The 118165-nt window shown below is 49.6% G+C and overlaps 8 protein-coding genes across 20 annotated transcripts; 4 read left to right on the top strand and 4 right to left on the bottom strand.

Annotated features, from left to right (window-relative positions):
• The first annotated feature begins 6753 nt into the window (after positions 1 to 6753).
• Positions 6754 to 46734, top strand: TP73 (tumor protein p73). Of its 4 annotated transcripts, XM_026096607.2 has the most exons (13): positions 6757 to 6836; positions 8196 to 8319; positions 19366 to 19611; positions 36452 to 36638; positions 36869 to 36984; positions 37549 to 37658; positions 38103 to 38245; positions 38926 to 39014; positions 39402 to 39526; positions 40210 to 40364; positions 40875 to 41007; positions 42019 to 42112; positions 44038 to 46734. In XM_026096607.2, the coding sequence occupies exons 1-13, from the start codon at positions 6778 to 6780 to the stop codon at positions 44356 to 44358; spliced, it is 1902 nt and encodes a 633-aa protein (XP_025952392.1). In that variant the 5' UTR covers positions 6757 to 6777; the 3' UTR covers positions 44359 to 46734. The 4 variants fall into 4 exon arrangements, with proteins under 4 accessions (XP_025952395.1, XP_025952392.1, XP_025952393.1 ...); XM_026096610.2 differs by lacking the exon at positions 42019 to 42112 and having other exon boundaries at positions 6754 to 6836; positions 44038 to 44173; XM_026096608.2 differs by lacking the exons at positions 6757 to 6836; positions 8196 to 8319 and adding an exon at positions 14250 to 14303.
• A 560-nt stretch (positions 46735 to 47294) lies between these two features.
• LOC112981136 (myo-inositol 2-dehydrogenase-like) lies at positions 47295 to 57988 on the bottom strand. Of its 2 annotated transcripts, none has more exons than XM_064525402.1 (9): positions 57654 to 57988; positions 56375 to 57007; positions 55201 to 55271; positions 54016 to 54124; positions 51910 to 52040; positions 51504 to 51611; positions 50343 to 50461; positions 49415 to 49571; positions 47295 to 48882 (listed from the first exon to the last, which is right to left on the bottom strand). In XM_064525402.1, exons 1-9 carry the CDS (start codon positions 57896 to 57898, stop codon positions 48734 to 48736), a joined length of 1722 nt encoding a protein of 573 aa, XP_064381472.1. In that variant the 5' UTR covers positions 57899 to 57988; the 3' UTR covers positions 47295 to 48733. The 2 variants fall into 2 exon arrangements, with proteins under 2 accessions (XP_064381472.1, XP_025952322.2); XM_026096537.2 differs by having other exon boundaries at positions 56417 to 57007.
• A 331-nt stretch (positions 57989 to 58319) lies between these two features.
• On the top strand, positions 58320 to 64024 carry CCDC27 (coiled-coil domain containing 27). Its single transcript, XM_064525400.1, has 8 exons — positions 58320 to 58848; positions 59272 to 59430; positions 60284 to 60485; positions 61020 to 61150; positions 61295 to 61372; positions 61773 to 61985; positions 62685 to 62789; positions 62914 to 64024. The coding sequence occupies exons 2-8, from the start codon at positions 59284 to 59286 to the stop codon at positions 63049 to 63051; spliced, it is 1014 nt and encodes a 337-aa protein (XP_064381470.1). The 5' UTR covers positions 58320 to 58848; positions 59272 to 59283; the 3' UTR covers positions 63052 to 64024.
• Positions 63928 to 72631, bottom strand: LRRC47 (leucine rich repeat containing 47). The gene is made up of 7 exons (XM_064525397.1): positions 71921 to 72631; positions 70988 to 71440; positions 69977 to 70093; positions 68009 to 68124; positions 67011 to 67113; positions 66466 to 66555; positions 63928 to 65438 (listed from the first exon to the last, which is right to left on the bottom strand). Exons 1-7 carry the CDS (start codon positions 72581 to 72583, stop codon positions 65196 to 65198), a joined length of 1785 nt encoding a protein of 594 aa, XP_064381467.1. The 5' UTR covers positions 72584 to 72631; the 3' UTR covers positions 63928 to 65195.
• A 652-nt stretch (positions 72632 to 73283) lies between these two features.
• Positions 73284 to 77550, top strand: LOC112981139 (UDP-GlcNAc:betaGal beta-1,3-N-acetylglucosaminyltransferase 7-like). The gene has a single exon (XM_026096540.2). It carries the CDS (start codon positions 73704 to 73706, stop codon positions 74823 to 74825), a length of 1122 nt encoding a protein of 373 aa, XP_025952325.2. The 5' UTR covers positions 73284 to 73703; the 3' UTR covers positions 74826 to 77550.
• Positions 77551 to 77690: 140 nt separating this feature from the next.
• On the bottom strand, positions 77691 to 99249 carry CEP104 (centrosomal protein 104). Of its 5 annotated transcripts, none has more exons than XR_010392777.1 (23): positions 99133 to 99249; positions 98266 to 98429; positions 97574 to 97747; positions 96875 to 97013; positions 95561 to 95626; positions 95099 to 95175; positions 94760 to 94928; positions 94372 to 94530; positions 93458 to 93703; positions 92343 to 92546; positions 91600 to 91767; positions 90299 to 90472; positions 88392 to 88568; positions 87827 to 88033; positions 87210 to 87326; positions 86563 to 86599; positions 85961 to 86042; positions 85243 to 85351; positions 84801 to 84939; positions 84251 to 84318; positions 82895 to 82985; positions 77800 to 77933; positions 77691 to 77716 (listed from the first exon to the last, which is right to left on the bottom strand). XR_010392777.1 is itself a non-coding variant. In XM_064525395.1 (23 exons), exons 2-22 carry the CDS (start codon positions 98376 to 98378, stop codon positions 81416 to 81418), a joined length of 2853 nt encoding a protein of 950 aa, XP_064381465.1. In that variant the 5' UTR covers positions 98379 to 98429; positions 99133 to 99249; the 3' UTR covers positions 77691 to 77933; positions 81408 to 81415. The 5 variants fall into 5 exon arrangements, 4 of the variants coding, with proteins under 4 accessions (XP_064381465.1, XP_064381466.1, XP_025952400.2 ...); XM_064525395.1 differs by adding an exon at positions 81408 to 81552 and having other exon boundaries at positions 77691 to 77933; XM_064525396.1 differs by having other exon boundaries at positions 77691 to 77933.
• A 13-nt stretch (positions 99250 to 99262) lies between these two features.
• Positions 99263 to 103792, top strand: DFFB (DNA fragmentation factor subunit beta). 2 transcript variants are annotated; one of them, XM_064525399.1, is made up of 7 exons: positions 99263 to 99422; positions 99497 to 99623; positions 99714 to 99902; positions 100619 to 100698; positions 100875 to 101048; positions 101308 to 101408; positions 101927 to 103792. In XM_064525399.1, the coding sequence occupies exons 1-7, from the start codon at positions 99309 to 99311 to the stop codon at positions 102141 to 102143; spliced, it is 1002 nt and encodes a 333-aa protein (XP_064381469.1). In that variant the 5' UTR covers positions 99263 to 99308; the 3' UTR covers positions 102144 to 103792. The 2 variants fall into 2 exon arrangements, with proteins under 2 accessions (XP_064381469.1, XP_064381468.1); XM_064525398.1 differs by having other exon boundaries at positions 99497 to 99902.
• On the bottom strand, positions 100115 to 106648 carry C24H1orf174 (chromosome 24 C1orf174 homolog). 4 transcript variants are annotated; one of them, XR_010392779.1, is made up of 7 exons: positions 106478 to 106648; positions 105611 to 106117; positions 104715 to 104831; positions 103082 to 103183; positions 101681 to 101786; positions 101438 to 101587; positions 100115 to 100488 (listed from the first exon to the last, which is right to left on the bottom strand). XR_010392779.1 is itself a non-coding variant. In XM_064525401.1 (4 exons), the coding sequence occupies exons 1-3, from the start codon at positions 106604 to 106606 to the stop codon at positions 104724 to 104726; spliced, it is 744 nt and encodes a 247-aa protein (XP_064381471.1). In that variant the 5' UTR covers positions 106607 to 106648; the 3' UTR covers positions 103025 to 103183; positions 104715 to 104723. The 4 variants fall into 4 exon arrangements, 1 of the variants encoding a protein (XP_064381471.1); XR_010392778.1 differs by lacking the exon at positions 101681 to 101786; XR_010392780.1 differs by lacking the exons at positions 101681 to 101786; positions 103082 to 103183.
• Positions 106649 to 118165: the final 11517 nt, after the last annotated feature.

The following is a 118165-nucleotide window of genomic DNA, read 5'->3' as shown; positions in this document are numbered from 1 at the left end:
CTTGCTTGCTTTTCTAAGCTCTGTGTTGCAGGTATGAATTTAATAATCTGGGATGAATGAACAATAGCACTGGGTAGTGTTGGCGCCTGGGGGTCCGCAAACATTTTGCAAACATAAACCTACTTGCTGCAGGGCGGGTGAGCCTTACTGTTCTCACTGTGCCGAGGAGGGGAGGAGAGAAGGGACAGAGGCAGGCTAATATACCTGCAAGCAGCATACAGCGGCTTGGTGTGAGAGCTGGAAGGGGCTCTCAGAAGTCCTGATCCCTGTCCTGCGTTCTCACTGCGAGACCACAGTGCTGCCTGTGAGCAGTTAGTCCTTACTTGTCATCTCGACAATGCAGATTTACAGATGTGTGTGGCTTGTTTGGGTTACCCTTGCTCTCAGGATGAGCCAAGAGTATTCAGAAATTAGGAGCAGCCCTGTCATACAGGTTTCCAAGCACTGAGCTCCCTGGAAGGTGGCTGTGGAACGTTGTGACATCTCATTTGGGGCTGTTAGAGTTGACAGGATAGTGGAGAACATATTATTGCTACATGAAATAGCAACAGAGCTCTCTAGGTACCTGGAACTGAGGCTTAGAGTTAATGGTCAGGTTGAAGATATTCCTTCCAGAGACTGCGACAGAGGCAGGACAGCTTGGATTTAGGCATCAGCTCTCACCAAAGCTTCAGCCTCCCAGTTATGCCTATGGTACCCTTTACCTTCCCTATACTGATGGGAAATGGGAGCTGGATTTATAACAATTCTAAGAATATGTTCAGAGGCTGTGGTCAAAACACAACCCATGAGTCTGGTGGTTGGCTATGTGCAGGTTCACCTGCTGTTTGTCTCCAAAGAGCTGTTTTTCTGCCTTGGAATGGCTGTCGTGAATCTTGGTGCACGCTTTTTACTTTCCTTGTAACCCGTAAGCGGAGGCAGAAAAGATTGCTTCGGCTGAGCTCTGACTGGGGCCGACTTGGAAGTTCTGACATAACCAAAGTCACAGCACTGGGGAGAAAATAAGGGCACGGTGTGTTTCCATACTAATCCTTGGAAAGCACTTCAGTGACAATTCCCACGGAAGGTAAATGCACAGAAGAAACCGGGCGCCTGGAGCGAACCAGCCCGTTCCGTGGCGGCCCCTACGTAATTACTAACCTGGCAATATACCGACCCAAGTCCCCAAAACAAGCAGCGGTGGGAGATTTGCTCTTTCCAGTCTTTGTGTCTGCACTTCTAGCCTTTTCTTCACTCTGCAACTTCCCTGCAATGCACTGACTAGCAACAGAGGGAAGCAGCAATCCAGTGAATGGTGGAGTTAGCTTGAGAAAGCGTGCAGGGAGGCAGCTCTCCCAAGCGAAAACAAGCAAATCACACAAGCAACATTAGTGCCAAGCACCAAACCCCCTGGTTAGCGTGTTTCAGTTTCTCCTCCTCTAAAAGCCTGAAACGAATTAGGTGCATGTCCTGCCTGCGATCTCCCCCCGAGCTGTGCTCGTGCTCAGCGGCTGCAGCCGCCCGCGCTGGCCCGTGTCGGCCATCCCCAAAGGGCACGCCGAGCCGTCTTGCTGCCCTGCTGCGTCCCTGGTGCATAGGGATGGAAGGGAGGGAGAACCCCCTGCCATACGGTTCCCTAGACAAAGAGATCTTTATTTTAATGTGTAGATTTAGGTCTTGGAGGTGCGAGTGCAGAAATCCTCCTGGTGGAGGTTGTGCTAGAGAGCTCCCTCTTGCAGAGCTCTAGGTGTGACCTTAGGTCTCTTCTCAGGCTTTGGTGCTGAGAAGAGCCGTTCTCCAGCAATGTAGGATTAGTCTCTAAGGCTGTCCCTGCTTCAGTTTTAATTGACCCGTGCCACAGGGTCTCCACTCTTTCCTCCCAATGGGATATTTTTTCCTTGTGCTAGACCTCACCATCAGAACATTTTCCAGACTTCCTTCTCCAGACCTTCCTTCCACTTCCCATCCAGCCTGAGTGCCTCCATTTTTAGTTATATAATGTGAACCTAAACTGCACCTCATTTTAAATCACACTAACCAGCAGATTACACTGCCATCGGCACTGCTGCTGCCTTTGGGGAACACTGTTTGCAAAGTCTTTTGAGGTTCTTCATCGTCTTAGACGCCAGGCTGTCAGACTGTCGCTGCTGCTGCTGAGATACTTTCACAGTGAACACCGTGATCGCTGCATTACAGAAGTGCACTACCAATACTCACAGCCCGAGCTCCTCTTTGTACCACGGAGCTGAAGCGTGAGAAGATACCAGCCTGGCTTTGCAGACACCCGTTGTGCTTCTGAAAGAGAAAGGGAACTTCCAAAACGCCCTTAAAACACTCAGATTTTTTTTTCTTTTGAAAATGAGTGCAGCCACGTGATTCGCCTGGTGTCACCCATCCTGACCACACAGCGCAGGGCGGTGCTGAGGTGCTTTCTCTGCTGAACGGAAAGGCCAGACTCAGTCTTGAGGTTGCCCATATCCCGGGCCCAGGAAAGCAGCACGGAAGCGGGGTAAGGCCGCCAAAAGGAGCCTCACTGCAGCTCTGAGCTTTTCCTTTTCTCAAAACTGCCACTTAGGTCTTTTTGTTTCTCTCCCTTTTACGTACGGGATGGAGAGGGATGGGAGGAAATGACACTTTCACAAGCTAGTCGTTCCGCAGTCGGACCAGCGGGGAACGAGTCCTCTGCTGCTTGGCAGACCTCCCCAGAAGAGCATCTGTAGGTGCTGCGTCTCGCCGACAAGTCATAGAGGTAGCAGAAACCGGAATATGGAACCAACTGCCAGGGCACACCGTCCTGCTTTCGTTTTAGCTGCTCATGTCGCGTCAGCCTCTCCTGAACCCCTCCGGTCTCCGGCTGACTCAGAGGGAGCGCGGGGCGAGAGGCCGGAGCCAGGGGACCGCATCTGTGCCGATCCAAACCGATCACTCAGCCAGAAAGCTGCTGCCCTCGCTGGCGGTCGAAGATCAAAAAGCAGGAAGTTTTGTAGGCTTTCACTATTAGAGGTCGGTGCTGAGTTGAAATGAGATTGTGACACGTGCTGTGTGGATAAAAGAAGTAGCCAGATGACGCCTGGCACAGGTACATTTTAGTAAGTGCCTGGAAGCACGTCCTGGTGCTCCGGGGGAGCAGGACAGCCAGCGAGGAGGACTTCACAGCACGGCTCCGAGCAGAGGAAGACGGCACAGTGTTCAAGATGGCTGCAGCCCGGCCACTCCACAAAGCGCCGGCTCTCCTTCTCGTGGGGTTTGGGGAGATGAGAGGGCACAAGGAAAAAGTCCAGGCGTGCCAGATGCTTTCCTTGCTGCTTGAAAGAGGCCGAGGAATCGGGGGTCTCTGGGTTGTGCGTGGCTTGCAGCGAGCTGCAGCCGATTCGAGCACGCTGTCAAAGGCGGGCTGAACATGCGGTCACGCCAGGTTTTGCCGCAGATCAGCTAGCGGCAGTTTCTCCAGAGAAGCAGTCATCCTGGCAAACAGCAAAGGTTAACAGAGAATTGCAATGCCTGAAGTGCCTACTGTGCATTGCCTTTTCTGTCTGATCTTTAGGCTCTCGCGCAGCTATAGTTGCCTTCGTTCTTACAGAGCTGCCGTTTTGCAAAGCAGGATCTAAATTTGCTGACAAAGTGCATAACCGGGCATACAAAATGCACGTTACTCCCGCACTCAGGTATTCGCAGATGTACACATTTCTGGGGGGTTTCTTCCATGGACCCCACGGCCCGTAAACAAGCCTGGCTGTGATGAGCAGAGGTCAGACAAGCAGGAGCGTACCCGAGTGCCAGCACGGCTGTAGGTGCTTATCTCACCTCGCAGGAGGGAGCTGCTCTGGACGCGAGATCTCTCCGGATTTCACTGCCAGACAGTTTTGTCCAAAGGCAAGAGGAACAGAGAGGATTAAAGATGACTCTGTGATTATGCTTATGCAGTAAGATTCGGCAGGCTTTGGTGGAAGAATTGGCTTTCCCACAGATTTCCTGTGTGCAGTCCTGGGCACATGGTGCACTTTCTCTCGGGTGGTATTTCCTCATCTGTAAAGCGGAGGTAACGTTCCTGCCTTGGTTTACTTGGAGGGCATAATGCTACATTTGACAATATTTGCAAGATGCTTAGATGTGGGAAGGCCATTTTAATGTCTAAACAAGTAAGATTTAGGACGTCTGTATTGTGGCTTCACCGTAAGCTTGCATTATGCTTTTAGTGAGTGTGCTTAGCCATCTTTATGCCTTCCTCAGCTGTATCATGTACAGGGAAGTGAAGATTATCAACCTCATGGAGGATTTGTAAAATACCTGAACAATCGGTTGCAATCCTTGGGTGAGAGGTGTTAACAGAGGCTGCTGTTACCAGAAAACACAAAGATGCTTTCCAGGAAAGCTTTGAAAACACAGAACAGTAGGTTCTGCTTTTGCTAGTTAAGGTTAATACTCCTCTGACAAAGTCTGGAGATGTTCTGTGGCGTTTAGCAGGGGCATTTGGAGAGAAAATTGTTCTCAGTGGTACTTTTGGCTGAACATAAATTTTTAATGGATCTCATGACTATTATGCTGGTTTTTGAGATGGTAGTAACGTTCTCGTATTATCTCGTTTCCTGTATTCAGGCAGTCAGTTCCCCGGTGATGTACGTAATAGATTATACAGTCCAAGGAGATCCGTGTAGACGCTGGAATCCTGTGGTTACCCCGGCTCAGATGCGTGGAGGTGATAGCACGCTCCGTTTTAGCGAGGGAGCCCAGATTCTAAGGGCAGGGACGCGAGGCTGCGCCTGACTCCATTGTTCCTCGTTATTGTTTGGCTCCGTAAATAACCGGCCAGGGCAAAGGCTATCCAGGAATATCGGTGTGGATTTGTGGGCATTCGCGGCTACAGCTTCAGGAGAAAAATGCATCAGCCAGCTGGCAAATGACGTTCCTGGGAGGAAAACTGCCCTGTGCCCAAAACGAACCAACCAGGGTCAGGCCTGACAGGTCACCTCAAAGCAGAGCACAGGCAGGCTTTTCCTTCTGGAGTTTAAGTGGCCATTGAATCCTGGAGACGCCCGAGCTCCTGCCCGTTCTCAGGGCTCCTGCAGTTCTGCTTTCCTGGCGTGCCTTGCTCAGAGCCGCTGGAAGCCGAGGGTGTTTCATAAACCCGCCCGTGGGGTTCGGCCCTCGTCCAGGCCGGGTAGAACCCGGGCTTGTGGTGCCGCCATGACTCAGACACGAACGTCCCTCCCTTACTCCCCAGATTCGGAGGAAAAGGGTTTCCTCCCTCCCCTGCCAGTCCCGGACCGCTGTGCAGCCACGCACACGACGCTCCTCTCGAGCGGGTAGCGAGCAGACCGCGCAGCCTAGCAGCCGGGACCTGTGGTTGGACCAAGGGTGTCTTCCATTCTGCCTTTTGCTGCAAGGTTATTTTTGTCATCTAACTTTGGGGTTTTGGTTCTCTTTGGAGGCCTGGTACCCACCAGTTTGGTATTGCTGTGTCTAACCAGGAGGCTTAAGCTCTTTACTGAACCTGGCCCAAACTGATTACTACGAATAATTGTGCAGTGGCTTCCCCCGAGCTGCGGGAGCTGTTTGCAGCGTGGTGAACGCTCCGCTGAAGGGTACTATAAGCATCTTAAACAGGAACCTTGAGTCAGAGTCAGCTTCTAGCAGAAATGGGCTGAAAGCCAAGCACCTGCCACTTCGACCCCCTCCAAAATACCCACGTATTTATAAGATGTTTTTCCTCCTGCTTCCCTGAGCATCTTCCCTTGTGCTTAGACCACCTAGTCTGCTGACATGCCATCCACTGGCATGAAAGTGTTCTCAAAATACTAGACCGGGTGATTAAGAACATTAAGTCAAGTCCGATCCTCAACCTAGAGGGCAGCTTAGGCAAGGGTATATCTTCTCTGCAACCTTTTCTTTAGCTGAAAATGAGCCCTGGGTTCTTACGGCAGTCTTTGCGGAGCAACGAGGATCCGTACTCATCGTTATCTGCGATGAAGGTGCTTTCAGTCACCTGTGCAAGCTGTCTTTCAGTACAGCAAACTGCAGGGCAGCGCAGGTTAAGTTTGGGTTCCCCCTCATGTAGGCTGCTTGTTGTCTGCGGTAGCCAAGTCCTGCCGTGGTGCACGAGTGCTAAGTCACAGCAGAGCAGCGTCCACGCTGCGTAGTGACACCCTCCATCCCGAAAGCGCCTGGGAGTCTTGCGAGAGCTTGCTGAAAGGGGCCAAAGAGACTGGGTGCAGCAAGAGTCGTGCGCCCTGCCTGTGCTGCTCCTCCCGGGGACCCGGTCCCAGCAGCACCTCTGTCTCCTCCACGCACGTGTGACCCCCAGGGCCTCGCGCTGCTGGGTACCAGGCTGAAGTGCGCTGGGACCCGGGGCGGAGGTGGCAGCTTTTCGCTGCAACGAGTCCTGTGGAGCTCTGGGCTTGCACAGCTCACCGAGGAGCGAGGCGTAAACTTCCGCCGCTGCCTTGGAAGCTCCTGCCCTTCACCAGCAGCTTCTGCCTCTGTGGGACTGGGTGTCTGGAGGGAACTGATACCCAGTGATGCGGTGCAGTAACACAGCATTTGCAACTTGCTTTGTCATTAAGTGGGTTTAGTGCAGCTGACTTGGATCTCTATGCACTTTCCAGGACTAGAAGAGTATAAACACAACATTAAATTGTCTGCTCCGTTCCCTTGCAGAACGGACAAAATTCCTGTGTATCCAGGTTGCAAAGCCTCCAGGAGGAAAGTGACTTTTCTGTTTGCGCTCTAGCAATATTAACCTTGCTTTTTTTCCTTCACCCCAGGGCGATTTATCCTTTGTCGGACTCCCCTTCTGTGAAGATGTCCCAGTCATCTCCAGCTGATGAAGGTACAACGTTTGAACACCTCTGGAGCACACTGTAAGTGGTATTTGACCATTTGTGTTAAGGGGTATTCTGAGGCAGAAACGGCCCTTTGCTGTGTAGTCTATATTAGCACATATTAATAATATGACCTGAGAGGAAACATTTCTTTCACATGCTCTAGTTTTCACATATTCATTTTTCATATTCAGAATTTTGCTCCAAGACTCAGATCTCTCTGCTTAGACTGTTTCATTTGCCACCCTGCTTTGGCCCCCTCAGTGAGGCTAGGTAGTTCAAAGACTGTGGAGTTTGCATTTGCAGAAAGCTGGGCCCCACAAACGTTATTTGCAGGTTTTGGAAGCTGCTTCTGAAAAGGGATGTGCAAACGCCAGCATTTTTGATGTGCGCTGTAAATGCAAAGGAGTGCTGCAAACACTGCAGAAAGTTACCGCAGCATGGCAGTTTCTTTCTCGCACGTCAAAGGTCAGTATCAGGGCACACTTCCTCTGGCTCTAGGAAGCAAAGGTGTTTGGAGAGAGAATCAGAAATGCCTCAACAGCAGCTGGGAAGAGGAGACACTGACTCATCTTTGGTTAGGCAGGAGCAGTTGATCCATGTCCTTATTCCTGCCCTGCCTGCTGAAGAAAATCCCAGTGGCCCGCAGCAGCACGGTGTAGGGTCCCCCACACCACATCAGAGAACTGAAGCAGCATTGCACCCAGCAGCGCTGCTCGCAGGAGCCAGCACTGACCAGCCTGGGTTCGGCACTGACAAACTGGGCCAGTTTTTCTGAACTATGGCTCTTCGATCCGGCATTCGTACACAGCACCATCTGTCCCATAGCCTAGGTCCTTCTGTAGGCATAGTGCTCCAGGATGCACGGAGATGGTCGCAGGGCCTGCGCAAAGGTCCATTTTGACTGGGGCCCTTCCCAGGGGTGAGGCAGGAGATGCTGGGAGTGAGCCTGGGAGGATGCACTCTTACTGGTCTGTCTCCACTCACGAGGTCACGAAGCTTGCTAGCGGCCTAATTAAAATGGTTATTTTCAAAAATTAAGCATTTGCCAATCACATCAAGAGTTTTGCAACTGTTCTGGCCTTTGAGCCTCACAGTAATCAAAGAACAAGGGCTGTGCTTCATTTCATCCTCTTTCTGCCTTGCTATCCTATAACTTAAGAATCCCAAGACGACAGATATGCCAGAGCAGCTGGGTAGACAAACAGCTTCCTAAGTCTCTCCCTTCTTTATCCACAAGGGAGTAGTTTGCCTGCTCTGCCACACGACAAGGAAAGCAGAGGATGGAGGGAGAGCTGAGAATGAGGCAAGGTTCAAGGGAAATACAAGTTCCTGGGTATTATTGGTGCAGGCTCTGTTGGAGAGCTGGAAAGCTGACAGTCATCACTTTTTCCACAGGGAACCAGACAGCACCTACTTTGACCTCCCTCCATCCAATCACACAGGCAGCCACGAGGTCTCCAACCGCACGGAGGTCACAATGGACGTCTTCCAGATGAGGAGCATGAACGATTCAGTTATGGTGAGTGGGTGCAAAAAAGGGTTACGTCAAAAACAAATGTTTTTTCCTCCCAGTGGATTAGATGGCTATAGGGTAGGAAACGGGATACTTGCTGGTTCACAAACCAAACAAAAACACTGCAGGCACAGCGTTACTATCATTTTTTCAGTGTCTGATATCCTGAAATAAATGACTGTATTGCATTTTTGCAGCCATGTGGTACAGTGGTCAGAAAAGCAGTGGCTGCTTATTGATCGATTTTGCTGGACTGCCTTCCTATTTCAGAAGAGCATGTATCTTAACAGCCTGTCAAGACAAGCAGACAACAGCTAGGCTGAGATTACTACAGTCCTGCTTCTGCCAAGCATGGCCGTAACACGATGCTCTTTGTCAGATGTAGTTTCAATGATGGTGGGCCAAGTTTGAGCAGCGTCAGACCAACCCCTCAATGAAATACTCCATGTGTGCGGCAGAGGTGGCTGTCTTCTCCATTCTCCAGGTCAACCCAGACAGCAACCGTGACAGTCACAATTCTGGGGCTGGGAAGCAAGAGGGCTACTCTCAGTCTGGATAAAGTACAGCAGTCACAGTGACTGTAGGAAACAGGCTTCATGTTGGACAGTTGCATCTTACTTCTGCTTGCTTAAACATGCATCAGCAGTGGTTCTTGCTGTAATAAAGGTGGAGTGCAAGTACCTCGACATAAATAGGGTATAATTTGCTCAGGTATAGACATGCTGTGTAATAAGTCATTTGTAAGCTGTTCCAGAGGCAGAGCTTCTGGAGGGTCACATCCTGCTCTGAATGCACAGCTCTGCTCCTGCCTGCAGTGGGATAATTGAAGGACTCCTATTGCTAATGGTGCTTCCCTCCAGGAAGTTGGAGCGGGAAGAGATTCATTTCCATTTAACACAAAGGGTTTTAAAAGTGCAGTGAAAGATGGAAGGTGGAGGAATTAATTACACAATGAGAGGATTTCTCTAGATAGAGTAGTCTTTGTCTCTAAAAAAATACAGCATCAGAATTGGAGAGCAAGAACTTTTGCCATAATTCATCAGAATAAAACTCCAGCCTTGCAGGTCTTCACCTATGAAGACACCTGCCCTCCAAGTAGAGGGCTGCACCAGTGCACACGAGGGCTTTGCAGATTCAGACCTCCCTTTTCATTACTTATGAAACATGACAACACACAAGAACAGATTGTATAAGTGATTAGAAATAGAAAACATCACAGCACATTCTCAGCAGATTCCTGTATATAGCTGTTGCCATCAGTGACCCATTGTTAAAAAAGGAAGAAGAATTAAATGACAGCTCTATACTAATGTCAGAAACAGGTATCAGGATAGCTGTGATAGTGTCTGTTGAACACAGCACATGATCTAGAAGAGAGCTGGACTTGTGTCAAGGAGAAAACATTTGCACTTGTAATACAGCATCTCCCATCTAACGATCAGGGTGGGAGTCAGCAGCAAGTCCTGTGCAGCCCTGACAGATCTGAGCTACGGAGTGCCCAGGCGTACCGCGTGCCCCGTTTCTCCCGTGGTTTCCTCAGGTGGTTCCCTGCTCAGACCACAGGCAATGTTTACGTCTAGGTGACTCCCTGTCGTTCAAAGCACCCGACTCTGCCACCCTGAATTACTTTGCTGCCTGATGTGCAGCAATTGGGAAACCCATGATGACGGTGCCCTGAATGGACTTGTGACCCATTTTGTCCTGATCAGTGGTGGCCGGTCTGCCTCCTCGCACTGTCACCGTGCTGAATGTGTCCATGCCCTACTGGGTGTCAAGGGCAGTCCCTTGTGCCCATGGAGGCTCACGCTGTGAGCCAGGACCTCTGAGGCCACTGTACTACTGTGCCAGCGCTGCAGCCAAGCTCCATTTCTGACAGGACCTTTTGAGGAAGAAGGGCAAGGAGGGAAAGATTTCTTGGTTTAAAAAAAAAAAAAAAACAAAAAACAAAAAACCCCACTTTCTGATTTGCTGTTTAGAATGTGCTCTATCAGAAACTGGCCTTCTTTAAACTTTTAGACTTTCCTCAGTCTAAAAATCACTTAGGACATGCTTCTCCATTTCTTGAGTACTGGAAGTGTACCAGGAATAAAACACCTAACGAGACTCAGTTTTGCCATCTGTCTAAAAGCAAAGCTCTGGTTTGCACAGTGCTCAGCAAACTCTGCTCTTGCTGCATCAGACTGTCACCCCGCCGCCGAGGCTGTCCAGAGGAGGCCCAGTCCATGTACATCCCCAGAGAGCCGCTGGAAATCCACGACCAGATGTCATTACAGACAGTATGCGCCAGCTTCCCTGACCATATACTGCCCTCCTGGGCACATAGACTGGATGATTTGAACAGCTTGTGCTTGGAGTAAGGTACAGTTCAAATCAAAAAAGAATGGGCAGAATTTGACCCTCGGAGAGTAAAATACTTGTCCCGTGAAGCAGCACTGTCTCACTGCATTTAGGTATCTCAACTGATTATGGCTGTAGGCACATTTTTGTTTGGGCAAGTTTTAATGGGAAGCAGTAGTTAAGTATAGGTTGCGCAGGTTTAATCAGAACCTGTTTGTATTGCAAGCTCTGCCCTGGACGAAGAAGTTCAGCGTTTCTGGAGGAGAGCTGCATCTGGTGTGATCAGTACCTGGGAATATCAGGTGTCAGAAAACAGCCATCTGCGCCTGCCCGCCTTAGAGCCTGTCTGCGGTCTAACACAGCCACAAAGCTGCACACAGTTGAGGATTAGTGGCCAAGACCCTGCCTAGATCAAGCGCGGTAGGCCTGGGCCCTGGACAGCTTGCTGGTAATTGCAGGACTTTTTTCTCCTCCGCCCTTCCTGCTGCTCCGCGTAACGCTCCGCGGCAGAGGGAGCCGGGCTGGCACAGGCAGCGTCCGAGCACCAGCGCGGCGGCTGCGAGCGGCAAAGCGGGGCGGACTGCCCAGACGGCCGCAGAGCAGCGGGCAGTAGCGCTGGGGCTCCCCGCGGCATCCTGCCTGCCTCCTGCTTTCGCTCTGCGCTGAGCACACCGACGTGCTCAGTCGCTGGAGGTGCTCACATAGCCCCTTTCGGGTCACGCCTGGTTTAGCTCTCGTGGATGGGGAGAGCGCGGCCCTGCTCCTTCTCCGCCTGCCCGGTTCTTGCTCACGCTGTCGCGCGTGTTTTCCTGTCCGGCGAGGTGGCCCTGCTGCCTGCGTCTGGGGGCTGCCGGGGAGGACAAAGCCTTTCTGTTTATCGTGCAGCAGCAGAGTGTGAGATCTGACTCATCAGGGTTCGAGTGTGCTGTGCCATCTGCTCCTGCCCTCGGGGCGGGCACAGTCTGCAGGGGCTTTTCCAGACCTGCTGCCGAGAGCGCGCGTTAGCGCGTGAACGCTTTCTCCGCGCCGCGGGGCCTCCTGGGAGCATCCCTTCTTCAGCGTGAGGCGATCCTGGCCCTTGACAAGCTCTCCCTCCACAAGCCTCTCGTTTCCCTCCTCGCCAGCTTGCGTCCCCTCCCCCAGCTTCCCTTTCCCTCGCTTTTAGCTTGCTTTCCCTCTCTTCCCTGGCCTTTGTCCGCGGCGGGGCAGGAGCGCGGCAGACGGATCAGGTGGAGACTGCACTAATTGCGGAGCTGCCCTGGCCCTGAGCTTGCAGTTGCCTTTCTTGTTATTCCTGCTGTAACCTAAGCCAAGCACGGCAGGAGCTCGGTGCGACCTGTCGCGGCTGCCGAGCACGCGCGCCGGGGCCGGGCGGACTTGCGGGAGACCTTGCCGAGAGCGGCCGAGCGCAGACGGAGCGGAGAGCCAGCTCGTGGCTCTTGCTCAAAATAAAGTACCAGTAGTAAATATTTATATTGGCCTGACCGTGCAGCTAAGTGCTGTGCTGCTGAGCTCAGGACGAGTTGAGCCCAGCTCCTGCTACCTGTCATCACTGAAACGTGTGGCAGGCTGACATGTATAAAAATAAATGCACAGGTAGTGCAATCCAGCTGGCCTGAAATGAAGGTAAAAAATGAGAGCAGGGAAGGAGGCAGCTGCTCGCTCCTCGCTCCGAGGTGCTTGTGGTGCTCAGCAGAGCGCTGGAGACAGGCAGGTAGGAAGCAGTGGGGTGCTGGAGCTCCCAGGCCGGGCGGGGAGGTGCTCCGTGGCGGAGAGCGGGCCACCCCAGCGCCCTGGCTTGGCCCCCAGGCAGAAACGATGCTCTGTGATCGCATCACATGGAAGCTGCATTGCTCCACAAGACCTGTAAAGTGTTTCCAGGTCCTCTGGGAGGAGCTGCTCTAATTAGACACGCAAACAATTCCTCAGCCACCCTTACTTTCTTCATAGAGAAGACAGCTTTAGCATCAGCAGCTTGCATAGCAGTCGAGGGTTCGGTTGAAGCAGTTACTGAGCCCATGCGCAGGGGTCCACACCTGCACAACCCCTAGTGCTAACACATGGGCAACACACCTTAGCTCCATCTTTGTGAGCACAACATGCCCTTCTTTGAGCTGCTTACCTGCTTTCACCTGCTGACATAAACAGCATTCAACCATCAGTCTCAAAGCAGAAGGAAGTTCAACTGATCAGGGCAGTAGGTTTCATGCTGGAGCTGATGGGTCTCCCTGCTGGCAGCCTCATGCTCTGCCTCTGACCCAAGATGCTGAAATAGGCTCTGTCGTTATGGTAGCCAGGTGTAAAATGCATCATTAGAGGAGCTCCCCAGGCACCTGGCTCTGCCGGGCATGGAGGAGGCTGATTCGGGAATTAAAGCACCTGCAGAAAAGCTCACGGAAGCCCACCCGAGTGGCAGGCCTTCCAGTTTCTCGCTTCCCGGTGGTTGTATACGTGCACTGTGCACAGAACAACCGGACGGGGCAGTAAGATGTAACGTGTGAAAAGCTTCCTGGCGGCAGGAAGGGCCGACTACTCAAGGTCTCCGGACGACGGCTTGTGTCAAACGAGCCCTGGAATAATCCCAGCCAGTTGTTCTGTAAACATCCGAGTTTCCCAGGCTTCTTAAGGGGAAGTAGATCATCTCTCAATAAAAAATATTAAATCCGGTGAAATAAGGTGGGATGACAGGGAAGAAAAGAGCATTTTTTGGTGGACATGAAGCCTGGAAAATCGCTTGTCTCTCAGCTAGTTGTTCCCTTGCTCCCAGCCTGCGGGAACGTCCTCGATGAGAGGCAGCACGTTCTCCCCGTGTGGCCTTGCAGAGTCCGTTCCTCTTTGATCAGCGGATCGGGGCCTGTTCAGTCTGGCGTGCAGCACCGGGATGGTTGCGTGCCTCCCTGTCCTCTGCGCGTTTTCATCAATGTGCCCTCCAGGATTTCCAAAGGAAACCCTGATAACACCGTACGGGGCTGACGACGTGCTGTAATGCCACCGATGTGCAACCAAAAGAAAACCCCAGGGCCCACAACGGGGTGGGTGGAGGGGCAGGTGGACCGGGGACCCGTGGCCATAGCTGGTGTGTCCAGCACCAGATTACAGCCTGTGGAGTTACTGTGGCGTTACTGAGTGTGCTAGTCCGTGCAAATGCAGCCACCGCACGGTGCAGCAGCACGGTGCTCTTCTAAGGGGTCTGAGCTTTCCAGACTCTGCCAGCAGCTTTCTGGAGTTAGGGCTGGCCGCGCTGAATCACGGAGCAGGACCCCTGCTCTCCCCTTGGCGAGGACGGTTGGTAGAGCCCGGTCCACCACTGGGCAAGCTGAGGCCTGCCTGCGGCTTGATGAATAGTCATGAGGGACGGAAAGGGGTGGGCCCGGTTTTGTTGTTGGATGCAGCTAGTTGACAGAACTAAGGGAGATGAAGAGAGCAAAAAAGCCCACAAACTGCACGCCGGTGGCCAGCGCAGCATCCCTGGTGCTGCCTGCCCCGGCCCCGCTCCTCATGTTCCGGCACTGCGCGTTCCTTCATACCCCGCTTCTTTTCTCCATCTCCCCCTGACCCCATGACGCCGGTGGCGGGAAAGTTCCCACTTATCTGTAAATTCCAAGACGACTAAAATGCTGTACGTTAGCGACCCAATGCAGCATTATACCACGGTAGGTGCTACTTTTTATTAATGGGATTTGCCTGGCTATTTCTTATTTGGAGTCGTTCTCTGCCGCCAAAGAAACGGCTTGGCAAGATGCATGTTCTGCTCCGGTTTTCCGAGCTTTTGCACCCGTTGCTGCTCCGGAAGTGTCCGGTGCGCGATCCGGTGCTGTTCGGGCAGGCAACCGACTCCGAGGACGGGCTGGAGCAGGGCTGGGCTGGGAGCAATCCTTCCTCTGTGCCGTCAGCGGCACCAAGCACCTGCTGCGCTTTGGGCACCGGGAGACAGCCCGTGTTTGGTGGAGGATAAGCTGTGTCAGGGTGCGATGGCTACGGCTTTGGACACTTGGTTAATCTCTCTCTCGTTTTGTCCGAATCATGCGTTGTGCTTTGCAGAGTCTTAGAATGATGTAAATCTTCAGGGTGGATGGCTGTCGGCTTCGGCTGCCTAACCCCCGTCTATACAAACCGTCGCGTGCGCTAGAGAAATCAGACCGCAAGCGTAGGAGCAGCTTTGAGCGTCCGTCCGAGGAGACGCTGTTCAGAGCCTGTGGGCGCTCGGCACCACCAGCGCTGGCTCGTCTCGCGCCGGGCACTTTCCCGGACGAGGGCTGCAGCGGCGGCCGCTGCTGCGCCGAGCTCTCGGCGCGGACCCGTGCTCCGGGCAGGCTTTCCTTTCGCGGTGGAAGGGGGCTGGGAGAGCGTGGCAAGTGGCACGGTACACACGGCTGTAGGCAATGTGACATGTGCTAGTACGCAGTATGTCTGCAGCCCTGTCCTCAAGTGCTGAGATTGCTTTCGTAGTCAAAAGATGCTTGTATCTGCTCTCTGTCATTCAGCATACGTGAAACAAAATAATCTTTAAAGGACCTTCATGGGCAAGGAGAGACACTTCTTCCCTTTGCACACCCTTAAAATAACAAATCAGCTTTCCTCTCTGTTTTTCTTCTTTTATTCACTGGTGAAAAATCAGATGTAGAGATATAGACATAGTTACAGGTACAGATAGAAAGCTGCAGTGTTGTACTTCACGGCCATAAATTATTTAATTTCTGCTTTTTGTCTTATGTGTGTAGTACAAAACACATTTACTGGGTTGGTTTTGTGCTGTGATCTTGTTTTTCAGAATATCATTACTGCAGTCCTGTGAATACACACACACATAAACGTGTGGACATATAGACATGTATTTACACATGTGCACACACAAACACTCATGCGCTGGATTTGTCTTTTAAAGGAATGCGTCCGAAATGTAGTCAGTCTTAAAAAAAACCCAAGCTGGTCATTTTACCCACTCTACCTGACTTGGAGTATCGCTGCCAACAATTTTATTCAAAAATATATATATATTTGGGGGTATGCCTTTTGCTTTGTAACTAATCCTCTCCAGTGACAGGGTGAAACAAGGAAGCTGACTGTCTATAAAACTGTTAAACATGCAAAGAAACCGTATTAACGGGAGTTAAAAAAGGCTGAAGGAAATACTTCCCTCCGATCTGCACAGGCTGGTTTTGTCACCTTTGCAGAGTCTGAGCATCAGCGGACTTGAGGGAGTCTGACTCACTTAGTTCGAGTGATAGACTTTCCAGGGAAAAAGCACTCTTTTGTGTTGCATTCCTCTTCCCGTAATCAAAAAATTACGTGCACCATTGCAACGCGAGGTCACAGCCCGAGCGTGCCGCTTCCTCAGCCAGCCGGCGCCCGTGCTCGCGGAGCGTTGCGGTGCGCCGGACGGCTCTCCGCGTGCAGTGCCGCCGCGTCCCTGCTGCCAGCGGGAGCCCGCTCCCCGCGCGTCCCCGGCAGGGAGGTCTCGGCGGAGCGGGGCACCGCGATGCAGCGCCCTGCCGAGCTCTGCAGCTCGGCGACGGCCGGTCCCGCTTGCGAAGGGGACGCTGCGCTTTTCCGGCCGCAGCGGTGTTTCAGGGGTTGCCCTTGTCACCAGAGGAGAGGCTCTTTCTGTGCGGCGGTCCTGGCAGTCTTTCAGCGGCTCAGTCCTGATTTACCTGTGCAGTGAACTTCACACTTGGGCTGTGCACGGCCCTGACCCTGAGCACTGGGAGCTCGCAGAGCCATTTAAGAAGGACTTCTGTGAATTTTTTTCCCAGCCGTTTCCAAGAGATGCCTCGTCTGCGGTCTGCGCTGCAGTTACGGAGCTCTTCTTCCCAGCGCAGTCGGTATTACCAGGGGGCAAAAAGCTCCCTGCTTGTGTCCCGTTTCAACGGGTGCGACTGACGGAGGCAGCGCCGCTTCCAGCCCTGCCTGAGCATCAGAACGTAACCCTGTCGTGTTTAAGAACGAGTACGTGTGTGTGTATGCAACAGCGATACGAAAAACCAGGTTGTTTGCTCACTGAGTTAAAAACAGTTATTCCTGAAAAAAATAGACTCGGTTTGGTGCAGAACAGGTTTTGCAGATGTTCCCGGAAAGTCCTTTAATTGTCCTCGTCATCAGCAAAAGAAAATGACACAGCCCGCCCTTGATATTCGTGGGTGGGTTGTTTGGACTGTGGATTAACTGTCGTGCCCCCAAAGAAGCAGCCTTTTTCCCCTTGCCGTTCTGGCCTCGCTCCGCGCAGCGCCTGTTTGCGGGGCCGCCCCGTCCCCGCCGGTGCCGCGCCGAGCTCCGGCTGCCGCTTGCCAGCTGCACGGGCACGGCTCGCCACGCGCCTTCCCAGCACCTCGCGTGCTCACGCGTCCCGTAGCCTTTTCTCCAGGTAAACTCTGGAATTGTGGAAAAGTTGTTTCTCTCTGGCAAGGCTGTTTATAGAGCAGCGAGAAGGAATAGAGGGGTTTATGCACACGTTTTAGGGGAGAAAATGGCTGTATTTGTAAAAGCAAGTCAGCTCTTGTTCAGCATTCCTGCAGTTAGTCACAGACTCCAACGGCCGTGTGAGAGATGCAGACAGCAGGAGAGCTCTCCTGGAGAAGGATGACTGTATTTAAACCAGTAGGTATTGTACACAGTTGGGTGAGGTTGGGATCCCAAGTTAAAACACGTCTCCCGATTCCAAAGCTGTGAGCCTTGCCGCTGACAGCGGTCCGAGGGAAACGTGCAAATAACCCAGCCTGCTGACGGCCTCCGGTCTTGGAGCAGAAAGCGCTGTGCCTGGCGACCTCCGGCTTCTAATAGCTTGATTTCCACGAGCTGCCACAGCCGCGACACCAGGCAGCCGCGGCTAGCGGGAAGCCGGCAGCTGATGAGAGCAGCGCGGCAGCCCGGGGTGCACGTAGGAGGTGACCGCGGCCGGCGACGGTGCGACCGCGGTGGGGTGGCACCGCGTCTCCTCCTACACACGATGCTCTGGGGAGCCGGGGCGCGTGTAGGGATAGCATCTGCTCTGCGTACGGTGACCCGGAGAGCCCCGCGAGCCTCCGCTAGCGCTCACCCCGGGATTTCCAGAATGCTGCCGGCTTGGAAATACCAGAAGAGCAACCCTTGAACAGTGCTGGTACCGCAGGTTGCTGGAAAAAAACACCCTCCTTGCTGTGAGAAGCAAGGGGGTTGCCTGAGAAACGGTTAAATTTGATCTTTTTTTAAGTAGTAGTTTATTTCGCTACCACGAGAAAGTGGATTTTGGGGTCTGATTTTCAGGTGAAAGATTAAGGACATTTTAGCCATGGTACTTTTGAGAACAGCTTTTCCTAGGCTATGCCTGTAGGAAGAAGCGAGCTGCCAGCTCGTATTGGAAGTACCTGACAATGATAGTTTAGAATAACAACAGCAGCAACAAAAAGGCTGGCCCAGGCGATGCGGAACGATAAGAGCTAGCAGATGTATCAGTGGGTAAGTTTGCTCCGTGACCCTGTTTGCAGCGTGCTGCAGCATCGTTGCGTACCTTGTAGCTTCGAGGTTTTCCCCGAACTAGAGCTGCCTCGGTGAAAGCCCCTAACGGCCAACAGCCCGGCTCTGCGATGAGTTACGCACGCGGCCGGCCCGAGCCGATCCCCAGGGAGCTCTGGGTTTTCGCCTCTGGAGCCCGGGCTCTTTTACCAGGACTCGCGTCGGCTGCAGCCGGCGGTGGCCGTGGCCGGGATGCGGTGGGGCGTGCGCGAGGCAGTTGCGTGGGCAGATGCTGGTGCTGGTGGGGCTGGCAGGGGCCAAGGCCTTGCCGCTTCTCCCCCAGCCACACAGGTCTGCGGAGGCTGCCGTCTTTGTAGGATCAGGCATCCGAAAGCTACTGCTTTCCTCGTACTAGTGCTAAATACTGGAGCGGTTCAAGGGATTCACAATGCCGTGGTGCTCTGGCTACCGGCAAGCAAACCCTTCCTTCCCGCTTGGAAGCGTGATCTTCACTCGGGCCACCCAACAGCCCGGATCCCAAACTCGGCCCCGACAGCTTACAGCAGCAGTGAGCTGCGGGTTAGGCTCAGCTCTTGCAGAGCAGAGCACCAGGTTTGGACTCCGACGGCCTCTCCATACCCCGCGTGCGATTGGGGTGTGCTTCAGTCAGGGCACGGGTTTGTCTGGTCTCATCTCTGCTGTGAACTGCAGCTGCGGAGGGCTGACACCGAACCGTCCTTTACTGAAAACTTGTGACACTGGTGGAACTAATGGGCTTCTAGAAATCCTCTGGAAATCTAACGTCACAGAAGAACAGAGTCTGTCTGTGATCCCTGTCTGGGCACTCAGCAGAGTCCTGTGTGTAGGATGGTGATTATCCTTTCCCACTCGGTCCAGCAGGACATTTCCCACATCTCAGCGCACCACAGAAAATCTGCGCCTGTTCCAAACAGCGAAACAACCCCCCCGCTGCCAAAAGTGTTGTTTTGCCTAGCCAAAGGCTCTGGAAATCCAAGAATCTTGGCATCCTGCTGCCTTCAGTAAGGATGAAGCTGATAAAAGGGCATGATTTAAATGTATTAAGTTGATCCTTTACACAAGTGGTGACCTGTTTAAAAAACAAACCAACCCAGAACAACTATTTTGGTTGACTTTCCAGCACGCTGGCCCTTTAAGGGAGCTGTAACAGGACACCTGAAGTCCTGAAGAAGTGTAGCTGAGGTTTCCATGTCTCTAAACTGGCTGGTGTTTTCTTTTTTTCCCTCCTCCCCTTTTCCCTTCCTCCAGTCCCAGTTTAATTTGCTGAACAACAGCATGGATCAGAGCATCGGCAGCAGAGCAGCCTCCACCAGCCCTTACAGCTCCGAGCACACCTCCAATGTCCCAACGCATTCACCCTACTCGCAGCCCAGCTCTACCTTCGACGCCATGTCCCCAGCTCCCGTCATCCCCTCCAACACTGACTACCCTGGGCCCCACCACTTTGAGGTGACTTTCCAGCAATCCAGCACGGCCAAGTCAGCCACTTGGACAGTAAGTTGCATGTGTTCTTGCCTTCACTAAAGAGCAGCTTTCTAGCGTAGTAAATGCTTTCAGTGAATCTGCTGCAAGCACTTGAATGCCTTGGTGGTGTTTTGCGGAGGGATGCACGGGCACGTTTGCGTGCGGCAGCTGTTGCAGTATCAGCTGCAAGATGCGCGGTTACCGCGCAGCCACAGCCTGGCAGGGTATTTCGCCTGACATCTCTGCAGGCAGCAAATAGAAAAGCAAAATATGCAGGAATCATCAACGCTTACCTGTAAGGATTTTTTTCCAAATGGGGAAAAGGCTATTAAACACAGTGATTGGGATATAACCCCTAGCTCGGGAATTCCCTAAGCTGTAGGTGAATGTCCCTGGAAATCACAAAGTTGGAAGAACGTACTGGGAGAAGTACCTGCCTTGTTCTCATAGCATTTCCCTAAGCATTTGCCAGCAGCTGCTGTCAGAGATGGGGCAATGGGCTAGATGGACCTTAGCTCTCATCTACTGGAGCTGTTCTTTGCTTTGCCTTGAATTCCTGCTTTTCATTTATAACCCTTTTCCATTTCACGTATCGGAAGAATGACTTAATCTCTAGAAGCCACAGCAAAATAACAGAGGAGATTTTAAATCACAGATGGATTACTGCACAGCATCATGCCGTGTGAGATATGAACGCAGTAGCCTGATACTGCTGAGCTGAAATGCAGGTTTGGTCCACTGCAGATATTATAGCATGTCCTAAAGTCAGTCAGAGGAGTCATCTCTACAGAACGAGACCTAGGAGTTATTCAGAGAATATAACAGTTGTTTTCCTGTTGGTGGACAAAGGTCCTAAATTCACATCCTAGCTTTTGAGTTCGTATAAAGCCACCCCTATTTTTTTAAAAAAGCGTTTGCAGTTGTTATTTAAGGTATTTCTGCTGTAGACCTTTGCTTGGCAGGGAGGTGCGCACCTCAAACCCTCCTCACCCGGCGGCTCCAGCCCCCCTCGGGTTTCTGCCACCCGAATGCCTGGGAGGTCTCTTCGTGGTCACGCTTGAGCCAGGCTTTCTTTCCTCTGGGAAGGGTTAGCAGAGCAGGAGCGCCGAGGTGAGACAGCTGCCACAACGAGGGAGCTCCGGTGGGGTTTCCTTTGAGGCTGCAATTCGACATTGTCACTAAACAGGCAGAGCAGACCGGGAGCAGTATATCAGCCCAAGGCGTGATAATGATTTTTATTTTTGGAAGCCGATGTGTTTAATTGCCAAGAAAGTCCTTTCTGCAGCAGACAGAAAGCGTCTCTGGTGGCACGGCCTCCCGCCCTGTCCCGCGGGTGCTGCTTTGCTGGTTGCTTCGGGGGTAGCAGTGGAAACTGTGCGGCTGGTGATCGCCGGCGGGAGCGCGGCAGGAAGAGCTGAGCTGCAGCAGCTCTTGCCAGCCCTGCGGTCTGCCTGCAGCGGAGCCCTCCTGTGAAAACCGGCAGGCAGGCGGAGTAGCGGGAGCCCTCCGCGACCGCGGGCGAGCCCGCGCGCACGGCGAAGCAGGCACCCGCGGCACGGTGGTTCACTTCAGGCAGTGCCTCGGCACTCAGGTGCCACGAGCGCTGCCAGAGCCCATCCCGGGCAGCCAAGCATCGGGATACGCAGTCGGGATAAGGAGTCCTTGTCTCTGAAACAAAGGCAGAGTTGACCACAAGACTGCACTGACAACTTAGCTGTCCGAAGTAGGAGACGGACATCTCAAACAAGCCAGCAGTGAACTGGCGTTTGGATGGACCCTCGCCGACATCACGGCCGAGTTAGCAGGGCAGAGTTCGTGTGTCAGGTCACCAGAGTTTCCTGAATTCACTGGTGACTTATGCTTACGGGGGGCTTGGGACTAACTCCATAATTAAATACAACTTGCCCTCATAGGAGTGGAGGATTCTTCACTCTTTTTTAGCTGTCTCTCTTGCAAGATGTTGCTAAAGGATAGCTGTAGTTAGGCTGTGGATAAACTGAAGGTCTTCAGAATGGAACATAACTCCAGCCCGTTCTTATCGTTATTGATGGATAATTCACATCACTTAAATGTAAAGCTTCATAGGGATTGCACAGGCAAAAACGTTGTTCTCATGCCGCAGTGGCCAGAGCCCCACAGGGACCAGGACGGAGGAGCAGATGTGGCCAGGAGACCAGATGTCCTCCTGAAACCCTTGGGACAATGCTGGTTGTGATGAGTAAAGATGCAGAGGAGAAGGCTGTGCTCACTGGTGGTGATTTTGAAAACCAGAAACATCTGAATGGAAACAAAACACGCACTAATGCAGTGGGTCCGGTTCGAGCTATCCTGACGTGGAAGGAGGAGGGCTGGGACGTGTCTGATGCGCGTGCACTTGTCGCCGTCGCTAGCTGGGAGTGCTTGGGGGATAGATTTTGTGATGGAGCAGAGCCGCAGTCCACGCTGCAGCCACATCCGGGGGCAGGGCCAGGCTGCGTGCTGCAGAACACCTTCGGACAGCAGTGTAGACAGGATCTCTTCATACGTGTCAAAATAAGGAGAGAACGCCTTCAAAAACACACTCTTTCCTTGCCTTTATTTAGCAGTAAGGAAATACCCTTCTCTTACCCAGAGGATGAATTTTGCAGCTGCAATGAGTAAATCAAAGAAGCCACTGAGGCCTTTTTGGCCTCTTGTCCCCGGGCCAGCAAAGGACGGAGCAGCAAGATGCTTCCTGAGCCAGTTCCGCATGGTGAGCAAGCCAGTGGCTGCACCTTTCCTCCGCTGGAGCCGTCCTCCGCGGGGACGCCCCGTCCTGCTGGTAGTTGTGTCCCCGCCTGGAGATGCCCGGTGGTTCCGGCGACAGGCGGTTGCTGTTTCTGGGAGGAGAGGTTCGGGCATATACTTGTTCTGCTGATCGATTCTGCACGGGACGTCACCCACACAGCACTAACTCCAGTCTAAAACCTTCTCCCGAGCGTGAGTTGCTCCACATACAAGGAGGAATTGGTTACATTTCGTGGGAGAAAGCAGGCGTGCAATGCAGTTCTCCTCCTGCTATGGCAGAGCAGTGACCAGGGACCTGGGATCTTCTCAGGACTCCAGTTATACTGAGCCCAAACTGTGTCAGCACCGCCCTGTGCTGACTGTAGTCCTGGAGCTGCTGTGTCCTTCTGCTTGGAGCTGTGCTGATCTGGAAGGGAATGCTTTCGTTCTGAAGCCTTTGCAGCAAGATCGCCTTTGTACATTGGCGTAGCCAGGGCCACCCTGACACTGCCGTCCTCGCCCCTGCACCTCGTGGGAGCAGCTGGACCTTGAGACGGACTCAGCGAGCCTGCTCTAGGCAGCTCTACGCGGCTGCAGCCGATGTACCCCAGCAGCCAAAGCCGGGAGCTGACGTTTCTGAACGCTGTCTTGGAGGGCAGATGCCTCGCGGGAAGTGATTCAGCCCAGAGAAGTTAAATATCTGAACTGTCTTAAGTACTTGACAGGGCAGTTCATGAAATGTGTGGATCTCTGAACCACTGTGCCGGGGTTGCTATGAATTCCCGTGAAGGAGGCTGACTGCAGTACTAGCATGAATCGGCCTGAACTGCAATGTGCTGAGGTTGAGCATAGCTGAGCATAGAAGTGGATCGGCAGTGTCTTGCACGCTGGAAAGTGCAGGATCTGAAAGAGCAACTGCCCCAGGAGCTCTGAGTGTAAATCGTCAGACCCTTCGAGGTTACCGTCTACACGAAGAAGGATCATCCTGCCTTGACCATGCAATTCACTCCAACTTCTGCCGATTGACAGCGGTCGCAACTGTGGAACTTTCTATTTTCTGCCGAAAGACAGGGCTGCCTCCTTCCTTCCATTCAGCTTGAAATCCAAACGCTTTACTACCCAGCTAGGTGCTGAACTCAGGAATGAGTATCTGCCTGCAGGAAAGAGCCAGAGTAGCCAAAACAGCCCAGTCTGATGAAGTAATATAGATATTTGATGCTCTTAAAAAGCCAACCTCCCAGAGCAAAGCTGAAAGAAACACAGTTAAACATAAAGAAGAACTGTGAGCTGTTTAATGTTGCATTATATACCTAAGAAAACAATATTACACTATTAAAAATTAAAACTTCTACATTTAAAAATCTGTCCTGGTTAAGAGGGGAATGAATGCAGCAAAAAACCGTACATCATATATTGTCAGTCAGTCAGTCTGCAAATAATGATATATGTGTGCAGTATGAATCTCTACATAAATAATGAATGTGTGTATGGAAATGTACAAGTAAAAATGCGAAAGCTGTTAAAAAATACAGGCACTTGGCAAGGAAAGCTAAAAGTTATGGTCAGTGGAGCTAGGAAACTCAGCCCTGAAAACCCGGTAATGCTCCGGGGTTTGTCAAGAGCAGTTGAATTACAATCGTGGTGCACCAAAGGACGTGAACAATTCTCTTCAGCATTTTGAAGGAAACCACAATAAAAAGTACTGCCTTTTTCATCAGTAGCTGAGGAAGCCTCATGGCTTTTAAATATTTTAAGGCTAACTGCACCAAATAATTTACAGCAAGAACACTGCAAGAGTTCGCTGCAAATTCCCCTGAATCAGTCTTGTCATGCCTCATTTCGGAGCACGGGGGAGCCCTCCATGAGGAGGGAAGGACTGTGGCAGATCGGAAGTTCTGCAGGTCTCTTACGATCTTGGGGCAAGTCATTCAGAATGCAGCCGATGAAGAATTAAAGGTTGGATGCATAGGCAATGCCAAACCAAATAATTTCATGGAAATAGTCTTGTCAAACTATTTGACATGGTTCTTTGATACGGTCATAAGCCTGGATTATAAAAGTGTGTTACTAACTTAATAGACTCGTACCTTTTCGTGGTTTTGACTAAATCCCTCTGGATACTCCAGGGAGGAGAATCAGTATTATCCATACTCGGGATAGCAGTTTACACCAACGAATGGGTCACCTGGAAAAGGAAATGTAGCAGGGAATCACATCCCATATACAAGAGACTAAAGAGGAGAGCTGGGGATGCAAGTTTACCTACGACTACGTCATTGCTGAGAGCACTGCCTTAGAGTATGCAGTTCGTGTGTCCACACTTCAAAAAGTATGCCGACAAAATAGGAAAGATTGGAGAGGGAGATCCAAGCAAGATGAAGGATTTGGAGCACGTGCCTTGTAGGGAGATACCAAAGAAACTTAGTGTATTTAAGTTCTCCAAAGGAAGAGTAAGAGTGGCTTGATCACAGTCCTGCATAGGAGATGATTTCTGATAGCAGACAGCTCTTTAATCTAAAAGAAAAAGACATAATGAGATCCAGTGCTTGGAAGCTGCAGCCAGGCAAATTCAGACTAGAAACAAGGTGGAAATTTTTTTAACAGTGGGGATAATTAGCCATAGGAACAATTCAGCAAGGAATGTGGTGGATTCTCCAACTCCTGAAGTATTTAAATGAGGAGTCTACATATCTTTCTAAAGATAAGCTCTACTTCAAGCAGATACCGTTGGCTCAACGTAGTACTAGTAAGCAGGGGGTCTTAGGGCTGCAGTGTAAGAAATCAAACCAGAGGCTCGTGACTTGTTTTTTCTAGCCTTAAAATGGTGAATTTCTGAATTTATGAAAAAGTCAGATGGAGAGGGGATGAAGACTCTGAACACATATTTGGGGCTTGCATTTGCCAGAAACGGTTCCTTTCTCGTGAAAAGATTCCGGGCGCCAGGTGGGTGTGATGGGCTTCCTGAGTCCCTGGGCTGTGCTCGGACCGCTGCGTTCAAGCTGACTCTTAAAAAGTGCTTGTTGCAGCAAACGCTGAGCCAAAGCTGTTGGTCCTGGTCTGTCCTGCATGAAGCCCTCAAGGCTGCCACCGCCTGCTTTTTCATTTTTAGTGGTCTTCTTATCAGCAGAGAGCAATGAGTTTGAACAGACCCTGCAAATAAGGTTTTGCCTGTACTTTAGAAGCCCCCCTCTGGTAGCCTGTTTGGATGGGGCTGGGAGGAGGACGAGGAGCTGCAGCTGTGCAAGACAGGGCATGCCAACAGCCTGCCTGTTTGTTGGAAGCTATCAGGACTCTCGGTTCCCTGGAGCTGCCCATACATGCTTGAGCTGCGAGCCGATCTCGGCTGTTTTCTCACAGGCAGCCCCTCACCACGCTGGCCAGCTGGTAACTGATAGATAATTAGTATTTTTCTCAAGTCTGATTTGAGGTGGAGCGGTGCTCCCTCCCTTCTAAAATGTTATCGTGCGGCCAAAGCCCGCAGAACTGTTAATAGGGTCTTTGGCCTCCTGTGGCCTGACTGCAGAAGAAGGCAGGGTGTCGAGCCGTGCGACGCAGCGCGCTTGCCCGGTCTTGCACGAGAGCCCCGGCGCCGACGGAGAGCTCCCCGGCGGTGCCCGCTCCGCGCAGAGCAAGAGCGCTGGGGAGGGCAGGGCACGTTCGCCCACAACTCTGCTTGCGCCCGGGCTCCTGTCCGGAAACGAGAGGCAGGACAAGCCTCCGAGTTTAACAGGCAGGCTGGACTCCCCCCGACCTTGGCACTCGGGCAAGGCCATGCCCAGGCCCCTCACAGGATTTTGCCTGCTGTTTAGGTGAGGGAACAGCCTGCCACAGAAAGCCGTAGAGTCTCCGTGGCTGGAGAGGTTCAAAGCCAAGGTGGGATCCTCTTGCTACGATGGATAGTAGTGGAGCAGTTACCCGAAGCAAACCAGTCTGCACCCCAGCACTTGGCGGGCTGGAGGCTGCAGTGATGGGAGGGTTTGGCTGAATCTGGTTCTGTTCACTCCATACATATTGCAGCTGGGGTTTCAGCATGGGGGGAGCAGAGAAATGAAGTGATTTATCTGACAATGACTGAAAGGGGAGGATTGAAACAAGTGGTGCTGTAGGAGGTAGGTACTCCTTTGCTGGTTCCTGTCTAAAATATGCTGAGGTAGAGAGGCGGTTGTAAAGAGGAGTGAGAAGTCTTCAGGATTATCTGCAGAAAATGAACCCCACCCCCCTTCTGAAACTATCTCCTGGCACCTCATCATATTTTAGAGATGCTCATGTCTAACACCAGTGGCCTGGAAATGAATAAGGGGCGCACATGGCTCAGTATGTTCTACATCTGAGCCATAAACATCTTTGTTTTTATCTGAGTAGCTGGGCAGAAGAACATGGATATTTTGGCATGCCAGAGATAGGAAAGCAACCTCAGCATCAGCCTGCTCCAGAGCCCATTGAAGCCAGCCCACTGGAGGCTTTCCATGAGCTTTAGCAGGGCGTGGATGAGGCTCCAGGAGCTCCAGACACAATGAAATTGAGAAAAAAGGCAATGGAATTTGGTGTGCGATGTTCCAACACGACTGCGCTATCAGCTCCACTATCTTGAACGTGTACGGTATGCACGGGTCAAGGGAATGACTTCCTGGCAACCGCCTCTCCGGCAAGACGGCAACATTCTCCTGCAGGGACTGCTGCGGAGGGGAGGTAGGATGCACGGGGGGACATGAGGCTGCTGTGGAAAAACGGTGGTAATTGCTCCGGCCACCTCTTTTGTGAGAGTTCGGATCTGAAATGCATGGAGGAAACAGTGGCCGGGAACACGAGGGATCTGCTGGAGGAATCAGGATAATAAATAGGCTGCAGAAGGGAACGTATTTCCAAGACCTGGCCCTAAAGCGACCTTGGCTGGCGATTCCAGCAGAGCCTAGTAGGAGCGCGATGGCTGTACGCCCAGCCGGGTTAAGCCAGTGGAGGTCCCCACGGTCCTGCCAGGCTGCCCGGGGGGCCGAGGGCTTCCCCAGCAAAGTGCCCTGGGGAGCAGCTGCCGGCTTGCCTGCTGTTACGCCGGTGGAAGCAGAGGGTTTCACCGCGTGGGGCTCCGCTTGGCACCATGAGAAGTGCATCTGAAAGCATTCTTGGGAGCCTGTTTTCGTAGGGGAGAACATGCACTCACACGCACGAAGGGCAGCTGACGCGGCGCACATCTGCATACAGGCAGTGCTCACGTGGTTATGAAAAATCTCTCCTCAACTGTCTGATTTTTGAGCCAAAGGCAGCTGGAGCGGAGGCCAGGAGCTGAGCAGGTCAGGGACTGGCATGGGTGGAGGAAATCTTGAGGCCAGCTGTGCTGCCTTGAGCACACCTGCGCGGGGACCTGGTGACCTCTGTGACGACCGGGTGGCTCCAAGATCTGAGCCTGTAAAATGAGTATTTTGTGAAAACTAGCCTTTTTTGCTTTCCTGAGCCCAGTGCGGCAGCAAAGCTACAAACACAGGGTGTTTCCCCCGTGGTGCAGTCAGCCGCCCCGGAGTGAGCCCTAGGCACCCCGCCCGCTGCGGCGGCTGGGCTGAAGGTGGCCGGGCCGTCGCCCCAAACAGGCTCAGCGTCCCCGCTCCGTGCGGCACTGCCGTCAGGGTCTGCCCGTGGCAGGGGGAGCACAAGGAGCTCCCACGGGGGTAGCCGGCGGGCCCGGCGCCGCACTGGGACTGCGCCGGTGCTGCTGACCCGGAGGGTGACAGGCTGCACAGCTCTGTCTCCTTGCAGGGCGTTAGCAATGCCACCAAAGCGTCTGGGGCTGCAGACGCGCTGGAGAGACTGTCGGTGTTGGTGCATCCCCTTACAGCCATCGCTGCCCGTGAGTATCGGGCGCTGGGGTGTACTGGACATATCCAAACCCCAGCGCATAGCAAAAGAGCAACAAAGTAACTTTGGAAGGAATTTCCAGCTCAGTGAGAAGTTATATAGGCCAGTGATTAAAAAAAAAAAAAAAAGGTTATTAAAAAAATTAGAAAGAAAAAATAATCTCTGCAGTCGGCATGTCTTCCAGGATCTGTCGTAACAGATTCGTCCGAGCCGGTTAACGGTATTTGCGGTTTGCAAGATGCTACATGTCTGAGTAAGATGACAGACACATTATTATCACCTCTCCACTGCGATCTGCCCAAACCTGTCCCAGGATGCAGCTCCGCAGCTGCTTGCTAGGGAGTGCAAGGAAATTAGCAGCCGGAGGCAGCACTTTTCTTCTCTCTCTCTTGCCAGGCTAGTGGCTTTATTGGGATCCATTGACTGCAGTCCTGGACACGTCTGGAGTAGAACTAATGAGGAGACTGGAATGTAAAAGAGGAGGAGGAGAAGGCTGCTAGGGAGGAGGGGGGAGGATTTGTGGAAAAAGTAATTGTTGAGCAAATCATTTCCTTCAAGAGAGAAAGAAGAACTTGGCTACGGCCCTCCCGAAGCAGGCAAGTCTAGACGCTTCGGTGTCAACAGTTGAAGATAAATAAGATTTTATCAGTTGGGAATCTGTTGGGACACATCCTCCTAGCGGTTCTGCTGCCCGGAGTGGGGGGGGGTGGACTTTTCTGTTAGGTGTTTTCACGCAGAAGACTTAGATTATTTTTTGTGTGAGGCTCTCAACATAGTAGGAGAAAAACACCGCTCCCGTCTCTTGCTTCCTGCACAGGAGAAATAGCTGCAGATCTGAGTGGTGAAGTGTCCTCTTCCAGAGTGGATCTTGGACATTTGCTAAGGATGGACAGCAGGGACTGTTACGAGTTAATTCTGGTGCTTTTTCACAGCTGTAACCATATTAGGCTCCGTGACTTTTTGTGGGATATTAACCCCTTTGGACCTTGTAATGCGCAAAACATTTTCCTGGATACAGTTATAGCAGTGCTAAGATAAATCTTGGAACAGGGAGCCGAGGAGTCTCTGCAGGAGCTGATTGTAGCACGGGGCTTTATCGCTCCGGGGTGTCGATGTCCTGTTAGGTTCAGCACTGATGCAGCACGATCTCTGTCTCATCCAATGAGTAGCTCTGTTTCAATGGCAGAGATGAAATAAACCCCTCTGAGGACATTTTGGGATACCGATTCCCTAGAGAAATGGAGGTTAACGCCGGTATACTCAAATAGTGGAAGACTGCTAGTGTTCGAACATTTTGGCTTCTGCCATTGTCACTGTTGCTTTGGACTTGCACTGCAAGACAGATCACAGTTGCAGAGAAGAAAGAGCAGAACAGGTGGCATTGTAATTTCACAGCGGCACGTGAGGGTAGGCTGACGTTGAAAGCCGCCCGACTACAGAAAATCCCCGTAGGAACATACATAAGCTTAAGCAGATCACTCGGTGATATCACTGCTCTTTGCTGTTCATACTGTACTAACACCCACAAGCCACACCAACAGGTGAACTTTTGCTCTGCAAACGTACAGTAAAAGACAATCTCTGACTTTCTTCTGTGAACAGAATTACTTTAGTAATAATGTTATTGGGAAGGAAGCTACTAGCTATTCAAAGGATAGAGTAGGAACTGGAAAAAAGAAAAGGAAGGAGGTGCCCGGGGGCAGAACATATTCAAGCTCTTGTGTAGATGAGAAAAAAATTTTCGGATTAAGTCTTTAAGCGCTAGTGCACAAGCAGGGGACGCGTTCAGATGTCCTGCGATGTTGTTCCCCGCGATACGGATGCTGATCCCGCAGCACAGATACCATCCACATCTGCCTGCCGTATACCAGGGACAGCTCCCTGGGACGAGGGCCAGGGCTTTTCCCGTCCTACCTCCTCAGCAAGCGCTTGCAAGACGCCATTGTTTTCTACACGTGCAGCTGAGGCTTGAACGGAAACTAGAGCTTTTTACAACCGTGCAAGAGCAACGAGAACCACGACTCCCTGCAAACCGCGATGAGATCTGCGGCTCTGCAGCGTGATGCTCTCGTTAGAGACGCGGGCGGCCGTGCCGACGGGCAGGCCACCCGGCTCGTGCTCGGCGCAGTACTGCGCCCGGGAGCCACAGTCACTTGCAGCATTGCGAGTGGTGGGAACTTTGACTGTGACCCGGTTGCCACTATTTAAGAGAGGAATTTTTCCAAACTGTACAGAATAGAGAGAATGTGAAAGAACAGCCAGAGCTTGCCCTTATTGCAGGTGGCAGAAATGTGACCACGGCAAAAAGAAGCGTACAAATCAGTGAGGTGACTGTAGTAGTCTACATGATACAGGCTACATGATAAAGGATTTTGGACTCCTGGGTTCTGGTTTTGTCTTTACAACTGTCTTTTTTTGAACTCGAGTAAAGCACAGTGCCTTTGCTGCACTCTCTGTATGCTGGGCACGCACACTTCATCTGTGACTTGTAAAGTACTTGCACATCAAAGCTGTTATATAGCACAGCCACGCATACAAATACACGGGATAGATTATTAGTGAATATAGATAACCATTTAGGTGCCCCTATTTGGAGTCTGAACAAAACATGCATTTTGCTATGCTTTGTGGAGAGAGTACATCGGCCAGAGCTCCTCTTGGCTGAAAATGTGGCCAGAGATGCAGAGTCTGCTGGGACTCTGAAAATATCGTGCTCATTCCCCTTGCAGCTGTGAACAAGCTGGCTGCGAGACGCGGCGCTTGGCTCCGCAGCTGCCGCCGGTCGAGCACGCGGCGGGGAAGCGCGTGGGTCGCGTGGCCGGAGCGCGCGCGGGCTGCAGCTCAGCACATACGGCGTGCCGAAGCAAACAGGATGCAGAGCTGACTTTTCTTGCCCAGAGTTATCAGCACGGAGTTCCTTAAAAGAATAGTTTGTTGTTGTTGAAGGATCTTTGAAGGCAACCCTGGAGTTGTTAAGACATGATAAGGTTATCGGTGGAGGCATGCCTGCGTTGAGCGGCAGCCTTTCTCCCTGCAGGGCAATCACTGTGCTATTTAACAGAGATTTATCCGTGTCATAACATGGTATAATGAGAGAATTTGTTACCAAAGAACTTGCCATAATGCACCTCTACTCTTCCCGAGCAGTTTTATTTCCCAGGCGTGTTGGGGGCTGCCCGGGAATGTCTACATGAAAGAATCCTCTGACAGGAGTTGTCAGTATTTTAACACCTGGCAAGGAAGAACCCCCCTCCAAATAACCCTTGTTTTGCCATGTCCTCTCCTCAGAAGGAGGATGTTAGACCCAAGTCACACAGGGCCCAAGCAGGTTATATGGACTAAAGCAGTGCAACAGAGCTGCTCTCTTCTGCCCAGGCAGGTGGGATTTAAGCATCTTCCAGGGAGAGACTGTATTTTTAGTTTAAGCGTAATCCCTGGTTTATATACAAAATCACATGAGGAAATTAGTCTGACTGTAGAGTTGAGATGCAATCAGAGTCATGGGGTGTTAGAGCAAAATCTGGGAATTTCAGTGGGCTGCAGTGTTTCTAAGTAGCCTGTGTCTTTTGGCAAACCTGTGCGACTCAGATAGCCAGGGATAATTTTTGCTGCCAAATTCAGCTTCACTTTATTCCTCCAGATCGCTGTTTCAGAGGTCGCACCCTCTAATGATCGCAGTGTCTTTCCGTTCTTTATAATGCAAAACTGGTGTCCACAGGAGTTACCTGTGGATGTTTCCAGCCAGCTCACTGGCTTTTCCTCTCCGTGCCGATCTCTCTGCTGCTGACTAACATTTTGCGAATTCAACCTTGGTGGCATGAAAGCTTTTACAGCCTGCCTCAGCACTAACCTCTCCCCTGTATATCTTCTCTGAACTTCTTTACAAATACCGCCTGAAAATGGCTTTCATCTCTTGCTTGCCGCTTCACTTTCCCCCCTTTCTAGCATTTCACATGGTGGTGTGTGCTTATCTAGTCCTGCAAGGCATGATGGAGTACAGGTTGCAAAAGAAAAGGCAAAGGAAACGATGTTGCGTGGGTCCGGGACTGGTGGGGAACAGTCGTTCACGGGAAGGGGAACACTCGCTGAAGTCGCAGAGTGGATCCCCCTTGGACAGAAAGGGCAGAGGGATCATGAAACACACAAAGCGGCTGGATTCAGCTCAGGATATCGGCGCTGGGAAGAGGAAGGGCTGGGACCCTGCCGTGCCTCAAGCCTGTGCTTCCAGGGGTCTAGGGACTGCCGACGTGCTGCTTAAATCCCCAGTCGTGCCCTGGCTCTGGCGTGTCATGTCTGTGTGGTACAACGTGGGCGACTGTGAGTGCCCCACGCTATTGCACATGCTCTCCGCTGTGCTTCTGTCATCTACCGGGGGGCTTCTCAGAGCACAGCACTGGCAGAAGGAACCTCACTAGCCTTCACGCACCTGAATTTTGACGGCTCAAGACAAGCTTTAACATCCTCACAAATATTCTGCACGGTGGTGTTTTTTTGGCATAAAGCGTATGTTGTGGGGATGAGATAAAATACTTTGAGCAGAAACATGCCCTGCTGTGCGGGGACTGGCCTCTCTCCCTCTGTGCAGCAGGGGTGGGCTCTGGTAGAGCAAAGCCTTCGTTAGATGGGAAATGGCATGGCACTGGCGAGGTGGAAGGGAATCACAAGTGATCTGAGCCACACACTGCCGGAAGGTAAAGGACAACGGCCTTCCCCACTGCCACTCTTCTGCCTACCTTCAAAACGGTCTGCAGCTTCTTCCCGTCCAGGCACAGATTCGCAGCCTCTGCCTTAAGGCTTCTTGCTGTAGACGATGGTCTTTTGTGATCAGACTGCTACCGAAAGTCGGGCCCTCGCCCTGGCTTCCTGCTGCTTGCATGCTGCTGCCCAAGCACGGTGAACGGCAGCTCTGGCTGTGCTGCTCCACGGTGTTTTCTCTGCCCGCTCTCTACATCCTCGCGGCTTCTCCCCTAGCAGGGCTCCTTGGTTTGGGCCAGCCCCGGGCTCTCGGCACGCTCGCCCGGGCCGGGTGGGCAGGCAGACGTGCTGAGAAGCGTCCTGGGGTCTGCGTGTAGGGCAGGGACCGACCCGAGCCCAGCAGGAACCTGCACTATAGCCCCTCTCCGTGGCTTCCCCACCCTGCAGAACCCAGGGACCTGACTCCCATCGGCACAGGGAAGGATATTGCCTCTCCGGCACCTGAGCAGTCCCTAGCACGTTTTGCCTCGCAAGAGCAGCTTTCCCCAGCACCTCTTTTCTTTACCGCTTCCTCAGACCTCACACGTGCCCATGGGCACCAAAGAAACCGCTGCTCTCCCTCAGCCCTCCTTTTACAGTCCCGTGGAGCCCAGCTCAGCGCACCTGGGCTCGGGCAACCCCACCCTGCTCCCGGCGGGATGTTAACCCCTTCCCGGCCGGAGCCGTGCCTGGCCCTCGAAAGGGGGCCCTTTCCGGCGTTTCCGTGCTCGGCCAGCCCCGCTGCTCGGTGCACGCCGTCGCCTTGCCGCCAGGTCGGTGACCGGCGCGTGCGGGTCCTCGTCCAGCCCGCGTGCGCCCTGACCTCTGTGCCTGACGCGGGAGCACGCTCGTGCGAGAAAACTCAGGGGAACGCAGGGCCTTTTGCAGGGAATCTGTTGCTGCTCGCGGCCGAACACGTCCCGTTGCGTCCGCACGAGGAGCGTTTCGGTGGCAGTAAATCATTCTCCGCAGGCAGAGCACGCCGGGCACGATCTCCGCGGCCGCAGAGCGGCACCGCGGCCGCTTCCTGCCCGCCCGGCCGGCAGTGCGGTGCCCTCGCGGCAGTGTTTCCCGCGCAACGGCTCCAGTTGCCTCCGGCTCTGGAGCGGGACTTCGGGCAGGGCCCGACGCGGAGGTCGTGGGAGCGGCTGGAGACCCGACGGCCCCGGAGGCTCCGGCAGGCCCTCCGCAGAGCTGCCGTGGGGGGCCGGGCCGGAGCGAGGGAGCTGCCGCCGCCAGAGCCGCTTCCGCAGCCCGTTTGCTTGTGGAGCGCTAGTGCCCCGGTCACCGCGTGCACGAAGCTGAGCGCGTGGCCTGTCGTCTTTGCAAACTACGGCTATGACTGCAAGCGTCTCTGAGGAATCGAGCTGTGGTCAGGACAAATCCTGTTCAGCATCACACTGGCTAGTCATTACTGAACTCTGAGGTCTCCTGTAATTAGCTGTAATTCCATTATACAACATTAAGTTTTCCTTAGCCTGTGGTGTGTCAGCTCTCCTGCTTCTTCGCAGCCCGAGCTGAAAACAGGAACTGTGTGCAATACAGAGCAGTCATAACAGGACAAGGAAGATTTTCAAGACGGGCTGAGCGATTTATGAGCTAGGGGTTAAGCTGATTTTCATCAGGACTTCCTCTAGGGCGCAGAGCAGTGGGTGTCTAGCGGTCCGGCAAAGCCACGCTTCACCGAAGCACTTGGGCTAGTTGGGAAATCCTTGGACCACGTGGTTGGTGGTATCTGATTTACGTCGAAAGTGGACATTTGGGCATGTGTAAGTACTCCCGGGCAGAAACAAATATTGGGCCTAGAGAATAAAAAGCTACTGCTGAGGCAACACGGTGAAATTGCTTTGGTCGCTCTCCGCCGATGAGGCAGTGAGCCTAGGCAAGGGCAGTTCGCGGAGCAGCCGTCCGTTGGACAGCTTCAAAGAAATACCTGTACTGCTGAAGCGATTCCCTTTGCCAGCAGGCAAAGTATCTTTACGCTGGCACAAGACCTCCAGAGCGGTTAGGGTAGAAAAGGCAGTAATTGGTTTTATAACAAGGCATTATTTTAATTTGGCGCTTTTCTGCCGTGTTGGCATTTCGCTTGAAGCGTTCAGCAAGCAGAAAGCGGGTGGATCAGAAAACCTGAAGGAAAATAAGTGCCTGCCTCGCAGCACGCCGCGGGGTGCCGGAGCGCTCGGTCCGAGCGCTTTGGCTGGGACAGGACCCGTGAGGCCTCGGCCGGACGGCCCGAGCTGCAGCACAGCCCTTGCCCTCGTGTACGCGCTACCGGCGAGCCTGCTGGAGGCCTTCTGAAGCGTCGAGCCAGCAGGAAATACGGGATCGGAAGGATCTTTCCCATCACTGAATATCCCCTTTAGTTCACAAGGCTTTTTCCGTATCCGAAATCAGCACCGATCTCAGCCGTGTGCATCGCTGCATTTGGTGCAGGGACGAGAGCCTGGATCTGTGCCAGAGGCAGGCAGCCTTGTTTTCCGAGCGGAAGCAAACCCTCTCTGCACGACGCAGAGTTCAGTTTAATTGCGAGTGCAGAGAAGGACTGAGAACACACAGCGGGGTTAAAGGCAGCACCACTGCGGCAGTGTAGGCTGGAGGCCTAGAAGCCGATGCCCTGGAGAGAAAGCTCTACTTCCGACAGCAGCCTGCCTGCTTGCTCCTCTGCAGCCTGTAGATCTCGCCCCAGACTCGGCCAGCTGGCACGTTTTCCAGCTGAGTTAGTGGACAGGCGTGACAAAAAGGGAGATGAATGTTTAAGAGAGGCTCCTTTAGGCTTTCACCGCTCTCCTCACACTGTTTGAAGTAGAGCTGGTCAGGCAGTGCAGAAGTTGCGCTTTCCTCCCTTCCTGTGCCGTCTGCCTGCAGGGGCTCCCAGCGCGTCCTGGCCCATCTGCGCAGGGAGCCAGGCGGTGCAGAGCGGTTCCTCTTGCTCCCAGAGGACTGCTGGGATCTGCGAACAAATCGCCCGTCCCAGCGTGCTGGAATAATCGTCTCTCGCTCTCTGTCCCCTCCAAGAAACATCTCCAAACAGGCGCTTTCCTTTGCAGAGCCAGACGCGAGGAGCGGTGGGGCACAGAGGATGCCTGGGAGGAGGTGACCGCTCCTCCCAGTGCTTTTGGCCGTCTCTCAGACCTCCCGTCACTGCAGGCCTGCAGAAGCTGGCCGGAGAAAAGCTGCTCTGCCCTTTCCCGTTGAAAATGTGACTTTATGGCTGCTGGGAGCACGCCTTCCTTCTGCAGGGGCAGCGGCTGGAAGGCAGGAGTGCTTCCAGCTTCTGGTTGGGCTGGGGGGTCCCAGCTGCCTTCATCTGATGCCAGTGAGGAGTCTGGAGCGGAAAGAAGAATTAGGGGTTTAAGCAGGTGGCTGGAGCAGGCTGAGCGGACAGGGGCAGGGGTAGCTGTGCCCAAATCCTCCGCCGGGGACATGGGTGCTGCTTCATGCAAGGGCCGTTCCGCCCACCTCGTATTTTGTGCCCACAGCACTTTCCCCGCTTTCCCCTCACTGCTCCTGAGCCATACGAACGCAGGCGTCTCTTCTTTTCCAGTACTCCCCGCTGCTGAAGAAACTCTACTGTCAGATCGCCAAGACATGTCCCATCCAGATCAAGGTGTCCCCCCCGCCGCCGCCGGGCACCATCGTCCGGGCCATGCCCGTCTACAAGAAAGCGGAGCACGTGACGGAAGTGGTGAAGCGCTGCCCCAACCACGAGCTCGGGCGGGACTTCAACGATGGTGAGCGCTGCTCTCGCACCCCTCCGCGGCTCCCGGGAACCTGAGCCCCCGCCTCTAGCCCCGCCGTTAATTCTCGGTGATGAGCGTTACGGTGCATGAGCGTGGCGGGCAAGGCAAGGCAAGGGGCTGGTGAGGGGCAGGGGCTCCTGGGCCAGGGGCGGGTGTCACCACCTCTCAGGCCGGAGGACCAGCCTCGGCGACGGCCCTAACGCAGACGTTTGACTTCGCAGGCCAGTCAGCCCCAGCCAGCCACCTCATCCGGGTGGAAGGCAACAACCTCTCCCAGTACGTGGACGACCCTGTCACGGGACGGCAGAGCGTGATGGTGCCCTACGAGCCCCCCCAGGTACCCCGCTTGCTTCCAGGGCGGCGGGGAGCAGACCCGGCCTTGTCCTCACGTGCCTGTGCTGGGGGGTAGCGCTGCTGGGGGCACAGCTGGGAGCGGGTCGGCTCGGCGGGACAGACGCTGTCCCGCGCACGGGTCCTGCTTGCGCTGGCACGGCCAAGGCACCCCGCCTCGCTCGTGGCAGATGCGTTTGAGCGCTCGCAGCCCTGGGGCCGTGAAGCATCCCAGGGCGTCCTGTTGCCAGGGAATGTGGTGCAAACCCAGGGACATCCCTCCCGCTGCTGCCCTGGGGGCTGGAGGCCTGGACCCCCCCCCAGGGGCCACGCGGTCCTTGTGCAGTCACCTCTTCCCAGCTGGGACGGTCCCGTCAGTGCGAGGTCACGGATCCCTGCCCCTCCCCAGTGCTCCCACGGGGAAGCTCCCTCGGATCCCCTCCACGTGCCGTCCGAAGGGTGGTCCCGGCCCCGGCCTCGCTGCAGCCCCTCGCGTCGGGGCCGAATCCCGGCCGGCAGGACGCCTGGTTTTCGCTCCCTGCTCAGTGTCCGCTCTCCTCTCCTGGGGCAGGTGGGGACCGAGTTCACCACTATTCTGTACAACTTCATGTGCAATAGCAGCTGCGTGGGAGGAATGAACAGGAGACCCATCCTCATCATCATAACGCTGGAAACGAGAGAGTGAGTCGCTGTGGCAGCACCCTCCCTGCCCGCGGCGGGCCGCCCTCCCTGCTGCCAGGAGGGCTGGGGCCTCGGGAGCAGGGCTGGGGCCTCGGGAGCAGGGCTGGGGCCTCGGGAGCACGGCTGGGGCCTCGGGACGGAGCAGCTTCCCGGGGATGGAGTGTGGTTCTGCCCTGGGAATGTGCTCCAGGGAGCACCTCCAGGGGAAGGAGAGGCAGCGGCCCTCGGGCAGTGCAAGCGCGGGGTCCCCCCGGGCAGCTGCCGCCCTCCTCTGCCCCAGGAATTCCTCGTCCCTCCAGGAGACTCTCAGCAGATGGGTTCCCTACGCCTAATACTTGTGGGGGGCTTTACTGGGGCCTTTTGAGCCACACCATAAAGTGTTGGACTGAACCAAGATGGAACTGCCTAGAAGAAATAAGCTCACGGATTTTTCTCTCCTCCCAGTGGCCAGGTCCTGGGAAGGAGGTCGTTTGAAGGACGGATCTGTGCCTGTCCTGGCAGAGACCGGAAAGCTGATGAAGACCATTACCGAGAGCAACAAGCCCTGAATGAGAGTGCAGCTAAAAATGGCAACGCCAACAAACGCAGTGAGTCCCCTTTGCAGGGAAGGTGGCTGGTTCAGGGTGCCGTCCTGTTGCCGTCCAAGGCTGCTGGCCGGCATCTGGGGTGCCTTGCTGCTCAGAGCGACACAGCTGCTTCCATGTCAGCTCCTTTCCCATCACAACCAAAGTCAATCTCAGAAGCTGGACCTGCTCCCCCCTTTCCCCCCAGAGTGCTGTGCTATTAGTGAGAGGCTTTCATGTCCAGATATATTTGCTCTTCATTATTATTATTAATAAAGGGACATCGGTGCTAGGACACAGTTAAGCTGCTAGCATCCCTGCAGAGTTTGGAGCTTAAATACTGCAGGGAACCGAAGTGTTCTCAGGTGTGTTCTGCGCTCCCAAGGCCAGCGCAGGAGAATGGAAATGAGGGGAAAGAGGCAATTTTCTGCATAAGTTTGTCATCAAAAACAGAAAAAGCAGTTCCCAAAGCCACAACTCCTGAAAGAGAGAGCATATTTGGCATGTGTCAAGCCAAGTCTGCTAGAGGTAGTTATTGCCCTGTTTTCAGTAGAGGTTTGCAGAGTGCTCCAGTTACCTGTTTCTGCCCCAAGGCTGCTGGCTGCACAATCCTGCTGCTGCCAGGAGGAGCTAGGCCTCAGCAGTTCCCATAGCTAGGTTTGACTTCTGTTTTCCACTAACCTTTTTTCCTCTCTGCTTTCCAGCTTTCAAACAGAGCCCCCAGGGGATCCCAGCACTGGGGGCTGGCATCAAGAAACGGCGGCACGGGGAGGAGGAGATGTACTACGTGCCTGTAAGTGTCGGTGAGCCACGCTGGTTGTCACCTGCCTGCCTTGGCTTAGGACAGTCGCGGCTTCGTGCTCTCCGAGGGAAACGCCGCGGGGATGAAGCGTCAGCAAGGACGAGGTTGCACGGCTGGAGGAGACGGTCCTGAGGTCTCCTGCGATGCGGCAGGCGTGGGGCCAGTGGCACGTTCCGTAGGGCTGAGAGGAGGCCTAGGAACGAGGGGGGGAGCGTCGGTAAATGCAGATGTCTGAGGGAGTCCTGGGCCCTTGGACATTTACTGGTCGCAGTGACGTTGTGCCCTGCAGGGCTGGGTAGATAAAAGGGGCTATAGGCCACGTGAAAGGGCCGGGTGAGACGGGCCAAAGTGAAGGCCTGGGCTTGTTCCCTCTTTCAGGTGCGAGGCCGGGAGAACTTCGAGATCCTGATGAAGATAAAGGAGAGCCTGGAACTGGTGGAGCTGGTCCCGCAGCAGCTGGTTGACTCTTACCGGCAGCAGCAGCAGCAGCTTCTGCAAAGGCAGTAAGTACCACGGCAGCAGCCGGCAAGGCCTCCCGAGACCCCCGCTCTGCAGCGGGCAGCAAGGCACAGCGAGTGGCCGGAGAGCAGCCCTGGTCCTGGCCCTGGCTGTGTGATCGGGGTGGGGGGAGCCCTCAAGCAGCTGTTCCCTAAGTGGTTATGGAGACGGGATGGAAGAAACCTTGGAGCTGGAAACTTGCAACTCATCGGCCTATGCCTGCAGAGGCCAAAGCTGGGAGGTGTCCGCAGCGCTCGCTCTGCCTCCTCTTTCCCTGCCCGTTAAGTGGGGAAATCCATTTCCTGCCTTTACAAGCAGCTGCAGCGGTGCGGGGCCGGGTTTTCTCAGGACGTTTGGAAGCACTAGCTGTAGCACTGGGTACAGACCCTCCAGGGTGACTGCCCTGCAGTGAATAGCAGGGCCCTCAATAGCAGGGTCCTTCTGCGGACACACGTGGCTGCTCTCTGACATACGTGCACGCCAGCCAATTCTGCACGGGTGCAATTTGTCCTGGGTTGCTATCAGTGCAAACGAGCGTTTTTTCCTGCCGCAGTTTGCATTGGTACAGCTGACAAACCTCAGCCCAGAAAATCCGACAGGGCAACCCCGGAGGGGGTCCTGGGGAAAGGCAGGGCGGCTCCCGCCCTTCCTGCCGGACGCTCACTGACTGCTTCGTGTTTTTGAGCAGGAGTCACTTGCAGACACCTTCGTCCTATGGTCCTGTCCTTTCGCCTATGAACAAAGTTCACGGAGGAGGGATCAACAAGCTGCCATCTGTCAACCAGCTGGTGGGGCAGCCACCGCAGCACAGCTCCGGCTCGGCGCCCAGCCTGGGGCCCATGGGTAAGGTCCCCGCGCCACCGCTTCCCGCAGCCCCGGCAGCCGAGAGGAGGGCGGACAGATGGCAGCCACAGCTCCGCAGTGCCCAGAGCAGCACAGGCTCCCTGGAGCTAAGCCCTGCTTGGCTTTCGCCCCTCCTCACACCAAAACAGAGGTGTCTCGGGCAAAGCCCAGGCAGATTACATCCGTACACAACACCCGACTGGAACCAATCTACAGCTGAGACGCTTGGGAGAGGTCTTCCCACATGCCACTGCGGGGATGAGTGGGAATTTATGGTGTAACTATATGTCTGCAGCGGATCTCTAGAAGTTCTCAGGGGAAGACAGTGGGACCAGCCACAGTTGGCTCAAACCCCGAAGTCCCCAAGCGAGTGCTCACACGGTCCACGCTTAGTGCGGGCTCTCCCTGCCTGCCAGCAGACTCCCTGATGAGCGACAGGGTGGCTATAGCCATGTGGGTTAAGCTGTGTCTAACTGGTCTCTTTCTTGTGTTGACACGGCTTCTGCCTAGGACCAGGAATGTTAAACAGTCACCCCATGCAACCCAACGGAGAAATGAACGGAGGCCACTCGTCCCAGTCGATGGTCTCAGGGTCGCACTGCACCCCTCCTCCGCCCTACAACCCTGATCCCAGCCTTGTCAGGTAGGGAGGACGTCTGATACCTGTTGTGTGTTGTCCTCTGGTGTTTCTTGCTGTTGTCCCTTACTCTAACCTTCAGATCTGTCTAGCAACTGGTCAACTGGCCACTGGTTCCAACTGAGAAATCACTGCTCATGAAATCACATAGACCAGTCTTCTCATCTCAGAAATCAAAGCCCAGCTAACTACCAGTTAGAAACATGTATTGCCTGCAAACACCTCTGCGTAATCCATCCTTGCTCGATTGAAAATTAAATACATGTGAACAAGAATCTATTTCTGCATGTCAAACTGGCACATAACTCTGTGGAACTTCCACCTTCCCCTTCCTTACCAGTGATACCTGGAAATTGTTCCACGAGATTTATTTCCATGAGGAATATGTTATTAGATCTGCAGCCACTTTTTCATGTTCCAGTCTTTTAAAAAGACTGTAGATGTTTTAAAAGGCATGCTGCCAGAATTAGGGAGGCTGCACATGAAGTTACTAGAGTTGCACAGCTGCAGCCCAGTGCAATGTGCAAAATATCCCTGCACCAATCTGTACATTGCAGAGACTGACTGTCACTGCCCAGACTAAGGCACATCCCTCTCTCCTTCTCCGGGTAGCTCAAGCTCCCTCAAGTTATTTAGCGTAAGTTATTCGGCTGAAATCTCTGAAGATCATTACTAAAAAGTAATGTTAGGAATGAACATAGTCCCATAAACTTCTTCACTCTGACCTTTATGGCAAGTTAGGCCATGCTTTGGCTTTGCATCAGCCACAAGAAAAGCTCTGTCCAAGCACTCCGAGCATCCGACAAGCTCCCTACTACATTCGCGTTTGCCTGCATCCCACCTCTATTCCAAGGGTTGAAAGGGTTGCCAGTTCTTTAGGAGGCAGGAGCCTACTGCAGCCTCCTCCTTGCCTTTTCAGTGAGCTGAAACATGGTTTGCCACGGCAGTGATGGTTGAGAGCACAGCTTATATTCATGAGAAGTTAACGCCACTTTATTTTCCAAATTTTTTCTGCAGTTTTTTAACAGGATTGGGGTGTCCAAACTGCATCGACTATTTCACCTCACAAGGGTTACAGAATATTTACCACCTGCAGAACCTATCCATAGAGGTAAATGCTTTGGGAAGATCTGTTCTTACCACTTGTTTCTATCGGCTGTTGATCTTAAAAAGCAAGGACAAAACAGTATTAAAGGAAAGGAAAAAAATGTGCACCAACCTGTCACGCAAGCTATACGTTCCCCATGATTTATGCCTTCCTTTCTGGTCCTTCAGATTTAGTAGTAGTTCAGTCCTTGGTAGCAATCCCAATAGTCTGTTCTGTTGATTCTTCCAGTCAAAAGCAGGGGCTGACAAACTTATAGGATAACAGGGAAAAACAAACAAAATGATAACTCAATGTACTTCTTTCTGGGACATCTAAAAAGAGCTAAAAGATCCCCAGATCAGACCTCAAATACATTTTTTACCTAACATATAGGAGAACAAACTGAGGTACTCAGCAAAATAATCCAAAGCCCACAGAATCAGTGGAAAGACTTCCACTGTATTTCAGTGAGTTTTAAATCAGACCTATAGCTCTGATCTTATGTCTTCCCATGTAAATCTTCAGTATGTCTGTCAGCCAAAAGAAGACAAATAAGCAAGTCAAACCCAGGATGTCGGTATTCCGGGACTCGGTGTTCCAACCCTGGGATCAAATAGCACAGGACAGGGAAAAGCTGGAATGAAAAGCTGGAATGAAAGCTGAATGTTAGAAATAGCTGGTATTACGTTGTGCGTGAGCCCTCTGCTGCTGGGGGGAGAGGGGGTTGCTACTGTAATTCTTGGCTAAAGTGCAACTATTGGTGCAAATGCCAAGGTCACTCACAACCAGAAGAGGAAAAAAATCTTGAACTTTTTCAGCCATAGTCAATTCTAGAGAAAATATTTTGGCCAAGTCAAAGCTCCTACCCTGATTCTGTTTTGCCTCTAAGTAGTTTGTAGCAGTTGTCTACTATCTGGCAGCTAAAATAAAATATGAGAACATGTTTCAATGATGCAGTTGTTGAAGACACAATGATTTTTCATTGGTAGCTGGGGCCAGTTGCGTAATCTTAGCCTGGTTTTGGAACATTTTCTGAACTAACTCCATTATTATCTGTGAGCTGTCAAAAGAAATGTTTGGAATGGTCAGAACTTTACACCAGATTGCTGAGCTGTGTGTCCAAGTTGACATTTGTAATTACTAATTGCATACTTGCTGTCTTCTCTAGTTAACACGTGAGTCTCTGTGTTTGGCATTAACATGGATCTCTAGCAGCTCTCCGTTACGACGGTACTTGTTCTGATGCAGGCATCTGCACGTAGGCCACCGTCCCTGAGGCTTTCGAGCTCTTGTTTAGCATTATAACCGCAGCCCTTCATGTCTGTCATAATAATCTGCTATTGCCCGTCTTGGTGCATTAATACACGTGACGTAGGATTGGTCCCAAAACGGCCCGAGTCAAGAACAGTTTGAGAAACGTGGCACATCCCCAAAGCCATCAGTGCCCCCCGTGTGGTACACGTTACCTAGACATGCAGTTCAAATCTCTCAGTCCAGGAGCTGAGGAGAGACGTGACCACGGACCAGCTAGGCTGATGGCTCCTTATCCAGGGGAACAGAACAACGTGACACTTCACATGCTGCTCCGCAATCTGTATCAGAAAGGGAAAGGCCCGGTCCCTCCCATTTTCACATTAGTTTTATGTGAAACAGTAACTTGCTTCTCCTCCTCCCACCCTAAATAAAAGAAACAACATTTTCTAACCTGCAGAGCCGTGTTTGAGTACCTGGCCACTGGTTACAAATGAGAAATTACCCGTCATGGAAAAACCCGTGGGCTTGGTGCCGTATCATGGGGGAGGCCCAGGAGCACGGTTGTTGCATGCTTTGACTTTATGCCCATATGCTGCCTCTAAGCCACGTGCTCAGAGGTCCCAGGGCTGGTTCCCATCCTCGTTCTTGAGCCTCTGCTGGTTATCGGATATGCCTCAGCAGTGTTGTTCTTCCAGGATCTCGGAGCACTGAAGATCCCAGAGCAGTACAGGATGATCATCTGGAGAGGCCTTCAGGATCTCAAGCAGAGCCACGACTACGGGGCCCAGCAGCTCATCCGCTCCAGCAGCAACGCCTCCACCATCTCCATCGGCAGCTCCGGCGAGCTGCAGCGGCAGCGCGTCATGGAGGCCGTGCACTTCCGCGTGCGTCACACCATCACCATCCCTAATCGCAGCGGGGCTGACGAGTGGGCAGACTTTGGCTTTGACCTCCCAGACTGCAAATCTCGCAAACAGTCCATAAAAGAAGAGTTCACAGAGGGAGAGATCAACTGAAGGTCTCCACAGAAGGCAGCAGTAAGAGACTGGACACTGAGTTAAAAGAATACAGAAAAAAATGAAAGCCCATCTGAAAAACAGCAGATTATTTTCAGCCTTGAGCATCCGGCTGAAAACGTAGTTCCACCGGACAGACGGGAACTCCAAGCCACGTGAGAAGGCATGGTCCTGACCCATTCGTTAGGCTTCTTCCCCTGAAAGGAAATTTCAGGGGTTTTATCAGAGGATCAAGGGGAAGGAAAGGGCAGCTGAAACAACTCATGAAATGGAACGCAAAGATTTTCCAACGGAGCAAGAGTCATTTGCCGGTTTATAATGCTACTTTATATTTTACTGGACCATCCCTACATCAGAGATGCAGCATAAAGATAGCACATACATTTTTCTGTTAGCAAGACTCACCTTCCTTTCTCCTTGTCTATCCCTGCTCCATATTCTCAATGATGTCCAAACCCTACAGGTCTTTGTCATTGTAAAAATGGGTTTTTACATCTGCTCCGTTTTCTGTAAAGATGTCTGCCATTGACAGATACAAAGCAACGAAAGCCATCTCTTTCCTGATGGGCTGCCAAAAAGTATCCGTCTCCCTCAGTTCTTTGTAGAGCAGAAAAACAACCTGTTTGTCAATTACAGATGTGTTCATGTACCTAAATATTTGTGTATATAGACAGACCACAATGTACATACAGTATACTCATTGTGCTGTAAGCGGAAAAAAAGATTTATTTTCATGTAAGCTATAAAAATTGATACTTACTCCTGAGACACTACAGTGTCAAGTAAATTAATTTCCTACTCTAGCCTGTGAACATGCAGAAATCACATTTTCAAGCCTTATCCACCAAAAATTCAAGTGGTTTTTTCCCCTCTGAGTATCCTTCCCGCGACTGCAGAGCAGGGCGTGAGCCTGTGAATTCTCTTTGGGAGTCGGAGTTGTGTAAAATCAGTCCCTGCACTGTCAGAGGAGTTTTGAAGACAGGTCAGATCGAGCTGTCAGGAACGAGGTAGGTGTAAAGTTGATCCTACCTCGACGTAAGGCCACGGACTGGGTGACTCTGCGAGATGGTTCTGCTTTTCTTTTCTGTTAGCTCGAGTCTTATCCAAAGCTCCCTGTGTTGCCAGCCGACTCGTAGCCCAGCCTGATGCTGGCCTTTTGCATTAGCTTACCGGAACGAAAGCTGCTCATAGTTGTGCCAGGGTGGCACGCAGTAACCGCCTTCACCTCACTGCTGGGTAGAACTAACTGCTTTTATTCCTTCCCAGCTGTTGCTGACATGTTCTGGTGATCTTTTTCGAGGCATAATTTAGCTGTTGATTCAACTCGAGAAGAACTCGGCAGAAAGTGATGCAAGCAGCTGTATTCCCTCCCTCCCTCCCTCCCGCTAGCAAGCGAAACATTTTGAAGGCGAGAGTCCGCAACAAGCACCTGGAAGGCCCCTCGCAGAGGCTAATGGTCCATGGAAAGAGGGGGGGGAGGAAGCTCCTTCTTGCACCCTCCTAAGCTTGGGCTGCTCTCGATTTCGCACAGCCCAGGGGGACGTAGGCAGAAGTGATGTTGCCCTCCCAGTGCGGCATCTCGCCTCCCGCGGTCCCTCCGCGCTGGAGACCTCCCGGGGGGGCAGAGCTACGACCGCTTCCCACGGCGCTGGCGCAAGAGACGCCTCCCTCCCCCGGCCTGGGAGGGACGGAGCCCTCCTTCGCGCAGGCCTAGCCCTTCTGCCCGGTAAAGTTAAAGAGGAAGGCGAGAGTCCCACCTGCGAAGTTCAGTGCTCGCCTCGCAGCTACATCTCCTCCTCCTCCTCCTCACAGGCCGGTGTTTGTCCTCACTCAAAGGAAAGAGCATAGGGAAACCGAGCGCGGACGCTGCGTGGGCTGTGCCAGTCGCACCGGGGCCCAGCTCCTTCCTCGCTCGCGTTTGCCGCGGCCGCGAGCGGCTGGAAGCCTGGGGCGCGCAGGGAGCGCGGGCAGCGGTGCCTCCGGCCTCCCTCCCTCCCGCGTGCCTGGCCACCGCCGCCGGCCTCTGCCCTTCCCTCCCGCCCCGCGGGAGCGGCGAGGCAGCGCTCCGCAGCCCCTCTCCCCTCTACACTACACCTGGTAGGACGGGACTCCGTCGTCGTTGCTGAAATGTGAACCTATGTCCTAAAATAACGGCTTATTAAAGCACTTTAAGGCTTTAAAGGCTTTACAACCATCAGTTGTGTTTTCAATGTTAACTAAGGCTTCTTCCAGCAGTATTAATTGCTTTACTCCAACCATGTTATGGATGGTATTTTTTGTAATGTTACCTTTGGAAAATGTGTTATTTTTATAGCTGTATTTGTTTTTTGTTTTTTTGTTTTTGTAACACAATAAAAGCACATGTCCGAATTACAACATCTGACAGCCGAAGTCTTGCTTATATTGCGTGGCAAGTGCTCTCATAGCGCTAGTGTCACTCTCCAAAGCCCCAGTGTCTCCTCTGGAAATCGTCTGAAGCTGTTTCGCTTCATCGGTGAAGCAAAGTTACAAACAAGCAGTTCTGCCAAGAACGAGAGCACTTGCCAAAGCAAGAGTGCCATTAAAACGGCTCCCTCCTCCTCTAGAGACGCCGGAGCAACTGGCCTGAGGGAGCAGAGCGCTGCTCCCCGCAGCTGGAGGTTCCTGCTGGGGGAAGACGTGCGAGAGCAGTTCGCTCCCTGGATGCGAGAAGCCCCTCTCCTTTCGAAAAGCCCCCACCTCGGCCTCGCGTCCTTCCGCTCCTCGGGCCCCCCCGGAGGTAGCGCGCGCTCTGCGGAGGTCCCGCCCGCGCACGACCTTCGCTTAAACCCAAAACCCCAGCGAAAGCAAAAGATGCCCGCTCGCCACTCGTAAAGCTGCTGTAACGATTTCATTTAAGGAGGTAAATGTCTACTTCTTTATAAATAAAACTATTTTTCCAAGAAATGACTAGAAAATAGGGTAGGAAATGGATAGTAATCTTTATCATTCAGCCATAGCTTTCCCATGTTTGAAAAAATTACACTGTTAAAAACAATTTCCACAAGAGAATTGTGTTTAGTTATAAATGTCACAGCTATTTCTAGTTTTAGTCTTATGCTGCAAATATAGGATTGGAAAGTGACAGAATTAAAGAATCTTTCAAGAAGAAAAGTGACGTGTGTATCAGCTAACACTCAAGGCAAGAATGTTCTTTTAATACAATAAAAAAGCTTTCAAAAGAGCTTGAAAACTGGCATATGAGAAATACAGACAAGAATAGTCAAACCTATATATCTGCAATAAGTTCAACGTAAGAATAAAAAGATACAAATAACCTGGCTTAAAAGCAGACTTGCCTGTTGTTGAAGGCACTATCTTTTTCTGTGATGTATATTCCAAATGGGCTGGACTGTAAAAAAATATCTTTAAAATATGTAATCACCCCCTTCCTACACTCAAGGAAAGCGATTATTAGTCCACTTTTGCTACTAAAGTATTAACATACAAGGTTTGCATTTAAGCAAGGAAAACGAGCACGCCGACAGCTACCTCGCTGTTGCAGTGAGTAATCAGACAACGCTGGATCCACGCACTGAGCAGCCCAGCCGACACGCACCTCTCTCGGTAACAGACGTTGTACAGGCCCACTGTACACATTCACAGATTGCTTTCTGAAAAAAATTTTAATAATGCAGTGTTTCTTATAGAAATGCCCAAGCATGTTGCTTCGCTACGGAATACTCTTAATTCGTGGCCTTCCTACAGCTTCTCCCCTCACTGCAGTCGCACAGTAGGAAGACTCCCTCCCTGCTTTTCCATTCCTCTCCCCCATCCCCCAAGAAAGTTAGATGATCAGAACTTTTCAGCTATGTATTTGAAATCCATAGCAAAAATTTAGTAAAAACCCATTAAAAAACAACAAATGAAATAATAAATATGAGGCCCAGGAGCGGGTTCAGCGCAGAAGTCACACTCCTGCACGCGCTGCAGGGAAGCGAGCACGGCTCAGCCGAACGCTCTCATTTGCTCGAGCATTTCGCCACCTCGTTGCCACAGCTGCCACTCGCACAGCTCCCGTCGCAGCTCCTCACCACGCCCCGAGCAGCACTGGCCCTCTCCCAAGACAGCAATACTCCGCAAGCAACACAGCTCTCCAGAAGAAAATGCCACCTGGACAAAACCGCACGTAATTTCTCTGGAGGGTCCTGGCTGCTGTGCTGAGCAGCATCCGCGCCATCAGCGCGCAGCCCTCCGAGCTCAAAAGTGCCTCCAAGTTCTGGGCGTTTCCAGTGGAAATGTAAAGGAGTAAGTCTCTTCTATAAGTAAGGTAACGGTGGAGACATCACTAGGTAAAAAGACTTCACTGTAGCACAGCTCAAAGATTATCCTTCACCTCAAAAAACAGCAGTGCGTATCACATTATTTCAGTCTTGATTACAGACGAATCTATTGCTTCATTGCGTAAGTCAACAGCAGATCCATTTCTCCAGGACTGTTCAGCAGCTGCCGCTACCTGAATTGTCCAGAGAAACTGTTCTTTGGTTATCACGGGAGGTTCTTTGCCTGCAGAGGCAAGGAAAAACAGTGGATAAAACTGAGGTTCTCTTGCTGCTTTGCCCCCGACCCGCTCCGGCGTTCGGCGCACGCCTGCCCGCCGCTGCGCCGTGCTCCGCTCCAGGAGCGAGCGCTTCAGCCGGAGCCGCCTCCGCGGCGTCTCTGCCCAGCGCCTGGTGCGAGAGGACACCCCGCGGCCAGGCAGTGCCGGTCGTCTGAGCAGGATGTTTTAGTCATTTGAAAACGGCAACAGCCTCCCACAACGAAAGCGAAAAGGTTGTCTTTTCTACTCTTTCTTTCCTCAGATTTTAAAAAGAAAATATTTCTCTCCCTTCTCCTGTTCCTATAACTAAAATCCTGTATTTTTCTCAAATGTAGTCATCCTCAACAGAACAGAATTATTTTTATTTCAAATCTACCTATTTTTCCTTGGGATACCAGACACAAACAACAAATTGCAATTGTTACTAGAACAGCTTCCAAGTTTTTGCTGAAAGCAAACCTAAACCAGAATTAGCCATAAATTTAAGCTTCGCCTTACCTTTCAGGGCTCTAAGAAAGTGTCGAAAGAGCTCTCTGTGTGCATCTCTGTAACGATCGGCTTGGGTCTGTGAATAGATGGATACAGAAGTTCCGTGCTCCGTAATTCCCAAGGGATTCTGATTATCTACCCGTAACGTTCCTTGAGAACCGTGAACCTGCAGGGAAGACAACAAAGAGGAGGGCGAATAAAGTTTTTAAAATTACCATGTTTTTGATCTCAAACAGCTAACTAGTCTATAAAAGCCCCTGGTTTGTATCATCAAGGAGAAAAGTAGCTCCTAAAATTAGGAGCTAAAACGGACATATCCCCTTTCATGGATCAGTCATGATGGAGGATACTGGCAAACGTAGTACAGTGGCTTCTACTTCTGCAATCTCAATTTTTTTTTTGTCTGAGCAAAGCTCCTTTTTTTTTTTTTTTTTTTTTTGAAGATATAACAGATATTGCTCCCCAAATCCAACCCATACATCTGCTCTAATTCATGACTTCTGGAATTTACAGACAATAAGCCTCTGCCTTTATACTTTTCTTCCCCTTTAATATCTTTCATGTTTGTGAGACCTCAGCTCTTGGCCTGCTCTACTCCTAGAAACATTTTGGAAAGACAAGAAGTCAGCTGTATAGTAACATTTCAGCCTCAAGAAAGCTGACACCAATTCCTGCTCTAGTATGACTGCATGTAGCTTATAACACCAAGAGAATGTATGTAAACAGAGGCAAGACTTGGCCAGCAAAATAGAGTGGATTGCAGCTTAAAGAGATACTGCAAGCAATCCGCTGCTACCGAGGTACGGAGCTATTCTGCCAAGTGTATTTGCAGGTTTATGCTTGGGGCACAACACACGTCCCACGTAAACATACACTCGGGAAAACTTACTCTAGCCTGTGGTGTCACGAGAGACTTGACTTAAAAATAAGAACGCACCTCTAGTCTCTGATCACAGCTTTTAGTGCAGTGCTGACTGATGTCCAAAGTAACAATTGCTCCGCTAGGAAATTTCATGCTGACTGCTACAGTGTCTGCATCCTTCAAGTAGGCCATATCTGAGCGACAAGAGAGGCACCACTCATACCAGGAACAGCAAACCAGCAAACAGCTACTACAACAAACTGCTTTTCCTCCTCTAAGAGGCGACGCTGGCTCTAGAATAGCTTCGAACAGGAAGCATGGGAGACAGCAAAGTGCTCACGGCAGCGTGCACCAGCTGGTTGATCCCTCTCATCGCTTCTGACCGAGAGCGCTAAGCTCTGCAGAAACGTGCAGTCCCTGCGCCTGAACTCCCCCAACCAAGCCCGTGGCTTTCCCCAAACACTTCCATTTCTTCTTTCAAGCACACTGACTTCTGCAACTTTTATGGCCGCGATTAGGCAATTTTCAGCACTCGGTATGAGGCAGATTGTACAGATTCTTCCCTGTGGCATTTTGTTTGTTGCATTGCAATGCTTTGCCTTAGATTATAGCATTGCATATTATGCCTCATAACAACAGCAGGTTGTTGGCAATGCTGGCAGCAACTTTTAGTTTACATTAAAGCTTAGCATTTCCATGTAAAAACTGTCAGTTTCCAGTTGTACAGTTGGTTTACATTAGCCTGGTAACGCAGAGAATGCTCACCAGCTTGAAACAATCCAGAGCAAATTCACATTTTTAACTATGTTGAGATCAACAGAAAAGCACTAGAGAAATCAGTTTCAAACAGAGAACTGAAAAGATTGCATTAACGTGGTTGTAAGCATAAAGTTTTGCAAGTCATCTTCTGCATGCTGGTTTCTAAGCAGCAAACTCTTACATCTCTCAGTTCTTCATAGGGCAAAGTTCAGTGATATCTCTACAGAAATCATTTCGCAGCAGCAGGGAACTGACAAAATTCAGAAATAATTGCCAAACACCCTGTCTACAACAGATTCTTCAGACACTTGTCTTCTGTCTCACTAGACTATTTTTTTCAACAGTTCCACGATGGAAAAATTCCGTCATGGCTACCACGCTACCGTACATTCTTTTTTTCCAATGCTAGTACTGAAATATGAAATAACTGAAAAGTTCAAAAGGTACAGAATAAATTATCCACATATTTCGTCTTACCTGCACAGAATGCATGTCCCAGTGAAAATACTGTATCTGGTGCACTCTCTCCCAACAACAAACTGATAATATCTATATCATGCACAGCAGCGTTATAAAAAATTCCACCTGGAAGAAGCAAAACTGGGCATTAAGGTCTTCATATTTAAAACCCACAGTAAATTTACGTTTCTGAACTGCACTGAGCCCAATACAAAAAAATCCCCCCCAAACAAAAACTAATACAAAGAGTAAACAGAAATACTTGCGCAACAGAAATAAAGGTTGGTAAAGAAAATACTCCTCAGAAGACAAAAAGCATGCATCTTCGGAACACACAAACAGAAGGGACTTTCTGCGAGAACATGGGGCAAGTAAACTTCTAATCCTTTGAGAATAAACTTTTTAGAAGGAAGCTGCTCAGTACCTGACTTTTTTAGGAAGCTAAGAGAAGCTGCTGGATATATGCTGCTAATCGTTGATATCCGGTGAATCCTCCCCAACGCCTGGCTGTCGCGGACTTTTTTATACAAGAACTGCAGCGCTGGGTCAAAACGCCTTCAAAGAGAAAGAACCAACGTGGAACAGTGTTTGGGACAGAACAAGGTCACCCGGACCGCTGCGATGAGCGTAGTGCGAAAGGATGACTGGCTGTAGACAGTGCTGACCATGTAACACTGGCACCTCTCATCCAGTTTTCCAAGTCCAGCAACTTAGTATATATCGCTTTGCTTCTTGCAAAAAGTATTAATATCTGTACTTGACTAGACTTACTGAACCAACAACTTGAAAGAGGAAATTAAATTAGGAGGACTAAAAGGATTTCGAAGTCCAGTAAGTTACCTACAGTTCTTCTTAGAGCCCTACTTACAGGTTGATATTCAGGTGAGTGTTGACCAAAACCTCTGTGCAAGAGAAGTTCACATTCAGCTTTATGGCTGGGGAACAGACCTGCACATATAGCACTCAAATTGGAAAGGCAAATGTTAGTGCGGATATTCTGTGTAATTACACATGAAAATTTACAAAATACATGCTTAATCCAAATAGCTGTTGTTTGCAGTGGAAGTGACCAGTCTCAACAGAGGAGCAGTAAATGATCAATGCGTTTACTAACAACCCACATCCACACTAAGCATATGGTGTTAAATTCTAAGTTTAAAGTAGCATTCTTTGCTCGTAGCAGAGTTCCCCGAGGCTTAACAGAGCTGAAGTACATTAAAATTAATCCACGTTCTTTCTGTTTCAATTATTCAGTCTTAGGAGTCGAGATGTAAAGTCACAAGTGGAAATATCACTTTATAAAGACTAATAAATCTATTCCTTCAGATATGCCAACAATTCTAACGTCAAACAATTTTCACAAACGGGTACTTTGCAATCCTAGACATTACAAGCACCATCTCTTCTAAAGGCATCGCAGGAAGTCACAGCTAAAACAGGCCTCTGCGCAGAGGCCAGGGCGCAGAAATTCAGTTCAAGTGGAAAGCTGAACAGTAGATGGGGTCAAACCTCCCTAAAGAGAGTTTTCTAAAAGGAGCTCAATAAGGCTGCTCATTCTTTTGTTAAAGAGTTACTTTTAACTCTTAACTAGCCTTTGCTACTATTTGCTAACAAAGGTGCTTATGCTTCACAGGATCATCGTTTGTTAAAACAGTAAAGGTTACAATTAGCACGTCAGTAAAAATACAAAAAAGGACTAACAAAAAAAGGATGAGTTTTCAATGTTATGAAAACACAGTCAACATTTTGAAGAAGATTTTTTTCCTGTGCAGCTTTGAAAAATATATTTACTGCCTTCTTCCAATTTTATTTCTAGTTTACTGCAGCTGTCCAACAGAGAGAATAAAAGGATACAAGACCCTCTGATCTGGGAAAAGTACAATACACAGGGCTAGAAGTTTCATAAAGAAATCTGTAATAAATGAACAAAGCCTAATGCTGTAGCGTATTACTAGGCTGAAGAGAGTTGCAAACTAAATGCTTTACCCAGAAAACAATGAAAAGCAGATCTCAGTAGCCGTATGTTTAATAAAAACCACAGATCTGCCTGACCTAGTGGTTGTATAAACGCACACACAGAAAAACATAAACAAAAAGTCCTTTTTTTCCTAAAACCACAGACCAAGAATTTGCCTTAGAGCACGGCACAGCATTGCCAGAACATTTCCCTCTTTGAAGCTTCAACTAGCTGCAGCCTTTCCAAAACCTCAAAGCGTCTGCAGAAATGCGGACTACTATTGCCTATGCCCATTCTATTTAAAAAAAAAAAAAAAAAGAAAAAAAGTCTTTCACGTCTCAGAAGTTTTATAGTTTGAGTTCCATTATCATCTGTTCCAGTGAGTATATATTTTAAACCTGTAACAGACCAGATTTTACCTCCATTAAGCATAATGAATTAATCAAATCCAGAGTCCCCACTGAACAACATTAACAAGCAGCAACGAAACAAAGTTTATTTGAGGAAATCAGTGCTACTTTCAGACAAACACTTCTTAACAAGTATAGATCAGAAGAAAAATGCTGGTCTTACTTGTAGAATCCACAAACCAATGGTCTTCCACATCTGTCAGCTTCATCAAAACAAGCTTCTGCTGTCTGCCTGTCTAAACTGGGTAGCCTCTCGCAAAATACACCTTTCCCTATGCAAAATGTCACAGAATATAGGATTGAAGGCAGGACACAATCTGCACTAAACGTTTTTTATCTTGCAATATTGTATACAATAAGTCATCACATTCTAGAAAGTATGTTTCATGAAACCAAAGCACGGCTTTTATGTTGATGATGCTAATTCCCTTTTTGCTGCCAGCTGCTACGGTTTCATTAACTATTTACAAATCCCAAGAAGTCAGACTGTTTTTTATAGCTAGCTTTCCTTTTATTCCTAATTTTACTTCTAGGACTAGATATCTGAAGTGGCTGTAGTGAGAACAGCATAGTGCAAACTCCATTTGTGTTTGAACCATTAACATCAGTGACATTAATGGACTAATTTCTCTTTAATTATGCACTTAGACAGTCTGTACACCTCAAGGGACACTGCTGCAAAGTACAGGGTTAAAAGCACAAGTGACTAACGAACGGAAAGGTGTAATTATTCCTAGGATAGATGCTACTGGGAGGACCTTTGTTAATAACAAAAAGTTAAACAGCACTGTTACCAATGTTGCTTGTACTAGGTATCAACAAAGATACAACCCACAAAGCAGAATTCCTACTCCGCTAGTTAAGTTTCCCGGTGCTCTACTTTTTGATCACCTTACTCCGATTCTACAGCCATTTTACCAGTGTTGGCAGTCAACAGAAAACACACCAGTTGAGCGATACAGGCTTTCTTTCCATTTATATGTGAAAAACCATTCCTTTTTTTTTTTTTTGATTAAGCAACTGTTGCAGTTGCTATAAAATTAGCAGTGGAGGAGACAGACGCATGAGGCAAATATTAGGATGTTCCTACTTTCGAAGAGCTTCCCAGCTACTGGATTTCTGGATCTCCAGCTGAGTATGGAAATGAACTTTACAAACCCGACTGTGACACTGATCTTTCTGATACAGCCATTACAAGCAAAACTTTTTTTTTTTTTTTTTAACTCTTTCATAAAAAAATAAATTTCACACGCTGCAAGTGTTTGGCAAGCCTGTGAACATACAAGGCCTACTTCAATGTGTGTTCTGAATTACAAGTAAAAGCTGAATTTGCAGCAGTTTCTCTTACCAGCTCGTAAAGCATCTATTACAATCTCAGAAGCTTCTTCAGGTGGTGAACAAATAATGGCTCCAGAGACTCTGCAGGAGTTAAAAGAAAGTTCTTCAGTGAAGACAAGGTTTCTACCGGAAAAACAATGGTCCTAATCTCCTTTCAGATACAGTTACTGTAAACGTTAGCTTTCTTAAGTTTGGAGAAAGAGTTAAACAAGGCATAAAACCCCATCCCATCTGGAAGAAAAAGTTAGGTTATGAAAGGAGCTGCTTGCCTGCGTGCAAGGATGCATGTTCTGAGGCACTAATGCTTGGAAGAGATAGTAATACACGAAGCCAAGCTTTAACAAAATCTCTTAATTCAAAGCCAGTAACCTCCTAAGGTTTTCTTAAAAGCACATGCTTAGAGAAAGAACACAAGCCCATAGTTAAAATGAAAGAAGACACAGTTAAACTGCACTGGTTTTCTTGCGTCTTAGAGAAGAAAGTCTTTTAAACATCTCTTTGAAAACTACTTGAACTCTGCTAGTTAAAAACGTACAGAAAAATCTAAAAATATTTGTGGTAGAACTGCTGAAAATATGAGCAGTACATCTTGGCTTATTTTCATTTTTTAATATCAAGTCTGTCTTTCTGAAAAGCTTTGCCTTTTCGTTTTGTAATGATATTTACAGTACTAATTCAAGAACTGGCTGTAACCACAGCACTAGACAGTACTTGATCAGTTCAACTGCAGAGCAAAATGCCACAGTCTTCTATATTTACAGTACTCTGCTCTTTGGGGACAGTTTTAAAAGCGCCACTAAAATCAGCCAGGTACTCTGAGGCAGAAAAGCTGGCGGGCTGCAGGAAGGCTCGTTATATGTTGCTAAATGGGAACACAGGAAAATATTTTTTTCCATATTCTTCAACAGAACTGCCTACTTGCTCTGATTCCTCCAGAAACCCCAGGCACAGAAGTCAAGTTAAGCTCCCCAGGAAATCCGGAAACATACGCAATCTATCACGTAGAGCATAATCTGACTTAGCCTGCAGCAGCCCCTTGGTCCCGCAAAGAAGCCAGAGTTGCCCTCTCACAGTGCTGAGTATTTGAGGCCAGATAAGCAAGGCCTGGGCACGTTACTGCTCCAGCAGAGTTTTCCAGGCACAGGAAGAAAGCTCAGCGCAAAGCTACTCGCCCTAAGTCTTACATCAGCGGAGAAACATGCATGGAAGTTAGCTGTGGACTGTACCGTTGATCACTGAGCACAATATCAGCATCCTGCTGCCGCAGCACCCTGGTATTGGCCAAAAATTCTGCACTGAAGGCACGTTCCACCTCTTGCAGCTGATTTTCCACAACGTAAAGCAAACAGCAACCATTTTCTTCCATCAGACTTTGAAACAACGCTTTGTTAGCGAGCCCTACGCCAAAAAGGGCGAGGCCGACGTTGCTAGCAGTACTGCTGTACCGTCCCCCGGCCCCTCCCGGAACCGCGCTGTCGGAGGCCTCGGGAACAACGAGCCTTTGGCCGGCCTGCTTCGAGGGGACGGGCGCGCTTCTCACGTGGAAGGCGGCGAACGCCGAAGGGTGACTGGTGGAGGTAGAGGGCGTTTGGTCTTCTCTGGCAGACGCGATGCCTGTTGTGGAGCTGATGGCGCCGGGGTGGACAGGGACCAGAGACTTGTGGAAGGAGGGCGGAGACGGGGCCATGCTGTAGCTGGTGCTGGTCCCGGCGCTGGTGATGCAGGGGTTGCTCGAGAGGATGAAGGAAGGCTGGGAAAGCAGGGAAGGAGCATCGAGCTGGAGGGGAAGGCTGGCGCCAAGGTCTGGACCTGCAGATCTAGATGGAGCAAAAAACCACATAAACAGGCTTTTAAAGAACTCTCTGCTTTTTCTCATTTCTTAAAGCATACTGACTCCATGGCAGAGAAAAACACTACCCCGTGAGCAGGCCGGAGGTTTTGACCTTATTCAGCCCAGTTATCGCCACCCGCTAACCGCTTCCATTTATGAAATAACTTCAGCGACTCCGCTTCCCCGACAACCCCCGGCAGCCCCGGCTTTGCGCTGCGCCCGTGCGCTGGGAAACCAGGAGCGCAGGCGCTGGGGGCGCACCCGAAGCACATCTCCACCCCCCCGGGACGTGCCGCCCGGTTTATCCCAGCGGATAACAGAGAACGAGCCGGGTTCATCGCGTTGAGCCGTTTAACGCAAAAAGCGTGCTGGGGGCTTCGGAGAGCCGAGCGGCCGCGGCCCTGTCCCATGGCTGCCCGCCGGAGGCGCGAGGCCCTGCTCCGCCCGGGGCTGCCGAGGGACGGGGGCTCCCCGGAGGGGCTCCAGGTTCCCCCCAAAGCCCCGGGCTCCCCTCGGGGCTCCTCTCAGAGCCCTGGGGCTCCCCCCAAAGCCCCGGGCTCCCCCCGGCCCCCCCCCCCCCCCCCCGCGGCCCGGGGCTCCCCCCGCCGCCCCCGGCCCCCCGCGGCGCTCACAGGAGGAGCGGGGCGCGCAGGCCGTGCTGGCGGCCGAGGCGGCGGTTGCGGTAGTGGCGGCCCGACGAGAGGTGCTCGAGGATGCGGTCGCGCCGCACCCGCATGGGCAGCTCGCAGGAGGTGCAGTACAGCGTCTCCACCACGGCGGCCTCGCCGGCGGCGCCGCGCTCCAGCAGGTGCCGCTTCACCGCCAGCTCCGTGAACTCGGCCGCGTAGTCGTGCAGCGTCTTCTTCTTCCGCCCCATGGCGGCGCCTCCGGCGGCGGCGGCTCCCGCCGGGCCGGGCCGCGCCGCCGCCCGCCCCGGAAGCGGAAGCGCCGCCGCGCGGGGCCGACGGAAGCCGCTGGGCGCTGTCCGCGCCGCCGTGCTGAACCCGCCGCCCCGCCCCGCCGTTGCCCCGCAACCGCGCCCCGCCCCCGCCGTTGCCCCGCAACCGCCCCGGCGTCGCCCCGCCACCGCTCCGCCGTCGCCCCGGCCATGAGCGCGGCGGCCCCGGGCAGCCGCGGGCCGCCCCGTGGCGGGGCCGCCCCGAGCCGGGCAGCGCGGGCCGCCGAGCGGCAGGTAGGTGGGAGCCGCCGCCGGCCCGGGACGCGCTGCCCGCTGCCCGCTCCCCGCTCGCCGGCGCGGCCTTACCTGCTGCTGCTTTGCAGGGGAGGGACGCGGCGCCTCCTCGCCCGCGGCAGCCCGCGCCCGAGCAGGCGGGAGAGCTGCGGAGACCTTCCCCCGGGCGCCCCCGCTGCCTCGGCACCAGCAACAGAGCGACTTCGACGTCCCGGCTCGGTAAGGGCCGCGAGGGGGGTGAGGCGGCCGGGGCGCTCCGTCCTGCGCCCGCTTTCCCGTGGGGCAACTGCCGGCGACACCGCTTCCTCTTTTCCTCATCGCTTCTCCAAGTCCCGTGCATCGCTCGTAGCTCCCTTCTCCCGTTAGAGCTAGAGCTGACGCCACGTCCACACCGCTGCAAGAGCCGCCACGCAGAGCAGGTGTTGCTGTGAACCCTCCGTGCCAGATACCCCTTCTCCTACTTGTACTTCCCGTTCCTCCGCACGGCAGACGACCTCCAGCACGCTCAAAGTGACCGAAGCGGGTAGGAGGACCCTGAACGGAAGCATTTTTCTGCAGGAGCAAGTCCGGAGGGGGGACAGGAGGGACATTCGGATGCCGGCGCGCCCTGGTACTTCAGCGTCATTTCCGAGAAGGTGAGCAGACCCCGCCGGACCCTTGGAGACAGGGCAGTTAACGGGGCTCGCGGCTTCGCTAAGCACAGCCTCCTGCGACCGCTGCTCGAGCGAGCGATCAAAGCAACGTATCGCGGCCTGGCGAGCCGGCCGGCCGAGCCGAACAGCGTTTCCCTGCCAGTGCTCCGTGGATGGTGTGACTCCATTTCGGAATGGAGCATACAGGACATACAGAGGTGGAAGAGGTAAAGGGGGATGTAGGAACCTGGGATCCTCTGTGTGGTCAGACAGTAGAAAATCTACACAAAATGGATAGGTACTAAAATGCAGTAACTAATGTACTCCTTAACTCCTTAGTTCTTCATCCACCTCTCTCATCTCTAACAGACTGGTGAATTACAGCTGTGTTGTTTTAAATGCGCATTAATACTTCTCTGTACGCAGGAACAGCATCTGATGGCACTGGGAGAGGAGATTAATCGTCTCTCACAGTACGAGACGGAGTGTGCAAGGAAGGACAGCATGATCTCTGTCCTCCGAGAAGAGGTGGGGAGTCTGAAGCAGCAGCTGGACCTGCTCAAGGACGCTGCTGTCACAGAGGCGGTAACTACTCCTGTCGCACGCACTGAGGCTGTCTGTCGTTTGCTCTAAAGAGCGGCTGTGGGTCACATGAAAGCTGACTGCCCTTCAAAAGCCAAAGCACTCGAGGCAGGAATAGCAGGGAAGCAGTGCCATTTGGAAAGGCCACTGACCGGCTATGCTCATCAGAGCCACAGGGGGATGGGGAGGCTAACTGGCAGCAGTGAGCCTCCACAGCTCTTCTGGTAAAGCCACTTCTGCCGAAAACCCTCCGACGCACTGAGGGTTTTGTTCAAATTTTATCCTTTATGTACTTAAGCTCCAACTGAGAAAGGAGTTTTCTGTATTGAGACTTGTTGTTGCTTCTGTCGCCCTCATTTTTCCCTTGCAGAGAAATGTATCCTCACAACTGCTCACTAGTAACGGTGAGTCACAGATTTTCAGTTTAACAAGCTCAAGGGACGACAGCAGCATCACATCAAGCAGCATCAAGAAAAGTCTGAGAGAGGAAGTGGCATGCTTAAAATTAAAACTCAGGTGTCATGACAAAAGTTTGGACTTGAAGATTGCCCACTTATCCAAGGGCTTTATATGAAACCAGCAAGAACTACAGGAGCTGGAAAGGAAGGTGAAAGACATCCCACATGCAGCCAGACATACCGAAAGCAGTGACATTACAACGGCACGAGCATGTGTAGTTACACACCACTGTATCCCTTGATTCCGCCTGTGAAGCTGTCTTTTTCCCACCTCCTTGGGGGCTAAGCAATAGCGCACGAGCTTTCCCTAAAACATTTTGGCTCCAGTTACGAATCCATGTCTCTCTATACAAGGCTTTATTAAAGCCTTAAAAATCCTTATTCCTCTGTCTTTATAGTATACAGAAACGGAACAAAAGAGCCCAAGTAAAGAAGTCGCTGAAGAAGTTCTCAGTGACGTGGATGCTGAAAGGGCCTTTCAGGAGCAGCCAGAAGCAGAGGGGCAGGCAGTGATGGCTAAGGTCACTGAACTCCAGAAAGCCAACCAAGAGCTCTGTGAAGAACTGCAGAAGGCAAAAAATGACTACGACATGGCCACAGGTATCACGGGAAATGGCAGCCAAAAGCCTGAGACCATTTTTACTAGTTACCAAGTTTGTTCTTTTGCAATTCTGTTTATCTTGGAAAAAAAATCTAGCTTAGGTTCTCATGAGGGTGAAACCTCCTGCTTTCACTTGTTTTCAGAGTGGTTCAGAAATGACACTTATTTTGAAGCCACTCTCTCCCTCCTCTTAGACGTGCATGACAAAGCCTTGCACAAAAAGTCCTGACCAGTATCCTGGGGCACCCAGAAGGGTTTTGGCACTCTGGCAAACTTGTGCTTATATTACTGGCACTACTAGCCCTAAGAATAGCTTCTACTCACAAGATGAGGTTAGATGAGTTTATTGTATATCACAGCAAAGTACTATGAAATGCATTATTAATTAGTCTCATTATGGCTGTAGTTTTAACTTCACCCAGTCTATACTCAGATGGTTATGAGAGCAGGTCTGCTGAGGCTTACCTGAAAAAGGCTTCAGGCAGTTTTTGACAGGGATTCAGTTTACTTATAGCAGTGCTCCAACTTTACAGGTGCTATCTCTTCCTTGCAAAGACAACTGGAGATCCAAGAATCCCAGCTTCGGAGAACCAAATCTGAAAAGGAAATGCTCCAAAAGGAGCTCAGAGAGCGAGAGAATCAGCTACACGCTATGTCTACCAAGGTAGTGCCCTGCCAGCACACTGACCGTTATTGTTAAGGGAGCTGGCAGTGGGGAGGTTGGGTCTTCATCAAACAGTTCCCTTTCTACTGAAACAGAAGTTCAGTTGTGAACTGCAAACCTGAAGCATAAAATCTTTTCTCTTAGTTTTGCAACCTGAGGGAAGAACGGAAACATGAAGAAATGATGGCAACAATAGAGAAGGAGAACTGCAGTCTTCGACAGGTGAATTTGGTGCCAAGTCCCATGCTGAATTATGGAGAATTCTAGTACTGACTGCTCAGCTATGCTTCTTTTAGGCCTGGGGGCGTTTGTCCCATGAAAAAAATCCAAATTAAGTTACTGTGAATATCTCACTTCCCGAGTTTATTTTACTGCTCGATTATTTTTTCTAATAGCAAACTTGCTGCTTTCAACTGCTCTAAATATAAATATTACTCAGCACAGTAGCTTTGGAGAAAATCCCAACATACTAATGGTTACTGGTACTGACAAGTTTTGTAAGTCTGTGCATTCTGTCTGGGAAATATGAGAAGGATTTGGACCAGATATGGGGAAGATGTGGCTGAGCCTGACCACTTTCTTCCTCACTCATTCTGTAATGGCTTGATTTATGTCTCCACAGACCGCTGCAAAACAAGAATCCAAACTGGCCGAGCAGAACAAGCTGATCAGTGATTTGCAGAGCACAGTCAGCCAGCTGCAGGCAAAGGTTCTGCTCCACGAATACCACATCCGAGAGCAGCAACGGGCACAGGAGGCCATCCAGAGCCAAGCTGACGCACTGCAGCACATGGAGCAGCAAACTAGAGTAGCACTCCAATGCATCACCAGCAGGGTAAATGCAGCCTCTTTCACTTCAGATTCCTCCCTCCCTCTTAAGAGGCACTTCGACCATTTCAAGCAGAGAATCACAAAGCTTAGAGCCATTTCTGGGCAGAAACACAGCAGGAGACTTACCAGGGCGCTGCAGTCCTTTGCTTCCAGGGCAGAGAAGGAAGCTGGATTTCCCTTTGCAGCAACAGGGCTAGAGGAGCAGGCAATTCAGTCCATTTGCTTCCCAGCTTTTTAGCACACAGCTTGTTTCAGTGGCAAAGCAAATAGACCTTAAATACCAGAAACCCTCAAGAAACTTGAGTACAGAACTGTTAACATCACCAGACTTCTAATATCCTTCCTGGCATTAAGGTGATACCTGTTACTTTGTCATTTGGTGTGCACAGACTCCCTGGGGGCCTAACTCAAGCCTCCTGTAGGAAGCACGGCTTTGATACACAAAAGGTACTTTCCATCTGGAAACATCATTATCACAAAGCATGTGCAGCTCCCAGTGAAGCCCACTCAAACTGCCCATGCTATAGTCTGCCCATAATTTCACAAGAACAGGCTTTCCACTTCATCACTCACTCGCAACTTTTTTCAAGTCTGACAGCATAGAAGACACATAAGTATCTCTGTCTCAGAGTAAACTCCATGAAAGTGCTGGGCAATCACACAAAGACTAAACGTACCTACTTCTTTCCTCTTTTATCAAAAGTTTGAAAGATATCGAAGCAAAATAATTCAGGCCACGTTCAGTGCTGCAGGCAGCAAGTCTCCCCAGGCAGAACTGACTGATGAGGAGGTGCTGGAGGCAATGCAGGTATGTGGCTCCTTGGAACTCTGCTTCTATGAGCTAGCGGGGAGCTGCTGAGACAAGAAAACACTTTAGAGTACCACTGTCAGTCTAATGCTTTTGTATCCCTTTGCACATCTCTGATTTTCAGAAAATTATTAACGAGCGGATGGAGTTCCACCAGATGCTGAAACAGAAAGGTGTCAAGGTCCCACCTCTCTACAGCCTCGACACGTCTACTTCATCCTCTACCAATTCTAAGAGCAGCAGAAAGAGTCCCTTAAAGTAGTATCTTCTGGTGCCTGAAAACAAATCCTAATAGCTGAGTCAGTCTGAACACGTCACCACCTTCAGGCTCCTGTGGTTTTGTTTTCAGACAGTGACTTACTGACAAATTAAACTGTTCGTATTCGACCTAAATCAAGTTCTGCAGGAATATCTAATTGGATTGTTTTCTGACAGATGAAACTGAGGACTCAGAGCACAATTCACTGTAAGTCATTAGTCGTAGGACTATTCCACTTCACAAGGGGAGTTAAGTACTACTTAGCACTGATCAGATAAAAGTAACTAGGAGAAGTTAAGTTACCATTTTTGTGGCATACAATAGCTGCTTTGGCGAGTTCACTTCACTGTTGTCAACTGCCCTCCTTTTCCATATAATCACAAATGCGTAAGGATGCATCGCTAAGCTTCTCTAATTAGGATCAGGTCAGTCTTGCAAACCTGCCAAAATTTAGTAGTCCGATCCATGTCTTTTAGGAGAGTTAAGACAGCACTGATATAAAAATACACTAGAGAGATCACCAGTGCCAAGCTCAAAATTCAGTAGCTGGTGATCCTTCTTTGCCTTGGCAAACTCCCAGTCCAAGCTTTATGCTACTTCCCATTTCACTGCCCATTTTCTTCCCTATGTTTGATGGGACAAAATACACCCTCACCAAGTCTGTGGATGAGACCAAACTCAGGCCAGGAGGAATGAAGAAACAGGCTGAAAGAAGTCTCATGAAGTTCAAAGACAAATGAAGGTCTTGCACCCGGGACAGAATAATTCTCAGGAAACTGTATAGGCTGGGGGACAAACTGCATAGGGAACTGATTATGAGTTTGATTTGTATAGCTACAAGTGGAAAATTCACCAATGCTGAAACAAGTGACTGTGACATTATCACTGCAACAATCATTTTATTATTCCATTCAATTTGCAAAACCCAAATTGTGAACATATTTGTCAAAGTATCTGGAAGTTCAGTTAGAGCTTTGTGACATTTTTAACAGGAAAAAGAAGTGAATCTGTTCATCACCCTAGCTTGTGGGGAGGTTTGCATTTACACAGTTAGTAGCCAGGATGTAAAAAATCACCCACAGACCGCAAGAATTACGACGACTCCACCCGTACTTTGGAAGGTGTCCCCCCTCGACACTTTTCACATCGAAGTGTGATGGAGAACTCCACTAGGATCACTTTGGGGCAAGAGGGCTTTATCCCAGGCAGATAGGGGAGCATTAATAGTGGTGATGCAGACCAATGTGAGCCCTCTGAACGGAGGTGAACTTCACGAGCAAGAATAAACCCAGTGCTTGATCAACAGCTAACTCAACGGATACACAAGTTCAGTACACCTGGTATTTCCACAACGATGGATTATAGCTGTAAAACGCACTGGGAAACAAAGCCCCCCTGCAGTCGATTCAGCTGACTCCATTTAGAAGTGGAAGCTGTGTTAATGCGAGAACACTGCAGAAACTATCACTTTAAAGCTCATTGCTCAAGTTCCAACAGCAATTTGATTGAACATTTTTAAAAGATGCAGAATTTTCAGTGTTTCATGATTACTCCAGATATAAAAATTAAGTTATGCAGAACTGCACAAAAAACCCAAGGCCCTAATTAATGTAAACCTTCCTTAAATACCATACCTTTTGATGGTATGTTAGCCAAGTATTTTGGCATTCTGTCTCTAGTACTGGTATACAGCATATAACTTGGTTAGTTTCAATGCTGGCATCTACTGGATTTTTCAGTTTAGCTACTAAAATAACAATCCAGTGGAAAACTACCAGGAAGAAATAGTGATCTTGCGGAAAAATATGACTGCATCTGTTTTATAAACTGCTATCATGCTATAATGTTTCTGTCTACAAGTTAATGCATTCTAACTTCCAATACCACCTTTGCTTTTAAGTTTGCCTTTGGAGGTACCAATGTCTCTAACTGGTCAGAACAGTGGTAATTTTTTATTAAGGCTGAAAGAATGCAATAATCCTTGCCATAGCTTGATCAGACTTAAAAGTTTTTACATACCAAGGCAGGATACACTGCACCTTTCTTTAAAATAAAATAAAATAAAGTAACAATCTCACCGTGTACAAGTTGCATTCTTGAACATGAAAAAGATGAAAACCAAACACTTCTCTTAGATTCGATAGCTGCTAACGTATTACAGTCAGAAGAGAGGAAACTGTGGTTAGGTCAGTTTTTGAAGGATAAAGTACTTTCAAGTTTCCATCTGTGTCCACCACTCGAACCTGCTCCACTACCAATGGAGAATTCATCTGCTGTACATTTTGCCCAGGATTCAAATTCACTGGTCCACAAAGAGCATCAGATTCATTATCTGAGCCTGAGTCTTCTTCCCTATTTTCCAAGGTGAATCTGTTTAGTTCTGCTATTTTCTGTTAAAAGCAAAATACAGAAAACAAGATTAAAATAAACATGAACACTGCATCTGTGCTCTCTGAGCAATTCAAAGTTGTTTTCAAGATACAAATCTGGCCTGCCCCTGGAGGACTCTTTGCACAAAAACATTCTTCAGTGTGTTAGAATCTTTCAGGAAATTGAAAGAACCTTTGAAGTTACCACTGCTGTATTCTTATTGCGCACCTGCTCCTTCTGAATAGTTTGTTTTGTTTTAAATACAGAACTCAGTCTTTGGCAGAGCACTTGATTCTAAGCAAAAAGAGCCTGCTACAAGATCACCATTAATGAGTTTGCTTTCACTGCATTTCAAGATGTCTCCGTTACTGCCTTGTGTCAACTAGACAACTCAGTTAACCTTCAATAATAAGTTCTAAAGCTCACGTGAACTGGACGACAAAACTCACATTTATTTTTGTTGCAAAATATTCAGTAGGATGCTATGCTGTACCAGCCATACACTAAGCTTCACCATCTTCAGTAAGAAAGTCTTCATTAGAAGAAAGCATGCTGAACAGCATTTACTGAAACCATCCCACTGCTAGTATAGTTTCCTTAACATAAAATTAACTGCATTTGGAACAAGGTGACTTTGTTTTAGGCAAATGTCTAGGTTTTATCACCAAGCTCCTCTTTCACCTGCTCTTTGTATCTGAAAGATAGTTCTATAATAATGCTAGGAACTAAGCAAGCTCACGTGAGAAACCTCCCTAAAAGAATTTCTTAATGGCTACTGAAGCCATGAGTTCACTAACAAGGTGAAGGTTTTGAAAGTCAAGCCGTATATTTCCAGCTGTGGTAACACAACATATCCTTGGCAGGTTTTTAAAGTCTGCCAGTCACTCAGGAGATAAGCATATAATAACCTCTTGAGATACAGCAAAAATGGAAGAGGAAGTAAAGAAAGAAATCAACTTCTCTGTTCTTTTCCAATGTATGAGCACTTAAGCGTGTCACTAAGAAGCACACCAAGAACAAATCGGATTATTTTATTCAATTACCTACCAGAATTAGTGCATCCATGACATCTTTGCATATCTGTAAACTGGCATCACTTGTCACTTCTAGAAATAGATCACACGTGTTTTTTCTAATCTGTAAGGATTTCAAAGGTAAAGCGAGTAATGAATCAGAGCATACTCATTCAGTTATTTGGCAACATTTCTCAGAATACAAAAACTGAATGAGAGGCATTCAGAACCACACGCAAGGAACTCCCTTTCTTTACAAGTAAAAATCTGTATTCCTGCCCTTCTCTTTGCCGCTCAATAAAGACATATCTGCAAAGGAAAACTGGTACCTTTGGAGCAGCCTGCCATAGCTTTGCGAACTGCAAATGTAAAATTTAACCCTTTGAGATTCATCTCAATCTGATACTCTAGCGCAGAAGATTCAGGTTTTGAAGATTTGTATTTGGAATGTGACCATAAGCTTCACAGACTCGCGCATATCTTGGAGTCTGGAGCTAAATGGTCCTCAGTAGAAAAAAAAAATCACTGTTTAGTTCTGATTAATGTGTTTCCACTCTAACAGAGACTAATAGTTTGTACCTTTGTTTTCTCACTATTGGTTATTGGTGGGAAAGAAATAACAACACCCTCAGCATCCACAAGACACGGATAGTTATCTTTGCCATCCAGTAACTGAAGATACCTGCCAAGAAAAAAAGCAAAGTGAGTGAGTAACTGAAACAGCAGCTGGACATACTGGCAGAAAATAGCTGCAAAACTGTTAGCGTGTTCGTGAGCTACCACGTATCACAGACAGAAATTAGAGCACCAAAATTCAGCAAGACGTTATCATGGTGATACAGCTAACAAGAGAAAAGCCACTAGCTACAGGAAGTGATGGGCTAGTACTAGGAAATAACTCACATTTTTATGTCCACACTGTCAAAGTAAATTGACGTGCTTCTAATGCTTTCAGAGATCCCAGTGCTCAAACAGGAACACCAGACAGTCCATTTTCTGATTCTTCCAGCTGACTTATTTGATTTTCCCTATTACTTACTGCAATATACAGTTCTCCCACTATGTACCTGCAAATTTCCCCAAGCTGCATGAGTGATGGATATGGGTAGTGACCCCTACATAAGCAGTAAACAGAACAGGGCAGAGTGATGCTTTGCTTTATATATAGTTCATCTGCCGTTACATGCCAATTTACAACACCTGTGAATTGCTTAATTTACTGAATGTGCATAACATTTAATTTCTCTTTGGCTCCCTTTTATTTGCTACTCTATTCTTTTATTTGGTGTTCATCTTTAAGGACAGTTCATGTGACAGTAATTTACTCTTAATGCAGCTAGAAATAATGGAAGTCACTCATCGACCTAGTTTTAGTCAGTGTTACTGTTTATGCAAAATTTAGCTCAGTGTTTTTCACTTCAAGTCCTAAAAGCTCATGCTGAGTTTGTTATTCCAAATAGCATTAGAAAACTTGTTTCACTATTTATTTGATTGCATTTTTCTTCTATGCTGTTTTTCCATACGAATATGAATTACTAGAATTCACTCAAAGAAAAACTGAAAGACAGAATACTGACTTGTGCAATCCAGAGATATTTTGACGCTTCTTCTGTTTCCTCTGCTCCTCAGCTTCTAACTGCAGCTGACGGACAAGATCCTTTGCCTTGATCTCCTTTCGACCTAGGGGCACTATCTACACCATACAAGAAAAGGAAACATTTGATATTAAGAGCAACTCAAACACTGTGGTTATTAACAGTCTTTTGTAAGCAAAAAGATAACTGAAACATATTTTAAGTGAAATTACTTACAACGAACTTTGTATTTCTAGACACTGCATGGAATCAAACAACAGCAGATTCTGTCAAGTGTTCAAATATATCATTGTTCTGCTTAATAGTCTTCCTAGCTATTCCGATGTAGTTAGATTGTGTACTTTATCTTGTCACCTTAGCAACACAAGGGAATTCTTTGCATAAGCGTGTTCCTGACTGCTTTTGAAACATCACTTGTATTTCAGGGCATATTCTGTGATATTTGCTGCCAGTGCTTCTTTCTTTGATCCAGCTACTTGATACAAGAAAACCCAATGCCAGGCATTTTTCCCAGTTCTGTTTAAATACTGAAGACTGGCTCCCCAATTTTATTACTAGTCATGCCATCCAGCAGACAATACAGCAAGTTCATATACTTCACATAATAACTACTCAAAGCCTCTTTGCCTGAAGACTATTTTCTATTTGGTCATGCAACACGTTGGACCAAATAGCCCAAGCAATTGAGATAAATGGCTTTGTATCATGACCTAGGGAGTAATTTTACTACAGTTTTGGTAAATCCTGTATCTTCTGCAACACAGTTCTCCCTCCAACAGGGAAGAAAAAAAATCTCTGAGTATCTGCGAAACCGTTAACACAGAAAGGTTTTTTGTTATTGAAGAAGTGTCGTGATTCCTAACCTCATTCAGTCTGGAAATCTACTTCCTATTTCATGTGAATTACTATGATCACATTCAGCCCAGAGCTTCCCATGGGCTACAACACCCTCTCAAATAGCAGACTCATTCACCAGTTTTCTTAACCAGTTCTTTCATTGTGACCATACACTGAAGGATGTGAGAAATTCCTGTACCACAGCAGCAGCTATGCACAAAAGGCTCTGCATACTGCCATGAAAACAAGGACTACACCCCTGAAGAGTAGGCTTTTTGCACAAAAAAGTTACAAATTCAATGGGTCTAGTGAGCAGAATGCAACAAAAACCTTGGATCAGCTCCAAAGAGTCAACATATTCTAACTATTCAGTCTTCAGTGAGATCAGTTCTGGAGATAATTTGTTCAGTAAGATCCTAAAAATAGGTGTAAATAGGTAAGGATCACCAGTTCAAAATAACATTTTTATCTCCTGGATTGAAGTTTCATATGAAGTACAGCCTAGGAGGTTGTCACATGAACGTATGGCAAAATTTGTTTTCCTTTGAAAGCAGCACCATAAATAAGTGATGAGTGGGATAAACTAACAGAACCTGATTTGATTTCAATTACGTTGCCTAGAAGGCAGCTACCGGTCGAGGTGTGCGCACATGAACGAGCACCTGCTTGGCTGTTTAGCGCTCCAGGTACATCCGAGCACGTACAGAAGGAACATTGAGGTTGTAACACCACAACACAGCAGAAAGGGTGACGGAGGCACTGGTGTTTCACTACCGATCCTAAGCAGAGGCACACATTAAGCAGACCAGAACGTCTGTAAAGAAAAAAAAAGGCTACATCTGCTTTCCCTCTTAGCACATTTTAGTTTCCAACTACTGTCACTTTAAGTCCTCACACAAACGCACTCTGGACTGGTCCTGGAATTACACGAAGTAGCTTGGTGAGGCTTGTTTAAGCAGGGTTTGTTAAAGCAGGAGAGCAAGACATTAGTACAGCTTCTAAATTAAAGCTCCTGGTGTTTGTTTTTCTAGGACCTATGACAGTAAGAAAAAAAACAAAACAAAAACAAAACAACAAAAAAGGGCAAAGGGCTACAATTGCCACTGGCCCTACCTTCAATTCACCAGGAGGCTGAACATCATATATCAGAGGACCTTTGATCAGCTGCAAGTCATGCGTGGCAATTGTGGCTGCTGTTCGCTTCTCACAGATGTCTTCATGCAGTTTAGTCTGAAACATACAGAATGTCATCAAAACATACCAGCATGATTTACTTCCCTCTAGAGTTCAGCATTCTTCTGTATTTAAGGTTTGTAGCATTATCAGACTAATTTAATAAGCATAATGTGGATGGAGTCTGAACACATTTGGAAGAGCTTTTTAATACAAAAAGCTAAACATGGATCTCTTCTTTTTAACTGGGGAAATAAATTTATCTGAATTACAAGCCAAATATAAGGATAGTAGAGCATTATATGTTAAGTATTTCTTCATTTGGAAATGAGCAGTTTTAGATCAGGAAACAAACCACAAATACACAACTCTAAATCTGCAGGAAGCTACCACCTGCCATCTAACGGACATGCGAGCAGTGTGCCAGCTGAAATTCTCTGTTTATGATACCTTAGCCTGCAGGTTAAGTGTACAAAAAGAAGTTTTATCACAGATTAGAGTACTTAAAGCCAAACCAGGATGATTTCAGCATGAATGTGTGTTTTATTATTAATTCTCAACAGGTTCAACAACAGTAACAAGCTGTTGTTATACAGGCAACACAAACGCACACATGTCCACTGCCCTCTCGTGGTAGTATCTGAGCTCCTATTGTGTTTTTCAAAAGAAATGGGTTTGGTTATCACAAACCAGGGCAAGAAGCCTGTCGCAGAGACGGGTATCAAAGATCATTCAGCAGCGCTCTCCTACAGTAATCACACCAGCTACTAAGCACAGGAAAAGTTCAACCTAAGTTTCTGAAAGACTCTTTGGTCGCTTTCTCCATAGGAAAAGAATGGTGCAAGTAGCAGCGACAGACACAGCACTTTCCTCTAAGGTTAATATTAATGATAGCGCTGTTAATTGTGCTCTCGTTACAAATGATCGCTAACGTAAGACTGCAGTAGTTACCTGGGCAGACAGAAACCTCTTCAACGCGTTTCCTGGCTTTAAGTTCACTCCTTTCAGCGCACAGCACACGATGAAGGGCCGGACGTCTTTGATGCCCGGGCTCACTTTGACAGTCAAGGGCGCGGGATTTTCAGAGACGTGCAGAACCTTGACCAGCAGCCTGCTGACGTCTTCCAGCTCGTCTTGCTCCCCGTCCCCGCTATCCTTCTTCTGACGTTTCTCTCTCTTCTTTTTCCTGTTCTCCTCCCGCGCGCTCTCGGCTTTGCCTTTCCCGCCTCCGCGGCCTCCCACCCGCAGGTACTCCAGGATGGACTTTGTCTGGCAGCCGTTGACCATCTTCTCCAGCCGCTTGTCCTTCAGCCTGTTGCCCCGGAAGTTCACCTCCTTCAGCCTGGGGCAGTCGGCCAGCTCGGCCGGGAGCTCCGTCAGCTGGTTGTTGGAGACATCCAGGCTCTGCAAGAGACCCCCGGCGTCAGGCTGGGGTCCCTCCCCGGGACGCGGGGCCCCCCTTCTCCCCCGGGGGCCCCTCCCTGGACCCGGCACCCCCTCCTCCCCTGAAAGCCCCTGCCGGGAGCCGGGACCCCCCCCCTTCTCCCCCGGGGGCCCCTCCCTGGACCCGGGACCCCCTCCTCCCCTGAAAGCCCCTGCCGGGAGCCGGGACCCCCCCCTTCTCCCCCGGGGGCCCCTCCCTGGACCCGGCACCCCCTCCTCCCCTGAAAGCCCCTGCCGGGAGCCGGGACCCCCCCCTTCTCCCCCGGGGGCCCCTCCCTGGACCCGGCACCCCCTCCTCCCCTGAAAGCCCCTGCCGGGAGCCGGGACCCCCCCCTTCTCCCCCGGGGGCCCCTCCCTGGACCCGGGACCCCCTCCTCCCCTGAAAGCCCCTGCCGGGAGCCGGGACCCCCCCTTCTCCCCCGGGGGCCCCTCCCCGCCCACCTTGAGGGCCGGCAGGGCGGCGATGTCGGCGCCCAGCTCCGCCACCTCGTTGTCGGCGGCCTCCAGGTGGCTGAGGAGCGGGAAGAGCCCGGCGGCGGCGGCGGGGGGCGGCAGGAGGCCGCCGGGCAGTGCGCGGAGCCGGTTGCCGGAGAGCAGCAGCGCCTGGAGGCGCGGCGCGGCGCGGGCCAGCCCCGGGCCCAGCTCCCGCAGCCGGTTGCCGCCCAGGTTGAGGCTGCGCAGCTGCGGGAAGGCCGGGGCGCCGCCGGGCTCGGGCTCGGGCTCCGACTCCGGCCCCGGCCCCGCACCGCCCAGCGGCGGCGGCAGCGCCTCCAGGCCGTTGCCCGAGAGGTCGAGGACGCGCAGGGCCGGCAGCGGCCCGCCCAGCCCGGCGCCCAGCCCGGCGGGGCCCAGCGCGTTGCCGCGCAGCACCAGCGTGTGGAGCGCGGGCAGGGCGGCGGCCAGCCCCGGGCCCAGCTCCCGCAGCGCCGCGCACCCGCTCAGCTCCAGCGACTGCAGCAGCGGCAGCGCCAGCAGCGCCGCCGGCAGCCGCCCGCCGCCCGCCGCCACGCGCTCCGCCTCCGCCACCGCCGCCCCCGCCAGCGCCAGCTCCCGCCGCCGCTCGCGCGCCGCCGCCTCCAGCTCCGGCCACGCCGCCGCCGCCATGGCGCCGCCGCCACAGAGACCGCGCCGCCGCCGCCCAGAGCGCCGCGCCCTCACCATAGAGACCGCGCCGCCGCCGCCCAGAGCGCCGCGCCCTCACCATAGAGACCGCGCCGCCGCAGCCTAGAGCGCCGCGCTACCACCATTGAGACGGCGCCGCCGCAGCCCAGAGCGCCACGCCCTCACCATAGAGACCGCGCCGCCGCAGCCTAGAGCGCCGCGCTACCACCATAGAGACGCCGCCGCAGCCCAGAGCGCCGCGCCGTCACCATAGAGACCGCTCCGCCGCAGCCCAGAGCGCCGCGCCGTGACCATAGAGACGGCGCCGCCGCAGCCCAGAGCGCCGCAACCTCACCATAGAGACGGCGCCGCCGCAGCCTAGAGCGCCGCGCTACCACCATAGAGACCGCGCCGCCGCAGCCCAGAGCGCCGCGCCATGCCCATAGAGATGCCGCCGCCCAGAGCGCCGCGCCATGCCCATAGAGATGCCGCCGCCGCCCAGAGCGCCGCGCTACCACCATTGAGACCCTACCGCCGAAGCCTAGAGCGCCGCGCTGCCACCATAGAGACGGCGCCGCCGCAGCCCAGAGCGCCGCGCCGTGACCATAGAGACCGCGCCGCCGCAGCCTAGAGAGCCCGGCCGCCTCTACGGAGGCCGCGCCGCGCCAGCCTAGAGCGCCCCGCCGAGGGCCAGCGGCGTCGCGGCGCGGGGCGGGACGGGGCGGTCCCGGTCCCGCCCCCGCCCGGGGCCGCAGTGCCGGCCGCGGCCTCCCCCGGGAGGGAGGCAGCGGCCGCGGGCGGGGCGGCGGCCCGGTGGCGGGATGGCGCTGCGGGCCGGCCCGGGGCCGGGGTGCCGCCAGAGGGGGCGGCCGGCCCGCGCCTGGGCGCCGCCGGCCCCGGCGGGAAGAAGCGCTGGGGGACGTGGCGGAGGCGGCGCGGCGGCCGCCCTGCCCGGCCGCCCGCAGGAGCCGCCCGCGGGGAGCGAGCCGCCCCGAGGGCCAGCGGCGCCCATGAGTGCCCCGCTGCGCGCCTCCCCCGCGGGCGGCGGCCGTTTCCCAGCTCCGGCCCGCCGCCGCCCTCCGAGGGCCGCAGGCACCGCCGCGAGGTGCCCGGCGACGGCCCCATGTCGCCGCGGAGCGCCGCCCGCCCGGAGCGCGGCCGCCCGCGCTGGCGGCAGCCCAAGGCCGGCCTGAGCCTCGCCTGCCTGCTGCTGGCGCTGCTGGCGCTGCGCGGGCTGCGGGCGCCCGGCGGGGGCCGGGGGGCCACGCGGCCCCCGCCCGCCTCCTGGGGCGTCGCGCAGAGCCGCTGCGGGCCGTGGCAGCCGCCGGCGCCCGGCTGGCAGCAGCGGGTGGACGGCCGCTTCCACGCCTTCCTGCGGCACCGCCACTGCCGCTACTTCCCGCTGCTGCTGAACCACCCCGAGAAGTGCCAGGGCGGGCGCGTGGCGCTGCTCCTCGCCATCAAGTCGGCGGCGCCGCACTTTGCGCGCCGGGCGGCGGTGCGGCGCACCTGGGGGCGCGAGCGGGAGGCCCCCCGCCGCGTGCGCACCCTCTTCCTGCTGGGGACGGCCGGGCCGGGCGAGCGGGCGCCGGCCGTGCAGCGGCTCCTCGAGGAGGAGGACCGCGCGCACGGCGACGTGCTGCAGTGGGACTTCCTGGACACCTTCCACAACCTCACCCTCAAGGAGGTGAACTTCCTGCGCTGGCTCCACGTCTACTGCCCCGCCGTGGACTTCGTCTTCAAGGGCGACGACGACGTCTTCGTGCACACGGCCAACGTCCTCGACTTCCTCGAGTCCCGCCGCGGCGCCCGCGACCTCTCCTCCCTCTTCGTCGGCGACATCATCAGCAGGGCCTTCCCCATCCGCTCCCCCCGGAGCAAGTACTACATCCCTCGGGAGCTGTACGACGGGCCCTACCCGCCCTACGCCGGCGGCGGCGGCTTCCTCATGGCTTCCCCTCTGGCCGAGAGGCTGTTCCTGGCCTCCGAGCGCATCCCGCTCTTCCCCATCGACGACGTGTTCCTGGGCATGTGCCTGCGGAGCCTGGGCGTGAAGCCCGAGCCCCACCTGGGCTTCCGGACGTTCGGGATCAGCCGGCGCAGGGGCAGCGCGATGAACAGGGACCCGTGTCTCTACAGGAGCCTGCTCATGGTGCACAGGCTGGAGCCGGACGCCCTGCTGGCCATGTGGGACCTGGTGCAGGACGACAGGATCGTCTGCGCCAAGACGCTCCGTCTCGCCTGACCCCACGGCCGAGGCCCGCGTGCCGCTCTCGCGCCCTTGGCCAAGCCACGGGGACGCAGTCCTCTGCCTGGCCGAGCCCCGTGTCCTTCCTCCGCTGCGGACGCCTCTCTTATCCGACGCTATCACCAGAGCTGCAGCGGGACCCGAGTCTGCGGCGCGTCGTTCTGCAAGGAGCCGCAGCTCCGCTTGGGACTGCGCACTGGAGCAGCGGACGTGCCCTGGCTGGACTCTCCCGTCCCTTTCAGTTTCTCTCCAGCACTGGGCATAACTGGGCACAACTGGGCAGCTTCCCAGGGAGCTGGAGCTGGGCAGCAAAGCGGAGGAGATGGCAGAGCACCGGGACGGACTCGGAAAGCAGAGAGACCGCACTCTCCTGGAGGACCACAAGGAGGAAGAGCAGCGAAGGGTAGCAGATAAGGAAAAACACCCTCTCCTCTCTCCCTTAAGTCACCCACTCTCTGCACGCTGCAGAAAAATTGCGAGCTGGGTCATCTCCTGGTTGCTGTGTTATTTCTAAAGGGTGCTTGCTGCGTTGTTTTGAAGGGGCGGTGATGACGACTGCTTAAATTTCTTGCAAAGAGCTACTGACTGTGCAGCTGGTGTCCCGGGGCCGGGGGGGTGCAGGTAGCACAGGCAGAACACCTTTGTCTCGGGGGATGCTGGGGCGCAGGCACGCGAGCCTCCTCCGCTAGCGCAGCTCTGCTTCTGCTTTCCCGCTGCTGGGAGGTTACGGAAGGGGCAGCGCTCTGCTCAGCCGCCGGGGCAGACCTCCTCCCTCCAGGGTGGAAGGAGTTGCTGACATCTCCCTCTCTTTCCCTGCTCCCCCCCGTTTCCCAGCTCTTCCCAAAGCAGGGGGTCTCGCTCGTGGATAGCCATCGCGAGCGCTCTCCGGAGCACCGGGCTTGCAGCACACCTTACGGTTCCTCGGCCCGTCCGTCCCCAGCTAGCGCAACCCCCCCTTCTCCCGCGCAGCGGCGGGAGGCTCGGGGCACTCGCACGGGTGTTTCGCTCCTGGCTCCGTTCTGCCTGCTGGAGCGCGGCACAGTCCGCCACGGTGCCTTCGCCGCGTCCGGGAGCGCAGCGGTGCGAGAGCGGAGGCTGCCCCGTCGCAGGCAGCCGTCCCGCTGCGCTGGTACCCCGAGGGCGGCTCTCCATGGGTCAGTCAAGGGGGAGAGCGGGGCAGGGCAGCAAGACTGCTCAAGTAAACTTAAAGCTATCGCCCAAAGAGCAGACTAGGCTCATCTGTGTGCTGAGGAAGGGCAGCGGGCTTTTCAGAGCTGGAGCACGGCAAAAGCCACGTAACATCCTTGGAGGATCAAAGCTGCGGGAAGCAGAAGGTCCCGAGCGGGGTCACAGCCCCGTGTACATGGTGGTGGTGGGGAGCACAGGCAGTTTGTCTGCACCTGAAGTTGCCCAAAATGCTGCAGGCCGAGGTCCAGCGCAGCACTGGTGTAACTGCGGAGAGAGCTGTGCTCGGCTTAGCGTTACACCATCGGGCCTTCCACCAGGGAAGCTAAATAAGCTCTTCAAGCACTCCGCAGCAGCGCTGAACGCGTGTCCAAACAGGACGGCCCCGGACACATCCCTCGGGAACGTGTGCGAAGAGTAAACTGGCCGGCAGGAACAGCGTGTGCTGAAAGCCGAAGGCAATGGGCGTTTGTACTTTGAAAAGCCTCCACGGTGAGTAATAAACACAGTACAAACCCCCGTAATTCCTGTGCTCCTGCCAGCTACCATATTCTGAGACCCACAGCTGACAGGGTCCAGCGAAATGAAAAGGCTCCTTCTGCAGGGTCATAGGGAAAAACAGCAGGGTTTTGTTCAGATATGAGACATCCCCTCAGCCAGCCTGTGGTGTCCACGCTCCTGCCCGCGTGTTTGAAGAGCTGCCCTGTGGTAGAGGTGATCTCAGGAAATCAGCACAGACGCAGTTCTTTCCCTGAGCAGCCTGAGGGCCCCAGGACAGATGATTGCTAATTCACAGGACTGAGTAGAAGCAAAAATACCAACCCATTTGGACAGTCTGGGGCACTTTTTTGCCCAAGAGGAATATGATTTTTTTTTAACTGGACCATTAGCCAGTAGAAGTTTGAACCTTACAAGAATCCCACAAGTATTAGACCACACAGTCTTACAGCCGCCCATGAAACCCTGTACGACTGTGCACTGCAGGGGAGAGAGCTGCCCGCCAGAGATGTGCCACCTTTCCGCAACCGCTGCCCTTGAACGGGACTAAGCAGATTCTCTGCTTTTGGAATGCAAGCAGTAAAAAACATCCATCTACTTTAACTGCAGTAAAATGGAGATGCAGTTTTAAGAAGTTATTTTAACAGCCAAATATCAACCCAAGAAGCACAAGCACCTTACATTTCTGTTACCTTACAGGAGGTAAAATACCCTGATTAACAGGTCTGACTTGCTACAATACATTCTAGCGTTTTCATATTACTTTTTCTAATTACTGCCAGTTTCTGGTGCTTTACTTATTGCCATCTGTCAAAGATGGGAGCTGCTGATTGCTGAGCACTCTGCATACAGCCCATTGTTTGCCAGCAATTGCCAGCGCATTCCTGACTCAAGTGGTTTCAGTCCTCCTGCGCTACCTCCTGCTTCTCCGCAGCAGCCTCGGGACCTCCTCCAAAATCCTCCTCCAGGGTTTGCATAGCATCCCCGGGACAACATGTATTTTAAACACCAAAATAAAGCAAGAAACTGCTAAAGAGTACCTTGTTTCCTGTACTTGTGCAATATAGACTTCCTAAGAAGCTACAGTGTCTTTGCCTCTGTCCTCTGTGGCCATGCTCTGGTCCCATAGTACCGTGACTTCTGTTGTAACAGCTTGTAAATGCAGAGATCCATCCAAACTTGCTAGACAGTATTTTATTAAATAACTGCAATAAAAATAATTTACATATTTAATATATGTGACTTTTTCTCTTGAAAGCTAGTGACAGAGTCTCTATGACTTAAATACCTTACTTGCTGGTCCAATACTTAAGAACTGCGTAATTCAAATAAATGACTTCTCGTGGCAGAGGAACTCCAAGCAGTTGCTTTAGATCAGACAAATTCCTGCAAGCAGGGACGCTGGCTGCTCTTGAACAGTCTCTGCAGTTTAGATGGATGAAAACAAATTGGCTGATGTTCAGCATATAGTATGGAAAAACATATCAGATGGAAAAAACACTAGATGGGGGCCACAGTCTGTTCTTTCTTTAATAATGATGCAACATCATTGCTCATTTAAGTTTTCCAGTCCAACAGTTTGGAGAACTTCTTTCTGTTAGCGAGACCTGCCCCTGTAAATGATTTTTGCTCTGGAATATTTTGCTCTAGACTTCATGGCACAAGAACACGCCTGTGATTTACACTCCAATATTTATTTTGTCACAGCAGAAAACACAGGCTGTTTATAAAAAGAAAGGAAGCAGTCTAGTTAAATCATCCTTTAAAAATTACATGGATGGTACTACTCTGCTTAATAAAGGCCCTTTCAGGTCTTAAAAAATTTCCACTTTCTTATTTCCAACACTTAACATTGAGTAGCTTGTATCTTTAAACCTTACTTTGGGAGTGCATTTTTTAAATTACAGACACCTACCAGTCTCACTGAATGTTATACACTCTAAAATACTTAATAATCGATTTCCTAAAAGTGTTGCTAAAAAGCTATTCTTGATTTGAAAAAACAGAAAAATCTATTAAGTAACAAGATGACTAAATGTGGTATGCCCAGGCAGATGCATTTTTGTCTTAGCTTTATAATGCTCTTGTCTTGTACATAGGTAATTTCCATTCTTCAGTGGGGATTGGTAAGGTAGGTCAGTGGGGTGGTGAGAAGCGCAGGGAGGAGGCAGGAATCTCCTGCAGGAGGGAAGTGAGAACTTCTTGCAGTGAAAAAGCTGCAGAGATTTATTGCATAGGTTCCCATCTAAGGCATAATTACTACCGTCTAAGGCAGGGGAAAAAAAAAAAAGAGAAAGCAGTCACTGTGCTCTCTCTGGAGCCGCAACAACTGAATGGGCAGACAGGTAGTCTGAGCGCACGTCCTCGACGAGAAGGGTGGCACTAAAGCGTCATGACTTAAGAACAGGAGAAACAAGTGCTGCCCAAAGGATGCCTCAGAACCATAAAAAAAAAAAAAAAAGGCTCAAAAAAACCCAAAACCAAAACCCCTGAGAAAGTCTCCAAAACATTGCCTCATACAACGCCCAGCTTTTCTGCTGTTCAGAGCAGTCAGCACTAGGAAATATGACTCTAATTCAAATTAATAAGGTTAATTTTATCAGATTTAAAATCTTTTTTTAACCGTATTTAAAAAGGTGGCCCCAAAATATTACAATATAATAAGCACACATCCTGCTACGTGCAGAATTTAACTATTAGCTTTATTTTAATTATTCTTCGTTTGAGTTTAAAAGCCATGCTTCGAGAGCAATGGAAAGTCTTATCTACCAATTCAATGTATACACTGTATTGGCCAATCCAGAAAATATGTAGGTCCTTTGCAAACAGGTTTTTCATTCAACCTATACACAGAAAATCTCACAGTTTTACTTCCAAAAGGAAAATACACTCTGGGCAATAGCCCATGAGCCTGTAGTCCATTGCACATGCTTATCTCTGAGCAAAATCCATGGTTATTTTGCTTGCATAAGGAATCAGGTCCTAAAATAGGAACCTATGTCACTTAAGTGGTAATAAACATATATATATATATGTATATATTTATATATTAAGGAGAATTAAAGAAATGATTATATAAAAGACTTCTAAATTGCAAATACTCTGATCTACCTGTAAAATTCATAAGCTTGTACATAAGGCTGCAAGCAAACTATAAAAATTGGACTATACAAAATCAGTGCTGTATATACAAGACATTACTGCAAATTCACTCTGTGGTGGCAAAAAAACCCGATCCCCAAAACCCCTTATATTACCATGATTGCATATTCCTGTACCTCTAGATATAGAGTAGTTAATTCTATCCGAGAAAGAAATTGTCTAAACTTCACAAGTAGAAATGTTAGGACTGTTGCTTTGGATATAAGGCTTCATACATTGTACCTTAATATAGTTTGTTCTCTTTGAAGCTAATAAAACACTCACATGCTGTAGTCTATGGATGTTTACTTCAATCACGATCTAACTAGAGAAAGTCAGAGGTGGATTTAGAAATGAGCTGAGAAGTACACTAAAGTAGAAAAAAGGGGTTTTAATGTACTAATTCAAGCTTTCCAAAGCCCTACTCAGATTTTTCTTTTTTAAGGGGTTATCTTTTGGGGGAGTATTTCAAAATTAACAGCGTGAGATTTTAAAGCACAGTTATAACTTTATGGTAACTCCATAGGTACATACTCTTACTAGGTACCAAAGGGGACTCTTGCAGTTTAGCTTAATCCTCTTGTCATGCGGACTAAGAAAAAGGCACTTCATGCACAGTAGGAGAAGCAGCACAGAAAAGCTGTTTCAGGTTGTTTCTCACATAAAGGCATGTCATATGGCAACATCCAGACAGCCTTTTAGCTTTCTTATTTGGTGCTAGTTTTTGGCATCAAGTAGTGCTTTGGGAGTTGCATACTAGCTTTAAAAGCCTAAACTTGAAATATATGTAAAGGCCCATTTTGTTCATCATGTATCTTGGTATTTTCAGTGGCGTTTCCTCAAGCCTCATTGCAAGGAATTCTCTGTAAATGTGCTGATTCTGTGTAAATCTGCTGATGCAGAAATACATTTGGAAGAGCTATCTCGCGAGTCAACCAGTATATTCATTTCACCTCGTGACCTACTGCTCTACCGCTAATACTTGATGCTAAAACAAACAAAAAAAAATAGTGATGCTATTATTTTCAGAGTGTTATAAAGTCAATTTTTGGCAGAAAACTATTAGCAATATATTTTAGTTATTACACTGAGGTGATCAAGTGATAAAGTCAGGTAACACAGGTATTATTTCCCAAACATTCTGAAGGTACATTTGCAAACAAGCATTAGATTTAGTTCAAAAGAACTAATGCTTTTCAGCTTTGTCCTGAATATAATGGTATGACTTCCACTCGATGCATTTCTTGCTCTTCCCCAAGCGAAAGCCAAAACAGGAATGACTGTGGCTTTGGGATCTTGGGGAAATTCCTTACTGGATCTCTAAACCAGCCTGCTAGAACCACAGCCCCAGAGCAATCCACTAACTAGGACACAGCCTCTGCACTCGTTGTAACATCATTAAGTACAGATTCTGGTCTTGTTAACTTTATATTCATTGGGGAGTTTTTTAATATGAGGAACCAGTGAGTAAGAATAATGCACAGCCTTCCTTGTGCCATACAGGTTATGTGGCAGGGCTAGATCTGTCCCAGAACATTTGCACGTTCCTAACAAGCACATTCTGGGAGAAAACCACAGCACTGCAGACAGCTAACACAGAATCTAGCTACCAGAGTACTCAAAATAGACAAGTACTGCTCAAGGCTGGTGAACAGCTCGGAGTAGTCAAATGGAAAAGATGACATAAGTTGTCTGCAATTTTTAGACAGCTATTGACCATTACATGCCCAGTTATTAAGACAAAGGAAAAAATACTTGTCATGTCATCGCTTTGAGTACGTTTTGCCAGTGTTTTTATTCAGGCCCCCTCTCGGAGTTGGGATCTTGCTTCCTACAGAGGAAGATTGAGCTTTTGCTCCTGAAGGACCTGCTTTCATTAAATACAGGCCACCTGTTTTGCCTGTGAAGAGAACATACAGATCATTATTTGCAAGCACCTCTAGTCTGAGTTTTGAATTCTATTTACCGTTCTGATTGTCAAGATATGTTACGTCTGAAGGACCAATACTAGTAACTCAAAGTTGGTAGGTCTCCAGTTCAAGAATCCTTAACCTCTGAGAACAGCAAGGTACATCTCATACCAGGAGTGGTACGAGTGCATGGTCAGAGTTCCCTTCCTATCTATAGGAAATTGCTCTGGAGTTTCAGATTTATCTGTACAAGATTTAAGTTCCTTCTGACCATATTTCCAAATTCTAAACAGCAACAAGCTAATTAGCTTTCTTAATAACAAGTATAAACAGCAAGGCCAAAGACAAATAGACATGATGACAGGTTGAGTTAAACAGACTGGAAATGGTTGAGTTTAACCACATTCATTTCTGACAGCTGAAAGAGACAATCGAACACTTCTTTCCAGGAATTTGGAGTAGCTGTGAAACACACATAGGAGAAAGGCAGAGCTCAGAGTGAGAGAAGGAGAAGGAAACTCTAGCAACAACCTGAATATGGAGCAGATTAAAGAACCAAGAAAAAAGCCAGAAAGAGGAAAGGTTTTGGAGGTTACTGGCCAAGAGAGCTTTGGTACTGCAAGCAGTGAAAATAGCTTGTTTGTTTAACTTCTATATTCAGGATTTTGCACATGCTTCGTAAATAAAGAAGACTTCATTAAAAAAGAAAAAAATATGACATCAGCATCGATTTCTCTTTGCTGGAGAAGAAGCTACACAATCATAAATTCTGCCTAGCTCTTGGTTCCAAGCTGAAAAGGAAAAACACTACGCAGCACTAACTATTCCATTCATCTTGTAGTTAGGATTAGATTTGCATCCTCTGATTGGACATTAAAAGCTAAATGAAGGTTTCAGTTCACTGTGTCAGTGTTCAGGAGCTTTCCACAATGTTAACTGTTTAGTATCACAGCTGACAGTTTTGTTCATGGTCTTCCCAGTAACAAAAGTGGCTAAGAGCAACTGCAGTAAGGAAACACTTTTAGAGCATGCTACTGTAGAGAAAGAAGACTGAACTGATAAAATTTAAAAAAAATGCCAATATTCCCACTTAATTAAACTAATGCCCTCATTTTGAAATTGTTAGTATTGAATGATTTAACAGGGAGGAGAACTTGCTCCTTAGCTATATATCATAGTCTATACCAGCATAAGAAATATCAATTAGTCTACACAAATGCAAAAAAGCATGTTGAATAAGTAATAAAAGGCCAATTTACTTTCAAAGATGAAATACTCTGCCTACATAATGGCAACATGCTGAAAAGCATAATCATTACATAAATATCTTACCAGACTGCACTGGAAAAGTTTTATTTATTATGGGTATCCTCCGCAGATTCATTCTACAGCCATCTTTGCCCATTAAGTGAGACTTCCAGGCCTACAGTCAACCAAAAAAGTAGTGAAATTACAAAGCCAGCAAATGTAATAATCTTTTACCTAGTCACAATGTACACATGCAGATACTTTTAAACATGGTAAAAATGAAAGTTAACATATACTTTATGCAATAGCATTTTAGCTTGCTTGCTTATAGAAAGTATGAGCATCTTGTGTGGTACTAAGCAAAAAAAAAAAAGAGTAGAAATTAGTATATCCACTTGTTCTGGTATTAAACCTAAGAGGAACAGCACAATAAAACGCAAACAGATTCCAGAAGTTGAAAGCAGGTGTGGTGTTTGGGTTTTTTTGTTTGTTTGTTACTTAATTACCGATTGAATTCAAAGCAACAAAAAAATATATATATAATCCGAGTAGAAAATCCTTCCGTGGACGTGTATTTTATATTGAAAAAGTGTTGATATAACTGCAAGAGTATGATAACAGTTAAAGCATTCAGTGGTCCAAAACAGCACGAGCTACTATTACTAGAAAATATCAGAGCCTGTCTAAACTAGAGGCTATGTTAAGTCTCTTACCAGAAGAATTTGGACAGAAGCAAGAAAAAAAAAAAGTGCAGAAAGTAGAGAGGGGTCATCCCAACTCTTTCTTGACAATTATAGCAGCTCTTGCTTACTTTCCTTGTGTTCATGTTCTCCTCATACCCAAAGCAGAGCCATCTTATTTTTGAATCACCTTTCAGATGTGCTCAATCCTGCTGCAGTATTTTAAGCTGCATAATGCCACTGAAGAATGTCAGGGCTGATAAATGAACAAACAGAATCTGGAAGGACTTGGGAATTTGGAGAACTGTAAGGTATATTAAAACTCTTCCAGTCTACTGGCTTAGTCTAGGTTAGGTGATATATATCTCATACAGAGAGAATTTTTTTCCTAAATATTCAGAAAAATCTCAAATTAGGCCAATTCATGTTCTGATAGTATGGAGCACTTCAGACAGAGCTAAATTTATTTTTGTTAATGATTTATAAGTGAAATACAATAGATGTTTACTTTTCACCAAGAGGGGACAGGAGGAGAAAGACCAACGTTGAATAGCCTATAGCCTTGTGGTTCCCATATACACTTGGGAGGGTAGAAGACTCAAGTTCAGATATGGTACCCAGAGCGTGGGACAGCTATTAGAGACCCTGTAATAATCTAGGCAACTTCTTAAGTCTTTGCATGTTACCCAGTATTATAAGAGGACACTAATTCAATCCCAGTGATATAACACAGTAAGATCAATCTAGAAGGCAATCCTACCTCTTCTCCTGGGGAAAAGTTGTCATGACACAATGGGCAATGGTTTGCCACTTTTTCTGGTTTGGCAGCTGAAATGATTAGAAAAATAATATGAGAATGGCAAAGACTGGCTAGTTTTCAAATACAGAAGGAGGACTTGTACAACAAAGAGCATAGCCTACACTATGACTAAACCAGCTCCTACTCTATTATCATTAACTGCTCTCAAAGAAGTCCTGTATTTAATCATCTGCATGGAAACAAGATGAAAAGGAATGGAGGACTGTTTCACACAAGCGTCTGGGGTTTAAATGGCAGGGATTGGGGTAGTGGCCTTCCACTCTTCTCACCCACCCTCCCCACATGCATTCATGGAAGGGAAGCACTTGGAGCACTGATAGACACACGTGTTGACGCTGAAAGCGTTCACCCCCTGGAGATGTAGTTATAATCCTAAATCCATGGTGCAATACCCAAACAGAAGTGGTCTGTCTTGCCAAAAATATGCAGTATTTGAAAATCTAACCGACTTCACTTTTGAATTACAGCTTTCCTATTTAAAACTACTCACAATTGCAAGCCTTGCTCTTAATATGTTTGGGCAACTCATCTTTTGGAAGGGCCTCACTACAGCGCTGACATTTCCCAAAGCTGTCCTTTTTATCACACTCGGTCAACAAGTGCTCTGTCAGGCTTGCTATTTCGACCACCTGCAACACAGCAAGAGGTACACGGAAAGATTGGTACTGTGCTGAGTAAATAAGGATAGTGTTTAAAAAATTGCTTATGTGATTTCTGGAAGTAAAGTCTCACTTTTCAAGGTGACTAAGAAAAATGAAATTTTAGTAGTTTTTAATCCAGTTCGTAAAGCTGTGCTTTTCTAAAAGCACTATCCAAGATTACACAACTGCATTGCAAATTCAACCACCATACTGTTAAATGACTCCTAGCACCTTAAAATCAGAACAACAACATTTAATGACTGTAGTAGCTATAAAAAGTTTATGCCTGACCTGTTTGCAGTGCTCACATCTGGTTAACATAGGACAATGTTTCCAGTAATGGAGATCCAATCCTTCCTCTGTGAAGGATTCATCCCTTTCACCACAAAAAATGCATAAGCTAGGAATAACAAAAAACCAAACAAATAAAAAACCAGCAAACATCAGTAACACTGTATACTGAAATGGGATGAGCCCCATTTCTTCTATTCTGAAAAGCAGCTAACATTTTGCTACAAATTATTTTCCCTATATATTACGGACATTAGGGTGGGGCACAAACAGATTGCTATATAATTTATGGTAAGTACAACTTGAAAGCATTTGTTGCTATAGAAAGACACAATTTGACAAAAGCATTGAGAACAGCTGACTTAAATGGCTTTCACAACCCCAGAAGCTTTAAGTGCTTTCTCTATGCCCTATACCTTCAACACACACACCAGTTCCAGTAAGTCTTTGCCTTATTTTACACTGTCAGTAGACCATTACATCGTAGCAATTTCTTTACACACACAACTATTCAGAAAACAAGTTCAAGATTACACTGTCCAAGCAGTAAGAAGTAACATCTAGGATTTCTCGGTGGTATTTCCATACCTGCTAGAAGAAAATTTGCCGTTATTTAAATGCTCAAGGTATGAGCCTCTGCCTAGTGAAGAAAAATTATTACGGCTATCAGCTTGCAAGTTACCCTGTTCAGTGATCAGAAGCTGCTCATTTAACTTACTTATCTAAGTAATTTGAAACAGAGGAATGATCATCTGGATTCTCTGCTGCTGCATGCTGTGGCCCTTCATTTACCCGATAACCTGTAAAAAAGAAAATATTAAAACCAAGATCACATTTTAATCAATTTTTGTGCATGCAGAGAACTACTGCTTCTCCAGATCTTAACAGCAACAGACCTAATAGAAGTACACCGTTTCCATGTTGGAAAACAAACACTGAAGGACACCGTACCTATAGGCAGTTGGAAAAAAGCAGCTTTGGTGAGCTACATTTATAAGATTTTTGTGATTATTTGGAAAATGTAATAGACAATTTACTTTAGACTGGGGAGAAATCTAAAATGGTTTCAAGCCGAGTCACTCTCATTTGTTATTAGATGTTAACCAGTTAGCTGATATAAGGGGTTTGTTTCTTTTTTGTTTTTGTTTTTGTTTTGGTAAACTTAATAGTTATCTCTACAGCAGGTGGAGCTTCAGCCAATCCAAAGTACTCAGACATATTTGTAACTCAGATGATTCAATAATCCATTAAGCATCTACAGCGCCTCAAGGACAACTTGAAATTTCTCTACATTTCTTGGTATTATTTGAAATTACTTACCTTGATTCTTCAGCTTCTGAAAATCAGATTCTTTTTCCTATTGAACAGAGAAATTTAAGTCAGTAATTTCCTTAATGAATGCGATGCTTTCCAGGGAGAAAGAGAACAGATTATATCTCAAATTCTCTCTGGAATTAAGAATTTAGAAGCAGAGCCAATGCTTTACGCTCTTCATGCCTCTGGTCCTACAGTAAATCTTTCAGCTATTGAGGCAGCAACCATTTGCTGAGAAAGGAAAACAGTCCTACCACCTGGCTATAATGTAGCTGACTACCTTTCTAAGATTCAGATGTAAAACTTAACGATGCGCAGTACAGCATGCTTCTGGAAGGTCTTAAGGCACTCAGTACCATTCCTATGCTCTAGCTGGTACAAGAACACTTAAAACTTCTAGAGATGCTCTCACAGTTACCATAATATAGACGTAGCTGTTATAAAAGAAACCAATCTTTATACTATCTTAGGAAAAACAAACTGCCAAATTCAAAAGCCAGTTGCTAAGGAAGAAAGTTGGTCCCTTAGTGTATGTCATGGAGACCTCTTCACTTTAATTTTGTCTTATTACAGACCATCTCAACCTGGGATACCTGAGGGGAAAAAAGCAAAGCAAAAACAGCAAACAAAAAAATCCTGCAAACAACCCTAACCTTTCCAGCTTGAACTTCTGCTTGCATCTCCTTTAGAGCTGCCAGCTGCCCTTGCAGAACTTTTATTTCTTCCATCTTCTGTTTCTCTGCTTCTTCTGTGGCTGCCTTTTTCTGTGCCTGCCAAGAAACACTCCTTCAATTAGAACAGCTTTCAAAATATCTATCACATAGGGGAGACTGCAAAACATAAAACATCAGCATAGAACAAGTAATCAATGCAGTACAAGAAATATCCTCCTTGACTGAATGATTGGTCAATTATACTAACAACCCACAAAAAAAAAAAAAAAAAATCCTCTGTACTAACCTGAAAGAAACACATCATAATTTTTCTGTGCTTCCTGTTACCAAGGCCAGCCAGCATAAAATAGTAAAGGTATATTTTTGAAAGTTATTGTGTATTTTTTTCAGAACTCTGTATTCTTTATAAGCCTTATTCACATACATAATAATAAATCGAACACTAGCTTTTTAGACTATGCCATTGTAACAAGATACACTAAGATATTCTGCTCTAGGTGTCATTCAATATCTAATATAGCTATGAAATCAATGTATTGCTTGGTCAAATGTAATGTTTAAAGTAACTGCATATGATCTACAATCTTATTACATACCCTAATTTCAGCTTCAGTAAGTTTCCCATCTATTTTAGTAAATCCATCAAAGAGTGTTTTATAAAGAACAGTCTTGCGAGTGTTTGCATCATCTGGGGGAAGATATTGCAGTATAGCAGCCTTGTGCTTCCTATACATATCAAAGATAATCCGCAATGCTGTATCACGTACTTCATAAACTCTGTGTTCCAAAGCACCTGTCGCAAACTGAAAAGGGAAAAAAGAAAAAAAAAAATTATGCTTTTTCCCCACCCTCCATCTTTTTAAAAGACTTGCTTCTTAGTCTAAGGCAATTATTTCACTGCAGTGGGAGAAGTCTTCATACAGACAGTTTTTTCCCAAACAAATTTTGAACAGCCGATGCTTTTTTTCTGAGTTGGCATCATGCTTCCTCATAACATTAACAGGCACCACAACATTTTCCTCATAACAGTGTATGGCATCACCTCCAAGAGGCCTATTAGTTCTATCTCAGTAATTTATCAACCGCTCTAAAGCAGACAGACAAACACTAATCCAACAGCAACAGAAAAGAACTAAAGATGCTGTAAACTTGGATTCCTACCTTCATGATGTTGTCAATGGTAAACCCAGAGTTTTCAGTTCCCATTTCTTTCAAGAGGTGTTCCACTAATTCCACTTGACTCATTGCCAGATGTGTTGGGGAATTTGGTTTTAATGGCTGAACCAAATGAAGTGGAACAATCTGAAGAGGTTTAACTTCATTACACAGCGCCATTTCCTATAAACATACAGAGAGCCAGTATGCACGTAAGAATACTCAATATGGAAGATGAATTGCCTTTGTAAGCAGAGTGATTCAAAATTACTTTAACAAGTTAAGTAAAATGAAGTAAGTCTTCCCTAAAAAGCATTTGCTTGTTATTTTAGGAGTCAAAAGTTGTTTGCATTGGCTTCAAAGGGAAGATTATACAGATGTTTGGTCTTGCTTTTGGCATCAAAGAGAAAGCCCCTGAGAAGCAGGTGAAGTATTAGATATGCTGAGATGAGCAAGAAGTATAGAACTGTGCTGTAAGAAAAATTTAAAGGAATCCATCTTACACTGAACTATCTGAGGAGGAAATAAGAAGTGTCACAAAGGATGCCAAGTCTTGACAATGCATCAAGATTGATCTCAACAGTGCGGAAGACATATGCCATCTTGTAATTTCACATTCTATTTTGGAAAACCTCCAAGGCTAACTTCTGCTCTTATTCGAAACCCAGTGTTTATCTCTTTGCTGGTAGCAGGATGATTAATAACCTGGAGCACCCCTCCTCTTGGATCCTGCCAGCTGACAGACACTCTGGGAGATGATGGTATCCTGCAGCCCCTCTTCCTTACCGACAGACGCGGTTGTCACAGGGTTGGTTGGTCAGTCTCAGTCATAATTATTTCTATTTGGCACCTTCCCCAGAGAACTGCTTATTAGGGCAGTGTCTCATCTATTCGCACTGATACAAAATAAACATATCTTCCTTCTCTGCAGGCCAAGCCCTGCCCTGTCTATGAAAATACATTTGTAACCATTTTCTCATTTCCTTTTCAGTATTCAATTACAAATCTATTGTAAACAAGCCAGGTACTATTCACAAAGTAATCAGTCACCTTTGGGCTTCTGGTGATATGCCAGAGCATTTCACACAATAACCCTGTTAACATTTTAGTTAAGCCTACAGTGAAAGACAACTCTTATCCTCTCTGTGTGGACACAAGTAAGGTGAAATAATCCAGAGCCAATGACTCACCTACTGCTCTCCTGGGACTGAATTAACACATATTTTCACACAGAATTACTGTTCTTTCTTCTAAATTCTACTGGAAAAGAGTCTGTAATCCTCTAGCAGCTGTTCACAAATGCTCATTGCCAACATTCAACAAGGAATGGACTGTGTCTTTTAAAACAGGCGTCTTTTTTATGCTCTTGCTACATTTGATTTTTACACCATATACTTATTTCAATTTAATTCCCGTTTGCTAATGAAGCTATGTTTAAGTAACTCCATAAAACTCATACTCGAATGCAAGAGGCCCATTTACAATTTTGCACCAATTATTTTGAGAATAGATCTCTTTCTTCTTTTAGTCAAAAATGTGACCAAATTGCAACAGAGAAATCTGAGGAATATGTAGGGACTTGCTTGCTCTCTTGTCTGTAGATCGCTTGCAACTAATAAAAAGAACTAATGAGCAACATCATTCTTGCATCTGCAGCAGCAGTTTACAAGATAACAGGTATTTCCACACACTCTGACCACAATAAAAGTGAGGGTACACTGCTAGAAAAGATACTGTAAAGAAACTAAGTTGGTTCTACCCTTTGCCTTGCATACTCGCATATGAGGCATAATCCTCCACAGTAGCAAGCTCTAGAGTTGAAGTCAAGGCTGATTAGATGTTATCCAAGTATAACCTCTGTGACATTCATAATGCTAATGCAATCAAAATGTAATTTGAAGAAAAACTCTAACCTGAATAAAGTTAGAAGCCACAAGGCGAAGACGGGTTGAAGAGTCTCCAGTTCTAGAAAGCAAACTTGGAAGTGTTTTTTCCACACAATGAGAAGTTTCTACTTTTCCTAATTTATGTTTTGGTATATATTGAGTAATGATCATTTTTAAAAGTTTCAAGGAAGCTTGAAAAACCTAAATCAAAAAGAAAAAAGGGAAGCACTGAACAAAAATACCATAAAGATCCCAGTTTTCAGGCTGTATTTTAAAATCTTTTCTGTAGCTCTAAACGACAACAGCAGGAACCTAGAAATAAGGTAACACTATTAATGGAACCTACTTCAGATATCTCTTTTCCAGAAAAGATGTGCTTAGGGCTTAGGTGAAAAGCTTCAGAATTTATTTTATAATGAATAACATGCTCTTAATTTTTTTTTTCTTGTTTAAGGCCTAGTTGAAGGCTAAGTCTCCTTAGGCTAAATTTACCTCCTAAATTGGAGAATAAGTTGCTCACTCTGTCTGCTCCATTGCTCTATTTCAACTTTTTAAAGAAAAGCTCAACCAGAGTACACATTTGCTGTGTGAGCAGTCGTTCCTCCAAGTCCATTACTCAGCCCAGGACATTACTTTCCGTGCTGACGGAAGCCAGACTTCACCCTGTCTAGCTAAAGGCTGACATTCCATGTTTCTTTTTTCATTCATTCATTCAATAAAATTTCACAAGCTATTTGTTTCAATTATTAGACATGTTTTAACCACACAGTTCTACAATTTTAGTTTTTAGCGGTTCACTGGAGCATTTTACAGAGTTAAACTGACAATTTAAAGATGTTTGGCTTCTCAACTGCTGTAATAGTGGCTGATTAGTCTCTGGAAAAGAGACTAATATGACATCAGCAATAATATGCATACAGATTCTATTAAAGTGTCCCATATAACACTTCTAAATTAAGTTCTGTCAATTTTTTGATGATCTGAAGTTTACAGGAATCAGTCTGCACCAATCACAGTTTATAAATACTGGAATATCTAATTTCTCTCCTCTATCTGTACATTTCCCAAATTTTAAGTGCAAAAACCTGTATGAACCCACGTTTTTCTTTCATTACACCTGTAACTTTAAGCAGCAAAACATTTTATAACATATGACACATCTTTTTGTATTTATAATTATTCTCTTCACTAAAATCTGATTTACTGCCAAGTAAACCTGATCCTACACTGCGTGGGACCCTGCCAATTTCCCTGGGACAGAGCAGATGCAACATTTTGCACAAATCACAGGCTAGGGAGCTCTTCTTACCAAATGTATTACTACTTACTGAAGACACTATGTCTTTTATGGCTCTCCTTACAAGAAAAATGGCAGCCCTCAGCATGTTCTTTAAATCATCCTTTGGAGTGCTTACTGACATTTCCATCAGCTTCTTATATACAGCAAGTAACGCATCTTCTCGATATGACCATGTCTTGGAATATGCTCCTGAAACCTGAACACAGAGCAAGATCACCTTTTAAATGGCCAGTACTGCTATTTCTGTGCAATATTTACATATAGAAGCAGCCTTAAAAGAATATATGAAATTAAGTATTCAAATGCCAGGCACTTTCTACAGGAGTCTGGGCACTTATGAAAAGAGGTGTTTCTGCTCACATTTTTGGAAATATGACTAAGAAAATGGATTAACAGTACAGGCTCAAGGAACTACCTCGGACTGACCATGACCTCTCTCCCCACCAATCCCATTCACAGTGGCAACAGTTACAGATATTGTAGCAGCCGGTGCACCCTAAAGCAGGCTACTTGCCAGTATCTGCTATGTTCCTTTCTACAGAAGAGTGAACTGAATCCAGGTAAGATTTTGAATTGCTCACAAAGTAATCAGTCATGCAAATGTTGAAAACAGGCACCCATGTATCCAAGGTCAAATTTTAATCTCAGATATTTAGGTAACAGCTTCAAACATGTAAAAATCATATCAGTAGGTCTTTGTTCACAGGGTGCTTGCCAAGTCAACTCAATACAGATTACAATAACCCACGTGTTTATTTTGCTGTTCTTTACCAAGGCTTCTCCAAAAACTTCAATAGCAGGGCTGGCCTCCCTCAGTGCTTTCTCTGTTAATGGTTCTGGCTCTCCAGTAATGCCACTTCTCGGAGTGTCACTGACATCCCCTTCAGTTGTCTCTGGCTCCAGGTACGCAATTCCTTCCTCAGGCTGTTTACGGATAGCTGGAAGAGGTCTCTCATCGTAAGGTAAAAACTCAGCCTAAACAGAGAAGATTAAGTCATTTCTGGAAAGCAAACTTTGGCATGAAACTGTTGTATCATTAACTGGATTCACCTCGATTTTTTTCCCCTTTAAAGCAGTATCGCTTGACAATTAAGTACAGATCTGGAAGTTCCCACAATAACATTAATAATAATAATAATAATAATAATAATAATGTGTTTGTGAATAAAATAGTTATATCTACAGAATATCATAAAACATACACAAAATGCCTTTTGTGGAAATACAAATACCTACAGAAGAAACTCTCCATTGAGAGGAAGTCAGCAAGACAAAATAATTTAACAAGTAAAGCTTTGTGTCAACATGCTGCTAAGAGAGTATATTACTGCTACTGAAGTCAATGCAAGCCTTTTCATTAGCTTCGCAAGAAGCTGGAATAGCAACAAAAGAAGTCAATCTAACTAGATACTGTGATTTTCTTCCTCTCCTCAGACATGACACCCACACTCTGTTACTTTCCTTCTAATCACCTTCCAACAAATTCCCCTGCTTCTGTAGATTCACACAGTATGATCTCTAAGAATAGGATTTATTAAGCCATTAGTGGAGCAGGCAGAAATCTGCTGCCCGTTCTCCCACTAAATTAGCTGTGTGACCTCTGATTAATCATTTAGTGTCCATTTGATTCCATTCACCTACTTGTAAATCAGGTATAATCCTTACTTACCTCAGTCTCAGTGAACATTTGTAGAACCTTCCAAAGCGATTCAGGCAAGAGAAAGGCTAACAGCAATTATTAGCTGGGCACTGCTCAGCAATAGAGCCAATTTCAGATACTACATGGGACGTGAGAATAACCACAAAAGACCATGTTGTTTCGGAAGGCTGAATGCGAGATCAACTGTTGTGCTAGACTGCTACAGAAACAAAAGTACATTACTCACCTTATCTTTGGGAAACTCCTCCTCTAAGGCTGTGGGATGAGCCACAGGAGGAGGAGACTGGTGGGGAACAGTGGGCTCAGGAGAAGCGAGCTTTACTGCCTTCTCTTCCAGCAAAGGCTCTGCTTTCTGTGACTCCCCTTTTTGTGGTTCTGTTTTCTCATGAGGAGGTGAATTTATGGCTTTTGTGTGCTGAGAACTATCAGCATAAATCACAGGCTCCAAAGGCAACTCAGGTGGTCTTCGAACCTGAAAAAGGGAAGGATCTTTTGTAAACTAAGGTGGTACATCGTACTAAAATCAAAATTATTGCAGCTACAACTTTGAGAGTCACTAAAACTTCTGCTGCTTTCAAATGAATACCAGACCTCATTCATATCAGCAATTACTGCACTCGATGCAGCTTTATGAAACAATTGCAACATAATTCTGTGCGTGTGTGACAGACAGTGTGTGAGACAGAGAGACTGTAAACAGTCCCACATATTGAGAACAGTATAAAACTATATATACCTTATGCTTCTTCATAGGTCACTCTAATTATGTATGGTTAGCAGTATGCCAGCATAAGCCTCTTATATCCACAATGAGAAATACTTCAAAATATGAGAAAGTAACGTATGAATGGGGACTGTGTAGCCCTGAAATAATGCAAAGAATTTAGGAGTCTGATGCCATTGGGTTTAAGCCTTAACATCGTAATTCATGGAGAACTAAGCATGTTCATAAAATGCCACGTGCAAGTCTTTCATTGGAGAAATTCACAGTTTAAGTAGAAATCATAAAATCTTTACATAATTGTCATGTAATATTCGTGCAATGCGTCTTATCCCCTGAATTTGTTTTGGCTGCTCTGCCACCTCCATTTACAACACCTACCTGGTGAGGCATTCAGAATTATGAATAACAACACTCACCATCAGCTCTGGATCCAGAAGGTTATGGAGCTCCAATTGCTGATATACCTTCAGGCGATACTCTTCCATTTGCTGTTTCTTCTTTTTAGCAAGATCATAATCCTCCTTCTCTACAGCATAGCGTTTCTCTACCTCATACCGTCCAAGTCGTTCCCCTACCTGGAAAATGTTTTAACAGGTTAGCTTGGAGGCACATTATTGTATATATGCATGTGTTTCAGTATTTCCAACTAAGTTTTAAAATCAAGTTATCTGATTTTAACATTACTATTTTTAAAACATACTGGAAATCATTACAACTCCATTCTAACATTAAGGTTAAAGACTAACCTAACGGACTACTGGAAAACTGTTGGGTCTAAGAGATTAAACATTCATTCAACAATACCTTTTGCAAGTCTGCAATAGCTTGTTTGAGTTTCTTGGCATAATCATAGCGTTCATGATGGACAGCTTCACGCTTCTTCTCATCTAGCCTCCGTATTATCTGAGCAACTTCTGGATCTTGGTACATGTCAAAAGCCAAATCATCCAGAGGTGAAATGGAGTCAGGTTTCCTGAGGAAATAAAATTAACAAAATAAGCTTTCAGCTAATCCAGAATACACCAGGTTGAGCATATGACTTTTTTTTTTTTGCTACTAGGGAACTACAAAAATATATAGCTTGAGAATTAATTTAGGCTGAGAAAACATTTTGCCAGGGTATATGCAAAATAGCATCCTTACCCAAAGTATGTCCCATCTAAGGCAGGATCATCTGATTTACTTCCTAAGTAGTGGTCTATCAGCTTCTCTCTTGAAGTCTTTGTGGGGAAACAGAAAATCTTAATGCAAGTTCAGCGTCATGTGCTTGTTCAAGACAGGAACTATGACTTAGAGCAATCAATATGAGCTATGAGCCTTAGCATACTTCTGTTTTGGGGCATATGGAAATAGATGAACTTTAAGAGGCTGAAAATGCAATCGTTCCAGTTAATTATGTTTTTTTTTTTTTTTTTGCTTCCACAAATGGGCACATATTTTATGGGAGCTTTCTTGCTTCAAAATTAGATAAAAATGGATATATGGCAACTCTGCTAAAGCACAGAACTATTAGAAGAAAGATGCCCTCTGTTATTGCAAGAACCCTGCAACTGAACACGTGCAGCAATACTAAAAAGACAGGCATGCTTTCTATTACACACTTACATTGTTATTGCTGTCATTACTGTAGTCTGCAGGATCTCCAATAATATTTATGGCTACTAGGGCAACCTGGGATAGATTTAAAGAGATGTAAATGCACAAGTTCACTACCTTTTTCCTATCCTATGAAAATCAAAACAGCATGCTTAAATACACATGCACAATCAGTCGCCAGACAGTTTGTGCTGATACTCCCTCAAAAGCATAATCTCCTGAAAATTATCAAGTAGTGATTCATATAACTCATCTACCTTCTTAGTTTTACTTAAATATGGGAAAATATGTAATTCTTAATATTGATTACAAAATTAATCTGAAAACAAACATTTGGCAAAATTGCTTTGGATGTTAACATTATCGTTCACCCACTTAATTGCTGCAAGTTAAAAAAAAAAAAAAAAAAAAGATTTGCTTTGAGATTGTTTTGCTTGCTTGTTTTATGAAAGATGCAGATCATGTTGTTAGAAATGAACTTTGTAAGTTTTCTTAAGGAGATTCCTGAATACTCTTTGTGTTTACATGTGTATCATGTTTGTCTCTATCTTGCATGAGTTTAACTTCAATGAACCAGTAATAACATTTTTCTTAAACATATAAGTATTTTCACTTGCAATATACCTTATGTGGCAGCCATATTTTAGTGAATGAACCTGCTTGGTTAGGACCAAACTATAACGTCTCCTGCAAAATCTTCTTCATATTGGTGTGGACAAACAAATTAGGACCTGTGGTCTTTTGGGTGGTATGCATCCAAATAAAAGCTTGAAGTGCTAAGTGCACCTCACGTTTCATTAAAAATGTATTACCAAATCTACAGACCACATTGTACAGTCATCAGTTGCTCCCTTTTCTTGGCTGGAATGGAAATGAAAAGAGCCAGTGTAGGACTAAGAGGCAGATATTCACCTTTTCGGTATTTGGATGACTTTATAACACCTTAACTTAATGCCATACTGGATCTTAAAGACTCAGAGCGGGTTCATGGTGAGCAAAGAGCTGATCTCAGAGGAAGTGTTTTGCCTTCACCACAGAGCCTACCATGCAGCCCGAAACTCCAAACGAAAAGCAGTAACAGGCTGTGCACTTGACTCATTAGTTCTGGATAGGTTGCATGGTTTTGGTCATGATTCTAACGCACTCCAAACATTTTGTGGGGTTTTTTTGTTTTAAAGGAGACCATAAATAAACCCAAGAGCTTTCAATTAGCTTTTTTAGTTTCTACAAAGTAGAATCAAGGGAGCAGATTTCTATACCTGTCCTACACTACTGAAATTTACTTCCTCTAGTCTATCAAGTAAGGACTCAAATTTAACTCACCTGACTGTAAAGGTTGTATTTATTGACATAATTCTTATGGAAAATCAGCTTTAGGTACTGGCCAACTGCATCCATATATACGGATTTTAACTCTCGTGCTTTGAATCCAGTCTTTTCATTGTCTGAGAGAGGGACGTAACTGAGAAGGAAAAACTTAACAGGTAAGCAGGTAAAATGCCGTTGCGTTCTGGCTCCTCAAATTAGTATTTTGGTAAGTTTTAGAATTTGCTCCTAATTGAAACCAAGTATGTTGTCATTTGAGAAAAGTGTTCATAATCTGTAACATGCCTTAAAAAAACCAAACCAAACCAAAAAACAAATCACCTCAGCACCACTTTACAGACTTGCTTCACAGCAAGACAGGGAGGGAGGGATCCAAAGTGGATGCTTCTATGAAGTGCAATACAGATAAAATATATAATAATCAGCACATGTGTTCTCTTTTCGGGGGGTGCACCACTCTCTCAGGTAAGTGCTAAGATGTAGCTGCCTTTTGTGATCTGAACACCTTGAGTAAAATTCTATCCCCAATTACGCCTACGTCTTCCGCTCTGTTACAGATCTACACGAGTATGGAATCTGTTCTTCACTGTTTGCAGCACAGCATATCAATATTGCATGCAAAGCATAACGAATACTACGACCTCTTGAGGCCTGTCTGATTAAAGTAACACAACCATTTAGAGTCTTTTGACTTACCCTAGTCTGTGAAACCTCTCTGACTGATAAGGCGCAAAGTATTCAGGCAAGTTTTCACTGATGTAGAACTCGATTTTGCTTGAAATCATATACTGGTGAGCAAGTAACTGTAGTTTTCGTATTCGACATCTCTCCACCAACTGCAGAACAATTTCCTGTGGATACTGACAGAGTCTAAAAACATACACAGTGTCTGAGTCATCTTTAAAGATGACTTCACTTCCAACTTCGTTAACATTTAATCATAAAGTCTTCCAAAGTTATAATGGTTGAACTTGGCATTACAAATATTGTAAACATAAATCAAAGAATAGAGTAGAAACATTTTCCTCTTCCTTTTAGTTTGTGCGTATTCAAGCACGCCGTATGTATCAATGGGAAGCACCAAGAAGATTAGATTTTTTAATATTAAGCCAAAGCAGTTTCAGACTCCAAGACCGGCAAGAGCAAAAATCATTCCTTTCTTTCTTTTAAAGGACTTTGTTTAAATGTGATGCTACATCGTTAGGAGGTAACCAAGACCTTTTTCAGGATAAGGATTTTATAGGATCAAAGCAATTTAGATTTTTGTTTCCACAATCAGTTGCATCTGGCACGCTGTAAACTACTCTGAACATGCACGTTACTTCTCCTATGCATTTTAAAGTCACTTAGTACTTCAAAATTATGCATTTTGCTCTCACATGCAGTACCTTGGTGATCGCCATCCATTCACCGTCGGTGCATGGACCATCAGCTCTTTTGCGCTGAAGCCGTCCTCGTGTCCTGACGAACTAACGACTACAAAGCCGATCTTGTGCGGCATCCTGCAGAGGTGACCTCGTCAAAGCAGCGATGCTTTAACTTAAATTAAACCCTACAAGAACAATGAAAGAGCACTGAAACACTACAATCAGCAAATCCAACCTTGTGTGCCTGCAAGTCTCACACAGCAGCTGCTGACTTCAAACATGAGTTTTCTTTAATTAATTAAACTAATGTTAGTGCCGTAAGCCAGGCCACACCCTAACTCAGAGCGTTTTATTAATACTTAGCGAAACGTGGCTTTGTCTAACTTGCATAACAATATGCCAATAAACCCAATGAAATCTGCAAACCCGAGCTGGAACCTGCAACTATTTGCTTCAACAGGCTTCCAGAATTTGCAGATTTGCTTCTCGGCAGGGTCTGGGCGAGCACTGTGGCACACCACTCTCCTCACAGCTGAGCCAAGGGAGGAGGGAAGGGGGGAAAAAAAGGACCAATTTAACCAAAAGCTACCTGTAAGGAACCCCAGCGCTCTAACTAGTGCCGCGGGGCTGCAACGAGGCGAAAGAAGCGGCAGGGGAGGCAGGGGAGCAGCTCGCGGCGGCGGCGCTGGGCAGGGCAGGGCAGGGCAGGGCAGGGCAGGCCGCGCCGGGCAGCGCAGGCCGGGGCAGGGCCGGGCCGCGCCGGGGCGGGGCAGGGCAGGGCAGGGCAGGGCCGGGGCCCCCCAGGAGGCAGGGAGGGAGGCCGCGGCGGGCGGAGAGGGGCTGCGGGCCGCCGGGCCGCGCCGGACCGGACCAGGCCGCGGGTCCCACCTGCTGCAGCGCGGCTCCATCGCCGGATCGCCGCTCTCATGGCAACGCGGCCCGGCGCCCGCGCATGCGCATGCGCGCCCGGCCCCGCCGAGCCGAGCCGAGCCGAGCCGAGCCGAGCCGAGCCGAGCGGCCCGCAGGGCGCATGCGCGCGGCGGGAGCGGCCGGGGCGCGGCGCCATGTCGGGGCAGCTGCGGGCGTTTCGCCTGCGCGGGGTCGGCGGCGCGCAGAAGTTCGGGGTGGCGGCCGGGAGCCTGCGCGGGCTGCTGCGGAAGGGCTGCCGGCTGCTGCAGGTGCGGGCGGGCGGGCGGCCGCCGGCGGGGCCCGGCGCCGCGGGCCCTGGGGGCCTCACCCGCCCTGGGGGCAGCTTCCCTTGGCAGGCAGCCGCCTCTGCCTCTACGAGGACGGGACGGAGCTGAGCGAGGGCTTCTTCCGCGCGCTGCCGCCGCAGACGGAGCTGGTGCTGCTGGGCCCGGGGGAGACGTGGCGCGGCTGTGAGTGCGGCGGCGCCGGGGAGCGGGGCGGGCGCGGCGGGGCGGGGCGGGGGCGCCGGGCCCCGCTGAGGCGCCGCTCGCCCCGCGCAGGCTTCGGCGACGTGGGGCGGCTGCTGGCGGCGGCCGGCGGCCAGCGGGACGCCGTGGTGGAGGCGGCGCGGAAGCTGCTCTCGGACGAGCTGGCGCCCCAGCGGCAGAAGCTGCTGGTGGATCTGCTGCACAACCTGGACGAGAACATCCTCGCGGAGCACAGGCAGGACGACCAGAAGTGGTTCGAAGGCAAGTCTGCGTCATCCGCGGGGTCTGCGGGGAAAACCCACTTCTGCCCCTTTTGGATTCTCTTAAGGAGAAGAAACTTGAAAAAGTGCGGGACTGCTTTTGGCTTACACGGTTTGGCACTGCTTGCTGGTCAGGGCAAGATCATTCTGACAACTTACCTTAGCATACATTTTTCAGCTTCTTTAAAATACACACATATTTCAGTATCAGAAAACGGTGAAAAACCAACTTTATTGCTTCACCCAGTGTACTTCTACAATATACAAATAAGGGAGACTTTTCCCATTAACGCAAAGTAGATCTGCGCTTGTATCTTTTAACAGTCGGCTAATGATGTAACTTGTACACATCAGCCAGCTCAGCCTTCTCTGTCTTCTGTTTAGGTTTTCTTTGTAAGTTCATCTTCCAGTTCCCAGGTCACGCTGAACTCTTCATTCTGAACTCTGCAGTTCTTCCTGAACTCTTCGGTTTTTATCCGATACTGTTTTAACATTCTGTGTGTATGTGCGTTAACAAGAACCATTTAACAACTACAATATCTGTTACTGCTTTCAGAAGCAGACAGTCCACCTGGTCCTCAGCAGTGCTAAAAGCAGCGGAAAATAAAAATGGGAAAGAAAACAATTACGTTTACTGAGTTTTGCGAGAAGGGATAAACCTCAGCAGAAGTACAGAATTAAAAGTACTGTACACCGTTACAAAATAACTCTCTTTAGGTCTAGAGTCTCGTTTTAAGAATAAATCAAGCTACATGCGATACAGTTGTGAAAGCAGAATACGAAGCTACATGAAAGAGGTAAAAGTTTCTGTTAAAGTAACATTTTCAAGCTGCTAGTAAAAATAATTCAGTAATCACATGTATCTGAAAAAATGCTTCTATAGTGCAACCTGTTTGTTGCAGAAAAAAGCCTCAACCTGCTATAAGCACCAAGGAATGACTTTACTTTTTTTTTTTTTTTTTTTTTTTTAAAGGTTAGTGGTTTTATTTCAAATGTTCATCCAACAGCAAGAGATGCATATAAAAGGATCATTGACCTGATGTTGGAAAAACTGAAATCTGTGAAATATAACGGGTGCTACTTTGACAGAAGAGAGGAGGAGGAGGCAGCCCGCCTGTGCACTGTGGAGGGATGGTTCTCTTGTCAAGTAAGTTCTGTCCTCTCTAAAGCACAGCGTCTTGACTGATTGCAACAAGCAGTGGCTTGACTGACAATGACAGTATTAGAGGAAGGAGACCGTTTGATGTTTGTGTAGCGAATTATTGATCAAGTTCAGCAGTGGGTGATGTTATAGCTTGCGTGATCCGTTTCTGGTTACAGCAGATGAAAGCTTTGTCAATACTGGGGTAGGACCAAGCTAGGATGAGAAGCTGTACACCCTGCATTGTACTGGTCTTGTTTTTCAGGGACCTTTCGACAGCGATTACTGCCCCTGTAAGCATTCCATCAACCCCTACAGCAACAGGGAAAGCAGAATCCTCTTCAGTACATGGAATCTCGACCACATGTATGTATAAAGTATTAATGCAGACTTACCTGTTTCTTGCTCTTTATCTTAAGTAGTAAAGCTGTTGCCAGCGAGTCTTTCCCGCATCCTTGCCCCCATCATACACTCAGCTCCACTATGAACTGTGCATTGCCGTAAAGATGCTTGGATGCTGCAACAGTGTCTGGTAACATGGAATCCTGAGGACAGATTATAATGCAGTCTGTCATTAGCTGCTTTGCTTGTGCTCAGATTTTCATTGTATACAAACATGCCCCTCATCAGCATATTACCTTTTGGGAAGATTGCTCTCTTTACCTGTCTCTGGCAAAAAAACCCTCAGACCCATTTTCAGGCAGAGTGCAGTTGTGAAACGAATAGGATTCGCTAAACCAGTTTCTTCAGGAAAGAAAAAAAAAACTCTATAAACCTACTTAGGGCAAAAGAAGTCAACTTCCATCCTGCTTTTAGAGCAGGATGGAAACACTATTAGGCAAAAAATTTGACGGTAAGGTTTTTTTCCCTGTTATATATTGCAGAATAGAGAAGAAACGAACTGTTGTCCCAGAACTGGCAGAAGCTGTCAAAACACGGGATGGAAGAGAAGTGAACTGGGAGTACTTCTATCAACTGTTGTTTACCTTGGATAATCTAAAACTTGTACATATTGCTTGCCATAAGAAAACCAATCATAATCTCAGCTGTGACAAGACTAAGATTTACAGGAAAAGGAAGCAAACCCACAAGATTTCATAGCGGTACACCTGAAAGTGACTTCTGTTTTTTTCCAAAATCATGTAACATGACACCATTTTTAAATAGCTCTAGTTTCTGAAACAAAAACATATTTAGCAAGTCTCTTCTGCTAAGGACCCCAAAGTAATCCAAATGCAATCTCACAAAGCATACATTCAGATTATGTCTAAAGCTACTTTCCCTCCTTCCTGCTTACTACAGGCCTTGCTTAGATCATGTTCCATTAAGCGTGATAAAGTACAGCTATAAATCATACTAAAAAATACATTCCTTCAAACATTAAGGCAAACAAAGCACACTTCAGGATAATTATTTTGCTCTGTGCCTCTTGCGGGTAGACAAGCATTGTATTTCAAATATGCCAAATGCTGATTCAGCGACCGAGCCACTGGCTCTTCTGTATAAAAATACCTGCACTTACCCACGGCCTTTCCATTTGCTATTATTTTAGATGCACACCTTCTGGAAGGAGTAGCAAGGCCATCTTTGCTTTTAAGATGTTCTCTATTTGTCCTCCTTCCCATTGCTTTCCCTCTCCTTTCAGACAGTTTCTGCCTCTTTAGCTTGAGTTTGCTTGAAGCAAGACATGCAGTGTTACTGGCTAAGCATCACATTTATGTGCTGCTTTAGAATATTTATTGCCTCTGTAACACACTCCCTACCTCTCATGAAACAAAATATATCAATTTTTGTATTATGTATTTTTTTTAATATCAGATGATAGCTACTGAACTCTCAGGGATTGTCAGCATTTGTATTTTCTTAATAAAAAATATCATGGGTATCTTCATGTGTATGTGAAGGTAGAGGTGTGCAAGTGGTTAATAAAACATCAGACTAAAATAATAAGACCGAATCTAAAATAATGAGACTAAAAAGACTGAGCAGAGGGAAAGGTGTTTATGAATGAGGCACTAGATACTTTGTAATTAACATACTTGGCTCATTTGTAAGGAAACTTCCTTCATGCAGTTGGTCCTCCTCCTTACCCACATAAATTCAGCCAGTCCAGCTAGAATTGTATTAAGATCGTATTTCACCTGTAATTAAGATAGAAATGCACAACATACTGCTTTGACATTCCAGAAGCCGTAACATCAAAGATTCTGATGACAAATACTATATGATCTGTATGGCACACTTTCTACGCACTGAAAAATCACCATTTTGTACTGTGCTAAAACTAAGACGAAGATCTACATGTAAAGGCATGTTTGCTAGCAAGAGGAGGTAGCAAATAAACCTAAATGAGATTTGAGAAAAGCTGGAAGGACTGCTTCACAATGGAGTTGTACTGAAAACCATGAGAGCAATTTTAAATTAAATCTTTGCGAATTACTGAATTAAAATGAAAAGGAGCCAAGAAGTATCATGGGCAGAAACAACGTATCAGCTGAATCAGAATGTGAATGAATTAACATGTCATGCATATACAATTTGTTTGGCTAACAATTTTAATATGAATGCTTAGCAGGCTATAGCTGTAGAAATTAATATTTATTTAAACCATCTGCTGATTATATTTGCTTTCTAGAAATGTAGAGGAAATTACTTATAAAAAAATAAAGTTGTGGAAGCTTATTGCATAATCACACTTTCAAAGAAGTATTACCATAAACACTGGATGAATGAACAGTTCCTGAAATCTCTGAGGTTGCTCATTATTTTCTAAAAATACAGGCAAAAAGAATAAATCTGGGGGACTGAGCTTATCCTTAGCAGTCAGTACTCACTCACCTACCAATAAAGTGCTACGTGGAGAGATTTTATTCCTCCTTTATCACCACCAATGACCGCATTCCCAAAAACTTCTATTCACAACCCCTGGAAGTCAGTTGAAGACAATATTGCACAAGTTGAATTACACGAATATTAAAAAGTGCAATTTTTACGGTTGATTTGATGGAAGAGAGACGCAATGGGATTCACATGGTGGCTGTTCAGAAAACCCATATGCAATAAAAATATCATCTTGAGACCAAAAGCACTGAACTCACACTGACATACGTGCATTTAGTTTTGGCAGCAGAACTGCATTTTAAAGGTCTGAATTGCTTTCATGTTACAAGCAAACAATGCAACACTAAACTTAAGGAACAGAGGGTGGTATCCTTGTACTGGGTAGCCTGCTAGCTAAATTACTAATTAGATGCCAAAAACATCACAGAATTCAAAGGAAAAGGCCTATCTGTCTGTGTTCTAAGATTGCTTGCTTGGTTAGTTTTCAAAAGGAATGAAAATAGGCCAACTGTTTCCTGGAGGTATTGGCTCAAATTTACAGCACAGTAAACCAAATGTCCATTTTTCATGCTTTTCTTTTTTAATAAAAAGTGTTAGTGGTAAAATGATAAACTACAATTTATTTCCCATTCTCTAAAAATTCAAACTCCCTCCCAGATAACCGTGGGAGGGTACTGTATCTGAGAAGCTCATAGAAACAAACTCTACCAGTTCTCCCTCTGAGAAAAGGCAAATAAAGACGCATCACGTCAGTGACACAGCCAACCATTACATTTCACTAACCAATAAAATGGCATAAAATCCTTAAAAAAATAGTTTTGTTTATTTTACATTTTGTGGTTAGCGGACATCCTCTTCCTCCTCGTCATCTTCCTTTGCAATGAAATGCAGCTTTCTAAATTCTCGTCTGCTCATTGTTGTGCTTGCAAGTGCAACTGCTGGGAGGTCCTTTAAGAAAAAGAATAAAAACTTAAGAAAAAACAATTGCTGCAAATAGCACACAAACCTCTTAGAAGTGATGGCATCTGCATAAACCTTAAGGTAAAGCAGAAGAGCTCCGAGGGGAACCTGCTTCAAGCAGCGCTGGGTCACGGTCAAAGTGAGGGCTGGCATTCCTTCTACACCCTTAGAAAGGGATTCAGAAAGGGCTAAGCGCTCTACAGTCAAATCCTCCTTACCCCTGCTAAACACCAATCCTTGCTAACCAACGGGAAAAAGGAAGCATCGCTTGTCCAAAGTTATGGTATGTTAAAGGCAGGACCTGGGATTTGAATTTATAATTCTGTCTGTTGATCAGTCCAAAAGCAGAGCTGGTCAGAAACTGAGTTCTGTTCCAAAGGACTAAAGTAACCACAGTTAAGAGCCAGCGACCAGTGAAAAACTACCTCGAAAAAAATAAAATTCTGTCTCCATAATGCAGCTATCTGTATCTTTATAAGTAAAAATATTTATCCTATGGAACTGGAATAATAGAATCTGAAACAGGGAAGATTTTACTTCTGAATTAGACTTGGCCGGGCAAGCAATTTCATCTCTGACCGAGGTCAGCCTCTCTATCTAGAAGACAGAGCGCTTCTCCAGATGACCATCAATACTTGTCAAGTTTGCCTAAAATGTTGAAGCTAGGCTATTATTGTTTGGAGACACAAGGCAGAAGCAGAACAGAACTGAGTCTGTAAAGAGGAAACAGACTTGCGCCATCTCACCTGTATAAGGCATCACCTCACCTGTATAAACTCAACGTTTCCAAAGAATCGGTCCACTGGCATTGGCTGGTTACTGTCCTCGTCTAAGAAAGCGCTATCATCGAGCTGTGCCGGTCTCTTCTGGGGACCGCCATCCTCCGGGCCGGGCTCACCCGAAAGCGCGCTCTCGCCGCTGCTCTCCTCTTCCACGCGGCGGACGCGGCTCTGCAGATCCTCACCGCCTCCCATTTTGGACGGAGCGCTACTCGATGCCGCTGCAAAGGGCTTCGGAGAAACGTCGTGCCCCTCGCCCCGTCCCTCCGCACTCGTCTCGGGAGCGCTTTCACCTCTTTTCCGATGAGTTGCGCTGCCGTCTCCAGGGTCTCCCGAGCGCCCATCCTCAGAGGAGGCCGGAGGCCCTGCCCTCGGCGTGGTGAGGTCCCCGCGCCCCCGCGCCGGCCCTCCTCGCTCTGGGTTTACCGCACCGCTGTCGTCCTCGCCCTTTCGCCTCTTCGAGCGCCGTCTGTCAGTTGCTTTGCGCAAGGAAGCCTGTTGCAAAAAGAGGCAAGACCCTGAAGCTTACTTCAAACACGTAAATAAACACACAAAAATCAGCTGCAAGGCCAGCCACCAAACTTAATGAAGCACAAAACGAGCAGCCAGCGTTAATTAAGGAGCTGCGGCTTGATCCTAAGCTACATCAGTACAAAAATAATTATTATAAACAGCATGTAAAAATTAAAAAAAACGGACACCTAGGAGATACTAAGCCACAAGGTAGAGTTCACCCCCGACAGAAAAATCTCCTCCTTCAGCGTGAACCACCACGGCGCGGGGCTGGCCGCCGCTTTCGTAGCTTCTCGGGGGTGTTCTAGACCACAACACCGAGCAGAAACAACCCCCTCCTACCGGGCTCGCCGCCGCCGCCGCCGCCCCGGGGCCGCCCCTCTCGCTGCGGGTCTTCGCGCGGCTGCGGCCGGGCGGCCCCACACAGCGCCCCGGCCGCGCCGCCCGCCGCGCCGAGCTGCCCGCCGCCATCTTGGGGAGGGCGCGCGGCCGCTGGCGCCATCTTGGGGAGGGGCCGGGGGGCCGCCCGGGTGCCGGGGGGAGGGCGGGTCCCGCTGGGAAGGGCGGCGCCGCTCGCACCCGCCGTGGCGGCCGGGTGGCCGTTAGGGCCGGCGCGGGCTTCCAGGTTCCGGCACGGGCTGCTGCCTGCAGAGAACCAAAAAGCACCTGTTGCCCGATGGCGCCAGAGGCGATAAACGCCGCAGGTGTCCGGCTGCGTCTCCCTGCGGGGAGAGCCGCTGGCGCGCTGCAGATGTGCGGTCATTGAGCAGACAGGCGCGCCGGCTCCCTCGTGTAGCCCTCGGGGAAGGAATCGCGTTGGTGACCCAAATCCCTCCGCAACCTCGCGGGCGGGTGTCCGTGCCGCAGAGCGGCCGGGCGCCTGGGCTGGAGCAGGTAATGGCGGGTGCCGGAGCCCGCAGCAAAGCCCCCGGGCTCCCGCTCGCTTCGGCGCCGCGCCGAGCTCGCCGTGGTTCGAAGACGCTGCCTGTGCTCCTCAGCCGCGCCGAGCAGATCCTGCCCGCGCGCCCTGCCCTAGAAAACACGAGCGACAACTTAAACCTCAGAATTAAATGGCACGACGACCTCGGAGACTATTCAAACGCGGCGTTTTTTTCTCAAAAGCAGGAAATCTCCCAGTTTAACTGCAGAGGTTCCGAGACCGGCCCGATACGGTGCTCTGCAACCTCGCGCGGCGCTCAAGGGCCCTTCTGTGCCTTGTTCCGCGGCTGCCATAATTCATGTTCTCCTCCCAAAGCATCGTGACTTGCTCCGCTCTCGCAGTACTGTTGCTTGCAGCCAAGGAATACAAATGGGTGTTTTTATTATACAGTGAAAACTTCTACTCTGTCTCATAAACAAAACAGGACTGGAACTGGCTGAAAAATAGCATTTCTGCTGCTGGGAAACAGCTTTGCTGTTTTAATTTCCCCACGAACCGAAAATTATAAGAAAAATCTAATTTGGGGGGATTTAGTATATAGTTGCCATAACGCCGTGCTTCTCGTTCTCCATGCTGCTCGGCAGAACTGACGTGGTTATTAGAGCGGCGCGGGCAGCGGTGCCCGAGCCCGAAGCAGCCCCGCGCAGACGCAGCCGAGCAGCTGCCGGCACCCGAGCTAGGGAGCCGGCTCGTGGGCACGCGGCCCCCGGCGCCCCGGGCACTGCGGCCACAGACACTTTGCAGGGACAGAACGCCTTCCCCGGCCAAAGCCCGAAAGTCGGGGCTCCTTTGCAAAGCTACTGCGTTAGGGTCACGCCAGTCTCTCTCCTACGATAACCCGACGTCATGGAAAACCAGCAGTGATTTTGCAGCTGCAGATGTTGCTGCTTTTTCTGAAATATCGCTGCCCCTTTTCCGAGAAACATCCATCCTGTGGTGCAGAAAGCACCCGGGAGAGGCGAGCAAGAGGAGAGATCCCCTCCGAGCTCAGGCCGCCTCTCAACAGCCAGCGTCTCCCGAGTGCCTTGAAAGACCGCGCGGTGCCTGCTAACAGCCAAAGAGCCTTTCAGTCAGACGCAGAGCAGCTCCAACTATTTATATTAAATTCATATTTCCATATAGAAGAGGACTTATTTTCAACAATACTAAACAGTGCTTTTTATTAGGCTCTGTTGTCTACGCAGCAGGCGAAGGAGAGGGAGATTTTGTGAGCTCCCTCGTCTCTCTGGCAGCTGCCTGGCGGCTATGGAGAAACGGCTGAGGAGCTTATTGAGGAGGAAGGACGGTTCAGGCTGTGAAGCTGATGTGTAAATTAGCTTCTTGCAGCACTTTTCTCTGCGCCTGTCACTTTCCCCAGCGTCCCTGTCTGTTATAATCCTCTGAGTTCATTTGGCTAAACATTAGTGACACGTTAGAGACAGCAGCCAAAAAAAAAAAAATCTTGCCTGTAAACGTAGCGGCTGTTAACTGTTGAATGAGTGAGCTCTCGAGCTAAACAGTAATCCGGCAGGGGCACCGAAAGGTCTTCTCATGCCTTGGAAAAGTTATTTTTAATTAAGGCGAATTCTGTCTCATTAACACACCTGGAGAGAGAGCAGGAAGACGATCTAGTCTAATGAGCAGCATCGAGGGCCGGGCTCCCTGTCTGGCCCGAGGTGCAGCACCCGTTCTCCCTGCCGCTCTCTGCCTCCGCGGCCGAGCAGGCGCCCGCAACGTGAGCCCGACGGTAGCGCAGCGTTAGGAGACGGCCTCTTCGCTGCGGCCCTAGCCGGTCACACCGCACTGGTGTTGTCATGCCAACTCGGTTAAGCGTGGGGAATGCTGAGCCACGGGTCTGGGGTTTGCTCCTAGGTGCAGTCTCCCGGCAGAATTTCCGATGAGTCGGTATCTCAGCTGGAGCTGCAACGCGCCGAGGGGTCCGCAGCCCAAGCACCCCTCTGACACCAGCCGTCACCGGCTTGAAAAATGCTGTCTTGACTAGCTTTGCCCATCTGAGGCAGAGCTGCATTATTCACATCAGAAACCAGAGAGTCCTGACATGGCAGTGACAGGGAATTTATGATATATAAGGAAATTTTAAGACTGCCACCTGAAAAAAACACTGACTGTCTTAATCTGGATTTCTTTCTAATGTCTTATCACGGAGCAAGTGTGGGATGCAGGTATCTGAAGACATTAATGCAACTGAATGGAGTGCATAGGCCTTGTAAGAAAGAGAGCAAAGAGAAAAATTATGAAATCCACTACCTTAATGCAAAACCTTAAGGGACATCTGCGCAACAGAGCCTTGGTCTCAAGGGGGATGGTCGGGATACGTGTCCGACTGCAGCGCCGCTCTCCAGGGAGGGATACAGCGGAGGACCGGCTCCTGCCTGGGAGTGGGTTGCTGCAACAGGATCCTCTGCACTATTGATATACAAAATAACTGCTTTTAGTGACAATCTCTAGCATTTACATAGCCATAAGCCTTTCCAAAGCGCTCTACAAATGCAACCCAGTGAATTCCGGGCAGCCGATTTGCCCAAGGCCTCGTCCCCTTCCCAAGGCTTTACCGGCTTTGAGCAGGGCCGATTTTTAAAGCATTCCGTGGAACAGAAGGAAATGTCTCTCTCCGCGCACAAAACATCCCACCGAGCCAAGTCATTACCACGGCTCCAGGAACCGGTTTGATTACATGGACTGTGACAACTAAGTGCTGCCACTAAAAAGCAGAGCAGCAGCTTACAGAACTTTCTTCTGCCCTAGCTTAATAGTTGCTTTAACTACAGTTATGTAAGCAAACAGACTCCTTCTTTCCACCACATTTTTCTTTTACAGAACTTTTTTTTTGCAAGGATTATGGTTTAAATTATATCTGAAAAGTTGCTTTTGTTTTGTTCCACACTTAACTATTCCTAGAGCCAAAGCTGGGCAGAGTGTTGGTCTAAGCGGGTGCGGAGATAAATGCTGCAGTGCAGATTTGGGGCAGATTTCTCACAGTTAGCTCTAAGAGAGAAAGAGCAAGTGTCCGGGTATCTAACCCTGGGCTGTTTGTGCCAGGCAGCGACCGTCTCCCAAGGGTCCGAGCACTTCTTGGTCGGTGCCTTCCCCTTTTTGGGGAATTCTTGCTGTATTCCCTGTTTGCAGAGGGCAGCTGGGGCGTGGGAAGGGGAAGTGGCCTGCCAAGGTGGCAGAGAGGAGACGAGCACACTGCTCAGCCCGCGCCGAGCTCGGCCGCCTTCGCCGGGAGCGGGGAAGAGCGCTGCAGCCTTCGTCCCGAGCCAGGCCCTGCAATGCCGGCCGTGCCGTGCCGTGCCGTGCCGTGCCGTGCCGGGGCTCCCACGCTGGCAGCCAGGCCGCCGCTCCGGGACTGCCTGGACCTCCCGGCTCGCAGACACTGGGGGTCAGTGTTAGACAGCAAACTAGGTGCGCGGAGACTCGGAGAGGAGCAGGAGAAGCAGCTTGCGGTGCCGACGCTCTGCGGCGCGGGGCTGGAGCGGGCGCGAAGGCACCGCCCCGGCGAGGGGCAACGAGGGGCCGAGGGCGCAGAGGAGGCAGCGCTCGGAGGGGCCGCGAAGCCGGCGGGTCTTGGCGACAAGCAGCTTTAGCCCGGTCCTTTCCGCCCAGCCCTGCCCTCGCTGTCCCCGGCTGCGGCGGTCTGTCCGTCCTGGCCCTGCCGCCGATGCACCCGGCAGCGGGACGAGCTGGGACAGCTCTGCTGCCCGCTGCAGCGAGACCGGGCTCGGTGCCGCCCTTGAGGCAGAGGCTCTTTGCATCGTTTGTTTGCTTAGTAACTGCTTTATCGGATAGAAGTAGGTCAAGGACGGCTATCGACACCCACGAGGCTGCAGGCTGGCAGAGGCGGCACAGCCGCCGAGCGCGTCCTCCCTCGCCGTCCCCCCAGCGCGCTGCACCCCGGCCCGACGCACGGCCGCCCCGCGAACGCCGCAGGGACCCGCGCGGAGCCGGCCCCGCTGCGCCGGCGGCCTCCGGTTCGAGCCGCGGCGCGAGGAGGAGCCCCGCTCGTGCCCGTCCTGCTTGCCGCGGCCTGCACCGGCCAGCGCTCCACGTCGTTCAGCATCGTTCCCGCGCGGAGGCTGAGAACGCTGGGTGTAAGCGTAACCCTTCCACGTGCGCACGCACCCGACAGCGACGGAAGCAGCTGTTTTACGGAAGGATCGCTGGAAATAAAAACACAATGTTGGTTTCAGCAGCTTCAGTTACTTAAGGCAGGGTAATGGGATAAATGTTTGATAGCAAAGTTTACTCAATTTCCAATATTACGTTGCTGCTAAAAGTGGAAAGGATTCTGTAAAGCCTGCTTGGGGGTCTCCAAAGGGAGAGGGTTGAAAACCCAGCTCACAACCCTGCTGCGGAGGTTGCTTTTGGACAGAAATGCGTTATCTTCTTGCTTCTTCCCTTTTGACGGAGCTCCAGCCCGAACGGCTGCGGAAGGCCCGGCCTGCGGTGCTGCGTGGCGAGTCCGCAGCGCGTCTCGTGTCAGAGCCCAGCGCAAATTCTGCAGTCCTCAGTCCACAGATATTTCTGTTTGCCTTCGCAGTGGTTGCTACGCAGTAGCGCTCTCCCTGCCACTGAATTAATTGTCGGTGGCTTTCTGTCATTTACCTGGTGATAACTCAATAGATAGAGTTTAGAAGACCTCAAGAATTTAATTTTTGGCTTTTAAGAGCTGCCGGTCGCTGGCTGGATGACTCATATCTCCAAGGACAGAGTCACCCGGAGCGTAGGCGCAGTCCCTGTGGTGGTCACCAGGCTGGGATGCGGGAGGCCGCGGAGGCAGGTGGCACCTTGTCACTGGGCAAAGATAAAAACCGCACTGAGCAACGCCAAGCCATCGGGGCTTTCCGAGAGGCATCTTTTTCCCTGGCGTCTTGCAGGAGTGGGAGTTTCAGCCACTGTAGAAATATTATTACAGTTCACTACCTCCACAGATTAAAAAACAGGATAATTAGAGATGAAATGCCCTGGAGAAGAAGCGTGGGCCTGGGCCGCCGAGGTCCGCTTGTCAAATCCCACAGACTTTTTCCAGAAAAGCAGCATGCTTCATCTAAAAAGCAGTTAGAGGGCTTTGGTTCCCTTCGCTGCCGGTGCCAGGGGTTCCGTGTAAAAAGCCGCGTCGGTAGCCCGGCGAAGATCTTCCACCAGTGGGGATCCTCAGACAGCATCTATCTCAGAAGATCCGGGAAAACTAATCAGAGGAGACGTGTTCTGTTCATGCAACAGCAAGCAATATTGTACCGTTGGAGAGATTCATGCCAAGACAACCGCTCCGGTGTCCCGGAGCGCGGCGCGTTTAGGCACTCGTTCCAGCTGGGGACATCAGCGCGAGAGGAGCAATTCAGCTCTCAGCCCTGCGAGGCTTCAGTAACGAAGCCAGATCTTCATTATAATCTGCTTGTGTATTTTCTGCGTGCCAGGATGCCTCCGCCGCCTCCGGCAAGAGATCGCTGGTGGATCGCCCGCGCAGCGACTCCTCCGAGGCGCCTTCTCCGGGAGGAGCTCCGGTCTCGTGCCGCCGTGCCGCGGAGGTTACCTGCTGCCCCTCTGCTTGGCTCGCTGTCCGCGACGTACGCGCACGCCGCGACGGAAACAGAGCGCAACGCGGAGTCTGGTTAGTTTGCGCGTCACAGTTTCTGCTTGCCGTACGTCCTGGGCCCTCCTCGCTAATTCTCGCCGGCCAGCCCTTGCTGGTTAGCCTTTTCAGCTGAAAACGCCCGTTCTTCAAATGTCCTTCTGGTCGCCAGAAGTTGTGGCTGGCGTACAGCGGATGCTATTTTTACATTTTGATTTGATGTGAGGACCCGCGAAGAGAAAGCCACCGATGAACAGAGGGATAAGACGGTGCATTCCTGGTCACTGCAATTAGCAAGCAGAGCCCGCAGCGCTCTCTCTTTGGGGAGCTGGAGCCTGTTTGGACCAAAGTCTCCCCACGGGTCGCATACTTAGGGGAACAAAGAAGCGGGGTCACGCGGTAGGAGCAGGTTTCAAAAGGAAGCGTTGAAACAGAGCGTAAACCGGGTTAGGTAGGAGATTTAGCAGTGATCCAGGCTGCACAAAACGTGTATTCAGAGAGCGGTCGGTTCTGAGGGAATTTAAACAAGCATTAGCTTTATCCGGTCGCGGTGAATAGCGTAGGCAGCCGAAGGAACGCTGCCTCTGCAGACAATAGCGATGGATGAGGAGATGCCACTACAATGCCTGGGGCTGTGACGGTGTCAGCCTGCTTAATGGGAAAAGGAATGGCAAGGCGCGGTGCGGCGTTCAAAGAGGCAGCTCATAACTTACCAGTACGCTACAATTACAGGTTTCCGTGTGTTTTCGTACATTTGCCAAGGCTGTCACTGCTTCTTTATGTCTTGCAGAAAGATAGTCACAACGTGACCAAGGACTTCTGCTCTTCTGCTTAACTCAGCACATTCTGATGGCAGTGAAGTCTGTCAGGATGGATTTTAAGGTTAAAAGTGGCAAATGGTAGAGCTGCATTAAAATCCCTGTTCCGGCCAATTTGGAGCATCCTGGGCTACTCTGAAGAGCAGCAGGGAACAAAAGCTGCTTTCCGAGACGGCAAAGTCGACGTCAAGCAGCGCTGCCGTTCCGCGGCCGATCTGTCCGAGCTCACGGACGCGCCGCTGGACACCACCCATCGCCGCCGGCGTTGAAGCCGGCCAGGCGCGGGCTTTCGCCATCCGGCCCCCCGGCCAGGGTCGTCTCTCCGTCGTGGATGTCTCGCCCCGAGCCGGAGGCGCGAGACGCCCTCCTCGCCGCCGCCCAGCCCCGCGGCAGGCCGCAGCTCGTCCCCTTCCCGCGGAGCGCGGCGGCTCTCCGGCCCCGCACCTCGCTGTTGTCCAGGGCGCCTGGCTTTCGCTGCTGCCTGCCCTCCCCGCCGTGCTGTCAAGGTCAAGGTCCCTGTGCTCCGCGCGCAGCTTCCCCAGCGCTTGACTCGTGGCAAAGCTCTGCAAGTGCAGCCGCACCTTCCTGCTCGCTTGAGCTTTTGGTCGCGCTCCTTTAGGCGGAACGTGCGAATCCCTTAATTTTGTCTCTGTGGTTAGTGAGCAGGGAAGGAAAAAACCCCCAGGAATGGCCTCGGCTGCAGCCTCAGGAGACATAAAAGGGTACAGGCGTGCACTCCCATAAATGCTACAGAAAGGCGTTTGTTGGATCGCACTAGCGTGGCAACTGCCGCACTAGGGGTGCCCGGGCCCTTGGAAGGAAGCCAGCCGCGACTTTCCTGCCGAGTCTTGCAAGGCCATTCCGCCGCGCCGAGCAGGAAAGCCTCTCTCCAGAGCACGGAGAGCTGCGCAAGTGGATGAGAGGGGCCACCGTGGTCGAGTCAAAGCGTTTTTTTCCCGTGTTGTTTAATCCTCTTCCCTCCCCTCGATGTGCGCTTCGTTTAACTGCGGAGATGTGAAGATGCATCTCTTTCTTGAGGGAGAATATTTGTGACCCAGGGGCTGTAACTGAACTCAGTTGCAATATTATACTTCTCTTCATTAATACGTGTTAAAGCTCATTACAAACTACTTTTGTGCCAGCATCTTTGCCAGAATCCCTGGGGACTGGAGATAACTTTTCCTTCCGCTGCAGCAGCAACCTTGCGCGGCGCTCCTGAGGGCCAGGAGAACGGGAGCGGGGCGGGCGGGGAGGGCAAGGGCAGGGCTGGTCTCCGAAGCCCCACGCCGCGGCCGGGCTGCGTGCCTGAGCCAGCCGCTCGCCCCGCGGCACCCCTCGCCCCGCGGCACCCCTCGCCCCGGCCGCGGCACCTCGGAGCCGGGACCCTCCTCCAGCACCCGCGCGACGCCGCTCCGAGATAAACGGTGAGTAATAACGCTCCCTCGCAGCAGGCTCTGCTCGAATTTGCCTGCCTGCAGAAGGGGAGTCTTCCCAGCGCTGGAGCTTTTCTGGCCGATGGGACTGCTGAAACGCGAAGCGCTGCTGGGACGCAGCTGCGCGTTCCGTATACAGAGCGCACGCAGCGGAGACCGGGGACAAGCCTTTGTCATTATATACCCCGAGGAGCAGATCTAAAAGCAGATGGTTTTCAGTACAAGAATGTCTATTCCAGACAATGAGTCTGCAATTAAGATGAAAAATTCAGACTCGTTTTACTTAGACAGGAGATACCAAGGATGCAATGCATTAGGACATGTTCCAAACGTATAAATCCCATTAATGCTAAACTAAGTTGCCCATGCAAATCCCTGTGTGCAGAGAGGAAAACATTCCTTAGATGTAACATCATTTCAAACCCCTCTCTGCCACAGGAATGCTGCTCTTTAAATATTTAAGCCCAGTCTGTGAAACCTGCAAGTTAATAACGTTCATTATGCTGCTTGTGCCTGCGTCTTTGCCAAACCCCGGCGGACTGGGGAGGACCGTTTTCCCTGCGACAGTAACGGCACCGAGGTGCACTGCTGCAATTACGGGGGACGCAAATTTATAGCTCGCCTGGAATCGCAGCAGTCCTAGCACAGCAACCCACCGGCTGTGCGCTGAATTTGCCAGACAGCAGCACAGCCAGACAGCGCAGGCCGGCCGAGACACCCAGCCTGTGCCAGGGCAGGGCTGAGCTGCCCGTGGATGAAACGAACTCCTCCTCCTCCTCCTCCTCTCCCTCCAGCCCGTCGCCCTCCGTCGCAAGCAAAACCCTACGGGAGAGGAGCCGAACGAGCGGCAGCAGCCGCAGCAGGCTTCGCTCTCAAGTCATTCTTCCAGTTACATACGTACTCGCTCCAAAGTCTGCGAGTATTTGTCAAATAAATTCAATTCATTTGCTCAAACAAGTAGCCCTGCTTTTTGTAGGAAATCCTCCCGCTGAGCTGATCCGCGGTGCTTTCAGTCGCTGTTCCCCGAGCAGCCCCGGCAAGCGGCAGCAGGCGCGAGCTCCTCGAGAGCGGCGGGAGAGCGGCCGTTCCCGGGCCCCGGCCGGCCGGCAGCCTCCCCCGGGACGGAAGAAAAGCAGGTTAAAAAGCAGCGTCGAAAGTGATGAGATGAGGTTCGACTGCACAGCTGCCCGGAAAACCCTCTCCTTGTCCCGTCGCGGAGCGGAGCAGAGGAAACGGCAACCGGCATCCTGAGTGCCGGCAGCCCGTTCCCTCCTCTCCGTCGCCGAGACTTGGGGCGGCGCAGCACCGAGCCTGAGCGCCCCAAAACGCCGAGCGAGCCCCAAAAGCCCAGAGAGCAGCCAGGCTGGCTGAAGACACCGGCGCGCGCGGGGGAACAGCAGCAAGTAACGTCTGTCTCGCTGCGAGCTGCCTCCCCGCTGCCGCGCGGCCGCGCGCCTCTGACGGGCGCCGGGACCGGTTCTTGGGGGGCGGCTTTCGGCAGTAGTGAAAAAGCAGCGTGCTCTTTAGGGGCTTCTTCCTTCCCTAGCGAGGCGAGATGCTCCGCGGCGAGCGGGCGCGGGGACCGCAGCAGCAGCGGGAGCCAGCACCGCCGGCCCCCCGGTCCCCACGTCCCCTGCAGCCCTTCTGGGCGCCGGGCCCCCGCGCCCCAGCTTGCGCTACCGTCGCAGGAGCGCAGGAGAAGAGCCGCAGCGCGGCAATTACAGCGCTACGATCTCGTGCTCCAGCCCGCGCGCAGCTTGTCTCGCTCGTAGGACAGGGAAGAATTTCATTCCGGAGCGCGTTCATCGGAGCTTTGGATGAGAGCGAGAAACAGGGCGATGCGTCTACCTATCACGACGGCGACTACGGAAACGAGGAGAGCAGCAATTACCGGTGCACGAGCTTCCGAGCGGGGCGACGGGCACGGGCCCCGCGCGGCGGAGCGCTCCCGATGGCAGCGGCACCCCCGGCCCCGGCAGAGCCGGCCCGGCGGCAGCCCCGCGGCTGGTGACCTCTGCGAGGGCTGCGAGAGCGGGACCGGGTCCGAGGTCCGTCCGGGAGCTCCTCCAGCAGCTGCAGGACTCCGATTTCCCGGCGAGGGGTGTCGGAGCACGGGCCTTCGCAGCCCAGCGGCTCCCGAGGGCCGCGGTCGAGCTGCGCCTTATCCGACGACACGCAAAGGGGCGAGGGCAACCGCGCGGCGCGTGGCTCAGCACCTATCCGGAAAAAAGCGGGGTGAAAAGGTTTTGTTCCCGGGAAGCGCCGGCATCTCGCCGGCCTGCTCCCGCTAACGCTTATTCCAGCCCGGCGCACCGCTGTTGCTCTTTATTCTATTCCACCTCAGGCAATTCCATTATTTTCTTCACAGCTTCAGCTTAAAATTTAATTTTCCCCCCTTTTGCTGCCCGTCAGAGGCAAAAACAAAGGAAAGCCGCAGGCTTCCTTGCAGATCAGCCGGCTCCGAGAGCAGGAGACGCACAGAGCGCTCGGGTCCCCGTTTCCCCGGCCCCGGCTGCCGGCTTCTCCCCTGAGCTGCGGTGGGGCAGGAGCAGCTCCGTGCCGGGGCATCGCGGCAGCAGGAGAGCACGGATAAGGGCACGCGGCATCGCCCGCGCTCCCAAATCCTCGGTGCCGGCCCCGGAATCTGACTTTCTCTGCAAATTACACAGATTCCCTCCAAGGAAAACAAACACAAACAAGTGATGAAAGCCGCAGCTGTCTGCGCGCCGCAGCCTCTCCCTCAGCCCCCGACGAAAGGGAGCCGGGCAGCGTGCCGGCGCTCGCCCTTGACCCGCGCCCGCCCCAGGCCCTCGCCACCCCGGCCGGGCACCGCTGCTGCTCCCCGCGAGCGGGTCCCGGGCGCTTGGCCTTGCGCCCGCGCGGCGCAGACCCGCCGGCTTCTCCCCACGCGCGGCCGCGGCTCCCCGCAAGGCTGAGGACGGATTTGAAAGCCTTACCGCTGACTTACGAGGCTTCAAATAACGTTGGCTCTGCATACCTTTCAGAGCTGCTTTCTCTTAACGGCCCTGACGGGTTTTTGAGGTCTCAGGCTGCAGATTTACGGCGCTGTCCTCTACGCAGCGCGCGCTCGCGACGCCCGCGGTTACGGTCCCGGCTTTTCGAGGCAAGCTTTGCTTCACGCCTCCACACCCCGCAGACCCTCAGGGAAAAGGAGCAGAACCGCGACGTCGGTCTGTCCTCCGCATCCAAGGGCAAACGCGGCGTTCGGAGGACGGAGCCGCTGCTGGAACATTCCGGCCTTTGCTG

The sequence above is a fragment of the Dromaius novaehollandiae genome, chromosome 24 (assembly GCF_036370855.1).
Source record: "Dromaius novaehollandiae isolate bDroNov1 chromosome 24, bDroNov1.hap1, whole genome shotgun sequence".
Lineage (NCBI taxonomy): Eukaryota > Metazoa > Chordata > Aves > Casuariiformes > Dromaiidae > Dromaius > Dromaius novaehollandiae.
This window is presented reverse-complemented; position numbering and strand designations above follow the sequence as displayed.

Excerpts from the sequence above, each read along its gene's own strand:
- TP73 (XM_026096607.2), top strand. The coding sequence starts at position 6,778 with ATGTCCCAGTCATCTCCAGCTGATGAAGGTACAACGTTTGAACACCTC. Across the intron at positions 36,639-36,868 it reads CGGGCGGGACTTCAACGATG|GCCAGTCAGCCCCAGCCAGC; the intron begins GTGAGCGCTGCT and ends TTGACTTCGCAG. Across the intron at positions 38,246-38,925 it reads TGGCAACGCCAACAAACGCA|CTTTCAAACAGAGCCCCCAG; the intron begins GTGAGTCCCCTT and ends TCTGCTTTCCAG.
- LOC112981136 (XM_064525402.1), bottom strand. The coding sequence starts at position 57,898 with ATGGGGCGGAAGAAGAAGACGCTGCACGACTACGCGGCCGAGTTCACG. Across the intron at positions 50,462-51,503 it reads GGGACATGCATTCTGTGCAG|ATATGGCCTACTTGAAGGAT; the intron begins GTAAGACGAAAT and ends CTTGTCGCTCAG. Across the intron at positions 49,572-50,342 it reads GCTGTGATCAGAGACTAGAG|GTTCACGGTTCTCAAGGAAC; the intron begins GTGCGTTCTTAT and ends TCTTCCCTGCAG.
- CCDC27 (XM_064525400.1), top strand. The coding sequence starts at position 59,284 with ATGGCACTGGGAGAGGAGATTAATCGTCTCTCACAGTACGAGACGGAG. Across the intron at positions 59,431-60,283 it reads ACGCTGCTGTCACAGAGGCG|TATACAGAAACGGAACAAAA; the intron begins GTAACTACTCCT and ends CTGTCTTTATAG. Across the intron at positions 61,151-61,294 it reads TACACGCTATGTCTACCAAG|TTTTGCAACCTGAGGGAAGA; the intron begins GTAGTGCCCTGC and ends CTTTTCTCTTAG.
- LRRC47 (XM_064525397.1), bottom strand. The coding sequence starts at position 72,583 with ATGGCGGCGGCGGCGTGGCCGGAGCTGGAGGCGGCGGCGCGCGAGCGG. Across the intron at positions 70,094-70,987 it reads AGAGGTTTCTGTCTGCCCAG|ACTAAACTGCATGAAGACAT; the intron begins GTAACTACTGCA and ends TGTATGTTTCAG. Across the intron at positions 68,125-69,976 it reads AGCCTCCTGGTGAATTGAAG|ATAGTGCCCCTAGGTCGAAA; the intron begins GTAGGGCCAGTG and ends TGTATGGTGTAG.
- LOC112981139 (XM_026096540.2), top strand. The coding sequence starts at position 73,704 with ATGTCGCCGCGGAGCGCCGCCCGCCCGGAGCGCGGCCGCCCGCGCTGG.
- CEP104 (XM_064525395.1), bottom strand. The coding sequence starts at position 98,378 with ATGCCGCACAAGATCGGCTTTGTAGTCGTTAGTTCGTCAGGACACGAG. Across the intron at positions 95,176-95,560 it reads GTAATGACAGCAATAACAAT|ACTTCAAGAGAGAAGCTGAT; the intron begins GTAAGTGTGTAA and ends TTCCCCACAAAG. Across the intron at positions 94,531-94,759 it reads CTATTGCAGACTTGCAAAAG|GTAGGGGAACGACTTGGACG; the intron begins GTATTGTTGAAT and ends AACATTTTCCAG.
- DFFB (XM_064525398.1), top strand. The coding sequence starts at position 99,309 with ATGTCGGGGCAGCTGCGGGCGTTTCGCCTGCGCGGGGTCGGCGGCGCG. Across the intron at positions 99,423-99,496 it reads AGGGCTGCCGGCTGCTGCAG|CTTCCCTTGGCAGGCAGCCG; the intron begins GTGCGGGCGGGC and ends CCCTGGGGGCAG. Across the intron at positions 101,409-101,926 it reads ACATGGAATCTCGACCACAT|AATAGAGAAGAAACGAACTG; the intron begins GTATGTATAAAG and ends TATATATTGCAG.
- C24H1orf174 (XM_064525401.1), bottom strand. The coding sequence starts at position 106,606 with ATGGCGGCGGGCAGCTCGGCGCGGCGGGCGGCGCGGCCGGGGCGCTGT. Across the intron at positions 106,118-106,477 it reads CGGCGGCGGCGGCGAGCCCG|GCTTCCTTGCGCAAAGCAAC; the intron begins GTAGGAGGGGGT and ends TTTTTGCAACAG. Across the intron at positions 104,832-105,610 it reads GAAACGTTGAGTTTATACAG|GACCTCCCAGCAGTTGCACT; the intron begins GTGAGGTGATGC and ends TTTTTCTTAAAG.